We start from the raw sequence: 108,696 nt of genomic DNA, 5'->3' as shown, positions 1-108,696 counted from the left end.
TTTCTATCCAGTTCCCTGCTTGTGGCCTGGGAAAGCAGTGTAGGGCAGCCTAAAGCCTTAGGACCCTGTACCCGTGTAGGAGATCTGGAGCAGGCTTCTGACTTCGGATTGGCTCAGCTCCAGCCACTGCAGCTGCTTGGGGAATGAATCAACAGAAGGAAGATCTTCTCCGTCTTTCCTCCTCTCTGTATATCTGAATTTCCAATAAAAATTTTAAAAAATAAATTTTTTAAAAGGAAAATCAGGGCCCGGCAGTGTGGCCTAGCGGCTAGGGTCCTTGCCTTGAACACACCAGGATCCCATATGAGCGCCAGTTCATATCCCGGCAGCTAAACTTCCCATCTAGTTCCCTGCTTGTGGCCTGGGAGAGCAGTCGAGGACGGCCCAAGGATTTGGGACCCAGCACCCGCATGGGATACCTGGAAGAAGTTCCTGGTTCTCAGCTTCAGATCGGCATTAGCACCGGCCGTTGCGCTCACTTGGGGAGTGAATCATTGGACAGAAGATCTTCCCCTCTGTCTCTCCTCTTCTCTGTATATCTGACTTTGTAATAAAATATAAATCTTTAAAAAAAAAAGGAAAAAAACAAACAGAGTTTCTTCCTATTACTGACAACGCTGTAGCACCAGGTGCCACAGGATTTTCCTCTAATTTAGTTGAGTTCAATTCCAGCACTGCCCACCTAGGACAGCATCAGATTCCACAGGCTGTGGACTCAGTCTCATAAGAATATCCCCAACTTTTTTTTTTTACATTTATTTTTATTGTAAAAAATAAGTCAGATTTTGCAGAGAAGGATCTTCCATCCACCAATTCACTCCCCAATGGCTGCAACGGATGGAGCTGAGCCAATCCAAAGCCAGGAGCATCTTCCGGGTCTCCCACGTGGCTACAGGGTCCCAAGGCTTTGGGTGTCCTCGACTGCTTTCCCAGGCCACAAGCAGGGAGCTGGAAAGGAAGTGGAGTAGCCAGGACACGAATCAGCGCCCATATGGAATCCTGGAACATGAAAGGCAAGGACTTTACCCCTAAGTTATGGCACTGGGCCCTATCCCCTCACTTCTAAGGCTCAGTTATCTACTTGAAAGGCTGAATGTCAAGGTTAGGGAAAAGAGAGTTATTTTTCTGTTCAGTCACTGGTTCACTCTACAGTTGGCCATCAATAGCTAGGGCTGAGACAGGCTGAAACCAGGAGTAAGGAATTTCATCCAAGTCTCCCACATGGGTGACAGGTCTCAAGCACTGGAGCCATCATCATCCCAACTCCCAGGACACTTTAGTAGGAAGCTAGTTCAGAAGCAGAGCAGCCAGGACACCACCTGGCAGGGACTATGATATAGATGCTGTCCTGGCAAGTGGCAGCTTAACCTACTACACCACAATGCTGGTCCCTGTTTCCAATTCTAATGCCAACTGAAAGCCCTAGATTGCTTTCTTTTTTGGTTTTAAGGGATTAGGGAAGAAAGACCGATGATGAACTTGTATTTTCTTCTTTTTAAACTGGAAAGGCAGATTAATTTGCAGACAGAAGGAAAGACACACAGAGAGAAATCTTCCACCTGCTGGCTCACTCCCCAAATGGCTGCAATGACTGGAGCTGAGCCAATCCAGTCAGCAGCCAGAAGCTTCTTTTGGGTCTCCCACACGGGTGCAGGGTCCCAAGGCTTTGGGCTGTCCTGTATTCCTTTCCCAAACAGGAAGTTGGATCTGAAGTAGAGAAACTGGGAGACAAACTAGTGCCCATATGGGATCCCAGTGCTTGCAAGGTGAGGATTCAGCATTGAGGCATTGCACCAGACCCCAAAATTCTTAATTTATACGAGAAGAGTTTGGGACAAATCCCAGAGCACAGTTTTTAGAGGTGACATTTGGTTTGGAAACAAGAAGCTGTATGGGGCCATCCCCAAGGCACGCCCCTGACCTCCTCGGCTGTCTCTCAGGAACAACCACCCAAGCCTTCTCAATTCGCTGTGCAACACAAACAACACCACTCTCCAAGAACCCAGCCCTCACAGGGGGGTGAGAGAAGCTCTGTTCAGTAATTAAAGCTCCGGTCCTTGACTAGGACCATCAAAACAGAGAGCTATCCAACTCATGGCGTGGGAGTTAATGATGACACACAGAAAGATAACTGCCTACCCACTTACGTTCTTTTTGCTGTCCTCTTTTTGGGCCCAGCGCAGCAGCCTTGCAGCTAAAGTCCTCACCTTGCACCTGCCAGGATTCCATATGAGCACTGCTTCTAATCCTGGCGGTCCTGCTTCCCATCTAGCACCATGCTTGTGGCTTGGGAAAGCAGTAGAGGATAGCCCAGAACCTTGAGACCCTGCACCCATGTGGGAGACCCAGAGGGGGCTCCTGGCTTCAGATCAGTTCAGCTCTGGCTGCTGCAGCCACTTGTGGAGTGAATCAATGGACAGAAGACCTTCCTCTCTGTCTCTCCTCCTCTCCAATAAAAAATAAATCTTATTTTTTAATCCTTTGTTTATCTCTTTAAGTACAGCAATATCGCAAGTTCAATACATTCTGAGACCTTTTCAAATTCAGATGAGCTGAAACCATGACAACCAGCAACAGGCCCAGAGTGGGCGAGCCTGGGGGCCTTGAGGCCAGGGTTCCTTAAGGAAGCCCTCACCCCAGCTGGCACTACTCTAGGTCACAAGGCCAGAGGTGTCCTATAGGGGGACCAGTTCCTGTCCCAGTTGCTCCACTTCTGATCCAGCTCCTTGCTAATGTGCATAAAAAAGCAGAATATGGCCTAAGAGCCTGGGCCACCACCATCCATGTGGACGACCTGGAGTAGTTCCAAATTCTAGACTCCAAGACCTGGCCTGGCCCAGCCATGGGTATTTTGGTCTCTTGGAGAGTGAATTAATTCTGATTTTTCAAGTAAATAAATAAATACATTTTTTAAAAGCCTTCAAATTCATACATGGCTTTTGTCACAATATACATTTTCCATGCACTTTCTGAAGACCTCCTCATATGATGTAAATACTGTGTAAATAGCTGTGATGCTTGATTGTCAAGGAATAATGACAAGAAAAAAGCCTGCACATGTTTAATAAAACAGTTCTTTCTGAATACTTTCTAATCATAATTAGTTGAATTTGCACATGTGGAACTCAGATTTGAAATATCAACTGAATATTCAAGAGAACTGAAAACATGTTCACACAAATGTACGAACAATAGGCACAAAGCAGAAACAATCCACATAGCCACCGGGCCCAGCAGCATGGCCTAGCAGCTAAAGACCTCGTATTGCATGCGCCGGGATCCCATATGGTCTCTGGTTCTAATCCCAGCAGCTCCACCTCCCATCCAGAACCTGCTTGTAACCTGGGAAAGCAGTAGAGGATGGCCCAAAGCATTGGGACCCTGCACCTGTGTGGGAGACCCGGAAGAGGTTCCAGGTTCCCGGCTTCGGATCGGTGTAGCACCAGCCATTTCCGTCACTTGGGGAGTAAATCATCAGACGAAAGATCTTCCTCTCTGTCTCTCCTCTCTGTATATCTGACTTTGTAATAAAAATAAATAAATCTTTTTTAAAAAAACCCACATAGCCACCAACTGATGAAATGATGAACACAGTATATCCATTCAATGGGTTATTAATAAAAGGAACAAAGAACAAACACATCCTCCAACAGGGTGAAGGCTGAAAACATTATGCTAAACCAAGGAAGCCAAACATAAAGGGCCACAGATTACCACATGATTCCGTTTATATAAAATGTTCGCAACACCAAATCCATAACAATACATTAGTGGCTGCCAGAAGCAGAACAGGAGGAAAGGGAATACAGAATAACTGTTAATGGAAATGGGGTTTCCTTTCAGTAATCAAAAAAATTTATTTATTTAGGGCATGAGCAAAGGCTCAGTGGTGAAATCCTCGCCTTGCATCCACCAGGAACCCACAGAGTTCATGTCCGGCTGCTCCGCTTCCCAGTCAGCTCCCTGCTTCTGACCTGGGAACGCAGTAGAGGATGGTCCAAAGCCTTGGGACTTGCATCCATTGGGAGACCAGGAACAAACACTTGTTCCTGGCTTCAGATTGGCTCAGCTCTGACCACGGCGGCCACTTACAGAGTGAATCAGCAGATGTAAAATCTTTCTATCTCTTTCTGTAAATCTGCCTTTCCAATGAAATAGATAAATCTTTTTTTACATATAAAGATTTATTTTTATTATTTTTTTATTGGAAAGGCGGATATACAGAGAGGAGAGACAGAGAGGAAGATCTTCCGTCCGAGGATTCACTCCCCAAGTGAGCGCAACGGCCGATGCTATGCCGGTCCGAAGCCAGGAGCCTCTTCCAGGTCTCCCACGCGGGTGCAGGGTCCCAAAGCTTTGGGCCGTCCTTGACTGCTTTCCCGGGCCACAGGCAGGGAGCTGGAAGGGAAGTGGGGCCGCCGGGATAGAACCGGAGCCCATATGGGATCCCGGGCGTGCAAGGCGAGGACCTTAACCACTGCGCCACTGTGCCGGGCCCGAAACAGATAAATCTTTAAAATATATATACATATATAAAAGAGTTAGAGAGATAAAGACTTTCTGTCCACAGGTTCACTCTCCAATTGCTACAACAGCTGGACCAAGCCAAGGCCAAAGCCTGAAACTCCACTGGGGTCTCCCACACGATGGCAAGACCCAAGCACGTGGGCCATATTCCTTTGCTTTCCCAGGTGCATCAGCACAGAGCTCAACAGGAAATGAAAGAACAGCAGTTGAACTAGCTCTTCCTTGGGATGCCAGTATTGTAGGCAGCTTAGCCTGCCTCAACACCAACCACCAAAAGATTTTAAAATTAATGACAATGGTTCATTGAACTATTTTATGAATACACTAAATACTATTGACTTGCCCACAAACAAAACTGAATTTTACATCATGTAAATTATATTTCTTCTTCTCTCAAGAGCTTAATAATACCAAAAAACACAACTCTGCTAGATTCCAACACCATCCACCTCCTAGTTAGTAATGAGTGCTCATGTGCCAGCCACAATCTCACCGGCCGCCTGTCCACCTCTGCGCCCAAACCGGACAGATGCCCCAGAGAATCCTGATGAGAGGCTCGGGAGAGGTGACCTCCCCAGAGGCCTCGTACTCCGCAGCAGGACTGCAGCCTGCTAAGGTACACACTTGCCTCAGGCAGCTGAGTTCTGCCACCAGCCACTCGGGGGCACAGCAATGGCACCACTGCCAGCGGGGGGTAGGGGAACAAGTAAAGTAGCACAGGGTCACCAGAGGGGGAAGCCCCACAGGAGGCACACAGATCAGATGTGATGCCCAGCCGTACCCAGTGCCAGGTGGGTACAGGCCATGACCTTGAGACAGGGCGGCTGCAGCTCTGGGGGATCCATGGGCCAGGACTCACTGGGACTTCAGGCGCTGGAGCAGCCCTCTCCAGCCCTCAGGTTTAACTCCCATGTCCAGCAGAAGAAACCCAGGCCCTTCTTTAGTTTTCCAAAGCTCCTGCTGTGGCAGATGCCTCATTCCCACTTTCACTGCCTCCTGCCAACTGGCATGGCAGCCCCTTCTGTGCATCTTCAGGGCGACAGGCAGACAGCTGCCTCCTCGCCTGGGTTTCCAGAGGCTGCAGAACCTACCTGCCCCCCTGCAAAGAGGCTTGGCCTGTCCTGAGGGTTGCCAGCTCCTTCCAATGTCCCAGGACCCTCCCCTCGCACAGCTGTGGCACACGGTGTCTGCAAGCACGACCGGGAGAAGGGCACCAATAGCCAGCAGGAGGGTGTCTGCCCTCCTGGCCCCTTCCCCCCTTCAGCTAGGAGATGCCCAGGGCCACCAATTAGGGGAGAGGCCAGAAGGACCTGTACTGACAGAGGCCGGACCGAGGCAGGGGAGACCACTGTGTGGTCAAGATGGTACAGGACACAGAGGCGAGGCCATGGCCTTATAGCCAGGAGGTCCATTTCCATTTTTGTTTTTTTAAAAACACTCCCAACAGGGAGTAAAACAATCCAGAATAAACCAATCCAGACTTTCCCCTACTTGGTTCAGAATCAGATTAGCAACACTAGAAATTTTCCAAACTGTTTGAAGGAAATAAACTTCCTGGAAGAAAAATGAGAGAAACATAGAAGACAATGCAATCTAGTTACACAACTAAAAAGAAAGAAGCGAATAGAAGCAGACAGGGCAAAAAAGCTTCCAACGTGGTTGGTTTCCATCTTCAAAGTCCTTGCCACAATCCAAATATTCACCCATTCAACAAACTCAACATGTATTCAGAGTGTACCACCTGTCAAGCTTTGTGTTCAACATTCTGTAAGTCACATGTTCCAGTTTAATGTTCACATCAACCTATGAGGCAGTGACCTACTGCTGGGTCACTCCCACATGGCCATACTGGCCAACCCAGGATCCTGGAACTCCAGCAGAACTCCCCTGCGGGCTCATTCCCAGGTGCTCTCCCAGGTGCAATATCAGGGAGCTGGACAGCAAGCAGAGCAACCAGGACTTGCAATAGTGCTCACCTGGAACGCTGGCATCAGTGGTGGTGGCTTAACCTTCTACCCCAGAAATGCCAACCCCTCAACTTCTTACCTCATTTTAAGGATAAGGAAGACTTAGCAGCGGGCATTTGGTGTAGCAGTCAAGCTGCCACTTGGGAAGCTATCCTGGAGAGCCCAAATTTTAAGCCCTGGCTTTGCTCTCCATTCCAGTTCTCTGCTAATGCAGACCCTGGGAGGTGGCTGGTCATGGCTCAAGTGCTTGGGTGCTGGAGTCCGTGTGATGGATGTGGAAGACAGGAAGGTGTGAAGAGTATAGTTCCTTTGCAGGCAAGGCCGCAAGGAACTTCCCGCTGTGTGGCAAGGCCCGGCGGATGTCTCTACAACACCTGAATGTAGCTCTGCCTCCCTTTGCATGGACACCGGACAACCCCATTGAGATTTCTGTAATCTATTTAGGCATTGTCTGCCTCTGCGGAGTTACTGCTAAATATCAATAGGAGCTTAGAAGCTGATGTTGCTGTTGCCCTGTTGTTTTTAGCCATAGAGCTGTTATTGCTGTCAAGGCTGCATCCTGTGGCAATATGCTAATCAAGAGTGTTAAATCCCCCTTTTGATTCTATGCTAATCAAGGGTGCTAACCCCTCTTTTGATCCTATGCTAATCAAGGGTGTTCTGTCTTGAGGTGTAGTGGGAATCTATTCTTTCCCTCTTTCTTTGATATTTTAGGTGCCTTCTGTAAAGTTCTTCCTTCCCTGACTGTCTCAAGACAAAGCTGTAAAGTAATTGTGGTAGGAATGTGCTACTGACTGGTATGCACCATCTATTGAAAACCTTTTCCTAGCCAGGTGCCAGGTGAATAGCAACCTAGCCTTAGGTGAAACAACTAGAGTTATCTTTAGAAACCCTCGCTTGACCGTGACGTAAAAAGCCTGAGCCAGAGTTTGACTGATTTTGTATAAATAAAGTGGACAGCTTTTGTGCGTCGTCCATGATGGTCAAGAGTTCCTAGTGGTCCGTCTCTTCTTTCTTTGTGCCTCATCCACGCACCCTTCGCAAGTTCCGAACTCAGCTGGAGCTGGACTCCGGCACTTGGGTCCCTGCCACCCATGTATTAGATCCTGACAGAGTTCCTGGCTCCTGTCTGGCCTGGCCCAGCCCAAGTTACCACGCATACTTGGGGGTATAAAACCAACAAGTGAACTACCTATCTCTTTGCCTTTCATATTAACGAGCAAAATTCTTTGAGAAGACAGAAAAGGAAAGGTTTGTACTGAAGGTTGGACAACTAGGAAAAGGCTTCAGTCAGGACTGTGTGCTAAGCTCTCAGTGGTCTGCCTGGTGCACGTTCTTGAAGCAGCTCCTAAGGAACCACAAGTAGGGGGATTCCACCTGACAGAGCAAAGAGCCTCCACGAGTCAGAAGCAGGGAGAGTTCATGGAACTTCTGCACTGCTCCCGGTCAGTACCAGGCTCTGTGTTTCCCAAGTCATCACTCAAGAATTCGCTTTTACCTGTTGGGTTTTGCCAGCTCTTCAGAGACCTCATCAAGCCGGGAGGGCTGGAGGGCCACACAGACACACAACAGCAACTCCACCCTCCCTCCAGGACCGCCTGCACCACCTAGATCATTCAGGCAACAGGACTTGGGGACAGCAAGAAGCCCAATGCCTGACCACAGAGTTGAGTCCTGACACTCACAAAACCCATGGCCACGCACACCCGCTTCTGCTAAAGGCCAAAGAACCAGTTCTGGCTATCCTAACCACGCCGGTGACACCACTCCTGCCTTCCTAGCAGACAGCACTCATCCACCAACACTTGGCGGGCAGCTAGCACTGCGCCACGTGTCCGATCAACCCGGGTTACTGGGGTGAAGGGTAACGCACTCAATACGCGGAGCCACACACGTCCACTTGGGCACACTCCCACTGGGCTCACCCAGGGAACCCCCTTGCTGGAGCGTGGAGCCCAGTCCGTGCTGTGGGGCACCTGCCCCGGGACGGCCGAGCATCACGACACCCCCCCCACCCGCGGCCTAAGCCTGGGCTGGGACGGCCTTCCTGGGCCTGAATTCTCCAGACATTCTTCTCAACTACACCTCCTCACGGAGGGGCTTCCTATACCCACTGCGACTGGGCGCCCTCGGCACAACTTCTCCACCTTACAGACACTCGGCCAGACGCTACCCCGGGTCCCTGCCGAGGACTGGGCGCCGCAGGAGTGCGTTGCCCGCGGCCTCCCGGCCCACCGGCCCAGGAGGCTCACAAGCGAAAGCAGCGTCCATGACGGCAAGGAGGGAGGGCAGGCGACCGGGACACCGGGAGAGTTATTTTAGGCAGCGGGAGGAGGAGACCTGGGGGAGAGGTGACGGTTTAAGGTCTCTGCGCATGCGCTCCTTCTCCCGACACCGCCCCCCGCCCTCCTCGCGCCCCCACAGAGGGACGTCCTGCCTGGGCTGCTGAGGAGGTAGTCTGTCGCTCCAACGGAGGAGAACTTACTACTGTCTGAAAGCGGCCGGCGAAACCCCTCACTCGGGAGTACCGACCGTGGCCGCCACCTCTGCCGCGTCGGTTCCTCACCTCGCCTAACGGCCGTTACACACCCAACGCTGCGCGCCTCCGAGCGCGCCCCGCTCCGGCTCCGCCCCTTTCTGTAGGGCCCCAGCCAATTGGGAGTCGAGCCGAGCTGGTATCCCGCCCCTTTCTTCCTGCCTCTGACCAACGGGAGGCGAGCCGCGGCGATATCCCGCCTCTCTGCACGCTGCCCCTGGCGCTCTCTGCGCATGACCCCGCCGTCCCTCGGGGCCTTCTCGGCCGCTTGCCGGTTGTTGCCTCTAGGCGGAGCCCTGCTTGCTCAGGCCCGCCATGGACTCAGGCAGAATGGAAACTTGGCGGCCGCGGCTACTGGGGCTCCTCCCATCCCAGGACCTACCTGTCCATCCTCAGATGGTGACCAGGGGTGAGGTCAGAGTTAGGGCTCAGCCTGGGACTGACTTCCTGGCTCATAAACCTGGGTGTGACACAGTAGATGAAGTTAGAAGTGACCCTCTGGAATGAAATCCAAAAAGCAGAGTGTCAAAACAAATTTAGGGGACCCGTGACAGGAAATGGAAACTTGCCATTTGGTGACTAGAATGTCTTTCCGTGCAAGAGAGCAGTGAGGAGGGAGGCTCAGAGGCACCTACAGGACTGAGAATGGAGAATAGATGAGAAACGGATGCAGAGAGAGGGAGAGGAACCTGCCTGGACAATCTGTGGAAGTATTGAGCACTGGAAGTATTTCCTTGTGGGCCAGTGCTGTGGCATAGCACGGAAAGCTGCCACCTGTGGCTCTGCTATCCAATATGAGCACTGGTTCCACTACCGGCTGTCCCACTTCCCATCCAGTTTGCATCTAACGGCTTTGAGTCTGATCCAGCTCCCTGATAATGCAACTGTTAAAGCAGTGAAAGTTGGCCCAAATGCCTAAGTCCAACCAGCCACAGGGAAGACCAGCCTGTCCCACTCTTGTTAGAGACATTAGGGGACTGAACTAGCAGATGGGTCTCTTCTCTCTGTCTCTCCCTCTGTGTGTTTCAAACGAACAAATCTTTTTAAAAATAAAACTGACTGTTTGGTATCCCATGTTGGAAAACCAGTTCAAGTCCCAGCTGCTCAGCTTCTGATCCAGCTGCCTGCTGGTGCTCCTGGGAAACACAGAAGATGTTCTAGGTCCTGTGCTTTGGCTCCTGGCTTTAGACTTGGTCATCGTGGACCCTTGGGATGTGAACTAACAGATGGAGGATCTCTCTGTCCCTCTGTCACTCTGTATTTCAAATAAAATGAATAAATCTTTAAAAAAGTAGCTAATTTCCCAGCATGTTGTGGAGATTGGTTTAAGATTTTATTGTTATTTATTTGAGAGGAAATTGCAGATTGAGAGGGAGGGAAAGAGAGAGAGAGAGGTGTCTCATTCAGACCACAACGACCCCACAAGACAGAATTCTGGAACTCCATCTGGGTCTCCCAAGTACTTGGGCCATCTTCTGCTACTTTGCCAAAAAGAACTGGAGCAGAAGTGAAACAGCCTGGACTTGAAGGGGTGCCCATTGGGATACTAGCATCATAGGCAGTGGCTTAACCCACTGTGCCAGCTGCTGCTGTGGCGGTCTGGTCTACATCCATAGCCATGCCACACCAGGGCCCACTGCACCTGGCACAGGTCTTTCACACTCCTGCTGGAAGGCAGCCACAGCCCTGGGCCATGAGAGCCTCATCAAGGCTCGGATGTGAGCCCTGAACGTGGGAAAGCTGTGCAATGCAAACTACTGAAATCTGTTGTGGTCCTAGGCCCAGGTGGCCTGTCAGGCTGGACACGCATGCCTGAGGGAAGAGTGGTTGCCATGTGGCTCAGAGCAACACCACCACGTGCTGGGAGCCAGTTACCAGAGGTGTGTGGGGGAGGAGTCCAACATCAAAGACAGAACGGGCTAAACCCTGTCGGTCACTGACCCCTGTCACTGTGAACCCAAAAACATCTAGCAGATCGGTGCCTCATGGGTTGCTGGAAATTCTGCCCATAAACCTGTGAGAACCAAGATTTTCCTTTATAATAAACAATGATTATGGGATTTTAAGGTTAAAAAAGGTAACTATTAACTATATCTGTACCAATTTCCAAATGCTAATCACTCACTTTAAAATATATATATATATATCTTATTTATTTTTATTGGAAAGGTTGCTTTACAGAGAGGAAAGACAGAGAAAGATCTTCTACCTGCTGGTTCACTCCCCAAACGACCACAATAGCCAGAGTTGAGCTAATCCGAAGCCAGGAGCCAGGAGCTTCTTCCAGGTCTCCCTCACGGGTGCAGGGTCCAAGGCTTTTGGGGTGTTCTCTACAGCTTTCCCAGGCTACAAGCAGGGAGCTGGATGGGAAGTGGAGCAGCCAAGACATGAGCCAACGCCCATATGGGATCTGGGCGGTTTCAGGGTTGACAGCCAACTGAGCCATTGTGCCAGGTCCTACTCACCTATATTTTAAGAGACCTTTTGCCCTAATTTCAGATAATATTTTCTAATTTAATTTTAAAAGTGATGTATTTGTTTGAAAGGCAGAATGACAGAGTGGTAGATAGACACTGAGAGCAATAGAGAGAGAGAGGTTTTCCATTGGCTGCTGCACGCCCCAAAAGGGCTGCAACAGCCAAGTTTGGACCAAAGCAAGGAGCCAGGAATTTAGTTTCCCACATTGGTAGGAGGGGCCAAGGATTTGAGTCATCTTCTACTACCTTCCTACATGCATTAGCAAGGAACTGGGACAGAAGCAGAGAAACTGGAACTCTGCCAGGGGGGATTCAAATTGGCATCACAAGCAGCAGCTGAACCCACAGCACCACAAGCTGACCCCCATTTTATTCTACTTTCTTTTTGAGATATGTAAGTATTATCCTTCATGATATGTCTTAAGTAAGGATAAAGGTGAACGGGGTTATTTGGAAGTCCACTTCTGGGGCAGGCGTTTAGACTAGCAGCCAAGATGCAGGTTTAGATTCTTGTGTCTCCAGAGGCAAGCATTTGGTACCGTAACAACAGCCCTGCTTGGCACACCTGCAGCCTGGATTGGAGCAGGTGATTCGAGTCCTGGTTGCTTTGCTCTCCATCCTGCTTCCTGTTCCCTTCTAAGAGGGCATCCTGGAGGGTAGTAGCAGATGGCTCACGTCTGTGGGTCCCTGTTGTGCCCATGGGAGATACAGATGGAGTTTGGGGCTCCTAGCTTGGGCCTGGCCCAGCCCCAGTTCTTGCATATATCTGGGGAGTGAACCAACACATAGAAGATTTTCTCTCTGCCTTTCAAATAAAATACATTTTGGAAAAAATGAAAACATTTGTATCTAATGTAAGAGATGGCTCTGGACTGAGTGTTAGAGCAAACCAATGGATAGAACATTTGTCTTTCTGTCATCCTGCCTTTCAAATAAATAAAAAATTAATTTTTTTAATAAAAGAAAGGGGACTTAGGGCTAGATGAAAGGATCCACACACTTCCCCTGAAAGGAGAGTCCTAGAGTCTGCTTGTTGGAAACAAAGTCATCTGGGAAAACTCTAATGATCTTACATGTGGGAAAAATGAGACCCACAGATAATAAAGTGATATGTCCCAGATATCTACTCAGAACCCTAAAATTTCATGTTCAAATTATGCAGAAAGAAGTCAAGTAGTAAATAAAGCAAAACAAAATTATTTTAAAAAACTAAAAAAAAAAGTCACAGAGGTTTCTGCCCCTTCCATCGGAGTCTCTAGGGCGCCATCGTGTGGCACTGATGTGACCTGACCCCAAGCAGCTCACTTTCTTTGTACCCACCCCTCCCCCACGACAAAAGAGAGAAAATGGAAACTTTTATTTTCCATTTCCTTCTCCCCCATCTGATTCCATCCTCATCAGAGGTGAGGTGGTCTGCAATCCCCTCACCTTTGTAATATTAAAGTGGCAATTCCTTAACTGGGGGCCACGCCTGTGCCCCTGCTGCACCCTACGGAGCTGCATCTTCTGCCTGATCTTGAAGCAGTGCAAAGACGAGAAGAAAAGCTAAAATGAGGGAGCAGAGCCACACGCCTTCCCAGACAGTCGTTGCGCCACAGGCTGTCCCAGCTTTACCCTCCAGCTTTCGCATCCCTGAGAGTCTCCCTAAATCTTCCTCCACCTCCTTTGCTTCATGCTAGGCTTGGGGGAGTTGTCTGAAAAGGATTTTATCCTTAGGCCTAGTGCAGTAGCCTAGTGGCTGAAAGTTCTCGCCTTGCATCTGCCAGAATCTCATATGGGTGCCGGTTCTAATCCTGGAGGCCCCACTTTCCATCCAGCTCCCTGCTTCTGGCCTGGGAAGGCATTGCGGACAGCCCAAAGCCTTGGGACCCTGCTCCCACGTGGGAGACCCAGAAGAGGCTCCTGGCTTCGTATCAGCTCAGCTCCAGCTGTTGCAGCCAATTTTGGAGTGAATCAGTAGATGGAAACTCTTCCTCTCTGTATCTCCTTCTCTCTGCAAAATCTGACTTTACAATAAAAGTAAATAAATCATTAAAAAAAAATTTTAAAAAGAAGAAAAGGATTTTATCTTAATATCCAGCCTAACACCATCGGGAGGTAGATAGCCACTCAAGGTCCCTCATGAAAGAAAGAAATAGTTACAAGAATCAGTTGGCTTTGAGAGCCTTGATTTGAGGGATCAATTAATAACCGTTGTATTCTTCCAGTAAAGCCTTCTTGAAGCTGACACATTTAGAGAGAACAGGGGTAGCAGACAACCGTCTCTACTTCTGTGCGGACTCCATTCAAGCCCCCTCACTTGTCCTGCTTGCCCACTTGGCCTTGTGCCTGGAATCTTTAACCCCTCCTCCGCGTCGTTTCATGGCAGTCTCAGGTTCCGATGAGATAGCCCCGCAGGGACCACTCTGTCATGTACTGCCGCACGAACTTGGACGCTGAAGTAACTCAACTTCTTTCACCCATGTCACACAGGGTTGAGCAGAAACAGAAGCCAAGTCCAGGATCCTTTAGGACCCCACGTGGGCCACTTCATGAGAGCAACTCAGCCCTTCAACCTCCCCCGTCCCTAAGAAGTCTTCAGAGGCCTGCAGCGGGAAAGTCTGGGCAACTGGGGAAAGGCACTGAACTCAGCAAAGTCCATGTGACACAGAGCCAGCAGAGCCCCACTGTCTGGAAGCTGCCATCTGCACCCAGATTTGCACCAGGACTGTTTCCCAACTTCGTTCCCCAGCACAGACACGGGCAGCCACCGGCTACTGCCTCCCTTGCTGCTCCTTGGGGATGGAGCCCTTTTTCTTCCCAGGGAGTCTCCTCAGACATCCTCCATTCCATCCAGCGTTCTCCGAGGGCTCTCATTACCCCATTAAGGGCGACCAGAGAGGGGAAGAAGCGCCGCTTCTCGAGGTGTGCACGAACAGGAAATGGGAATGGAGAGTGGAGCCAGGACTCCACCCAGGGATTCCAGCGAAGGATGCAGGTCTCTCAAACGCCTGTCTCTGATTTTAGGTGGGAAAAACGGAGCTCAGGGACTCACCCAGGGACTACAATCCAGTAGCTGCAGGCTACTGAAGCATTTTTTTTCCTGTCACCATGATCATCACATTTTTCTGACTCCTTTGTCAGGCTCAGGAACCTGTCAAGTCTCAAACAGAACTCCTGGCCCCTCCTAACTCCCAGAGTCTCCCTGCTTTCTTGCAAAGATGTTTTCATGTTCTCTCCTCCCGGGAGCCTGTCAGGACCAGCACTTTAGCAGGTTGATCTTCCCTCCCCCAGTCTGGATATAGATTCCATCCAACCAGCACCCCCAGAATGAGGACCAGCCCCCACCTGCCGGCATGGAAGGAGAGAGTGGGGCTGTGTCCTCTATCAAGCAGGGCCTCCCAACCATGAGAGCCAAACTCCTCCTCCAAACTATAGGGATTCTAACTTTGCATCAAAGTAAAAAACTGAGGTCCTCTGCCAATGGGCTAGAGCAGCCTGAGTCCCTCACCAAACAGGTCTGAGGGGCAGGATTTGATTTCCCCATCAAACCTGCAGCAAGCGCCGCCCTCCCCAACACACACCACTGTTTAAGATCCAACACACACACAGGCAAGGTGATCCAACACAAAAGTTTATTGTCAGTTACTCAAAGATCTGGCCCCTCTCGCCTCGCATTTCTCTTCTTGGTCCTTGAGGCCCACCCAGGCCCTCCCAGTCGTGGGCCAGAGCAGGGGCCCAGGAACATCTCATCCGTAGGCTGACTCCTGTCCACCTGGGCCGGCACTCCGCTTCTGTGCCTGTCCTGGAGCTAGGGGCCCCACACTCACCCAGGATCCTTCTCCATCCTGGCTTCTCTGGACCTGGGGCCCACAAGCATAGGCCCTAGCTTCTCCCCAGCTGTGAAGGCAAGGCTGTGCCAAATCTGGCTTATGGAAGCCACAGGAGGCCGCGAGCAGCCAGATGTGTATCAATGCAGGTTCTTGAGTCCCATTTTATTCTTTTAGCGGCTGCTCTTGTGTTTGTTCAGCAAATTTGTGGCCGATTCATGGACCTGCAGACAAAGTGGGCTTCCTTTCAATCCCCTTGCCTTGATGTGACACACTCTCCTTGTTCCTCTCACTGCACAGATCTAACTCCAGTGTAGTACCCACTCAGGGTGGGAGCTCTGGAGGCAGACACCCCCCTGGTTAGAGGGGGGCAGAGCCCGAAAGCAGAGTCGGGACCTCTCTGAGAAGGAAAGGGTGGCGTCTAGACTGACTGCCCAACTCAGGTGACAGGAGGCTGGCCAGATCTGCAGAAGCCTTGAAGCTGGGCAGGGGTGGAACGGCAGGGCGATTACTGATTGGGCAGAAAGGGGATGGCATACCCTTTCTCGGTTTACCAGCGCTGTAATCAAGTCTTGTTCTTGGGCCACCTCGCGGATGTCCACCGAGGAGCCAGTCTCGAAATCTTGGCTCCTGGACAGGTGCCGGTGTAACAGCTCCTCTTCTTGCTCCTGATTGAAGCGAATGGAGCGCACCTCCTCCACGATCCTGGGGGCGCAGCGGGAGTGCGTCTCTCCCACCTCTTCCCCTGGCGCCTGGCGCCCCCCACCTCCACCTCCACCTCCGAAGACCTGACCCTTCAGTGAAGTGGGAGGAAGTCAGAGGGTCAGGATTGTGGCTCAATTACCCCACAGGGATTCAGGGACACCCCTCTCCCAGGAGACACTCCCCGCCCTCCGCCCCGCCCCGTACGCATTGAGCTCATCGCGGATGCCCTTGTATTGCAGCAAGTTCTCCTGGATCGCCTCGAGCACCAAGCAGAAGTTGTCGCACGTGTTTTCCGAGAGATTTGGCAGGGGGCCCCCCACCAGCGGCTCCTGGAGGTGGCCAGTGGTCTCCTGGCGGGCGACGGTACAGTGCACCAGCGGCAGCTCCTTATTCTGGTCATCGTCGTAGTCACCTGGCTAGAATCGAGGAGTGACAGGGGACACACACTCAGGTCGCCCTCCTGCTCGGTGTCCAGGGAGCACCGTTCTTCTGCCCCGTTTGCCCCTCGCACCAATCTGAGTCCCCCCATCCCACCCCAGGGAAATTCACAGCTGTGCTCCATGGTCCTCCGCACCCCTTCTGGCCCCAATTGTACTTCTGGTACATCTTTGTAGGGCAACTTGTAATGGCCAGTCTACTCCCAGGTCACACGCTGGCCCTAGGCTCATCCCCTCCCAGACCTGTGGGAGTGCTGCCGCTGGATGGGTACAGCTGCAACGTTCTCTCCCAGTGTGCTTGGCACTGCCCATGGGCCGGCAGACTCCTCCCAGTGGGCCTGTGAGGTGAGCACTTTTACTCTTGCCATTGCATGGAAGTGAAATTGAAGACTGAAATTCTCCATCTGGGTGCTGCCTCCCACCCACCCCGCACAGTCCCTTCTCCTTCCTGCCCACCTACCCCCTCCCACGCACCTCACTAAAGGCTATTGGATGCTGTTGTCCCTGATCTCCTGCCTTCATCATTTGCTCCAGATTGGTGGTTACCACGACGACGAACAGGTTGATGCCAATGAAGGCACCCATGGTGAGGAAGATGGCAAAGTAGATGGCGCCCCCAATCTCCATTGCATACTCCCTCTTCTCCATCCTGTGGAGGGCAGGCAGAGGCCCGTCACCTCCCTCCCTCCTTTTTGTTTTTGTTTTAAAAATTTATTTATTTTTATTTACAGAGAGACAGAAAGATCTTCTATCCTCTGATTCACTCCCCAAAAGGCTGCAATGGCTAGAGCTGAGTTGATCTGAAGCCAGGAGCCAGGGGCTTCTTCCGGATCTCCCATGTAAGTTCAGGGTCCTAATACTTTGGGCCATCCTCTGCTACTTTCCCAGGCCACAAGCAGAAAGCTAGATGAGAAGTGGAGCTTCCAGAACACAAACTGGCATCCATATGGGGTGCCAGTGCTTGCTGATGGAGGATTAGCCAGTTGAGCCATCATGCCAGCCCCCCTTCTTTCCCTCTTCTGCCTCCACGTCCTCATCTGTGAGATAGGGGAATGATCCCAAGGCCAGCTGGGAACTCCGCCCTACTGCCCTGCTGTGGTACGGGGTCCAATTCCTTCTTTCTAACTGCAACAGCAGCTGCTGTCCACTGGGCACCCACTGTGGTGCCAGAGTGGCTGCTTCTCAAGCCAACTCTGTAAGGCGGGGAGTTGTGCATCTGCATTGTCCAGTTTAATCTACTCACTGTACTCCCTAGTCATTTTTTTTTCTGATTATGAAATTTATTCAAGGCCTATTATAGAAAGAGTAGCAAAAAGCTGTAAGGCCAAATCCCACCTGCTAGAATTTTTTCATTGTCAGGCTCTTGTTGTAAATGTCCCATGAAATATTTGGCCCCGTAAGATTATCTCCCTCCATATAGATGTATTACAAGCAGAGGTTTATATAAGTTTTTGCCACTGGACAGGTGCCGGTGTAACAGCTCCTCTTCTTGCTCCTGATTGAAGTGAATGGAGCACACCTCCTCCATGATCCTGGGACGCAGCGGGAGTGCGTCTCTCCCACCTCTTCCCAGGCGCCTGGCGCCCCCCACCTCCACCTCCGAAGACCTGACCCTTCAGTGAGGGTCCCTGAGCAGGGGACTTAGTTAATGAAGTGTTGGAATAAAAGAGGACACCAAGACTCAGCAGAGAACACAACTTGCCCAAGGTCATCTGATTAGCATGTTAGATCAAGAATTCAAAACATCAGTCGTCCCAGGAGTCCCATGGGGGCCTGGAGGCTGTAGTGTAACCTTGGACGTGCCCACACACCTGCTCCTCCCCCGCCCAAGGCCTGACTGCTCACCCTTGGCAGGGTTGGCTGTGACAGGGCTTTGGAGACTTCAAGACCAGAGGCCCTAGCCCCAGGGGGTTTGCTTTCTCACTTTAAAGGCCTGGGCAATCCCCACCTCATAGGCTGCTCTCAACCCCTGGCGCATGACGCTTGTGGAGAGCCTTCCCCTCAGCAGTTTGGCCCACCCCCACCCCTTCTCCTCCTTGGCTCCTTGAGCACACTTACTGAAAGTCACTATAGATGTCCAGCCATCCATCCTGGGTGATGCAGATGAAGAGGGTGTACAAGGCAACCTGCATGTTCTGAAAATGCTTGGGCACGAATGCACCAAAGAGCGTGACACCAAACACTGAGAACACCTGCCAGAGAGACCATAGCGGTGCCCTGACCGCACTCCAGGGCCTTGGAGATGTGACATGCAAATGTCAGGCAAATGAGAACTGCCAAGGGATTACCCCCTACGGGCCCCCCTCCACGCCCAGGGACCCAGGCACCCTGCTCAGGGAGGAGGAATGGCTAGGGTGGGCAAGGGCACTGACCAGCATAAAGAAGAGGATGAGGGCCATGATGTTTGCCATGCCAGGCACTGACTGCAGGATGACACGGATGATCCGGGCCAGGGACTCCACCGACATACATACATGTAGCAGACGGAGCGCCCTGTGGCAGAGCCTCTCAGGGGGGACCCTTGAGCCCTTCCAGGACCCCAACCTCCTCACTGCTCTGTCAACTGCCCAGACAAGCAGAGCTGACCCCCAGCTGGCCATGATGGCCATGACCCCCACATCTCAATCCCAAATTCCAGGTTAGCCCCTCCCCCAACTTGTCCAGAGCTCCCAGCTCACCTGAGGGTGTAGGTGATAGCAATGGTGTTGAGTTGTTCAATGAAGAACCCCAAGAGCAAGATAAAGACGATAAGGAAGTTGAGAATGTTCCAGCCATCCTGAAGGGCGGGGGTGGAGGGCGGAGGGTGGGCCAGCCCCAGCAGGGTCTGTGAGGCCCAGCCCATGGGGACATCCTGAGTCCACCCTCCCCACATGCCAAGGATGGGGGGTTCAATGGTCCTCTCAGGGAAGGCCCCGGACACCCTGCAGACATGCCACAGAGCACACGTGCACTTCCTGACCCTTGCATAGGTCGACAGCCAAGTGCAGTCTCAGGAATCAGGCCCTAAGCTGTGGCATGCTGTGGCTGGAAAGCTGTTGAAATGGCCTGGCTTCACAATTAGGTGACCTGGCAACACCTGGGTGTTCCTGGTTTGTTTTTGTTTTTTTGGTGTGTAACATGTTCTACCATCAATAAGATGAAATTAATATTAAGCAAAATATCGAGGAGCACTGCTTCAATTGCCAGTTTGGGTACAAAGAAGACAAGCAAATCTGATAAGGCATTTGTCCACCACGGCAGACACTCATACACATATGGGAAGGGAGCTCATGCATCCCCATCTGACCACTGTGACCCAGGTATAAGACAGACACCTGGGTTAGTGGTTTGGTACAGCAGACAAGAGGTCCCCTCTGATGCCCGTGTCCCATAGCAGAGTGCCTGGTTCTAGCCTTAGCTGCTCTGTTCCTGATCTAGCTTCCTGCTGATGCTCACCATAGGAGCCCCAATACTTGGGTCCTCACCACCCATGTGGTGTTAGAGTGTTAGTACAATGTTAGAGTGTTAGAATAGTAGAATGCTAGGCCAGGCTGTCAGGCCCCTTGGTGCCAAGAAGCTGCTGCTTTGCTTAGTTAGGATAAGCCAGGGCCACTGGGAGATGCCACCCTCGTCAGGATGAGTCAGGGCTACTGACCAGTGTCACCAGCCCCATCTACAGTGACCAGTGCCGTGAGCTCTACCTATAGAATACACCCGGATAGCAGGGCATTTGTCCAGTTCCAGGAAATAGGATGAGCCATTGATACCCAGAACCCATGGCCATGATGTGTTTGAAGGGTGTTACTTTGATTGGATAATGTGTTACTCTTTCAATTGATTTGCTGCGTCTGTATTTGTGCGGGCTATGATGTATGTAATACCCAAGAGAGGCCTATAGAATCATAAGCCTTTCTCTGGTTCCATTCTGACCCCTCCTTGGCTGGCCTGCGTACCCCAAGAACGGTCTGACCCCAGCATGCTGGCACAATAAACTCTGCTTGCCTTTGCATTTCTAGCGAAATTCTTTGTTGTTTTTTGGGGGAAGGGGAGGCACAAAACCGGACCCAAACAGTGGGAGACTGCATGTGGAGTTCTAGGCTCCTGGGTTTAGCTTGGCTGAATCCTAGCTGTTGCAGACATTTGGGGAATGAACCAGTGAATAGAAGACCATTGGATATCTCTCTCTCTCTTATCTTCACATTTAAAAAAATGAAAATTTAAAACTTTTAAAGGACATCTATGTAAGGTTGAAAACCACCAGTGTATCCAGTGATTGACAGGTTGAATAAACCATGGTACATTCATTTAAGGAAATAAGCTGTGTAGCCATGAAAAACAAGAAAGATCTTATGTCCTGACATGGAAAGGGAAGCTCACTGAGACCCATTTGGTGACAAGCCAAGGGCAGCAGAAGCGTGTTTATAACGCGCTGCTGGGGGGAGAAAACTAAAAATACATCCCTGTATGTTGCTACTGATAAAAATAACTGCTGAGAGTCTGAAGAAGAGCTATAAATAGAACAAGATCACGCAGAGAGGTGTGGGGGAAAGGTGGCGAGGGGTCAGCAGGGAGAGCAGGAATTCTATATGTACTTTTCGAAATGGTTTGAAAGTATGTAAAGGGTTTTTATTAAATACTTTAAAAACAAAATGAATTTTAGTGGGAAAAAGTTCCTAAATGTATTTGGCAGCCTAATATATATATATAATATATTATATATATTATATATTGGCTCAACATATATATATATTAGTCCTCCTATATATATATAAGTCCTCCTGCCTCACACACACACAAGGAGACACAGTCTACCTGTCCACAGAACCAACCCTGAATCCTGTCAGTAGTAAGATCCTATTGTATGCGTGCCATCTGGGGGTCAGGTCCTGAGGATATGGGATCTCTTCCCTGCTAGGCCAACAGACTGTTTTGATGTAGGTGGAGAGAAAGCAAATTTTAACTGCACGTGAGAAGTGCATTTTACGTAGACACAGAGCAGCCTGTAATGAGCCTGAGAGAGATGGAAGGCTTCTTGGAGACATTTAAACATATCTGAAAGTAGGGGCTCAGCAGGTGCATGGGGGAAGTTGCAAAAAGAGTATTTTGTGACCCAGAAAATTTTTATTGAGATTCAACATTCATGAATAAACTTTTGCTGGAACACTGCCATGCTTGCTGCCTTATACTCTGGTCAGGGTTGTGTCTGGGTGCCCACACAGAGGTGTAAAGAGATACTACAGCCTGTAAAGCTGGCTTGTCCTAACACACCTGCTGACCTCTGGGACCTTGTCTTGCAACCTCACTTCTTGGATAAGGAAATCAAGTTTTGCCCAAGACTGCAGAACCAGAGGAAGCCAGAGCAACAACCAGAAACTGGGATCTAGGAGGCTGATTTCCAGTCCAGGTTACTGTGTCCTTCATTACAGATGGGGCTGGGGCAGAACCAAACAGGCAGCTGCATCCTCCGGGATGTATGTTGGCTGGTGCAGGTGACAGAATGAACCTGACCCTGCAATGGCTGGTGCACACAAGAGTCAAGTTTCTTGGGAATCCCTCCAGTTCGATTGCTGGACTCAAATCCTAACCACAAGGAAAATCAAAATATATGTGGTCCAACCTTGAAGTACATGTCAGGACTAAGCCCCCTCAGTTGCTGATGCCTGTGCAGTGGACAGCATGTCCAGACGCACACAGGGGACATGACAGCCAGCTCATCTAGGTCAGCAGAGGATGTGGACCGCCTCATCAGATGGAAAGCAGATCAGGTTGGACCATGTTTCTGGTCAAGTTTTGCAGCAAGTGTCTGGGTCTGTGGATGCACTAAGCTGGACTGGTCAGCCACTAGACCTTGCTCAATCCTGGAGCAACGAAGCCAGCAATGTCTCAGAGTTATCAAAATCACTCAAGCAACACCCTCAAACATTCTTCCCAACATCAAATGACTGTCCTCCATCCCCAAGTTGATGTAGTTTGACAACAAGGAACAGCCCCCTCTCTTTCGCCCTTAGTAGACACAGGAGAAAAAAAAATTTAAACATTTGTCCCATCTATCTTCCTTTATACCTTGACCCTCCACACCCTTACCAGAGGCACACAAGGACATACATCCCTCTCAACTAGGTAAACAACGTTAAAAAAAAACCTTAAAATAATGAAGTCTACATGTACAAGTGTACACTCACACACATGCATACGTACACAGATGCACACATTCCTTCAACTGACAGGGCCAGATGTTCAGGGATAAAGGACCAGGTGGGGGACGTTTACCCGGGAGGGCTAGGGGCCCAGAATCTCACCTTCCAAAAAATCCAGAAGCCATTGAACCAGCCAAGCAGAACCTCGCAGATGAGGATGGTCAGCACGACATCATCTATGGTAGAGAACAACTCATAGTGTGTCTACATGGAAAACAGAGAAAAAAAAGAGGGGCAGCACCGTCAGTGAGAGCCCAGGCCCGACCAGGGAGGGAGAGTGACTGAGGGCCAGCCCAGGCCCTGTATTTAGCAGGCACCATGATAAGGTGCGTCCTACCGCCTCACATACTATCTCTGCTGTCCTGCAAGCGGGCTTTTCCTCCCATCAGACAGATGAAAAATCAAGAGAGCCTACAGCCACCTAGCTTGTGGAGAAAGATCATTGCCTACACCAGGCCTGCACCCCAACCCTTAAGCATGGGGAAGGGAGTTTTCCAGGACTGAGAAGGGAAGGCCTGGTGCCTGAGGCTGATGGGTTCTCTCCTCTCACCTGTCGTCTGGTGGTCCCGAGCACTTGGCTGCTCTAGCACATTGGTGCCTGGGTCAAGGGTAACCACCCTCCTGGGCACCCTCTCACCCCATGGAGCCAAGATGTGTATGACAGATTGGCACAGGGAGCCTGTGTGCAAGACCCAACTCACTTTGTCCAACTTCAGTTTCATTCCTTCAGCTTCCTAATGGCTTGGACCCCCTGATTTCACCCTGGTGGCCACCACCCCATTTTCCATGGTCTCAAGGCTGGATGTCACTCATGGGGCCTCTTGCAGCCCATATCTGCCACCACTCCATCTACAATGATGCCAGGCTGGGTGCAGCTCCTTAAGCCCAGAAGGAAAATTAAAATTGATGAGCTCCCAGCCTGCTCTAGGCTCCCAAAGGACTGCCAAGGACTGTGAACATCTGCCTCCAACAGTGAAGAGATTCTTTCCCCGGGCCCAGTATGGTAGTTTGGTGGCTAAAGTCCTCGCCTTGTATCCACCAGGATCCCATATGGGCATGTTTCATATCCAGGCTACTCCACTTCCCTTCCAGCTCCCTGCCTGTGGCCTGGGAAAGCAGTCAATGATGGCCCAAAGACTTGGGATCCTGCAACTACATGGGAGACCATGGGGAAGCTCCTGGCTCCTAGCTTTAGATCAGCTCAGTTCCAGCCATTGTGGCTATTTGGGGAGTAAACCAGTGGATGGAAGATCTTTCTATCTCTCCTTCCCTCTGTAAATCTGACTTTCCAATATAAATAAATAAATAAATAAATCTTGAAAAGAAAAAAGTTTTTTTTTTTTTTCCTTTTATGGTTTCAGCTTCAGTGTCATTTTCCCCAGGAAGGCTCCTGCTACTAGATTCCATGGTCTTGAACTCCCACAGGTATGAGCCAGGAGCAGGGTCAGGGAAGAGTTGAACTTGTACCTGGAGTTCCTGCTGCCGTGCAATTAGTAGCTGGCACAGAATGATTCTCCTTGTAGTAATTGTTGGCTACAATTGGATACCATTTTCCTAAGGGCACCCCTCTGCCAGCTTCAGCTCATGCCCTTTTTCTCCTGTCCTCATACCCAAACCCCAGCCATTCCTATGTCAGGCTCCAAAGCCCCCTCCTCCACAAAGTCTTCCCCGATCTCCAGATCCCTAGGTCAGAGCAGAACAGACCCTTGAACAACCTCCAACCAGCCACGAGAGACAGATGAGGAACCCAGGGCCTCAAGATAAAATTACTTCACTCCAGTCACCCCTAACACCCGACCTAGGGCATCAAAGAGGGCAGAGGTGAGGCTGGCGACCTACCTGGTCGAAGTTGGAGTTGGTGCGGAGAGCAATGGTGATGCCATTGATAACCAGCAGCATGGCCAGCAGCAGCTGGAAGGCCGGGTGTCGCAGCAGCTGCTTAATGTACATGCGCGTGATGAGTTCCTGCATGTCCCAGGTGTCCTGGAAGAAGGCGAGGACCTCCATTCAGACAGGTGTCACACAGAAGGCCTCTGCCTGGACGTGTGTGCTCACTGGGGGTGGGCTGGAGGTGTAGTTCTTGGGGTTCACTCTGGAGGGAAAGGTATCTGAGAGGTGTTGGAATGGCAGCATAAGCAGTTGCTAAATGCCCTTGTGGGTCCCAGGGGTAGGATTGCTGTGCAGGTCAGTACTGGAGAGGCTCCTTTCTGGGGGGCATCCATGCTGATGAATGACCGTTGGGATACGGTGGTCCCTAAGGGATGCACTGCAGAGGAGTCATTGCAGAGTTCCCTGGGAGGCCTGCCCGGTTCGTACCGTTTTGTACATGATGTCCCAACGGTTGATGAGCACCTGGTCCTCAGGCCGGATGAAGGAATCATGCCGGGGCTTCTGCAAGAGACAGGAATTGGCCTCAGTGCAGCCACTGCCCTACCGGGCCCCACAAAGTCCCCCTGCACCCTGCCCCTACCAGAGTGTTCAAATATTTGACATTGACATTATCTGTCCATTGCAGCCAAATGGCCCTGTGGTTATCAATCGGCATGGCTCAACCGGGATTCCCTATCCTTGAGGAAGCTTCCCTCTCAGCAATCTCGCTCCCCCTTGTGGTGATATCACAGCAGTCTCTGTGACCTCCAGCCTTCCACATTCTACCAAGAACTCCAAGGTTGCAGGCAGCTCCTCCCGTTGCCTGCTGCCCCCTCCTATTGCCCAGAAGGAGCCAGGGATGCCACGGGCTGAGGGACTGGACTCAGAGGTCAGAGGCCCGCAGAGCCAGGGAGGGGTCACTTGTGGATGAAGTCGTAGGGGAATGTCCCCATCACTGAATTGGGGTGGAGGGGAGGCCACACTGGGGCTGTGTGCCTTGCCCCAAAGGCAGGTCTCTTTCCCACTCTGCCTCCTGAGCAAGGTTTGCTATCCACAAGGTGGAAGTTTCTATCCTCAGGCATGTGTTGACAGCACCCCTGGCCTTAGAAGGTGTGGGGAGGGAAAGCCACAGAGTTGGGAGGGCCCCACTGGGTCAAGTCTGGGTTGGAGTCCATCATTCAGGGCCTCCGGTGCACAGTGAAGGTCAAGGGCACCATGCAGGAACTGTCCCCTGCCCCATGGCCAATAGCATTCACCCATGACAGCTTTTACTTCAGCTCTGACCCCACTTTGCCCTGCACCGAGGCCAGATCCCAGTTCTAACATAGAAACAAAGGCAGGCACACACAGATTGTCTCATAAGGAGCTGGCTTTATTTTGGGTTGAAATGTATGTCTCATGAAATAAAGAACACCCCAGCAGACCTGGCTCAAGGTAAGGAGGGCTGCTGAGGGGCTGGTCGGTGCATGAGTCTCTCTTCTGGCATGAGGCTCCCTCCAGGGGACACAGGCAAAAATGGAGGGAATTCCATCAATGAACTGGCATTGCCCCCTTGAACTGGGAACAGAACCCAGGGATGCGCTGGTCTAGACAGTCGGAGGCTGGGATTAAGGCAGCAGGTAAGACCAGGAACTAAGATAGGGGCCTCAGTCAGAAGTCAGGAGGTTGGAGGGTGCTTTCTGGGGTCAAGGGGCAGAAGTGGGCATGTTCCTGAGGGTCAGAGGGCAGGGGCCTAGAGACTGGCACCACGCCTTGGATCCCCAAGCTCTCAGAGTACAGCTCCTGGTTCCGCTCCTTCCACCGGCGGAACTTCTCGCTGGTCAGCTTGGGGTCGCCCAGCACTTCCTCCAGCGCCTGCAGCTCCTGTAGTTTTGCCTGTGATGGGAACAGGGGGTAAGGGGCCTTGACCTTCCAGGGAGTGGGGCGGGGGCCAGGCCCAGGGCAGATGCTGCAGTGTGGGGTCTGGAAGCTGGTCGTCCCGGCATGAGGAGCTCGAGAGAGACTTGGGATCCCCTTAGAACCCACAGCTGAGCCCAGAGTGGAGCACAGAACCCATGTCAGCAAGCCAGAGTCTGAGAGTCCCGGGCCTTGTCCCCTCTGCATCGCCCCCCATCCCCAGCTAACCTTGAGTGTGCTCTGCAGCGCTCGCACACGGTGCACTCGCTCGTTGAGCTGGGGGTCCCGATTGCGCCGCATGAAAGAGCTTCGCCACTGCTCATGGGTCAGGGGCTGTGGCTGGCCCAGGAGGGACACGCCGCCCTGCCTCAGTCCCCGTACCATGCCTTCTAGTGCCCCATCACTGCTGTCTGTGGGAAGAGTACAAGCTGAGCAAGTGCCCGCCCCACCACTTAGTTCCAGCTGAACATCCAGTGAAACCACAGCACCTGCTAGGGGGCCAAGGGAGTTCCGTGGGCTGTGATGGTTTGGGGTGGCCGCAGGCGATGTGTCTCGCTGCAGGGGATTCCAGGTCTGTGCAGGGCTGGGCTGCAGGCAGGCAGGGGGTAGTGGAGGAGGGAGTCAGTCCACTTTTATGCCCTGCTGTTTGCACCCCCAGCCCCAGCCAGCAGGTCCCACTCACCGAAGCTGAACGGGACCCAGCCTCATCATCAGGATCCTCAGCTTCTGTCTCACTGTAGCAGTCTGTAGGATGGATGGGGACCCACTGGGTTTGGGGAGGTATAGGGTGGGCCAGCCTCCATCTTGGGGCAGGCAGGGGCTCAGGGCAGAGCTAGGTACCTCCCCTGCCCGGCAGTGAGACACCCACCTTCTTCTCGGGCTGGCGGGGGCCGCCCTGGAGCCTGGTACTTGGAAATGCACGTGATGAGTTGGCGAACCCACCTTGGGAGGGGAAAGGGGAGCAAGTGGCTCTCAGGGAGTCTCTGCCATGGAGGTCCTGCTGTGCACTGCCCCACCCCCACCCACAGCAGCCCTGGGAGGAAGGGACTCTCAGCCCATTTCACAGTGATGAAACTGCAGCTTAGGGACATGAGCATCTGGACCAATCTTTCCTTACCTGCGGGGTGTTTGGGAAGGGAGAGTCCTCACAGGGGCTGGTGGTACCAATACAGTGTGCACAAACATTCCCAGCTTTGGGGCCAAGAGGGCACGAAGCAAGCAGGGAGGGTGGTACTCACATGCTTAGGTCTGAGAGGGTGTCAGCAGCAAAGATGAAAGGTTTGTACACGTCGTGGGTGAGCTGGAACACACTGCCAGGAGCAGAGGGGTCCCATAAGTCCCCCACCCCCGGACATACTCACCAGAGTCCAGAATGGCTGGCTGGGGACAAGTGATCCCAGCTACTGCCCCGTCCCACCCCATGCCATCACCTGCCTGCTGCCTCTCCCCAGTTCCCAGGCCATCACAGCCCACAACTTAACTATTTTTTCTTCTGATCATGTCCACTTTCCAGACTGTAGTTGGAAACATTGATGAGGCCCTCGGCCTTTTCATCCTGAGGGGACAAGGATGAGAGGGACATCATGGTGCTGGGCAGAGAGCCTTTCCAACCACAAAACCCTGGTTGGGGGGAGAGGGGAGCTGTGGCCCCAGCGTTTGTCTGAGGCAGGAAAGGGGAAGCAGCAGCAGTCAGAGCAGAGTGGGCTCACGCACCGTACCCCAGCAGACTCCCACAGGGCCACCCCTCCCACTGCACTCTGTGAGCGCCATGTCTTTGCCCTGTGGTCTTTTCCCTTTTCATCAGAACAAGCCCCAGAACTGCTGTCCCAGGAAGCTTCCAGACTCCACAGAAGGGACACCTTTCCTGGCCTGCACATGTTGCCTGGGATTTCCTTCATCTGACACACCTCCTCACATTGTCCTTGTGTGTTTACCACTCCTCTCAGCCCCGCCCCATCAGCCTCTCTCAGTTCTGAAGTGGTGGAAGCGGTCCAATTCTCCCCAGGCCTAGCCCGTAGCTGGACACACGGTAAGCACCTGAATGTTTGTTGAGTGAATAAATGAGCAAATGAATGGCCTATCACAAGGATGAACACAATAGCAGAAGAGGACCCAGAGCTAGGTAGAATAAAGTGGCTTTCTCAGGGCCGGCATTGTGGGTGCTATAGCACAAGCATCCCATATGGGCGCTGGTTCTAGCCCTGGTTGCTGCACTTTTAATCCAGTTCTCTGCTGATGGGCCTGAGAAAGCAGCAGAAGATGGCTCAAGTCCTTGGGTCCCTGAAACCTGGAAGAAGCTCTTAGCTCCTGGTTTCAAATTGGTCCAGCTCTGGCTATGGTGACCATTTGGGGGGGTGAGCCAGTGGATGAAAGACCCCTCACACCTTTCAAAAAAAAAAAAATCAACCTTTTCTTTTTTTGTGAGTGATTTTCCCTACACTTCCTGTGATGCTTTTTCCTAAACTGCTTCTACACACACATGAACTCGTTTCCCTTCATAGTATGCCTATTCCACAGCTGGGAACACTGGGGCCCGGGGAGAGGAGCAGAGGGTAGAACCAAGAATCAAGGCCCTTGCTTAGCTTGAGTGGTGGTGGTGGTGTGTAAGGAAGGGGTTCTCACCTGAGGTTGGCGATACCAGTAGAGTGTGTGTCCCTTGAGCACAAACCAGCAGCGGCGCCAGCGTGGACCCATGAAGCCACTAGGGGCCTTGCGCAGCAGAAGCCACCCATCGCAGTCGGGCCGGCCCAGCTCCCGGCAGGACACCCGTCGGCGGCTCAGCCTGGTCGCCACACCTGCAGCAGCACAGCACCGCCAGGCTGGTGAGGGGCTGGCAAGACGCTGCGGCCCTCCACAAGCAGCCCCAGGGGGTATACTCTGGAACCCACAGTCTGGGCTGAAAACGCTAACTCTCCCAGTGGGGGTGGGGATGGGGGTGGGAGGGTGCTAAGAGGGGAGGGAGGATAGGCAGTTGCCTCAAGGTCATGGAGCTTGGGGGTGCCAGGTGGGGGAATGGCTGAGAACATAGGTGTTGTGTGTGACCCCCAGACCCAGAGCTGATTTCGGGAGAGGCTGAGAGAAGGGCAGGGATCATGTTGGGGGCACTCATACCTTTGGATTTCTTCCTTCTAAGGCCAGGACTCTGAAAGAACAAGGTGAAAAGTTGCAGAAGGATTTGTTCAGCATCCCACACCCCTCCCTGCTGACCCCCTGTGCTCACCTTGTCAGGGTCTCCTGGAGGATCCTGAGCCTCTGCTGCCCCTGCTGGGACTGTGGCTGGGGGTGCAACAGGGCTGGGCGGGGGGTCAGGGTCAAGGAGCATGGAATCTGTCAGGGAGGTAGGAAACAGGGAGAAAGGTCATGAGACTGGTCCCAGGCCTGGGGAGTCTCGGGGAAGGGGTTGAGTCAGCATTAAGGGGCCTGGGCTCCAGACATTCCCCCCACCTGGTGGGGCTTTGAAACTACCTGTGCCGGTAGGGGTGGACTTGGGAGTCGGGTTCAAAGTCAGGTCAAAGGCAAAGACGTCTTTGGATGGGGTCCTGGGACAGCAAGGGGAGATGAGGTAGTTCCAGCACCCCCCATCAAGTCACACCCAGGGCAGACCTGTTTACCTGGGAGACAATGGGGCCAGGGCTGGTGACTGGCGTCCCAGGTGTGGTGAGTCCAGGGCCTGAGGGGATGTCTAGGGAACATTCAGAAGCAGGTGATACAGGTGATGATGGGAGTGGGGAGGGAGCTGAGAGCAGGCAAGGCGGGGGCAGGAGTGTGGGGAGAGTAGGTACCTGTGGGGACGTTTCAGGCACTGGAATCTTCTTTAGCACCAAGCTGACCCTGCCTGGCTGCCGCAGCAGCTCCTTCATCACATTCTGGTGGGACCAGGCCACCTGGGCACAGGGGCGGGGCCAGGGCTATCATCAAGCCGGCAGGAAACTAAAGCAAACCAGCGCACCTGCTCTCCCTGCCCTCAAATCCTGGCTCTGACCTCCTGGGCTCCCCGACCCCACCAGCCCTCTGTTCCGCCTCCCCATCATGTCATCGCAGTCCTCACTCACCACCACCTGCTGGTTGATCTGGACAATCTCATCCCCAGGCAAGATCTGCTGCTGGGGGTCAGCAGGGACCTGGTTTGGGGGGTGGGCAGGCAGGTGGGAAGGGGCCCAGAAAGGGAGCTTCCTACAGCATGCAGCTGGTAGGAGGGTCTCGGGCAGCTGCAGCTCTCACCTGGGCACCCACTCGGGACACAAAGTGCAGGCAGTTACTGGTGCTGTGGATTTCTAGGTCCTGCAGTGGCAGAGGTGACAGTCGCTGGGGACCTGGGGCAGAACATGCAGGGGACACCAGGACCCCAACCTGGGCAGAACTGGAGACAGATCTGGCACTCCTCACCGCCCCCCCCCCACACCTCCAGCTCATCGAGGGCCTCTGGGCTTCTGCCAGGACCCCTCACCAGCCCTGAGAGGAGGCAGAGTGAAGCTGTGTGACAGGTCCAGGTCCCAGACTCTCAGTGACTTTTAAAGGGACCAGTTGGGGAGGACTCTGGTTTTTCCCATGTGGCCAAAGAGACAGGCAGAGTTCATGGCCCTGCCCTCTCTCCTTAGCTGCCCCTGCCAGGTCTGAGCCCCTGGACTGCTGCATGTCACCTCAGACTACTGTGCAGCCCTCACGACGGGACAATGCTGATCGATGGTGGAGCCCCGTTGGCCAGGGCAGTCTTTACAGCATCCCATTGGATCCCAGGCACCAGAAAGGTCATGGTGGCAGAAGTGGGAGGTGAGGAAGGGGTCAGGGCTCACCGAAGGTGTGTCCAGCTGCACCCATTCCAGCACAGCCTTCTGTCCCAGCAGCTCCCCGGGGCTGCAGCTCAGGATCGTCTGGCAGATGCCGACCACGTGGCTGCACTGGGAGAGGGTATCGGGCTGGCTTGCCTGGCCTCTCCGCCCCCCCGCCCCACACATATACCTGCACAGTGCCCCGGCCTGTATTGGGAGAGGGCAGTGGGCTGGCTTGCCTCTGCCCCTCCTCCTACCACCTCCCCACACCTGCACAATGCTTCCCCTCCCCCAATCACAGCAACTTACGATCCTCAGGACTCTGCTCTCCCGTTCAGCGGCTGCCGGACAGTCCTGGAAGCGAGTGTGACAGCAGGACCTCCCCTGAATCTCAGCGGCCAGGGTCCACCATTCCCACGGTCCTCCCCTGCTTCTCCCACCCTGGCCCCCCTGCTCAGAACTCTAGGGCTCCAAGTCTGAGGCCTCAGTGCGCTGACCCCTGGCCTGGTGGCCAAGCCACTCCTCTTTCTGCTTCTGCTGTCACAGTGCTCAACCTGGCTCCCCAATGATTCACCAAGTTATAAAAAGCACCAGCCTGATTTGGCGGCTGGGGTACTGGCCAACCTCGGCCCTGGCTCCCTTACCTCTTGCAAGGCCTGGCCCAGCTCTGCACATAGCGTCCCGATCTCCTGGCAGGCTGAGAAGTCGTTTAATTGGGAGAAGAGGTATCTGGAGTGGGGAGGAGGGCACAGTAGTTAGGAACTAGTTACTCATCTGAGGTTTGGGGTGCCCACCCTTGGGGGTTGGGCTGGCTATTCCACCTCTAGGGCTTAGCACAGGACCCAATTGTTACATGCCTCCTGCCTGCCAGGCCCCGTCCTAGGCACTGGGGTGACAGATATTGAACACACAACCACATCCCCAATGACTCAGCTGCAGCTGTGAATGCCAGGTGCTTGGAGAGGGCACAGCAGGGAAGGTGGAGGCAGTGCCTATGGGCCAGCTAAAGGGCCTATGGAGGCTCTGCATTTAATGCCCCTGGCAGCCCGGCACCCCTGCACCGCCTGTCCAGCCACTTCCAACAGTGGGAAGTATTCCCTCACCAACTACCCCTGCTGCCTACCTGTTGAGCCAGAAGAGGAGTGCCTGGGCCTCCCGGACTAGCTCTACGGCTGCGCTGAGGACATCGGCAGGGGTCTCAGTGCAGCTGCCCAGGCGGCCTCTGACCAGGCCCTGGAAGGCCTGGGTGCCCTCCAGCAGCTGCTGTGTGAGGCTCTGCAGGTTCTCACTCTGCAGCCCTGAGCTCTGGACCAGAAAGGGACACAGGTCACTTTCCCGAGCAGTAACCCGTCCCCTCTCGTACACCCAGGTGGGCTCACTCACCAGAGCCCGGAGCTGTTCCACCCCATCCAGGATGAGCTCCTGGTGGCCCAGGGGCCACACGGTCAGAGCCTCGAGGCTGCGCGGGCAGAGCTGCAGCAGGTACTTGCCAGGCAGCTGCCAGTCCTCAAAGGGGTAGTCCTGCAGGCAGTCATCGAGGCCTGCGGGACAGCAGGGGGAGGTGAGGGTTGGAGGGAGGCGGGGGAAGGCAGGGGGAGGTGAGGGTTGGAGGGAGGCGGGGAAGGCAGGGGGAGGTGAGGGTTGGAGGGAGGCGGGGGAAGGCAGGGGGAGGTGAGGGTTGGGCCTTCAGGTCGGGTTCTCCCCCCCAACAAAGTCCTTTTCTCTTCAATCTGACTCTGACAACAACTAGGAGATCCTGGCTGTGTTCTGCCCATTTCACAGATGGGACCAATGAGTTGAGGACAGCAGCCCTCAAGGGGGAGTCCCCAGAGCGGCAGCCCTACCAGGGGTGCTTGTTTGCTAAAGATATGAATTCTTGGGGCTCCCCCAACAGCTGTGGAGTGCAACTTTGGGTGGGGCTGTCTGTTATTGAACAGATCCTGCAGGGGATTTCAACACTGCCTGAGGCCCAAGAACCAGTGCCCAGAGGGCTACAAGCAAGCTGCTGTGGGGTCAGGAAGGCCGGAGCACCTGAAGAATCGTACAACTGCTCTGGGCCTCAGCCTCCTCACCTATGATATGGGAACAATGAAATACCTACCTTTATGTATGTGTGTGTTTAGACCATTGCATTGGATGATAATACATACTTCACTCACTGGGCCCCACCCCTGGCAGGAACAGCCACTGTGTTATTACGGCCTGTCCTATGATCAGGACACCTCCCAGCACTGCCCTCACACTCCATGCTTCAGATCCACAGCACTTCCTCCTGGCAGCCCCGGGAACACCCCTTGGCCTCCTCGCAGGTGCTGTGCCTTCCAGCTCCAACCTGCCCTTGGTCATTGAACTCCCTACTAGAAGTGCTGTGTGACTCTGTGGGCTGGGCCCGGGGCCTTCCTGTGCCCATGGGTCCCCTTAGGCCTCCACAAACCCCTGCTCCTCAGTGCTTCTTATTTCATCATGGGCTTTGCTAATCTGAGGTTTCTAAGCCCAGCCTGGACCTGGCCCAAAGAGGGGACACACACACACACACACAATAGGAACTGGCCCATTTTACTGATAGGAAGACTGACAGAAGTGGCAGTTACATCTCTCTCTGGAGGGATACGTGTGCGTGTGATTGATCACTCTTGCGCATTCTCTGTGCAGCAGGAACAGCACTGCCCTGAGAGTTCCTGCACCTATTCCCCAGGGCCCTTGAGCAGCTTCCTTTGCGTAGCTTGGGGCTGCCTTCCTCTCTACAGCCCCGCCTTGCCAGGTCTGTCCGGGTGGTGACCCCATTGCATAAGGTCAGAGTTGCCTCTCCCATTTCATGGACAGACAGACTGAGTCCTGTACTTAGACAGCTGGTGAGACAGTGGGACTGGGCCTGGAAGGGTCTTGGAGTTGGACCCCAGCTCTGAGTCTCTGCCCAGGGCAGCCCTGCTGCCCACAGCGACACAGGCTTAAGGCTCAGAAGCTTGAGGCTGGCAGCTCCCCGGCTGCTCCCCGCCTGACTGCAGTTGGCTGGTTTCCTGTCTGCCTGGACTGGGAGTGGCAGGTGTACTTGGGGGCAGAGAGGAGCTCCCCAGCTCCCCAGGGAGCACCCAAAGTGGGGCCTTTGAGCCTTTGCAGAGTGGCTGGTTTCTCAGCTTGGGGACAGGGGAGAAATGACCTCAAGATGTGCTCCACTCCAAGACTGAGCAAGTCACTTCCTGGCTGTATAGGTTAGTTTCGGCTCCAGAAAAATGGGTTTATGAACAACCCACAGGGCCCTGGGGCACCGGGCAGACAAAAGAGATACTGTAGGTGTGGGCCGCCCTGCCTTCTGGTTGCCAGCATGGCTGCCTCTTGGGGGGGGTCTTTGTGGGGCTCTCCGGGGTCACCTCGTCTGTCCCTCGTCCCCGCACAGCCCCCTGGTACAGGGCAGACTCTAGAAATACCTGTTGACTGCCAGTGCAGTCGCTTTTTCCTTCCGTTTTCCCCGTCCGTCAGCCGGGCCAACACCCCACCGCCCCCCAGTCCTCCGCTGTCCCGGTCTCACTTACCTCTCAGCCAAGCAGCCACCTGCTCGGGGGTCCAGGTCTCCACCGGCTCCATGATCAAGCTCCGCCTGCCCAAGCCGACGCCCGCCCGCCCGCTGGCCAGCACAGGAATTTCCGCTCCCCGAACCAGAGCCCGAGGGAGGGAAGGAGGGGAGGGGCCGGGCCGGACTAGGGCGGAACCGCGAACACCTGGGCCCACGTGGCCAGCCAGGTACGCCCTGCCGGCCCGCCTCCAGCCCGCCCTTTTGGGCATCCTCGGGCTTTGGCGGCTGGGCAGGGTGCCCAGGGACCCCGGGCTCCAGGACCACAAGGAAGCCTCAAACAGTACAACTGCGGCAAGGCGCTGGGGACCAAGGCTGTCCCTCACGGCTCCGCCTCCGTTTCCTGAGTCCTCAAAATGAATCGTTTGTGAATGATTCGCCGCTGAGGCCCACGGTGGGCCCTTTCTCAGCACAAGCAGCTCCTGGCTTCGGATCGGCTCAGCTTTGCCCACAGCGACCATTTCAGCAGTAAACCTGCAGATGAAATTTCTTTCTGTCTCTCCTCTCGGTACATCTGTCTTTCCAGTAAAAATAACTATTTTTTAAAGATTTATTTATTCTTATTGTAAAGTCAGATGAACAGAGAGGAGGAAAGAGAAAGGAAGATCTTCCCTCTGATGATTCACTCCCCAAGCAGCCTCAACGGCCAGAGCTGCACCAATCTGAAGCCAGGAGCCCAGAGCCTCTTCCTGGTCTCCCACGTGGGTGCAGGATTCCAAGGCTTTAGGCTGTCCTCAACTGACTTTCTGGGCCACAAGCAGTGAGCTGGATGAGAAGCGGGGCTGCCTGGATACAAACCAGCTCCCATATGGGATCCTGACAGTGCAAGGCGAGGACTTTAGCCACTAGGCTACCGCACTGAGCCTAATAATATATATATATTTTAAAAGATTTATATTATTTTTATTGGAAAGGTGGATATACAGAGAGGAGAGACAGAGAGGAAGATCTTCCATCCGATGATTCACTCCCCAAATGAGCACAATGGCCGATGCTATGCCGATCCGAAGCCAGGATCCAGGAACTTCTTCCTGGTATCCCACACGGGCACGGGGGTCCCAAGGCTTTGGGCCATCCTTGACTGCTTTCCCAGACCACAAGCAGGGAGCTGGATGGGAAGTGGAGCTGCTGGGATTAGAACCGGCGACCATATGGGATCCTGGGGCGTGCAAGGTGAGGACCTTAACCACTGTGTCATTGCGCCAGGCCCTTTTTTTTTTTTCTAATAATATTTTTTAAATGCACTTTTAAGCATAAAAGAAAAAGCTCAGGATCACAAGGGAAACAATTATCACCAAAACAGATTCAAAGACACAGATCTGTGACGTGTAAATGTTTAGTAGCAAGACTGGAAAATTAGGGCAGGAGTTGGGGTACAGCTGGTTAAAGCACACGTGGGGGACTCCTGCTTGCCACATGGGAGCACGGGTTTGGGTCCTGCCGCTCCACTTCCCACCTAGCTCCCTGCTGATGTGCCTGGGAGGCAGGGGATGCCTGGGCAGGTTACTCACACCAGAGGCCAGGATGGAACCTGGGCTGGTTGTTGAGGTATGTGGGGAGTGAAGCAGCTGATGGAAGGTCTTGTTCTGTCTCTCCATTTCTCTCCGCCAATGTGTCTTTCCACTTAAATAGATCTTTTTTTTTTTTTTAAGTTCTTTAAACAACCAGCAAATCAAAGTGAAATGCTTCTTCTGAGTCACAGCATGGCTGCCAAGCATGAATAAGAGCATGAGACTGGGCGGGGCGGCCTCCTCTCATTGGGCGAGGCGGGGCAGAGGAGGGTGGGCAAAGGGCAGGATGAAAAAAGAAAGGGGGAGCCCGGGTCGTGGTGAAGAGGTGCCCGTGGGGAGGGGGCGCCTGGGTCGAGGCGCCCGTGGGCAGGAAGCGCCCGTGGGGAGGGGGCGCCGGGTCGTGAGGCCGTAGAAGCACTCTGCCAACAGCTGTATCACAGGCAGGTCTGAAACCCAGAACCGTGATGGGGTCGTCCAGTGGTGGGTTAACAATGACCACATCTGTGAAATAGTTGTAAGCAAAAACATTTCAAGATGGCTGTAATACTACTAGCCTAATCTGAAAATAGTGGAAATTACAAAACCAGGCAGAATTCCTACTGAATCCAAATAGAAGAAATGGCGAAGTTTGATGAGAGGCTAGTGAGAATAAAGATGTAAATTTTTTTCCATCCATGCCCATGGATCTCTTGAATTTTGAACTCCTGGAAGAGCTTACACCTTAGAAAAATGTCTGAGCAGACTGAAGGCAGGTAAATGGAGATGCTGAAAACAAGGAAATGAATTCTGACTAGTCAGGGGGAGCAGTTGAGAGGCAGGACTAATGAATGCCCTTCAGCCAGCTATCTTGTATCTTCATGGGAATATTATTGCCTTAGGATTATTGTGTGGCACTTCTTTGTTGCTTAAACTGCAAAGCTGTGTTGTGTATGAACATAGTTACTTTGAGGGGAGGTTGGGAGGAGTAAGGTACTAAGAATTTTGATGCATGAGTATTGTAGTTTGGATGGTAGTGCAGTGTTCCAGAACCTTTTTTCAATCCATGCACCATTTAGTAAATATAAAAGTCACTTTTCTCCTAATGTTATTTGGAATTTCAAAATAAATATGTTGTCTAAAAACAAACAAACAAAATGTCTGAGGAGTGGCATCAGGTGGAGTGGGTTAAACCGCTGCCTGCAGTGCTGGTATCTCATATGGACACCAGTTCGAGTCCCAGCTGCTCTACTTCCGGTCTGGCTCCCTTGGGGAGTGAACCAATGGAGGGAAGACCTCTTTCTCTGTCTCTCCTCTCTCTATAAATCTGCCTTTCAAATAAAAAGTAAACCTTTAAAAAGTCTGATCCTGGGCTCGGCACAGTAGCCTAGCTGGTTCTAATCCAGCTCCCTGCTTATGGGCTGGGAAAGCAGTCAAGAACAGCACAAAGCCTTGGGATCCTTCACCTGTGTGGGAGACCCGGAAGAGGCTCTGGGCAACTGGCTTTGGATCAGGTTGCGGCCACTTGGGGAGTGAACCATCGGATGGAAGATCTTCCTCTATCTCTCTTCCTCTCTGTGTATCTGACTTTCCAATACAAATAAATAAATCTTTAAAAAAACCCCACAAAAGCAACAGGGCCATCATCATGGCAAAGTGAATAGAACTACCACCTGTGAAGCCAGCATCCCACATGGGTGCCAGTTCAAATCTCCACTTCCAATCTAGCTCCCTGCTAAGGCACCTGAGAAAACCCCTGGGCCCCCTGCATGCATGTGGGAGACCTGGATGAAATTCCTGGTTCCTGGTGTGGGCCTGCTACAGCTGTGGCTGTTGTGACCAACTGGGGAATGAGTCAGTATATGGAAGATCTATCTCTCCTCTCTGTAACTCAGCCTTTCAAATACATAATAAATCTTTTTAAACTAAACATAAGAAGGTTGTATTTAAAAAGTAAGTAAATAAATAATTCCACGTATTTGGTGTGAACATTTTCAAGGTATCAGTAGGTTAATATGCAGGATGGGCACTTCTGCTAGTACCTTGTGCTGCTTCCCAGCGGGAACCACGTCCATTTTCTGTCTTCTTCCTTTTGTCTCCATGTAGTCCATGGCCCATCTTGCAAATCGCACTTGCCTTTATCTTATGAGATAATCAGCATCATCAAGTGCTAGGGCAATGATGAGCATGGCCAGCTCTTCCTCCTCCTGTTTCAAGGATGTGTGGCAGCTTTACCAGCTCCACCATGACTCTGGCCCCGACTTCTATTTCTTGACAATTCATTGGCAGCTCATTGGGACACACAGCTTTCCTTTTATTACTGTCCCCACACTGAGGGTATGAAGTTCTTGCAGGAATTGTGGGTCTCAGAAAGGGATGACATGGGCCCTCCCCTAAGGCAGGAGTGGCTGATGTTAGGGGGACCCAAGGGACAAGGTGTATAGCGGTCAGGAAGCTGCCTTCCACCTCCTCTGCTGAATGCTAACTGGTGACATCCAATCGTCTATGGCAGAGATAGGCCTGGCCCAGGGCGGGGGACTTCCCAGCACGGCCAGCCCCGGCCCCTCCTGCCGGTGGGGAAGGCGCTGCCCAAGCCTGATGCTGATCTCTCCTGACAGATGCACCCAACGCTGGCAGGGCGGTGGGGGAAGGGACCAGATTAAAGGTCCAGCTGCTCCGCCTCTGCCCAGAGCCGGGCAGGAGAGCACCGGTGAGCATCTCAGGCGGGCACAGTTCTCGTGCTTGTGTGATGTCAGGGGGCCTCCGCCCTGCTTCCGTACTGCTTCGTACCGCCAACGGCACTGGTCTTCACATCCCCACCCCCCTACAGGCCTCCTGGGAAACCAGTAGCTCCCCCCACCATGCAATTCCGGCGCCTGACCCCTGGCTATTTCCGGGTACTACAGGTAAGTACCTCTAATGCTGGGATTTTACTACCACCCGCTCCTTCTTCCCCCTACCACGACTGGCCCGACAGCCTGCGCAGCCAGGGGCTGTCACGTTCCTGGCCGCCTGAGCAGTCAGGGCCCAGATAGGCAGTGAAGCGAGAGGAATGGGGTGTAACCTCCCCGGGGCAGCAGTGGATGGCCACAGCTCCTTCTCCCAACAACACCTTCCAGCCCTGCCCTGCCACACCCGTCCTAGAAATCTCAGCTGTGCCTTCAAACACCCCTCCGTGCACCCCCAGATGCAGGTGGCCGGGCAGCTGAAGGCAGAGCCGCGGAGTCCGCTGGCTGGGGTTGCGGCTGCACTGCTGGCTGTTCTTGGCCTGGGGGCTTCTTGCTACGCTGTCTGGAAGATGGTGGGGCAGCGACGGCGGCCTCCACAGGCCCCCTGAGGAAGTCAGCAGCCTCGCACCCAGGTACTAACTAGGGTAGGCGGCTGGGGGAGGGGGCTGTCATCTTAGGAGCCCACTTCTTTTCTGGAGATTTGGGGAGAAGCCGGTAGATCAAATCTGTTCCATCCATTCATACTGCTCTGCACCCAGGCACCAGCTTAGCTGCAAGTTCCAAAGCTCAGCGAATGAGGAGCAGAAACATGAGGCATCCAATGTGGGAACCAGTTAATAAATTCTTCTGGGGCATGGGTTTGAGGCTGCGGCCTGGAGAAGAGGCGAGTCCTCATTGTCCAACTCCTTTATTTGGGGGAGCATGTCCAGAGACCACTAGCTTTCCAAACCAGAACCGGAAGTGGCTGACACTCCCTCTCTCCACCGCCCAGCCCTTGAGTCATTTGTCCATGAGCAGGTCCTCTGTCTTGCGTTGGCAGAGTGGGTCAGGTACACGTGTCCATCTCCGGAACTTCGGTGGACACTTCTGCGGGTACCGCCAGCCTCTTGGGGGGCACGTAGGAGCCCATCCCTGCTGCCCTCTCCGCCTCCTCCTGGCTGTAGGGTTCCACGGTCAGCTGCTTCAGCCTGCGGGAAGCAACTCAGCAGGAGTTAAGAACTGCCCCAGACACCTGACCTGCCCGTCCTGCACTTACCCAGCAGCCCTGTTCTTACTGCTTCCTACCTTTTCTTGTGGTCTTTGGATCGGAAATGGGCCTTCAGGTTGGCAGAATCGATGAAGTACCGCCTGCAAGGTGAGGAGGTGATGCCTCTTGTCTACGCCCAACCCATCCCAAAGCGAGTTCATTTCTTGATGTCAGGTCCCGCAGCGGTCCCCAGGAAAAGAGACCCTGCGTGGCCCAAAGCCCGTACTTGCCACCCCCTCGGACCCTCCTCCTCCCCACGCCCGGCTCAGCCGGGACTCACGCGCAGGCCAGACAGCGATGCAGGCCGTCCCCGGGAAGGTCAGGGTCTGGCTCGGCGTCCGGGGGCATCTTGGCGCGCCCGGGCCCCTGCGGTCGCAGCTCGCGGTGTATCTCGTCCAGATCGGGCCGCCGCCGCTTGGCCTTCATCTGGCGTGCTAAGGAGTGCGCTCGGTGAGCGCCTGTCCGGCGGGAACGACCCATAGCCGGCGACAAGCCAGCAGAGTCAACAGAGTGAAGCCCACGTGCAGCACTTCCTGACCGCCGGGTGACGTCAGGAGCCGCCGCTGTCAGACCGCCTCTGATGACGTAACGGGCGCGACCGGCGGCTTTGGCGCCCTCGGGCGGCTGTCCGGCTCGCGGGCCGAGCCCTGGCGAAGCGCGGCGGCGGATTCTCACCCGGGGCTTGGGGTCCCATGTACCATCGCCGCGGAGTTTGGGGGGCGTCGGACGGGGCCTGCGGTTCTGCCAGCGTGACCCGACCTGTCTCAGCGCCGTTTCCCGGCCCTTCGATCCCAAACCTCGGACTATGCGGTGGTGGAGTGATGGGGGGGGGGCGATCTAAGCACTGAGAAATATCTGCGATATGAATAAATTGATGGCCGAATGAGAATGGACGAGACTGGGATCCTGGTTCCAATGGGGTTTCCCGAGATGCTAACATTCCCTGACAAAGCCGACTCCTCAGAGCTCCCAAGTTGTATTTCCTTGGGGTCCCCATCGTCCATCTCCCTATGTCGTGCCTCCACGTCAAATTCCTAGTGTTCCTCTCAGAGAGTGTGTAGACGTCCTGGGGTCTCACAGAAGGAACGCCACCTTTTCCTCCTTCCTCTCTTTACCTGGTAGTGGGCACCCATGGGTGGGACTACAGGGGCTGGCACGTATGGCAGTGGGTGAAGCTGAAGCCTGTGCGCCAAGCTTTCCTCACCGGCTGGGAGTCCTGGCTGCTCCGCCTCCCACCCAGCTCCCTGCTGATGGGAAAGTAGTGGAAGATGGTCCAAGGACCTGGGACCCCCACCCATGATGAGACCTGAATGGAGTTCTGACCTCCTACCTATGGACAGGACAGGACCATCAGCCCTGGCAATGAATCAGCAGATGGAAGATCTCTCTCTCTGCCTCCATCTACTCTGCCTTTTAAAATAAATAAGTAGGGGCTGGCACACGGCTCAGCTGGTTAATCCTCCAGCTACAAGCAGTTACAAGCATACCATGTGGTCGCGGTTCATGTCCAGCCTGCTGAGCTTCCCATCCAGCTCCCTGCTGGTGGCCTGGGAAAGTGGTAGAGGGTGGCATAAGTCTTGAGACGCTGAATCCGCAAGGGATACCTGGAAGAGGCTCCTGATTGGCTCAGCTCTGGCAGTTGTGGCCATTTGGGGAGTGAACCAGCAGATGGAAGATCTTTCTCATTGTCTCTCCTTCTCTTTGTAAATCTACCTTTCCAAATAAAAAAATCTGTAATTTAAAAAAAGTAAATAAGTAAATAATCTCTTTTTTTTTGTAAGAATAGGAATACAGTTAATCAGGATGTAACTGGGAACTGTATACTCGAAGTGGGAAGAGGGCTGGGCAGCCATTTCCCATTCCTGGGAGCCTGGTGCCTCCCAAGCCCACCAGAACCAACTCCCCTGGACTTGGCCATAGGAGGTCAGCAATTATTCAGGGGTTCCCGCTCCTTGGAACCTGTTGCCAGGAAACAGGAAGACGGGCACGTGCATCCCTAGGGAGAGGAATCAGTTTCCAGCCCAAACAAACCAGTGAAATGGAAGCCCAGGGGATGCCGACCTGGAGCCTGGGGACCTGCCCACTGCAGATCAGAGACACTGAGCTTAAAGGCCCAGGGTCTCCAGCCTGGGTCCCAGGCACAGGGACTTGGTGAATCGAAGAGGTTTTGTTTGAGACCCTTCCAAGAAGGTTGCAATCTCAAGTATTCCTAAACCCAAGAGACAGTTCTGTCTCTGGAGGGAGGTCTTCGTCATTCCTGGCCGATATGGGTCAAGGCAGGCTGAAGCAGCACAAGCTGCTCTGTCCTTCCCCCCACCCCCGATATCTTTGGATCAGGTTTGCCTGCTGGGCACTGTGCCAGCTGGGGAGGTTGGTACATCTTTAATGAAGTCACCTGATCATAGGGACAGGCTTTTGGCCTCACCAAGTTTCTGGAGCCAGATCCACCGGTGCCCCCTGAGCCAACGCCTTCCTGTGCCTGGGCACCAGGGCCCTGTCACCTGCAGCCATGAACCAGGCCTTCTGGAAAACCTACAAGTCCAAAGTGTTGCAGACTCTGAGTGGGGAGTCTGAGGAGGATCTGGCAGAAGAGGTGGGTGCCATCGGTGCTGAATGGGGGGAGGAGAAATATGGGAGAAGGAGAAAGGGGTGAGGGAAGATCCCCAAAAGATAGCACCTTTGTGCTGAAGCCAGGGGCCCAAAGAGGCGAGGCACAGTGAGCAGCCCAATGCAGGGCCAAGACAGTTCAGAGACCCGAGGAAGAAGGTAGTGGGAGAACTGGCCACTGTCCCCCAAAACCTCGCGGGCTGCCACTTGGGACAAATCCTTCTAGGACAAGTGGTTTCTGGCCATACAGGGGTACCTAGCATGACACTACATTTTCCTTTTTAAAAATGTATTTATTTATCTGAAAGAATTTCAGAGAGAGAGAGATACAGAAAACTTCCATCTGCTGGTTTACTCTCCAAATGGCTACAACAGCCAGAACTGACCCAAGCTGAAGTCAGCAGTCAGGTCTCCTACATGGATGACAGGGGCCCAAGTCCTTGGGGCCATCTTCTGCTGCTTTCCTGGGTGTATTATCAGGGAATTGGATCAAAAGTGGAGCAGCTGGGACTCAAGCTGGCACCTACATGGTTGTCACAGGGAGCAGTTTGGCCCAAGGCCATAATGGCCCTAGCATGACACAGACAGGGCCAAGCAGAAGTGGAATGGCTTGTCCAAGAGGTAGTGAGTTTCTATGACTGGAAACAGGGACATGTGGGATCTGAAGGTCACCATAGCAACATCAGGTCAAAGCCATGAACAGGTCATGCTTTACCCTGATTCTAAAAATCAAAAAGGACTTAGACCTGGAAACCACCTTATGTCTTGAGGCTGTGGCAAGTGGGAGCCATATAGGTAGTGTGGCAGGGGCAGGAACTAGGCCTGCGATGGGTGGAGTGTTGGGAAAAAGTTTTTCCAGACTGAGCTCATGTGGAATCCCCAGTGAAGGTGTACTCCAGTGTGCAGGTGAGCTAAGTCTGGTATTATAAGGTGTGTACATTTTGGGTAGATGTTTTACACCTGCGTGCCTCCAGCTATGTTTATAAGGGATATGTGTGTATGCACATGTTGTGTGTGTGTGTGTGTGTGTGTGTGTGTGTTGGAGAGGTGGAGAGATTTTTTGTCCGTGTGTGTGATCTGGCTGCTGTGCACAGCTATGTGAGTGCACAGGTGTGAATGGGTCATTCTATGTGTGACCTCATATGGATGCCTCACAGCACGTCCACCTTGGTACAGGCCAACAGCAGATGCCAGGGCTGTGTATGATCGCATCCCTGGAATTAGAGTGTGGATAGCTGTGTGGCTGACAGAGCTATCTGCAGGTGGGGCTGCACAGGCACATGTGAACTTAGTGGACCGGTAACTTAGTGGACAAATTTCCTGTGTATGCACCCATGTGCCCCGGCAGGGATGGGAAGAGGATGTACTGTTTAGCTCTGTGGGGTTTAGGGTGCTTGGTCTGTGTGTCCAGGGCTAGCAGCTGGAAGAGAGGGCCTGCTCCTTTGGGGCCTCTCTCATGCTGGGTGGGGGTCTTGTATCCCAGACGGGGAACCCAGCCTTAGCGGAGTCTGAAGTGGCACAGCCAAGTGAGGAGGCCTTCAACGCCGTGTCGCAGCTGGCCCGCCGGGTGAGCTTTCCCCCCTTCAGCCCTCACCCTGTGGAGCCTGATAGAGACACAAGGACACCCTGGGAGGTTTGGGGGGGGGCGGTCTTCCTGACTCCCAGCCTCTCCATCCTAGGTCCAGGATGCCCTGGGAGGTTGTGGGGGCTCTTTCTGACTCCCACTCCTCTGGCCTAGGTCCAGGGCGTAGGGGTGAAAGGCTGGCTGACCATGTCATCTCTGTTTAACAAAGAAGATGAAGACAAGCTGCTGCCACCAGAGCCCCCAGCTGACCAGTACGTGTGTGGGTGTGTCCTGGAGGGCTCCGGGAGGGGCCTGGGGTCTCTTTCTGCCCTGTCCTTTCCTTCCTTCCTGGCTGGCTCTTTATCCACTGATGGCTTGGAGCTCTGTCCCCACTTTTCCCCAGGAGAGAGAATTGCAGTAGAGGGTAGCTTGGTTCTAAGCTTCCCACATGCTAAGCCCTCCTACCCACCCCCACCCTCCACGGGGGGCCTGGGTGGAACTCCCAGAATTGCCTCAGTGGTCTGACCTGCTGCATGCCCAGGCCAGGATGCATCCAGCAAGGTCCCTAAAGAGCCGCTGGCACAACATGCTTGGGAACCAGGATTCTAGAAGGTCTTTGATGCAGAGGGGCCAAGGGGTCAGCTACGGCCTGGGGCTCCCTCCAACTCTGCCCCTTTGTCCAGCCACTCACACACTTGCCGTCCTCTGACCCCACTTCCTTTGCCCTAGGGACACCCTGACCTGACCTAGCCTTCTCTGCTCTGCCAGGGCTTCCCCCATTCTTCCCCACCCCCGACTCTGGCCTCAGTCACCCCTCCCTCAGCACCTCCAGTCTAACCCCCAGTCCACCTCACCCCCTCGCTCCCAGGCCTCCGATCCAGGCCTTTCTTCCTCCGTGTTAGTCCTGGACCCTAGCCCCGAGTTATGTCCACTCTAATGCATTCCTGGTATTCCCCCCACCCCGTCTCCCCGCCTCCCTGCTCCCCGACCTCTCTCCAGTGCCCCGGGACTCTCCTGGGGATCCTGAGCCTCATCCCGTGTCGCTGGGGGGTGGGAGGGGTGGCGGGGAGGGCTCACCTGACCCTGACCCCGGCCCATGCTGGGTCCTCCTGTGCCTCTGAGGTCACCAACCCTGCCCCTCTTTTCCTGCCGGGCACTGCCAGTCACCTGACTGTGCCCCGAGTCCCCGGGGCCCCATCCCGGGTCCCTTGCCGCCGCCTGCTGTGCGTTATCCCTCTGGGGGACCCCGGGCCAGCCCCCTGACGCGGCCCCTCTCGCGCAGCCCGCTGGCGGCGCAGCCCCCCTCGCAGGCGGCGGAGCCCCGCGGGCCGGGATTCTGGGACGCGTTCGCTAGCAGGTGGCAGCAGCAGCAGGCGGCCGCGGCGTCCATGCTGCGCGGCGCTGAGCCCGCCTCGGAGCCGGACCCAGACGCGGGGGACGAGACCGCGGAGGAAGCCGCCGAGCGCTCGGAGCCGCGGGACGCCGACCCTGCGGCCGGCTTCAAGTGGGGCTTCCTCACCCACAAACTGGCCGAGATGAGAGTGAAGGCCGCGCCCAAGAACGACTAGCAGCCCAGGCGACACCTCTCCCTTCCCAAGTGCCCATAAAAACTCCTGACCCCAAGCCCCGCGTGACCGCATACTTCTCTCCGGGCTGTTTTGGGGTGGGGGAGCTCGGGGTCCACCTGGTCGGTCCTCATTTACTCCTCTCACTACTTACACGACGGGACGGGACGAGTAGAGTGAACAGTGACAGACAGGGTGTCTGGATTTAAGGTAGTTTTCTAGGAAGCTGGGGAAGCCCCGAGAATAGTCTATCCAGCCTGACTGAATTCCACAAACATTGCTTGGGACTGTATTGTGTGCACAGATCTTGTGCTAGGCACAGGTCAGACGACAGGTGGCCCCACCCTGGGGGACAAATTAAGGCACACAATTATGGGGCAGCCGCGCGTGGGCGCGTCAGGCGGGTTGGAGAGCAGAGGGGAGTATGAACCATCTTGGAAGGACAGGTGGCGAGATATGGGGCGGTGAGAACAAAGGCTTGGAGGGGCGAACGCGTACGGGGAAACAGGAGACCCGGGTGTTCCCCGGGAAAAGAGACTTGGAGGCACGACGTGGGGCGGAGGGTTCTTCATCTCTCAGCCTTTTATACCCAGGGACCAGAAGGAGGCAGCAAAGTCCCGGGAATGGCGGTCACTTGGGGAGGGTCCAGGGATCCCCAGTATTCTGAAGCCCACCCCTCCCCAGGGCTCCGTAAACGTGCTCTGCCCAGCAGCTGTAGTTTGGATCACATTGGAGGTCGGTGGTCGCAGCTCAGCGTTCGTATCGAGCGCCTTCTGTGTGCAGGTGCTTGGCCTCGTGCATGGCAACGAGCAGCCCCTTGCCTCCTTCCCTCTCGGAGGGACGCGGCTTCGACCCGAATCCAGCCTGGAGCCCGCGGAACCTGCTCGCCCGCCAATCCAGCTCACAACCCCCTGAAATCACGTATTCCCTTTATTCAGTAGGTTGGCTCATCTCCCACCCCAGGAGTCAACCAGATCCCCCCCAATCCCCGCTCCCGCGGTCCCCTAAACCCTGACCCGGGCTCTCCAAAGGGGCGCGCGGTCGCTCCTTCTGCTGCCGTTTGCGCTGGGAGGGACTCTCCACGTCCTGCGGGTTCGTCTCCCCAAGGTTCGGCTGCTGGGGACGCTGAGGTCCGGGGGAAGCCCGGACTCCCGAGAGCCGGCTCCCGGGCGTGAGGCCCGCCCTCACACCTCCGACTCGCGCGGCGACGGCGGCGAGCTACGAGCGCGCTGGCAGCCATACAACCACTGGATGACGCGCGCGTTGCGCTCCACTACCGACACGGCGGGCCGCTCGTCCCGCGTCGAGCCCGCTGCCTCCGAGCCGCCGCCGCCCGCACCGTCCGGTCTGTCGACATCGCCGTCGCTGGACGTCCAGTCGCTGTCGTCCCCGGAGCCGGGCGCCAGAGCAGTTCCGGACTGGGGGCCCGCATCGGCGCCCCAACTCTGCGGGGAGAAACGCTCGGCTCCGAGCACCTCCACCAGCGCGCGCTCCAGGCCACAGTAGTTGAAGAATCGCTCCTTCTCCGACAGCGGCAGTGAGCACGTGGGACACAGCGGCCGCTTGGTTGCCGCTTCCGGGGCGACTGGGGGCGCGGCCCACCCCCCAGCCGCTGCGGGACGCTCTGCTGCTGGGCCCGGGCTGCCGGGGGCAGTGTCCCGGGTGGCGCCCAGGAAGAGGCGGCGCACCAGCCCCTGACCCTTGGCGTTCTCTTTGTTCACCGAAGCCTTGCAGTCCCGCTTCTGGCGGTAGAAGACCAGGGAGTCGGGCCTTGGTAGCCGCCTGCCACTGCCCCGACGGGCGGCTCTGGGCGTTCTGGGCGAACCTGGAGGCCCTAGCTCGTTGCAGGCGTGCGGTGTGAGTGGCCCAGGGCTTCCGCGCAGGGCTGGCTCCTGGCGTCGTGCTATCACCTGGTGCGTCTTCACATACTTAGCTTTGTCGGCCTCCAGTCTTTCCACGGCACTCGGGGTCCGTGTTCTGGAGGCGGCGGAGGGAGGAGTCAGTAGCATCTTAGCAGAGCGGGCCAGGTGCGTGCCCCATCAGCTGCTGATGGTCCCTGGCTGGCCCAAGAGAGATCCGAGGGGCGGCGTCCTGGCTCCTGTAAGGCGAGAGGGCACAGGAAATGAGAGGTCCCTGCCCCTCTGCGACAGGCATCCCTGGGTGTGGAGCCAGCCGGCTACCCCTTCCCCATCATTCAGAGTCCTTAGATGAGGGCTCTTAGGTCACCAGAAAACGTATGCCCCTGCGAGGATGCCCTGGTCTGACCACGGACGCGCAAGCAGGCACCAGCAAGCAGGACGCTTGGAAAGGAAATAGGGCTGGTCCCGGCCCTATTCCCAAAAGCGACCTTAACCGGAAAAAATACCTCTTCCAATCCAGCAGTTCTGAGCCCAAGACAAGGAGGCTCCGCAGCCACAGGCGGGTCCCGCCCTTCCCCCTTCTCCCCTCCGGGTCAGGGACATAACCATCGGGTAGGAACCTCCAGTGATTGCAGCTCAGGGCCCTGCCCAGCGCAGCAGGGCCATCCAGGAAGGGGAGGGGCGGGAGGGACTGGCAGGTCCCGGCAGCCACGCGCTGCTCCTGCCAAGGGGGTCCCAGAAAACTGCACTAGGATGACCGCTTCGGCCAACCCTGTGCTTCCGTTTCCTGGATCCAGGAGGAAGAGGCTGGCCTGAGCCCTCTGGAGAGGTCGTGCTGGGCCTGGAACCCCGGTCTCAGGCCAAACCAGTCCAGGTGGGCTCTCATTTGCCTATCAGGACCTCCGTCTGGCCTTTTGCTTTCATTCCTCCGGCTATAAAACCAAGCGGTTTCCATTAGAGCTGATCCCACCAGTTCTTCTCATTATCTTGCCCTGGGCACTCTGTCCCCTTCTCATCCCAAGACCTATGACCCCTCTCGTCTGTGTCCCCTGGGCTGGGGAAAGGGGTGAAGAGAGGTCATAAATCAAGAGGTGACAGGTCCCGGGCCACCCACCTGGCTCAGCGCAGCCCCCATTCAGCTGAGAAGGACAGAGCAGTGTGTGTGGGGGGGTGGTGAGGGGACTTTGGGTCTGGGGATTAGCCAGGGATTGGGGGTGGGGCGGGGCTGGGAGGTCTTAGGGCAGAGACGCCCCCTCCTCCCTGCTCCCAGTGTGCAGAGGTGGCTGGCGACCAGGCCACTGGACACAAGGAGAGTCCAGCAGTGCCCCCTCCCTTCTCCCAGGGGCCCACTGGACAGAGGGTCGGCGTCTGAGGTCCTAGGAGGGCACTATCTGACCTCCAGGGTACCCTCTCCCCTATTGCCCTTCCCTGCCCTGAGCAGCAAGGCTATAAAAAGTCCCTAAACACAAGGACCAAAATAGTCCCGCCGTCCACCGCCTGTCCCTTGCCTTCTGGGCTGGCTGACCACAGGCGTCCCCACCCCCAGAGCCTGGCGGCTGTCCTCTTGCTCATCTCCCAGGGGCTAGAGTTGGCCCAAGGAGGACCTGGGCTTGGCACCAGCCCCCACTGCTTACCTGTGCCCCGTGGCAGGCACCAGTGGCAGGGGAAGGCGGGGCTGAACTATGGAGATCCACAGGCAGGTCCACACTGAAGACAGGAGGGACAGCAGTGACCAGAAGTAACTTTGGTGGCCGCCAAACCTCACTCTCCACAGGAAAAGCTGAGAGAAAGCCTCCATCCGCCCCCCCCCATTAACCCTTGCCTTCCTGAGCTGGAGCCCAGCCTCTGTTAACTCCTTCCTGGTCGCCGCCTCCAGCTGCAGGTCCTCTCCTTGATGCTGATTTGCACACTGGAAGTGGGAGAGGGACAGAAGCCCAAGCAAGTCATCTCTGCATCCGCAGACTTGTTCCTCCCCAGGTTTGAGCTGGGGCCGCTGCGCTTATGGGGCCAGACAAGGCTCTAGTCTGCTTCCTTTGTTGCTTATGTGACAGGCTGGGACCTGTGCTGGTGTGGGCGACTCTCTAGGGCTGGGGCCAGGATGTAGCTGGAGAGAGGGGACAGCCAACAGCAGATGTGCCAGTGTCCCTATTGCTGGCCTGGAAGGTCCCCTGGGGACTCACTGGAGATGTCCTTGCCGATGTCCTCTTCTCGGCCAGGAAGAGGGTGATGGGGGGTGATTCTGGGGCCCAGCCTGGGTCCCTCTGCCCTCGTGCTCCTCTGTCCCTACTTGGGGACTCCTGACCCTTCCCAAGATGAAGCGTGCCTCCCCCTACTTCTCCTGTCCCCTTCCCCCCTTGCCACCCGGAGGGAGTCACTGCAGCCCCACAGAATTCAAACAGCAGGGTCCTAGCCGAGGGTCCCTGCCGCCTTCTCCCCACCCCCACTCAGCTGCCAGCTCTCCACCAGCCCTTCTTCCTGCCTTCTAGCACCTTGGATATTTGCAGAGCAAGTTCACACCTGTACTCTTGAATAATTGACACCCCACCCCCACCTCGGAGGGGGAGTGACCAGGCCGCTAAGCCAGTGGGCAGAACCCAGCTCCCGCTCAGCTCTGCCAGCAGGTGTGCCAAGGAGTGTGAGACTCCAAGGCCCATCCAGACTGCAGCTGGCGGCGAGGCAGGCTGGGGGCCGGGTGCTGTTCAGATCTGGGTGCTTGCCTGTGACCACACTTTATCAGGAAGAGTCCTGCTCCAGGGGGTGGATTCTAGTATTCTCCCCTCCCCATTTACAGCGGAAGAACCTGAGGCTCAGGAGGGGAGAGTGGAAATGACTGCGCCAAGCTCATTCACAATAATGAACTTTCCCTGAGAGATCAGTAAATGCCAGGGCTGAGCCAGGGAGTAGACTGGTCAGGAAGGGGTTAAGCAGAGGGAGGCTGGGTAGGGCCCAGCTGGGCTGCTGTCAATGGCAGGAAACCTGGCAGGCCTGGAGTGGGGGGGAGCGGGGAGGATGGGGCTGTCTGCATTGATATAACCCCCATCCCTTTGTCTTTAAAGAGACATCCGGATAGGTTGGGGGGCAGGCAGGCAGCTCCCCCCCCCCCCACCCCTCCCAGAGCCCTGTTGGAGGTGGTAGGGCCAGAGGTCAGACTCGGAACTCAGAACAGAGTCCCAGTTCTGCCCCCTGACCATAGGGCTCAGTCCGGAGGGGGCTGCTCTGGGAGCCCAGCTCTGCTTGCATGACACTGGGGATCAGGGCCTGGGACTCCAGGGAAGGCTACTGTATCTTGCTCACACAAGTTCCTGCCTGAGAGGTGACAGTGCCCGTGGGAGGCACAGTCCCTGGGCCATCCAGGCAGGTCAGGCTTTGTCAGGGGTGGAAGAGCCAGTGGAGGGCAGGGGCTCAGCGACCTGGCCAAGCCTGGGCCAACCTCATGGCAGCCATCGTGGCTCCCTGCCCGAGCCACAGCCTTTCTCTTTCTGATCTCAGCTCCCATCCCTGGGGATAGCCTTCAAGTGGTTCTTTCCGACTGCAGCGCCAGGACCTCAGGCCAGGGGCCAGTGTGTCTCAGCGATGCAGTTCCTTCCTCTTTCCAGACACATTCCCGGATCTCAAGGAGAGTAGATCAGGAATGGGTCTGAGTCAGACCCCGTGGGGAGCACAGGGAAGTGGCTCTGGGCTCTGGGTAGTGTAAGGAATGAGGACTGGGGGATGGGGTGTCCCCTCCTCCCACACAGAGTATCCAACAACCATCCACGCCTCAGCCCTGCCTTTGAGGCCAATCAACTCTGTGAGCCCTGCTGTGTGTCCTCCGGCAAGAACAAAACCTCTCTGAGTTTCCTTCCCTGTGAAATGCGAATGAGGAGGCCACTAAGAAAGGGAGCTCAGAGGGTGCCTGGCTTCTGGGGTCCTCAGGGCATGGAGAGGTGTCCCACCCTCCAGCCTTCCCCCAGCACCTTCCCCATCCCTCTGACCTGCACCTCCTTGGTTCTCAGCCCCTCAGCTATTACTAACAAATCATGCAGACACCTGCACCAAGCCAGGCTCCGGTGGCAGATGGGTAAGGCGCTCAGCCTCCTGGGGGAGGCAGGCGGCAGGCTTCAAAGAGCCAGGGCTCTGAGCTGGGCCTGGAGGGTGTTTCTGGCTGGGCTGTGCATGAAAGAGAGTGGTGGGGGGCAAGACAGCCACAGCTGGGGGCTCTGTGAGGCCAAGAGGTCAGGGAAGGGCTTGCCAAGGGGAAGGGGTGGGAGGTGGCTCAGCTGGGGATAAAGAGAAGATGGGGTGGAGACAAGGACAACAGGCTGGGGTCTGCTTTAGGAGAGAGAAGGTGCAAGTCCCTGGCTGGGCTGACTTAGGGCATCTGATCACACACAGCAATGGACCGCCCAACCCAGGGGGCGTGGCCCTGGGCAGAGCCCAGCACCCAGTGCTTGCACCACGGGAGCCAGCATGAGGAATGTGCCAGTCATCTGGGGCATTTTTTCTAAGCATCTACATGGTGTTCGGGAAGAACAAAAGGCAGGTTTCCTCGTCTGGCTTTGTGGCCCAGGGTCTGAACCACACACTGTATTTGCCAGGTGCTTGGTGCTTTAAAAAGCACGATACCTCCTTACTCACTTCTTTTTAATTTAAAGATTTATTTATTTTTGTTGGAAAGTAAAATTTACAGAGACAAAGATCTTCCATCTGCTGGTTCACTCCCCAAGTGGCCTCAACAGCTGGAGCTGAGCTGATCTGAAGTCAGGAGCCAGGATCTCCCATGCAGATGCAGGGTCCCAAGGTTTTAGGCTGTTCTTTACTACTTTTCCAAGCCACAGGCCGAGAACTGGATGCGAAGTGGAGCAGCCGAGACATGAACCAGTGCTGATATGGGATCCGAGTTTGTGCAAGGAGTGGATTTAGCCACTAGGCTACCACACCAGGCCCCATCACTCACATTTTTTTAAAGTTTATTATTATTGTTATTGTAAATACAGATACACAAAGAGAAGGAGATATATAAAGATCTTCCATCTGCTGGTTCATTTCCCAAGTGGCTGCAACAGCAGGAGCTGAGCTGATCCGATCCAAAGCAAGGAGCCAGGAGCTTCTTCCAGATCTCCCACATGGGTGCAGGGTCTTAAGGCTTTGGGTAATATCTACTGCTTTCCCAGACCAAAAGTAAGGAGCTGGATGGGAAGTAGAGCAGCCGGGATACAAATCAGTGCCTATATGGGATCTTGGCACATGCAAGGTGAGGATTTAGCTACTAGGTTATAGCACCAGGCCCCCCTCACTTACTTCTTACGAAGCCCTACATGAAGCAGATATTCTAAGAATTCTGCCCTAGAGCTGAGGGGGAAAGAGAAGCACAGAAAGTTGAGGTGCCTTCGCCTTGGTCACACAGCTTGCAGGTGGCAGAGCTGATCATCACGAGGCTGAACTGTGGCCTCCCTCCTGCTCAGGCAGTGCTGGGGCAGGCTCCACCAGCTGCTGGCTGAGCTATCCCCTCAGTGGAACTTCAAGTTCCCTGGACTGAATGAAGCCAGGGCCAGAGAGAGGGCAGCCCCACCTGTCCCTGGTCCATTCCATCGCCCGCTCTGGCTTCTCCATCTCCACCACGTGCACCTTTCGCTGCTCTCTTCACCCAGGTGCTTTTGTACAGGGGACAAAGGACAGAACCATTCCATCTGGACTCAGTAGCATGGGGGTGGGGGAAGCACAGGGAGTGGACGGGCAGGAGATCTCTCCCCCTGCCTTGACTAGTGTCTCTGTGATGACAGCATTGAGAGAAGCTTTTGTTTTCCAGAAAGTTGCTAAAGTATCAGAGGTAACTGACTTTCATGCTTACTGAACAAGGATGGGTGTTTTGTTAAAGGACCAGCAATGCTGGGTGATAAAAGATTTGGGTGCAGGCAATTGGCTAGGTTCTAACTCCAGCAGCCCCGCTTCCCATCCAGCTCCCTGCCTGTGGCCTGGGAAAGCAGTCGAGGACGGCCCAAAGCCTTGAGACCCTGCAACCGTGTGGGAGACCCGGAAGAAGCTCCTGGCTCCTGGCTTTGGATTGGCTCAGCTCTGACTATTGCGGTCACTTAGGGAGTGAATCATTGGATGGAAGATCTTCCTCTCTGTCTCTCCTCCTCTCTGTATATCTGACTTTCCAGTAAAAATAAATAAATCTTTTTTTTAAAAAAAATCTTTAAAAACCCTTCAATTCAGTGGCATTTTGTGAGATAATAGCAACTAACCTCGCAAATAGATAGTAGCCACTAAAACTGAAATTCAGAAATGATGAGGACTTTTTAAAAAAAAAATCATTTATTTTTCTTGGAAAGGCGCATCAAATTTATGGAGAGAAAGAAAGAGAAAGATCTGTTTTTCTCTGGTTCACTCCTCAGAGGGCTGCAACAGCCAGAACTGAGCCAAACCACAGCTAGGAGCCAGGAGCTTCTTTTAGGTCTCCCACGCAGGTGCAGGGTCCCAAGGCTTTGGGCCGTCCTCTACTGCTTTCCCAGGCCCCAAGCAGGGAGCTGGATGGGAAGTGGAGAAGCCAGGACATGAACCGGTGTCCATAGGGGATCCAGGCATTTTGCAAGGAGAGGGCTAGCTGATGAACCATTGTGTTGGCTCCACTAGGAATATTGCGCGTCAGGTTCCTACGATAAAGGATCCCTACCGCTGATCATGGCACCAATGTCCTCACATACATTTCCCATCTTGGAACACAGTTTTGCCCTCTGATAAAGCGAGGTTGCATCCCTAACAGCATAGGATTAGCACCGTGAGGCTGTCGGGAAGTTAAGTCAGTCTTTCATTTATAAATGTACAAGCAGGAAAACCCCTTGTTCATAGCAGAATGGTCCTCATTCTGTGCTGCTGTGGAAATTACCCAGCTGGGGACCGGAAGCCAGAGGAAACCAGAGCATGGACACTGGACATTGCAGGCAGGTCGCACTTCCTCCCTCGAGGATCAGCAACTTGCTCTCCCACTCCAAGGACTGGGCTCACTGCTGGCAGCAGCCGGCGGGCCACTGTGACACTCACATGTTGGAGCTATGTGCAGGGAGGACATTGGGCAAGGGATGGGGAGAAGTACTCATTTCCCTGGGGCTGGACAGTGTCACTCTGACAGTTTACCTTAACCTTGAGGCAGCAGTTCATGCTGCAGTGTCCAGCCCAATACCTTGAGTGACAGGGGCCCACAGCAGTGTGTAGCCAAATGCCTATTACTACTGGACTCGAGCTGCCACCTTCTCTGCCATCACCATCAACATCTCCATCCTTCCCAGGATTGGTGACATCTGTGGTCCTGCTACTCAGCAGTTTCTTCCCTTTCTCCTGGAACTCTGACGCCGATCTTGGCTCTTTCTCCCACTTGGTTCTTGTGCTCCAAGAGTGAGGTAATTTGATCCGGAGTGGGACCCTTGATCTAGGCCCACATCCAGAGCCTATCCTGTTTCTCAGGCTGCAACACCTGCTGCAGAGATGGGGGCCTGGGACTCAATGGGAGCCAAGGAGACTTGTGGGGACTGCTGAGACAAAGCTATTCTCACATGCTGCGTGAGAGCCAGGCCGTCCTGCCTGAGGACGGAGGGGACAGGGAAGAGATAGCTTTGGGAGCTGGAGAGGGGGGAGCTTGGTGACCTGAACCCCTATTCTGGGGTCTGACCTGAAGTAAACAGGTGCTATGAGTGACAGTTAAACTGATGTAGCAATTGAACAGCTAATGGTATTAATGGATTTGGGGAATGTGAAAGTTTAATTTGATCATGGTGTTCAGAGGTGGGGCCTTTGGAAACAATTAGATTATACAAGGGCCTTAGGGTGGAGCCCCTGTGACAGAAGAGTCCTGGTGGCTTTGGGGGCTTGGGAGTGACCAAACCAACACAGAGAATCGTGTATGCGCCCTGTCATCCTGTGTGATGTTCTGGGCTGCGTTGCAACCCTGCCAGCAGGAAGAGCAGGAAGACCATCACCGGGTAAGCATCCCAGACCTAGTACTTCCAGAACAGTGAGCCAAAATAATGCAGCTCTTTCCTTCATAATGTTCCTACCTCAGACATTTTGTTATAGTATTGAAAAAAGCTGACTACCACACTTGGCCCTTACGGTTGGGTACAACATACATTTCTTTTTGGCTCAACCTTGTTGCACTGATTTTTCAGTTGCTTCCAACCAAAACAAGCCTGAAGGAAACACATAATTTACTTCAAAACTTGGGTCACCTTGTGGCACCTGCTGTGGCACCAAACATGGGCAGCCCAGTCCATTTGCAGTGGATCTGTCTGCATAGCACTCTCGCAGGTGTGCTGGTCAAAGGACCCTGGCTTGTGGCAAAGCTGGCCTGGACAGGAAGTCATTCCCAGCAGGTGTCACTCCCATGAACAATCCAGCAAAGTAGTGACTCTTGTTCTGGAGTAAGTCAGCTTTCTCTCTCAATTCTATCATCTGCTAAAAAGAAGGAAATAAATTAGACCAGTGGTTCTCAAATGCCTTTCCTTGAGTGGATTCCAGTAAGTTCCATGAAAGTCACCCAGGGAGCTTGCAAATAAGACAGATATCAAACCCTCATCCTTGGAGAACCTAATTTAGTCAATGTGGAGTGAAATCAAAGAGGAAAAAACATTTTTTTTTTTAAGATTTATTTATTTTGGGCCCTGTGGCGTGGCCTAGCGGCTTAAGTCCTCTCCTTGAACGCACCAGGATCCCATATGGGTGCCGGTTCTAATCCTGGCAACTCTACTTCCCATCCAGCTCCCTACTTGTGGCCTGGGAAAGCAGTCGAGGATGGCCCAAAGCTTTGGGACCCTGCACCTGCGTGGGATACCTGGAAGAAGTTCCTGGCTCCTGGCTTCGGATCAGCATAGCATTGGCCATTGCGTTCACTTGGGAAGTGAATCATCGGATGGAAGATCTTCCTTTTTGTCTTTCCTCCTCTCTGTAGATCTACCTTTCCAATAAAAATAAATAATTTTTTAAAAGATTTATTTATTTATTGGAAAGTCAGATCAACAGAGAGGAGAGACAGAAAGATATTCCATCTGCTGATTCACTCCCCAAGTGGCCATAATGGCTGGGGCTGAACTGATCTGAAGCCAGGAGCCAGGAGGTTCCTTTGGATCTCCCATGTGGATGCAGGGTCCCAAGCCTTTGGGCCGTCCTCTATTGCTTTCCCAGGCCACAAGCAGGAGCTGGATGGAAAGCAGAGCCACTGGGACATGAACCGGCATGTGCAAGGCAAAGATTTTAGCCAGGCCCAAAGAGGAGAAAATTTAACATAGACTTAATCTATTGATATGAATGTCCTTATTAGAGAGTGTTGATTTATTTTTTTTTCTTTCTTTTTAAAACAATGTTTATTATTTGTTTTCATCTACTTTAAAGCCAAAGAGGGAAAGAGATAGAGACTATCCACTGGTTCACTCCTCAATTGCCCACGATAGCCAGGACTCATCCAGGAACCTGGGCTCCATCTGGTCCCCCACCCGGGTGGCAGAGGCCCAAGCACTTGGGCCGTTCTTTGCTGCCTGCCAAGGCATGCATTAGCAGGAAGCTGGATCAGAGGCAGAGGGGAAACTTGGCACTCAGACACAGAATGACGGTTTCCCAGCAATGCCTTCATCTGCTGCACCATGACACACACACACTTGAAAGACTTTTTTTTTTTTAAAGATCCATCTACTTTTCATTGGAAATAGATATACAGAAAGGAGGAGAGACAGAGAGGAAGATCTTCCATCTGCTGATTCACTCTCACAATGGCCAGAACTGAGCCCATCTGAAGTCAGGAGCCAGAAGCTTCTTCCGGGTCTCCTACATGGGTGCAGGGTCCCAAGGCCTTGAGCCATCCCTGACTGCTTTATCAGGTCACAAGCAGGGAATGGATAGGAAGTAGAGTAGCCAGGATACAAACCAATGCCCATATGGGATCCTGGTGTGTGCAAGGTGAGGATCTTAGCTGCTAGGCTACCACTCTGGGCCCCGCTTGAAAGTCTCGATGTAGTGTGCTATCTCTTGCAGCTCAAAGTCGCTCTGATTGTGTTTGCTCAACTGAACCAGGTGATCAGCATGGCCTCTGCCAGGGAGGCTGGGTGCCCACATGTCTGTCCCTGGCTGACGTCCTCAGACCTAAGAGGACAGCAATATTTAAGAGAAGCTGCCTAGGCCTTACGTCCACGGAGTGCCTTTCCTGCGGACACCGGGGCATTAGGAAGGTGTTAGAGCAGTTTCAGCACCCTTGAAAGTGTTGCTTGTGGGTATCTCCTGGAGTGTGTGTGTATCGGGAGATGGGCTCTGTGGTCCTCTAGACCATGATGGGGAGTGGTGCCCAGAGAGGTGGTGATCAGGACACAGGCTGAGCTGCTAGGGTTGGGGGTGGGGGAGGGACGGGCATTGATACAGCCTGGAACAGGAAGCAGTGAGGACCAGAACACTGCAACTTCAGCATGGCCCAGATGAGTCTCTGATCCGTCCTCGCCACTCCCCTCCAGTGTGTTTCACTGTCGCCTTACTCATCTCAGCCAACCTTCCCCAGCTCAGCATCCTGGAGACTGCACAGGCCCAAGCCCTTGGGCTACTCCTGGACACACCTTGTTCTCTCACACTCCACATCCGGTCTTGCAGGAACATCTGCTGGTTGCTTCTGCTTCACTCCTCCGCACCCTTCATCCCTTGCCTGTGTTATTGCAATTCTTTCCTCTCCTGGGTAACAAGCTTAGCATCCTGCTCCTTAATCTCCTGAATCTGCTAATTGGCTCCATCTACTGGTGCCAGCTTCAGTGGTGCAGACCCTCAGAGGCTCAAGCAGCGGCGATAGCTCAAGTCTTTGGGTTCCTGTCATCCATGTGAGCCACGTGGACTTCCTGGCCCCTGGCCCCAGCCAAGCTTTGGCTGTGACAGACCTTTGAGGAGAAAATTAGCAGATGGAAGCTTTCTCTTTGTCTCTTTCTCTCTGTTCCTCCCCAAATGCATTGATTCATTGAATTAGTTAAAAAGAAGTCAGTTTTCTCATTTCTTAAAGCCAGCTTCACCTGAGTGAGAGCCCAAGTCTGCCCTGGTTCTCAGGCCCTCCAGGCCTGCAGTGCCCCCTGCTGGTGTCCAAGCTCACCACCTGCCTGCTCTCTGACCCACCTCACTCCCGACACCCTGGGCTTCTTGCCTGTCCTGTGAGTATCCCGATCACGCTTCTCCTCCCTGGGGCCTTTGCACCTGCCCAGAAGGTTTTTCTCGTTATATCTGCATTGCTGCCACCTCCCTTAACCTGTTCCCATCTCGCCCCACCCAGATCCACCCCTACAATTCAGGATTAACTCCGTAAGCCTCTCTGAAACTCCTGACCCTTTCGCTGTGTTCCCCTTCGATTTTTTTTTTTTTGGTGCCATAACCGAGTCACCTTCTAATCCACTAAATAATCACGTACTCACACCCACAAATATTTCCTCTCACTAGAATGCTGGTCCACTGGGGGCAAGGATTTTGGTCCTGTTCATAGCCATATCCAGTCACCCGGCCAGCAGCCAGCGTGTGGTCAGTGTGCTAGACAAATGAGTTTTGAAGAGACCCCTGAGAAGTTTTGGAAAGGCTACAGGATTCGTCCAGAAATGTTGTGTCTTGGGGCCTGGGGGCGCATATCAGGGGACTTCCAAGTTTGTGGATAAACGGAATTACAAGATGAGCTGGGGCAGATCCTTGGAACGGTGGTAAAGCCACACTCGGCATGCCCACATCCTATATCAGCATCTGAGTTCCCAAGTCTCAACTCTGCTTCCTCTTCTAGATCCCTACCAGTGCGCACTGTGGGCAACAGCAGACAATGGCCCAAGGACTTGAGTCCCTGCCACCCATGAGGGAGGCCCGGGGGAAGTTTGCAGCTCCTGGTTTCAGCTTAGTGCAGTCCTGGCAGTTGCAGGCATGTGGGGGAGCATGTGTACCCTTAAAGCAGAGAGCAGTGCAGGACCAAAGCGTGGATGCAGGAGTGCCTTATCTCGGGGCCCTCCCAGGACCCAATGGGAGACCTCGTACCTCCCCACCTGCAACTTTTGGGCTCATGATCCTCATAGGAGCACACTTCTGCAGCAAAGAGACACAATGCATTAGGAGCCATGCCTTTTCTCCTGGGTGCTCTGAGCAGCCTGTGTACAGGGCCCAGCAGTCATGAGGAGGGGCCGTGGACACCTGACTTGGAGCAGAGGTTTTACCTTGATTTTAAGAGGGGAGAGGGTTGCTGTCACCCAGTGGGGGCGAGTCATACACGTGTGGATGCCAGGTGAGGAGGAGGGGCTTCCAGGTATGCCCTTGCCCAGCTGCAATGGCAAGTGGGCAGGCACTGTGGTCCTGGCCCAAGGAGGGTATTGGAGGGCAGTGCAAAGTTCTAGGGGTGAGGCTCTGGCTCATGCCTCCACATGGGACATAGAGGCATGAAGAACAGTAGCTGGGTGTAGGGGTCAGGGTGACAGAATCAAGTACAGCTGGAGACCTGTGTGTTGCGTGCGTGTGTGTGTGTGTGTGTGTGTGTGTGTGTGAGAGAGAGAGAGAGAGAGACTCCCACGGACACTCTACCCTGTAAGAAGGGGTCACCAAGTCTGGAAGGAGCTGCCAGGTGCTCTGGGGTGGGTGGCTGGCAGCCTCCAGGAATGACTTGCTGCCAGGTGCAGCCAGTGGCCACCTGCCATGGTCACCTCGTCCAGGGTCTACCTCAGCTGCCCAGAGTCCCCCTCCTCTGGCCCATGCCCTACTCAGGTGTGTCACCCAGGTGTGTCATCGCTAGCAGTGTGTCTTTGGGGCTGCATGGGAGTAGCAGGGGATCTCTCCAGCAGCTCTTCACCGTCATGTCCCCTCCCCCCCCCCAGAGGTCAGGTGTCCTTCCACAGTCCTTCTACAGCAGGTGTCAAGGCACTGGCTCCAGCCCCCATCATTTTGAATCTGAGCCATGAAGGAGCTGCATCAAGATTTGCTCCCTTTTGGATCAAGATTTGCTCCCTTTTGGACTTCTGAGGTTCAAACCACGGCCAGAGAGGCCACCTTACCAGGCCGGTGATCACTGGGGACAGAAGTTTGGCTGAAGGCCTGCTTAGTACTGCCTGTGGGAACTGTGGCAAACTGCTCAGCTGTTACAACCGCCCCTAACAAGAGAGGCACAGGCTACGATGGCTTCTATTTTCAGAATTATCCCAATCTAACCTACAAGGCCTAACCTACAAGACTGGTGGAAAGCAAGTATGTGGTTTTTTTAAATTAATTAATTTATTTTTATTATTTTTTTTATTGGAAAGACGGATATACAGAGAGGAGAGAGAGGAAGATCTTCCATCCGATGATTCACTCCCCAAGTGAGCGCAACGGCCAATGCTATGCCGATCCAAAGCCAGGAGCCTCTTCCGGGTCTCCCACGCGGGTGCAGGATCCCAAAGCTTTGGGTCGTCCTCCACTGCTTTCCCGGGCCACAGGCAGGGAGCTGGATGGGAAGCAGGGCTGCCGGGATTAGAACCGGCGCCCATATGGGATCCCGGGCGTTCAAGGAGAGGACCTTAACCACTTGCGCCACCGCGCCAGGGCCAAGTATGTGGTTTTGAATGAAAACAGAGACGGAGTTAAACCAAGTGTAAGAGGGATTGACCTCAGTTCCCCTGGCTTGCGCCAAACAGCTGGGCTGTGAGTAGGCCCGTCCACCAGGGAGCAGACGTCCCCTTCCCAGGAGCTCTGGCAGCGCGCTGGGGTGCACACCGCACTTGGGGTCCCCTCTCTGCTCCGGGATACCAGGTGCTGCCTGGTGGCGGCTCCCACGACGCCCCGTTGACACTTGGTTCCGGGAAGTCGTCATCCCTGCAGGTTCTGAAGTCACACACGTTGCTTTCGCTAGGTTTGCAGAGCAACATGGAAACTTAACTATTACAGCAGTCTTTCGAAAGGCGCAGCTGAGGCTTAGACAGCTGTTAGTTTCAGGATCCAAACTCACTGCCCGTCACTGCTGCTTTCTCTAAGCGCGGGGCGTAATGTTGGGGGACAGGCGATGTACTGATGTGGTTAAGACAGGAGCTGTACGGACAGGGTGGACCAACAGGTCATAAATGCGATGGAGTTTGTTAGCTAGACAGTTCAAATGTCTCCTGTCCTTAAGGAATTTTTATCAACCTGATTACTGGGAGAGGTGTTAAAATAGCCCACCATAGCAGATCGGTCCCTTAGCATTCTGGAACTGTGTTAGTAGATATCAACTTAGAATGCTAGCAACCTCTGCTGAATTAAACTCATCATTAAATACTCTTTTTAGGGATGCTTTTTGTCCATTTCATGTTTTCCTCCTAGTATTTCCCTCTAAATGTGTCAATCTGCATATTGCATATGGTTACATTCTTTTGTGGGTTTTAGAATTACATAGTAATGTGATCTGACTTTGGATTTCATGAGAGTTAGTATTTGAGATCTGAATTCTGAAACATAGAGCGAGAGAGACTGAGAGATATGGTCCATCTACTGGCTCATGGCCCTGCAACCCCAGGGCTGGCCTGGGTCTCTCACATGATGGCAGGGACCGAGTGCTTGAGCCATCGCTCACTCATTAGCAGGCAGGTGCATCAGAAACAAAGCAGTGGCTGGCACTGTGTCATAGTGGGGTAAAACTGCTGCCCACAATGCCAGCTTCCTATATGGGTGCTGGTTGGAACCCTGTCGGCTCTACTTCTGATCCAGCTCTCTGCTAAAGTGCTTGGGAAAGCAAGAGAGGACGGCCCAAGACCTTGGGCCCCTGCACCCACATGGGAGAGCTGGATGGAGCTCCTGGCTCCTGGTTTCAGCTTGGCCCGCTTCTAGCCATTGTAGCCATTTGAGGAATGAACCAGTAGATGGAAGATTTTCTCTCTCTCTCTCTCTCTCTCTCTCTCTCTCTCTTTTCTCTGTAATTCTGCCTTTCAAAGAAATGAAATTCAAAAAAACCAAAACTTTTTATTCAAAAGATGGTTTACTCCTCAAATGGCCACAATGGCTGGAGTTAAGCCGATCTGAAATCAGGAGCCAGGAACTTCTTCCAGGTCTCCCATGCTGGTGCAGGGTCCCAAGGCTTTGGGCCGTCCTATACTGCTTTCTCAGGCCACAGGCTGGATGGAAAGTGGAACAGCTGGAATATGAACTGGCACCTATAATGGGATCCCAGCATGTAGGACTTCAGCCACTAAGACTGTGCTGAGCCCAAAATTAAATAAATCTTAAAAGCAGCAGCAGCAGCAGCAGGGGACCAAGGCTGCAGCAGGATGCTGGAGTTGCAAGTGCTTAGCTGCTGTGTCCCAGGCCTATTCCCAGAACACACTCATAATGACATGTGTGTTTTTTCACTTTGTTTCTAATTATGACTTTAAAAAAATCTATTTATTTATTTATTGGAATGGCATATCTACTTAGAGGAGAGACAGAAAGATCTTCCATCTGCTGGTTTACTTCCCAAGTGGCCACAATGGCCGGAGCTGAGCCAATCCGAAGCCAGGAGCTATGAACTTCTTCTGCATCTCTCATGTGGCTGCTGGATCCCAAGGTTTTGGGCCATCCTCTACTGTTTTCCCAGGTCATAAGCAAGGAGCTGTATATGAAGTGAAATATCTGGGACATGAATCTGCATCCATATAGTATCCCGGCAATTGCAAGAGGAGCATTAAGCCAACTGAGCTATCGTGCTGAGTCACTAATTGTGATTTACTTTTAAAGATTTATCTTTATTTTATTTGAAAGATAGATTTACAGAGAGGAGAGACAAAAATTTTCTGTCTGCTGGTTCATTCCCCAAGTGGCCACGATGGCCAAAGCCTAGCAGATCCACAGCCAGAGAGGAGCCTCTTGCAGGTCTCCCACATGAGTTCAGGGTCCCAAGGCTTTGGACCATCCTCTACTGCTTTCCCAGGCCATAAACTAGGTGCTGGATGGGAAGTGGAGCAGCCAGGACATGGACCTGTGACCATATGGGAGCCCAGAGCAAGCAAGGCAGATTTAGCTACTAGGCCATCTCACCAGGCCCTATAATTGTGACTTTTTTCTGCTGAGGGCAAGGACCATGCATGATTTCTTTGTAAATCTCAGTAATTTCCCATAAATGGGTGGAATCATTGAATTTTAGAGTTGGAAATTCTTGTGGTGTTGACAATGTTCAATAAATATAAGGCTCTTTGGACCTTTTCTGGTCTGGTGTCCTGAGGCCTGAAATTTCTTGTCAGTTGACTTGGGTTGCTATATGGATATGGCAGGTGCAGGCTACTTGGGGAAAAGAAGGGGATTATATAGCTCATAGTGTTGGAGGTTCAAGGGCAAGGTGCTTGTGCTGGCTTGGTTCTGGAGAAGGGCCTTGCTCCTGCCTGTGTCACAGTCACGTGGCGGCAGGTGCCTGTGGTAGTTTGGAGGCCAGCAAGCAGTCACAGCTGGTACAGGAGCAGAGATAGAAGGGTAAAGACCAGGCTTGTTCCTTTTCCTAAAATAACCCAGAGGATCACAGGAGACCTGCCTGGTATTGCCACCTTGGGGATCAAGTCCCCAAAGGACTCTTGGGGGACACTCAAACCGTAGCATCTACTAAGGGCTGGGTCTTGCTGAAAGGCAGGCCTAGATGGACGTGGAGTTTAAAGGCTCAAGTCTCAACTCACATCCACTACACCAGCACTGGAGTGATTACAGCAGAGAGCAAGGAACCTGCTAGAAGGTTCATTAGCTTCAGGAAGTCCTGCCTACTGTGCTGGCAAAGGCAGGGCTGGAGCCAGACCTGGGAGCAGGCTGGAGAAGGAGCAGAGCCCTGCCTGCTCAGGGAGCTGTGCTCTGTCTCACACACCCATCTATTCCAGCACGGTTCCCTCCCAGGGGATGGCCAGTCAGCACAGCTGGTCCCAGGCTATGGGACTGAGCTCCACAGCCCCTTTGGCACCCCTTCCTTGCTGCCAAACCTCTCCTTTACTCTGGACATGGTGGCCTTTTGGATGTCTTCAAGAATCTGCTAAGGGGCCAGCTTGCAGTGATGTGTCCCATACACGTCTCTGTTCTGGCATTCTGGCTGCTCCACTTTCGATCCAGCTCGCCATGGCTGGGAAAGCAGCCGAAGATGACTTGAACACTTGGTCTCCTGCCACCCGTGTGGGAGACTTGGATGGAGTTCCTCACTTCAGCCTAAGACGAAAGAGAGAGAGAGAGAGAGAGAGAGAGAGAGAGAGAGAGAAGAAGAAGAAGAAGAAGGAGGAGGAGAAGAAGGAGGAGGAGGAGGAAGAGGAGGAGAAAAAAAGGAAGGAGGAGGAGAAATGTTAAAAGTCACCAACTGCTTCCATGGGAGACTGCCGACCCACTGCCAGCTCTGGCTTACATTTTCAGATCTCAGGGTCACCCTGGGGTCTCCCCAGAATCTAACCTAAGAAGTTCTGCCCCGGATACCACCTCCGTCTGCTTCCCAGCACCTTGGCTTGGTTTGGACATGAAATGGGAGGAGTCTGAGGGAGATGCTGGGGCTTGGAGCAGCATGGATGAACTGCAGAAATTGGGTCCTGCCTGATGCTTGGGGGTGAGCAAATTCCTAAGCTACACTCTCCTGGCCCTTGGTACCTGTCCCAAAGTCTGATGAATGTGGTTTCGATGGTAATAGATCACCCTGTTTTTGTTAGTTTTTGGGCACACTTAAAAGTTCTTATACACAGCCAATTTCTCGCAGCCAAGCCCTCTTTTCATGATAAGTTTACTACAATCCGAAATGCCAGATGCAGCGAGGTGCTTAGCAGGTCCTTTATGCCAGCAGGGCAGGAACATGAATAGGACTGGAGGGAGAGAGAACAAGACTCCTGCCATGGTGGCAGGATGGGGGCTGCCAGGACAGCAGAAGGGGGCAAAATGGAGAAGGACAGGGAGGCAGGAAGAGGGGAAAAGAAAAGGGGCACACGTGGAGGCTTGTTTTTGACAACCTAGGTGAGCCTGGAAGGTGTATGTGGGGTGTGGAGAATTGGTTGGGCGGGGGTGTGGGCAGGCGCCAAGGCCTTGGAATCCCCAGCCAGGGATTGTCACAGGTGATTGGTAGGTGGGAGGGGATTGGGGGAGGGGCCGCGGGAGGTGGGGAGTGGGCTTCTCAGGGAAGACGCCAGGAGGTTACATCTCATTGGTGGATAACCAGAATGGCGCCAAAGTCCTTCCTCACAGTTTTCACATACTAACTTTATTATTATTATTTTAAGATTTATTTTTACTGGAAAGGCAAACTTATTGAGAGGACATATACAGACAAAGATCACCTGCAAGAACATGACCTACTTAGTGAAAAAGGTGGAGAGCAGTGGACACAGGCCCTGTTGTAAAAGGAGACTATGGCAGCACAGCAGAACAAACTGGACAAGCGCCCCAGTTTGCCATTTGTCAAATGATGACAGCAAAAAACCTCGGTGATTGGCGACTTGAGGCTTACTATGTCAGCCAGTGGGCACTGGGAGGGTGGCACCATCCTTGGCTAGGTGAAATCAACAGCATTCCAGAACTATCCAAACCACTAGGAGAGAATGCTTGGGATGTGTGCACTGAGATCCTGGGTTGACCCTGGTGGTTCCTCATCCCTGGGTATTGGGACATTTGGAAAGTCATGTGTGGCTTCCCCCTTTGTCTCTCTTCCTCCAGAAACAACTAGAAATAGCAAATTTGGAAACAATGAATTCGCCCAATTTTCTCTAAACCTTGATCCTTCCTACCCCAATCAACCATGTAGCCATTATAAAAAATAATAGAAAAAAAAAAGATTTATTTGTTTTTACTGGGAAGGCAGATTTACCGAGAGAAGACATATAGAAACAAAGATCTTCTGTCTGCTGGTTCACTCCCCAAGTGACCACAACAGCTGTAGCTGAGCCAATCCAGAGCCAGGAGCCAGGAGCCTCTTCCAGGTCTTCCATGCGAGTACAGGGTCTCAAGGCTTTGGGCTGTCTTCTACTGCTTTCCCAGGCCACAAGCAGGGAGCTGGATAGGAAGTGGAACAGCTGGGATATGAAGCAGAACCCATATGGGATCCTGGCACTAAATCCATATGGGATTAGCAGGGAGCTAAATTGGCACATTCAAGGCAAGGACTTAAGCCACTAGCTACTGCGCCAGGCCCATCACATACTAATACTTAAACAATATTAATGCAAGGGTGTCACCTACTGAGTTTCCACTTAATTAAAAAATGACATGGAATATCAGCCTCATTTTCTAAAAATTAACAGCCTTATGGAAGTTTAATTCATATAAAATAAAATGCATATACTGAAGCACAGAGTTGTGAAAGGCGTTAGAAAGTGATTTGCATGAACATATCTACACACTCTGCCTTTGGATGTCTACCCAAATCTGATCTTCCCGCTGTCACATTAGTTCTAGAATTTTACATTAATGTGAGCACACAGCATGCCCTTCGCTGCATCACTGAACTCAGCGGGCTGCCCGAGGGCTCACTCGGAAAGGACAGTAAAGGAACGTCTCATCCAGGCTGCTCTGATTTTGTACACATCTAACCACAGCCAGGACTGGAACTGATACTCCAATATGGGAAGTTGCTCTTGCAGGCAGCATCTTAGCTCACTGTCCTACAACGCTGGCCCCTCTTCAAGTGTATTTGAGCTTTGTGCAAATACATGGAACCACTCAGTACAAAGTTGTCCTCAGAAGATTTCCTTTCAGGCTGTGTTAGGCAGGTTTGGTCTGGGCCCTGCTACCGAGACAACACTGTCCCGTGGTGCCCTCTGCCTGACAAGTCTTCCCATTTCGATGCATACAGGTGCCAGCTATTCTTGGCTCTGTGTGAGCGCCAAGGAGTGGTCTGCCTAACTGTGCCAGGTGAGCTTTCCTGCTCTCAGGCCGGGGAGTTCCTTCCCGAGTTCTCTCCCTGGGCTGGCCCCTGCAAGTGGCTGCAGCCTTTCCGGGATCCCTCTCCCTCCTAACTCTGGCTTGCTGCAGCGAGAAGATTCTCTCTGAGAGGAACGCAGAGGGGATCACAAGGCCCACTCCACGACGGCCAGACACACAAGTTGGCGTGGGTGCTTCACTGTCCCCAGGTTGAAATTCTGAAATGTAGCAGAGCTGAGACTGCACACCCAGCCACTGCTCCTATCCTCATCCCCCCCTTTCAACAGCTGTGCTTCCATGGGCCCCTCTCAAATCCCATCGCTGAACCCTCCCTGCCTTTTACCCAGGGCAGACTGCACATCATTCCAGAACCTGGGACTTGCCAGTGCTCCCCTGGGAGGCACTGAACACCCCAAACTGTTGTCCGTCATGGTGTCCATGGAGACACGGAGCAAAGAAACCGGAGCGGAGGAGTGGTTGCTTAAGAACTATACTTGCGGAGGGCTGCATGAAGACAGAGGCGGCCCCGTGGCAGGAAGGGAATATATTTCTCTCATAATTGAACAGATGTGAACAAAGTTAAATAACAAACACACGAGGCTGCGATCGGGCAAGTCCTCCTTGGGGGTTAGGTAGTGATGACCTAAGTCGAACAGCTCATGCTCTTCATGTGCACCTGCTCCTCTGCGCATCTCAAGCCATTCACTGTGTGGGGGACAACAGGCTTCAGAGCTTAGGGAACTCACAAAAGCCAGATGTTGGTAACAGAAAGAGGTCAGATTTCAAACTGTTTCCTTCCCCTCTGCCTTTGACCACAGCTCTCCAAGCAATCTCCAGTCCCAATGTGTATTTTTTTTCAAAGATTTATTGATTTTTATTGGAAAGGCCGATTTATGGAGAAAGAGAGACTGGGAGAGAGCTTTCCATCTGTTGGTTCACTCCCCAAATGGCTGCCACAGCCGGAGCTGAGCTGATCCAAGGCCAGGAACCAGGAGCTTCTTCAGGGTCTCCCACATGGGTGCAGGCACCCAAGGACTGAAGTCCCAGGCCATAAGCAGGGAGCTAAATTGGGAGCAGCAGGTACATGAACTGGCAAACATACGGGATGCTGATACTGCAGGCAGAGTATTAGCTTGCTAAGCCACTGCACTAACCTGCCAATGTATATTGTTTTTAGGGGGCTGGTGCTGTGGCATAGCAAATAAACCTGCTGCCTGCAGTGCTCGCATTCCATGTGGGCATGAGACTGAGTCTCGGCTATTCTATTTCTGATCCAGCTCCCTGCTGGTGTGCCTGGTTAAAGCAGAGGAAGATGGCCCAGATACTTAGGCTCCTACTACCCATGAAGGAGACCTAAAAGCTCCTGGCTCCTAGCTTCAGAACAGCCCAACACTGGCCCCATCGGCTGCTTGGGGAATGAACCAACGGATGGAAAATCTTTCTCTTTATATCTCTGCCTTTCAAATAAATACATCTTTTTTTTTTTTTTTTTAAATAAAGCTTTAATTCAAGGACAACATATCCAGAGAAAAGCGTGAACAGTGAAAGTACAGCCTGATGAATGTTCACACAGTGAACACAACTCTCCACCCGGCTTCAAGAAGCAAAAGCAAAGCAGCATCAGCTTTCCAGGACTCTAGGTGTTGTGCCGTAGCCAGTGGAGCTGCTGCCTGCAAGGCCAGCATCCCATATCGGAGCGCTGGTTTGTGAGACCCAGCTCCCTGCTAACCTGTGTGGGAGCGCAGCACAGATAGTTCAATCACGTGGGGGACCTGGATGGAGTTCCAGGATCCTGGCCCCACCCTGGCCGTCTCAGCCGTTTGTAAAGAGAACCAACAGATGCAACATTTAGTCTCTCTTCTTCCAATTAAAAATAAATAAATCTTTAAAATACGTATGCAGATAGATCTACTCTAGCAAAGCCTGGCTGTTCCCACAGCACACCACGCCTTTGGTAATACCACGTTGCCTAACTCTGCACACAGCACTTCAAGCTGGAAACGCCAGGCTGAGAAGGAAATGAAACAGTGAAGTCAAAAGCTTTTTTTTTTTTTTCTTTTTCAATTCTTCCAACCAATGAAAACTCATCACAAAGGCGAAAGTAAGCCTTCAAAAGTTGCACTCTGCCTGGCTGGCGCCCCGCCCCGTAGGTAGGGTGATCATCCAATCACAAACCAGCTGTTGTTATTACTCTGTATTTCCGAGGCTGTCTATGATTGGTCGGCTAAGAGAGCAACATTTGAATTTAAAGAGAAAAACCAAAACAACCCAGGGCTACTTCAATGAGGAAGATAAGCCGTGTGGGCAGGGAAACCTCCAACTGGAGCCAGAGATTAGATGCTAAAACCCTGTCCCGAGGTAAAGCCATTTTGGTTCCCGCAGTAGCTGCTGTCACTATCGCTAATGTCTTCATCAAGAAATGATACTCTGTTCTAAATAAAGATAGGTTATGAAAAGGTGTAAAAAAAACACGTGAACCTGCTTTGCAAACACCAAAGGATTTCAAAAATTGCTAGCACATTTACTACAGTTTCAAACCCAAATTTTCACAAACCCCTTAAGTAGGAAGCCAAAATTTGCCTGTCCACAATGGGAGTACAGGAGGTGGCAGTGACCAGTGTAGCCACAACTCCGATGCCCTCTTTGCTGCCCTGACCACAACGTGCTTTTGTCTCCATGGCACGCCTCTGCTTTTGCCTGGGCCACCGAGCGCCTTCAAAAAGCAAGGAGGCTGGCCATCTGTCTTTTTTGCAGGAGAAACAACGAACAGTCTCACACTATAGACTGAAAACTGCACCCTCTCAGAACATTTCTAGCAGCTTGCCGAGTCCACGATGTGCATTTACCTGAATGAAACGGAAGAGTGGAGAACAAATGCCCTCACGCCATTCCCGCTCTCATACACGGAGCAAACAGAGCAGAACATGTTCAATTCCCGAAAACCTTCAATGCTGGAAATTCTAGAATTCAAATGCTTTTTTCTCAGCAGCAACTTGTATTTTACTGAGTACCATTTAATAGTAAATGTGAAAAACACCTCGTTTCAAATTTCAGACCCTCTCTTTTATGCTCATGAAATCAAACACTATCCAAGAACCACAGAGCCACCAAAACAGCAAGGGAGAATTTTCAGGGTCCCCATTTTTTTTTTGGTTGAAACTCACTTTATTTAAAAAAAAAAAAAAAAAAGAAACAAAAAACCCTGTCATGAACAATAAATTACAATCATTTCCCCCCTTTATAAATTCTTCATAAAATATATTTGACAATTTTAAAAGAAAATTTCAAAAGTTTGCTTTCATTTCTGAAGTGCTGATGACTTATTTTGTTGACCATTCTGTCATGCTGGTGAATTATTTTGTAGCTGCTACAATAGTTTGATTGATAACATTTTTTTTTTTTACAATGAAAAACAACAAAAATAAACAGACCAGCAGAAAAGAACTGTGTGCTATTTATCAGACATGTTAACACTTTATCATAATGACAAAGTATCCCTTAGCACCAAAAATCTACAGGAACCCCATCTAAGAGACAACTAGTGCAAAAATAACATTCTAGGAACTAACTGTACAACCCCACATTTCAACTGGCCACAGCTGCCTATAAGCTATTTGAAATATTTGGTCTTTTTTTTTTTTTCCATTAAGACAAATTTCATGAAACACTATAGACCATGGCAAGAGACTCTGTGACGAGCAATTGTTTACTGAGTACCTATTATGGACAAGGCACTGTGCACAAATTCTTGCTTTCATTTTTCCTCTAGCAAATATCCAGGAATTTCCCATCTACGGATAAGCATCTTCCGTTTCTTATTCCTGGTTGGACAGGCTGCCGTTTTATCAACTTAACCATTAGTGCTGAGCTCACATTAGGTACTTAAGAAATACGTCTGAACGAAAGAAGACAATTTACTATCATTTTGCCTGGTTCATGGCCTACTTCAGAAGACAAGGACTTGAGAAAATTCCAGAAGAAACCTCCTGATCCCCTCACACGCTAACCTCCAACGAAAGAAATAATTCCATTTCAAAGGCAAAATCTTTCCATTAAATTATTATTGTGAACACTTTTCAATGGAGCAGGACCAACAGCTACCTACTGAGGAAAGCGAGGCTCCACGCACGCCCTGGCACATTGGCCAGGCCTTAGCGGGTACCGTGACGCCTTCTCACTCCCAGTAACTCAGTCTGTGTTAAGTCGACTGACGGATCTGAGGGCCAGTGATCATGAGGTTCCAGTGTATTGCCACCTCTAATTTTCAAACACATTCTTCCATTTAATAGTTTTAAAGGGATGCTAAAATTTCTTCTTTCTCCATTCTTTTCAGTAAAGTCCCTCAGCCTGATTTTTAAGCTTCCAGATCAAGTTAGCATGTCGTCAGAAATTCTACATGCCCTGATATTTTAACTTCTATTATCATTTGAGTACATTTTAAGTGTGTGTGTGTGTGTGTGTGTGTGAGTGAAACGATATGATGTTCTAGAAGTTGCGTAAGTTAAGAAAAAAAAAAAAAAGCTGTGATTATGCACACCATTGACACTTTCACTTTTCTAATGCTGTTTGCTTTGACTTTGGACCAGGGCCTACTGCTTTATAAAGAACAACTTAGGTATATTGTTAAGTCTATTCGACCTTAATGGCTAATGTTCTGCGCAAGGAAGGCAATTTTTCCTTAGCTTTTTAACTCTCTGCAATTACAGGAAACACAAAGTTAAAATTACACTGACTTCAACAGGAACAGTGGTCTGTTGTTTTTGACATACAAAAGTACATGAAAACAGAGTTGATGCTACAATATTTTAACCATCTACAAAACTGTAGAGGTATCATCTCTCACTTGATCAACGTTTAAAACAATCATAGCATTGCCACATTAGCCTCAAAGTAGACAAGAGAAAACTAGCATTAAGTGCCAAAACAAGAGGAACTCTGGTAATTGGATTAAAGAGATCGAGACAGGCCATGGAGCTCAATCACTTTCTTCAACTTCATACATAGAGGATTAGAAGTTTTGAGACCAAAAATTAATACATCAGGTTCATACATCTATGATTGTTCAATTTTTTTTGTTTTGTTTTTTTGAAACACCAGAAGAATCCCGTGTTCAGATTTGTGGCGGGTTGCAGACGCTCAAGTGCAGACATGTCCCAGCGCAGTGGTTTTATTAGCTGCAGGAACGCTCAGCTACCGAGAGAAGATACGACTGAGTCATCCCCGTCCTGGCCAGCCTGCCACCTAAGCCTGCGTCGCTAATGGGCTCGGGCAGCTACTGGGCACGGAGAGCTCAAACGCGCCTCCAGTAGCCCTGAACTGCTCAACTTCTGTTGTCTTTAATCAGGGTTAAGTTTTAGACTCTCCAAAATGAAGCTGTGTGATAGTATAAAAATAATAATTTTTTTTTAAAAAAAACCCAAAACCTTAGTATGATTTCATTAGAGGGAATGGACGAGGTAGGGACGGGGAGGGAAGTTGTTTATTTTTCCATGACTGATTTCACCAGCAGATCTTCAAAAACCCAAACCTACATCAAATAATTTAAGCAGAAGTGGCATTTTCCTCATATGGAATGCAAAATGCGCACGTTCACATACTCTCATACACATAAATATATACATATACGCTTCCTTTACAAAGCTCCGAAGGCTACATTACCAGCATGCGTGCCTCCTCCTCCGTGGAGATTCCTAACACTGATGAGGAATGTCTAAAACAGAGACATGGTTTCCAGGAAACTGGACTCTTCTCTTCTTGGCTCTTAAGACAATTTCCTGCCAAATGTCTACCAATGACCATTTAAAAAAGAATTACACGCACATTGGTGATACACATTTAAAACATTCATAAAACAGCCAGCTTGGATTTAAGAAAAATGAGGGGAAAAAAAAAAAGGAAAACAAAACAAAAAACCAAACACCTCACAATAAAACCTAAACCCTTAAATGGTGGAGTTCAGCTTTTTGTATTTTTTTTTTTTCCAGCCACATAATGTTGAATCACTGTTAAAACAGAAGCAACACACCATCCGAGAGACTGGCCAACACTATGTCACGTTTCCCAGCTGCTATCTTTGAATGCAATTTGTACTAATCTGAGTTCCAGTTCAAAAGCGTCGGGACGATCCTGAGGGTTTGCAGCCAGCATTTCCTTAATGAGTTGCTTCATTCGCCCATTCATGGACTTCTTCTTCACGGGAATGAGGAGTTCCATTTTGGGGTTCTCCAGGAGCGCCTCCCCGACGGGCACGATCTCGGTCCCTTGTTTCACGTAACTCCCCAGGAGTTCTTTCTTCGTCTCTGTGTCTATGAATGTGATCCTTTCCAACATGGCCCAGATGATGATGCCCAGGGCAAAGATGTCGGCCTTCGCTGTGTAATGTCCTTCCCACACCTCGGGGGCCATGTAGAAATCCGTCCCACAGGCTGTGGAAAGGAAACACTTGTTTACGCTGACGGGTTCTTCTGGGTTTTGCCCAGAGGCAGAACACACTTTACTCAGACCAAAATCAGCCACTTTGAGTGTGGGTTCCAGGTCACTGGTATCCAACCTGCTCTGAGAAATTAGGATGTTATCTGGCTTAAGATCTCGGTGGATGATCTGGTTTTTATGCAAGAAAGCCAGGGCACTGCTCAGCTGAAGCATGAAGCTGGTGTTAGTTTTACGATTGGGTTTCCTGGACAAAAGATACTCGTTCATATCTCCTCCGTCACAAAAATCCATCACAAACCACAAATAATAGGCGCTTCTGGGATCAAAGGCAATCTCTCCTTTTAATGAAGTCTCTACAAGCTACAAGAGGGGAAAAAAAAGATGACAATCAACCGCACCAGTTACCCAGTTTAGTTAGAGAAGAAGAGTAACTGATCAAAGGTTAAGTCTGTCTCCAGTTTTAAAGTGGGAACTCCAGGAATGTTATCTGGTGCTATTACCGTGCATTTTAAACTGTTACCTCACCCCTACTGAATAAGCCCAGGGTTAAATTTTAAAGTAGCTTTGGGGACTAGTGCTGTGGTATAATGTGTGCCAGCCTCTCCCTACAGTGCTGGATCCCCTATGGACACCGGTTCACGTCCTGGCTGCTCCACTTCCCATCCAGCTCCCTGCTTGGGGCCTGAGAAAGCAGTGGAGGATGACCCATAGCCTTGGGACACTGCACCCGCGTGGGAGACCCAGAAGCTCCTGGCTTCTAGCTTCATACCAGTCCTGCTCTGGGCATTGAGGCCATTTGAGGGTGAACCAGTAGATGGAAGATCTGCCTCTCTTTCTGTCTCTGCCTTTCACATAAATAAATCTTTTTTAAAATTGCTTATTTGTGGGGCTGCCATTGCGGCCTGGTGGGTTATATCAGCATGCAATAAAGGGCACCAGTTCCAGTCCTGACTGCTCCTCTTGGATCTAGTTAATGCACTTGGAAAAGCAGTGGAAGATGGCCCAACTGCTTGGATCCCTGCATCCATGTGGGAGACTCAGAAGGAGTCCCTGGCTTGAGCCTGGCCCAGACTGTCTGTGGGCGCATTTGGCGAGTGAACCAGTGGATGAAGGATCTTTCTCTTTCTCTCCGTAACTAGCTTTATTTGGAAACTGTCCAACTATATGCACATGAGTCGACAGAACAAAACTCTTATCACCTAGCTCACAATTCATGAAAACATCAAAATATGGGTAGATGGTGCTTTAAAAGTATTTGTTGTGTGGCATTTTATTTAAATTGAATAGGAAAAAAAGAAAGAAAGAAGAAAACCTGGAGTGCTGCTGAAGAGTGATTGAACTGATAATTTCCTGCTTAAATCTGCTGGTACTTCCTCTTGCTTTTCTGGGGTGAGAGTGGAGGCTGTAGCTAGGAGCATGTCCTCTCATCATGTCTGCTACTGCTCCTTGGGGTACGGCCCAAGCTCTTCAACCAGGCCAGACCTGTGTGTTCTGACACCCACTGATTCTTCCGGCTGCAACGAAATCAACTCTCCCTGTACTCTCTACTATTTTCTTTCAACCCCTAACACGCTTCTTGTTTTTTTGCTTCAAAACTTTGAATATCCAGGTCTTCACGGTTGGGAAGTTTTTCTCACTCACTGATCTAGCTACTGCCTCATCACTCTACACAGACACAAACACAGAATTTTCCATCTACTAATTCACTGCCCAAAGGCCCTCGCCAAGGGCAGGGATTTTATCTGGCTCTCCTGTGTTAGGGGCAGGGACCCAAACACTTGGGCCCTCATTTGCTGCCTCCTGGGCATGTTAGCAGCAAGCATGGAGTGGCTGGGATTTGAACTAAGCACTGTAATATGGGATGTGGCTGTCTTAAGCAGCAGCTCCGCCTGACGTGCCACGATGCCGATCCCAGTTAATTCTGAAATTCCAGTATTGGGGCTGGCGTCAGGATGAAGCCAGTAAAGCCACCACTTGTTATACTAGCATTCCATGTTGGAGCGCTGGTTCTAGTCCTGGCTGTTCTATTTCTGCTCTAGCTGCCTACTACTGTGGCTAGGAAACAAGAGGAAGATGGCCTAGGTGCTTGGGTTCCAGACACCCAGGGAGAACCAGCAAGTAGAAGATTCTTTCATTCTGTCTGTAACTCTGCCTTTCAAATAGATACAACTTAAAATTAAAAAGTAGGAATTCTAAGTTCTTATGTTCAGCTTGCCTTAGCCCTGGCTGTTGTGGCCATTTGGGGAATAAACCATTGGTGGGAAGATCTGTCTCTCTGTATCACTCTGTATTTCCAATCACTCAATAACAGAAAATGAGCCTAGTGTTATATTTTATTGGTTTCTTTTTATATGTTCCTACACCATCCTTTACTTCTCACCTATGACACAGAACTCAGTAGACAGACTGGCCACATTAATTTTTATGCATGACATTGTGCCACCTGTGAATAATTTTCTGTTTTCCTTCTAGGTGAGCTTTCAGCTCCCAGGAACTGATTTAGTAATTCCCAGGACAACATGGAAGAAAATTAAGATTTGCTCAAAGAATGGAGAAGACCACACACATGAGCCATTGGCACTTCTCTGGTCACAGTCTGTCCTGAACAGCTGTAAATACCTGTTGCTTGTACGAGATGTCAACTTAAGAGAGAAGGTGCTTGGTCAGTGTGTTGATGAAAGTCAACCGAGTCCACACAAAGGACAATTTGAACACTGGCATGAATCCCTGACTATTCCTCAGGGCCGAGAGCAGCTGCACATCATCTCTGCTCTGACAGCTCCGTTGGAGGGCTGAGATCATGACTCATATTGTATGGGCTTGACACACATTGGGCCTGGTGGCGAACGTGCAGTTTAGGCCAACTGCACCCCGTGGCACAAGGCCTCGGTTCAAGTTCTGCTCTGCTCTGGATTCCAGCTTTCTTCTTCTATTTTCTTTTAAAGATTTATTTATTTTTCACTTAAGAGTTACAGAGAGAGAAAATATGTGTGTGTGTGTGTGAGAGAGAGAAAGAGAGAGAGAGAGAATCTTCCTTCCACTGGGTCACTCTCCAAATGGCCAAAATGGCAACAGATAGGCTGGTCTAAATCCGGGAGCCAGAGCTTCTTCCAGGTCTCCCACCTGGGTGCAGAAGCCCAAGGATCTGGGCTGTCCTTCGCTGTTCCAGGTCACAAGCAAGGAGTAGGACTTGAAGTGCAACAGCCAGGAATGGAATCAGAACCACGGGGGGAGGACTGGCCATCGCACCAGCCAGACTGTGTTCGTGATCACCCTGGTAAGTTAACAGTGATGGTTAATAGCTCTGCCAAATGTCTATCCCTCCTCACACATGGTTTCACTAAAAAAGTGTTTTAGGGGCTGGCGCCAAGGCTCAAGAGGCACCAGCCTCCCACATGCATACTGGTTTTTGTCCTGGCTGCTCCACGTCCCACCCAGCTCCCTGCTTGTGGACTGGGAAAGCAGTGGAGGATGGGCCAAAGCGTTGGGACCCTGCACCTGCGTGGGAGACCCTAAAGAAGCTCCAGGTTCCTGGCTTTGGATCAGCTCAGCTCTGGCCACTGTGACCATCTAGGTTGTTAATCAGCGAGTGGGTGGAAGATCTTTCTGTCCTTTTCTGTGTAAATCTACCTTCCCAAAAAAATAAAGAACAAATCTTAAAAGAATGTGTTTTAGGAACCGGCATTTTGGTATAGCAAGGTAAGCCTCCGCCTGAGACGTCAAAAACTCATGTGGGTGCCAGTTTGAGTCCAGTTGTTCTCACTACCAATGCAGCTCCTTGCTAATATCATGAGAAAGCAGCAGAAGCTGGCCCAAGTACTTGGGCACCAGCTCTTACATGGGAGATACAGATGAAGCTCTGGGTTCCTGGTTTGGTCCGGCCCACCCGTCTTGGACATTTAAGGAGTAAACCGAGAAACAGAAGATTCTAATCCTCTCTCTTTGTGTGTGTTTCTCTCTGTAATCCCATCTTTCAAAATTAAAAGTGGAATTTACTTTAGAAAAAATGTCTTAGATGCAAAATTCCCAGAGTCAGTTACCTCTTAAAACTGTGAATGATCAGCTAGTGCCCAGTTAGGAGAATGGCTGCTAGGTCTACAGTCAGCCCTGAGCTACATGTGCAAATGTCTGCTCTGCTGGCACAAAAGACAGGATGCATCTCAGCCTGCAAGTTCAGCAAAAGTTTATCCCTCAGAGGAAATGTGGGAAAAAGAATTCCAATGTTTCTCAAGCAGGGCAACTTACAAAATAAGCACTTTTACAAAAGTAAATAAAGGCCTGGCGAGGTGGTCTCATGGCTTAATTCCTCGCCTTGCATGCACCGGGATCCCATATGGGCGCCGGTTCTAATCCCATTAGCCCCGCTTCCCATCCAGCTCCCCGCTTGTGGCCTGGGAAAGGAGCTGAGAACAGCCCAAAGCCTTGGGACCCTGTGCCCATGTGGGAGAGCTGGACGAGGCTCCTGGCTCCTGGCTTCAGTTCAGCACAGCTCTGGCCATGTGGTCACTTGGGGAGTGAATCATCGGATGGAAGATATTCCTTTCTGTCTCTCTTCCTCTCTGCACATCTGTCTTTGCAATAAAAATAAATATATATTTTTCAAAAAGTAAATAAAATACAGGCTTCATGTTCTTGAAGTCCCTGTTGTAAGACAGCAAACAGCGCACACAGTGCTAAGTTATGGACTCAGGTTGTCATCATACAATGAAACATGCAAATTTCTTCTGTAAAGATTTGTTTATTTATTTGAAAGCCAGAGTTAACACATACAGAAGGAGACAAAGAGAGATCCTCTATCTTCTAGTTCACTCCCCGACTGGCCACAATGGCCATAGCTGGACTGATCCAAAGCTAAGAGCTGGCAACTTCTTTGGGGTCTCCCATGTGGGTGCAGGGTCCCAAGGACCTGGGCCAGCCTCTACTGCTTCCCCAGGTGCATTTGCAGGGAGCTAGATTGAAAGTAGAGCAGTGGGGACTCAAACCAGCACCCACATGAGCCATTGGCACTTCAAGCAGTAGCATAACCTTCTATGCCACAATACTGGCCGTGAAACTTGTAGGTTTCTTTTTCTTTCTTTTTTTTTTTTAAAGATTTATTTAATTTTATTGCAAAGTCAGATATACAGAGAGGAGGAGAGACAGAGGGGAAGTTCTCTGTCCAATGATTCACTCCCCAAGTAACCGCAACGGGTGGTGCTGAGCTGATCTGAAGCCAGAAGCCAGGAGCTCTTCCGGGTCTCCTACGTGAGTGCAGGGTCCCAAGGCTTTGGGCCATCCTCAACTGCTTTCTCAGGCCACAAGCAGAGAGCTGGATGGGAAGTGGAGCTGCCGGGATTAGAACTGGTGCCCATATGGGATCCTGGTGCATGCGAAGCGAGGACTTTAGCTGCTAGGCCACTGCACTGGGCCTAAATTGCAGGTTTCTTATATCATCTTTTTTCTTTGTTGTTCCTAGTCCAAAACCTTTCATTCTGTTTAATGATAAAGTCTGTTTTAATTCTGAATTTAGAGATACAAGAAAAATTATGTGCTTTACCAAGAACAGCTATATCCATGTATATAACTAGCTATGTTTATTATACACACATACATACATATACACAGATATATATATTTCAGTGTTTATTTACTTTGATCTAGTTGGAAGGCAGAAAGAGACAAACAGATATTTCATCTGCTGGTTAATTCCCAAAAGCTTATAACAGCCAGGACTGTGCCAGGCCATAGCCAGGAGCCCGGAAGTGCATGTGGGTCTCATGGGTGGCAGAGGCGTAAGTGCTTGGACCATCCTCTGATGGTTCCCAGGGTGCACTAAGAGGAAGCTAGATCCAAAGTAGAGTCTTCTAGACTCCAACCAGCGCTCCAGCCTGGCACTCCAAGCAGAGCCTTAATCTACTGCACAACACCAGCCCCTCACTAACTGTGTTTTAAGTATCTTTTCTACACACTGAAAAAGAGCTACTGGGGATTTTGGTTTGTGTCACCCACATGTCCTCCCTGGGTCCACAGAAGAGTAATCAGGGAGCAGGGAGAGCAAAGGCTTTAACTGCTGGAGGTCCTCGGGTACAGACCCTGCAGGCTCTATGACTCTGGTGCCTCTCTGTCCCAGGCCTTGGTTCCTGACTCATCGTGGAGACACTAGAGCTTTCCTCACAGGATTGTCTTACAACACTGCCCTGAAGACAGCACAGAGCACAGCACCGGGTGCGGACAGACCCTGTGTCAGCTGTTAACACACACAGGTGCTCATCATGGGTCATCCAAATGAACGGGAATGGATTCTTAATTAGTTAAGGAGCCACATAACCCTCTAAAACAGGAAAAGTTTATGTTCAAACCATTGATCTATGCAAGAGATGTTTAATTATCTCTGGATACTGCTATGGGTTGTGGAATTTTTCCTTCTGTTCTATCTTCAGTTCCAATACAAATGATATCTAAGAAGTGGACCTGAGACTCCAGTCCCGGGAACGTCTCTGGGCCCTACCTTGCCCCATTTCTGTGGAGACTCTCAAGTTCCAAGGCACGACAGGTGGCCAGCACTATTTTTAGGTTTGTGCATCACACGATTCAATAAAACGTTTTAAGCAAACATCTAGTCAAGTGCTGGCAGACCCTCATCTCCTCTGAACAATCAAACCCGCGTGCTGAGAGGGAGACATTCCGACCCCTTCTTTCCTCTTCCCCACGACTCATGTCATTCTGTGTGCCCGACATCACTTGTACTTCCCGGTCAGGGACACGTACCTGTAAGTAAAGGGAAGAGTTGGAGCCGTGGGACATCTTCTGCACCATCCCATCTTTCTGCAGGATGCACTCCTCCAGGTGGATCACATTGGGGTGCTGGCTCTTAATACTGCTGAGCGCCCAGAACTCCCGGAGCGCCAGCTCCACGTTTTCAGGTGCGTGGCATCGAATCTTCTTCACGGCCACCCGAGCGGAGGTCTTTCTGATGACCGCCTCGTACACCACCCCGTAACTGCCTCGGCCGACTTCCCGTATTAGATCGTACTTTGGCTGGCTACTCACCATCTTCGAGGTCGAGGTTTCTGGAACAACAACAAAAAAAAGGCAAAGTGATGTAAATCGACTAGCTTCTATTTTTTTTTTTTTTTGGATGATTTAGTTATCTGTCTCACTGTGTGTGCTGCTTGAATGATATTTACTATACCTTGGGCAAATATAACTAATAATTATAGTAACAATTATACTGTACTTACTGGTAGTAAGAAGCGTTAGAAGCACTTTCTAATATTAAAATCACTTGCTTCTCACCCTGGCTTGTTCATTTTAGAGCTGAGTGAACTAAGTACGGGCTGACATGCACAAGGTTGGACAACTAGGAACAGCCAACTTGAAACCAGGCTAACCCGCCCAAACGGCCATGACTTCAAGCACTGCGCGACACTGATGCTTTTAGGAGTTTCTTCGAAAATATTATGGTTAAAAATAAATTCCAGAGTTGGTATTCTTACTTATTGAGCCTGGAAAACACGCAAGGAAGCAAAATTCTAGCTCCTTAAGTCTGATTTACATATAGAAAGTAAAAAAAAAAAAAGCACAAAATCCTCACAGAAATACAAACACTTGGCTTTTGCTCAAGGGTTCAGAGTCAACCAATCAGAACATAAAATGCTTAAATGGTTTCATGATTTAAGAGGCTGGGCCTTGCGCCTTGGGCCGTCCTCCACCTGGGGCACCTGCATCCCACACAGTGGCTGCTCCATTTCCCTTCCAGTTCCCAGTTTCCCAAAGGCCTAGGAAAGCAGTGGAGGATGGCGGAGACCCTGAAGCAACTCCTGGCTTTGAATCAGACTCTGGCCGTTGTGGCCTTTTGGGAAGTGAACCAGAAGACGGAAGATCTTTCTGTTTCTCCTTTTTTCCTGTAACTGCTTTTTTAAAAAACTGCTTTTATTTGCAAGAAACAGCTAAGGCATGTATGTTCATGTTAATTCTGCTTGTTATTGTTATCTTACTATATAAGTGAGAAAGTTCCTTTACAAACACAGCAAGCTGCTTAAAACACAGGTACGTTTTAACAATAGTTAGTTCTTTTTGTTTTGTTTTGATTTACTTTATTTGAAAGGCAGAATGACAGAGAGGACCAGATCACCCATCAGCTGATTCACTCCGCAAATGCATGCACTGTTCCAAGCTGGGTCAGCCTGGACCCCTATCTGGGTCTCCCACGTGAGTGTTAGGTGGCCAATTATTTGGGCCACCATCCGCTGCCTTTCCAAGTGCGTTAACGGGCAGCTGGTTTGGGGAGAGGGGTAGTCAAACTTGGCATTCCGAAAGGGAATACTAGCGTGCCCCTAGTTCAAGGTCATTTCGTCCATAAAAAACATCCCTATAGTACCAAGCGGGCCCTCTGACGGAGTTTTTGGTTATTCAACTTGATAAAGTGACTTAAGGCGGGAGCGATGGCCCCTTACATTCGTATTCACGTGCTGGATAGAGAAGGCGCCAAGGCTGCCTTCTCACGCTGCAAGAAGTGTCTGGATCCTAACAAGGCTCAAGAACGCATTCTGCTATTTAGGTTGTCACCAAGTGAGACCACACGGTGGCCTGTGTCCACACGGAAACAAAAAGCTGCCGGCCCTCCAACCGGAGCCCTGGGGAACTGCCGTTTTGGGGGCCCAGGACGGACTGAATCACGGACAGCGGCTTCCGAGATTGCTGGAGGTCCCGCTTCTCCCCTGGGCAGCTGCCCTTCCAACCCCGCTCCAGGTCCCCCGCACCCAGCCTTCCCTGCCCTCCGTGGGGGCCGCCCGCCACTCCCCCCGGGCCACACACCCTTTCCACAGTCGATAGAATCCCCAGTGGAAAGGGCGCCTGTCCGGGCCAGGAGGAGGGAAGCGGCTTCGGAAAGCTCTAGGCTGCCCCGCTCCCCGAACTCCACGGTGACGCGCCCCGAGCGCACCCAAGCGCCCGGGGACCGGCCTCTCCCCGGCCCGCGCGCCCGCAGCCCCGGCCGTGCACCTGCAAGGGCCCGGGAAGGGCCACTCGGAGCCAGAGGTGTCGCCCAACGCGGCCCCTTCAGGCCGTGCTCATTGGCCAGGTTATCTGACCCTCCCCTTCCGCGGTCACCTCCTGAGGAAGGCCCGAGGGGGGTCCTCCAGAGACCCTGCCCCTCCCCGAGGAACCGGCACTGCCCACCGCCTCGACTGCCCGGGGCTGGGGGCTTGGGTGGAGGCCCTGGCGGGGAGAGGAGGAAGGAGGCCGCAGCTGGGGCCGCCGGCCTGAGCGCACGGGCCTTGCACGGCCGAACTCGGCTGACAGGTCTGCGCCAGGCCTCCGGCGGCGGGAGGCCCCGGTAGGGCCGTGCGGCGCTGCAGCCGGGCTTCTGTGCCACGCCGCAGGGCCAGCTTTACCTCAGGGCAGCCACCGCCGCTGCTTCTCCCTCTCGCGGGCTCTGCAGGCCGCCATTATCGGGCAGCTCGCGCCTCCGCCGCCGCGGCCTCCAGTCAGAGGGCGGCGCGCGCCCCCGTGCTGCGCGGACACACCCCCGGCGCCGGTCCCGCCCCCCTCCGGCTTTCCGTAGCGCGAACCGGGGCGCGCGCCCTTCGCGCCTCGCCGTTGCAGCCGCCGCGGAGCCCGGGGTGCGGGGAGCCGCGCGCTCTGCAGAGCGCACCACTGGCTCGCCTCCCCGCAGGGGTGGCCGGGCTCGGGAGTGGGGGGCCTCCGCCCTCCGTGGGGCTCGCAGCCGCAGGTCCGGGCCCGGTAGTGCGCGCACGGCCGGCTGCGGCCTCCCTCCCCCCACTAGTCCTACCGAGCCGCGGGATGCTGGTGTGCGGGGGTCGCTGGGGACGGACGCCTGGAGCATCTTCTTGGACGCGGGGCCGGGGATGCCTGCGGGACGCGGAGCTCGGCTGCGGGGGTGGCGCGACCTAGACGCGGAGGCCTTGGCGTCCGCCCCGCCGGGAGCGAGGCTGCCCCCTTTTGTCCGAGTCACTGAGCCCTGTTGCCCGGTGCTGCGGTAGTCCGGTCGGCGACGCGACCATCTGGGAAGACGCTGTCCCCTGCCCCGCCGCGCGGTGGTATCTCCCTTAAAGAAGCCAGCGCCTCATTGTTCTCGGGCCGCGGGGAGTCCGGGCCTGCGGCGTCCACACCTGGTTGCGCTCTGGTGGAGAGGGTCGGGGTCCCTGCAGGAGGGCGCGCGGGGACAGCTCGCCGGCCTAGCCAACCGGACCGGGATTGACTGCGGAGCCCCCGCCAGTTCTGTTTCGGGGGAACGGTCTCCGGGGTGGGTGGGATGCCCTGCAGCTGTCACTCAGAGTTGGGCCGTACGGAGCCGCAGGCGCCTTCCGGACACGTCTTACCCCATCTGCACCTGCAGGAAGCAAAGTGCTGGCTGCTGCTTCTGTACTCCTGCCCAGCTCAGTTGCTTGCTTTCCCTAACGGGCCTTCTGCTGAGAATGGCACTGGGTTAGGGCTTTTTCCGTTTGAGGATTCTTTGAAAACCAGTTACGCACACACCACATGCATATCTCTTCCATGCATTGGTTCCCTCCCCAAATGGACCTCATAGTGAGCACTGGGTTAGGAGACAGCCGACTTCATCCTGGTTTCATAAGGATGACGGAAGCCCAAGTACTTTCTCAGGTGCAATGACAGGCTAGTGAAGCCACCGGGGACTCACAGGCGCGGGCTTTTTACTAGCTCTGTTCTTGCACGTGGGGAAACAGACTTTTGCCTCATCTGACCAAAAGACACTGACCTTGGATACCCACTGCCTTGGGGTGCACAACCGCCTCTGCCCCAGAAAGAGGAACTGCTAGGCTCGGACTTTCGTGCCAGCTAAGTGCCAGTCTTCATGGCTGGGAGTATTCATGTCAGGAAGACTCCAGCTGGAAAGGAAAGTGGGAGGGCTCTGTGCAAATGGCCATCTGCTGGTTCACTCCCTAGATGGCTGCAGTGACCATAGCTGAGTGGATCAGGACCCTCCTCCAGGTCTCCCACGCGGGTGCAGGGTCCCAAGGCAGGGACCTGGATGGGAAGTGAAGCAGCCGGGAAACTCCTCCCACATGGAATGCTGGCATTTGCAATGGGAGGATTAGCCAATTGGAGCCATAGAGAGCTGCCTGCCAGTTTACTCTCCAGATGCTCACTTGCCACATGTGGGCCAGGCTGCCTCCCACATGGGCAGGAGAGATCCAATCATGTGAGCCATTGCCCCCTGCCTCCTGGCGTGCACATTCCCTAGAATCGGGAATAGAATTGGAACTGGAACCCAGTTTGGGTTCCCACTTCAATCCAGCTTCCTGCCAATGTGTTGAGTCCCTGTCACACATGTCCCTGGATGTTGGCTTCAGCCTGGCTCAGTCCTGGCTGTTGTAGGCATTCGGAATGAACCAGCAGGTGGGAACTCATTCCTGCCAAGTCTGCCTTTCAGATAAGCAAATCACTGTTTAAATAAAAAGGTGATCTGGAAGAATAAATCCTGAGACTCCCGTGAATGTACTTTCTTACTTAGTTACTGTTTGGGGACATTGCCGATGTTTTGCACGATTTCAATTAGAAAAAGGCACTTCATGGGGCTGGGCTGATAGCGCTAAATCTCGCCTGCAGTTCTGATATCCCGTATGGATGTTGGTTTGAGTCCAGGCTGCTCCACTTCTGATCCGGGTACCTGCTAATGTGCCTGGGAGAGCAGTGGGGGATGGCCCAAGTCCTTGAGCCACTGCACCCGTGTGGGAGACCTGGAAGAAGCTCCTGGCTCCTAGCTTCTGGACTGGCCCATCTCTGTCCACTGTGGCCATTTTGGAAGTGAGCCAGTGGAGAGAAGATTCTCTGTGTTTCTCCTCTCTGTGTAACTCTGTTTCAAATAAAAGATTAAAAAAAAAAAAAGGGACATCGTATATGTTAAAAACTTTTTTTTTCCTATTAAAAAATTTTTTTTTTACAATCTTTACATAGTTAATTAGGGCAGAAAGATTCAAGGGCTACAGGAAAGTGGTAAGACTATTATTCCACATTTTTTTTCCTATATCTGGGGTAAAGGGGGAGGTAAAGGGTAAAAAAAAAAAAATTATTTGAAAGCCAGAGTTAGAGAGAAAGAGATCTTCCATCCACTGGCTCACACCTCAAGTATCTGCAAAGGCCAGGGCTGGGCCAGGCTGAAGCCAGGAGCTTCATCCGGGTTTCCCTGCCTTCTGTCACTTTCAAATAAATAGATGTATAATAAGGGAAGTAAGTGAATCATGTGCATGCCAGATTGGTGATATGATTCTAGAGAGAAAGTCTTGTTAAGTGGATTTGTAAGTTTTGACTCCACTTCCCTTGTGGAAGGGTCATCCAAGGACCACGAAAGCTTAATAGAAATACCAGTCACACTCACTGGCCCTATCATTAGTGATACTGGTGGTGGGTTTTTGTTTGTTTGTTTGTTATTTTTTTAACTGTTTGGCATTTGAGACACGGATCCCATCAACTGGCTTTTCCCAAAATGCACATGATGGTTGGGGCTGGACTGGAGCCAGGAGCTTGGAACTCTAACCAGGTGACCCCTGTGGGGGTGGCAGGAACTTGATGTTGAGCCATCACTATTGCCTGCCAGGGTCCTCACTGGCAGACTGCGTTAAGCTACTGCCTGCAGAACCAACATCCCCTATGAGCACAGGCTTGAATCCCAGCTGCTCCACTTCTGATCCAACTCTTTGGTAATGTGCCTGGGAGAGCAGCAGAGGGTAGACCAGATGCTTGGGCCCCTGAACCCATGTGGAAGATAAGAAAGAGGCTCCTGACTCCCGGCCAACCTGGTCCAGCCCCAGCCATTGTGGCCAGTTTTTTTTTTTTTTTTAAGATTTATTTATTTTTATTGGAAAGGCAGATATATATAGAGGAGGAGAGACAGAGAGGAATATCTTCCATCTGATGACTCACTCTCCAAGCAGCCGCAATGGCTGGAGCTGAGCCAATACGGAGTCAGGAGACAGGAGCTTCTTCTGGGTCTCCCATGTGGGTGCAGGGTCCCAAAGCTTTGGGCTGTCCTTGACTGCTTTCCCAGGCCACAAGCAGGGAGCCGGGTGGGAAGCGGGGCTGCCGGGATTAGAACTGGCACCCATACGGGATCCCAGCGAGTGCAAGGTGAAGACGTTAGCTGCTAGGCTATCACACCAGGCTCCATTGTGGCCATTTGCGGAGTGAACCAGTGGATGGAAGGTCTCTCTCTTTCACTCTCTGTAACTCTGCCTTTCAAATAAGTGAATAAATAAATATACACATTAAAAAATTACCCAGGAAGCAACCCAAAGAACCCTAGTGGCCAAAAATGGAACAATCTGGGCACTATGAGAAAAGCAACTACTTCAGTAGATCGGTACATGATGGTATTAAAATCCATGAATTCCTAATTTTACCTGTTTGTCAGGACACAGTCCCTGCAGGTGAGCACAAGACGCAAGGCAAGGCCTAACCGGGTCAGATTACAGTACCTGCTGGCATATGTGTGGGTCAGGTCTGGAGGCAGGCCAAGTCAGGCCAGTTCATAATACACAGTGGGAGATCTGAGAACCAGGACAGTGTGCAGAACAGGCCTGTTTGGGCAGTAGTACCCACCAGCGCAAGCTGGAACGGGGGACAGACCAGGCCAGGGCCAGGCTAACAGCACCCACTGGCAAATGTCAAGGTAAGGTAGACCATTCCGGACTGGATTGCAGCACCCACCAGCACAAATATGACCCGGGGTAGGGGTGTATGAGCCAAGTAGGAGAGCCAAGTAGGGGACTCCCTTGCTGGGCCAACGGTCCTGCTGATGAGCATGACAGCTGGGACTGGGAGCAGACCAGGCTTGGCAGAGCTACAACACTTGATTGCCTGCATGTGACCTGGGTTAGGAAGAGAGCTAGGCTGGGCTAACTGACTATCCACTGGTGCAGGCATGAGCCAGAGTAAGTGCAGGTTGGCTGGGCTTTGCCCCAGTGTCAGCTGGCAAATGCTAGGACTGAGGGCATGCCCTGTCATGAACCACCTGCAGAGTGCAAGATCCAGGGCAGGGATTGGGTCCAGAGGGGAAACTGGGGGTGTATCTTTGATGGGATATGGCTCCCAAGGGTGAGCATGGGAATCAGGGCTGGGGATGGGCCTGGCTAGAAAGGTGATGGTACCCGCTGGCACAAGTGTAGGCTGGATGATAGAGTCAGTTGGGTTGAATTAGGCTTCAACACCCAATGGTGTGTACAAGAGCTGAATGGGTTGGGGGACAGACTGGACCAGCCCATTGCACATGCTGGCAGGCACAGGAACCATGGCTAGGCACTGGTTTAGTGGTGTTATTGTGGGTCACTCTGACTGGGTGTATGTGAGGGGTAAATGTGTGATGGATGGGGTTGAGCTGGGCCACAGCACCCATTGGTTTGCATGAGAGATGGGGCTGGAGATAGATCTGACCTAGTAATTGCAACTACTAGTATGTGTGTAGGCCAATGTGGATGACAGAATGAGCCAGACCCTGTACTGGTGGGCACACACGAGAGTCGGGTCTGGGACCACCTCAGATGAGATTTATTTGAGGGTCCTCCCAATTAAACTGCTGGACTGAGAACCCCAACCATGGGGAGAGTGGCGGGATCTGACTGTGAGGTGCATGTGTCAGAGCTGGGCCTCCTCAGGGTTTAGGTGGAGCAGTGGATGGCATACAGATGCTCGTGGAGATGTGGCAGTCCATTGAAGTCTGCAGAGGACAACAGGGAGCATAGCAGAGGAAGCAGGGCAGAACAAAATGGTCAACTCCCCAAACGAAGCTTAACAACAAATTTCTGGGCACATGGAAACTCTAAGGTGAACTGTGTCAGCCAATGGACCATGGAAGAAGTTCCTCATCCGTGGATCTGCAAGGTTGACAGCATGCCAGAACTATCGAAACCACTTGAACAGAACCCTCAAAACAGGCTTGGGCCCAGCATGGCAACCTACTTGCTAAAGTCCTTACCCATATGGGTGCTGGTTCTAATCCCGGCAGCCCTATTTCCCATCCAGTTCCCTGCTTGTGGCCTGGGAAAGCAGCCAAGGACGGCCCAAAGCCTTGGGACCTTGCACCCATGTGGGAGACCTGGAAGAAGCTCCTGGCTCCTGGCTTTGGATCAGCTCAGCTCCAGCCATTGTGGCCACTTGGGGAGTGAATCATCAGATGGAAGATCATTCTTTCTGTCTCTCCTCCTCTCTGTATATCTGACTTTGCAATAAAAATAGAAAAAAAACAAACCTTAAGACATGCTTCATATCCGGTACCCTGGATTAATTTCAGGTGGCTCTTCCCCATCTCTGGGTACTGAGGTGGTTGGGAGGTTTGGTGTGGTTTCTCTCTTTAACTCCCTGCTTCTCCCAGACACAGGAAAGAGAGAAAAACAAAATGTGGAAATAATAGTCTCATCCACTTTTCCCTAATCTTCAACCCTTCACACCCTGATTAACCATGTAATCATCATCAAAATTTTTTTTAAAAAAATGGACATTTGTTACCATTGGTGTTTTATAGGAAATCAGCTAACTACAATGCATTGAACATAAAGGGAAATATTCCAACAGGTTTCTGATCTTTGTGTGTTGTATTCTAGGGAACCATGAGTAGTTGATAAAAAGTTATGTTTTAATGAAAGAATTTCAATGAGTAAATGCCGAAGACATAATAAAACTAGGAAAAGCATGAGTTTGCAAATCTGAAGAAATAGTGAACTTGGACAATGATTGTGAAATCATGCTGAAACAATTGGGTGAAATGTTGTCGGGGACGTTGTCATGGAGAGCTTAGGTTAACACGACTTAAATCCTGAATCCCTGGTCAGTGTTTTTATTTATTTATTTATAATTGGAAAGGCAGATTTACAGAAAAAGAGAGACAGAGAGATAGAGATCTTCCATTTGCTGGTTTATTCCCCAAACGGCTATAACTTCCAGAGCTGAGCTGATCTGAAAACACGATCCAGAAGCTTCTTCTGGGTCTCCCAAGGCCTTAAGCCGTCCCCGACTGCTCTCCAGGCCACAAGCAGGGAGCTGGATGGGATGTGGAGCAGCTGGGATGAACCGGTGCGCATATGGAATCCTAGTGCTTGTATGGGAGGATTAGCCAATTGAGCCATCGCACTGCGCCCCCCCCCCCAACCCCTCCCAGACCCCCGACCAGTCTTAGGGAAGCAGGCATTTGGCACAGTGGCTGCAGTAGCTGCACGGGCTGCCCACTGTCTCAGCTTGGGCTGAGTGGCTCCTCCATTTCCTGTCAGTGCACACCCTGACCAGCATAGCTGATGGTTCCCGTACTTGAATCCCTGTCACCCACGTGAGACCTGGCTCCTGAACACATCCTGGACCACCCCTGGCCGTTGCAGATAATGGAGATTGAGGGACTGGCATCATAGCATAGTAGTTTTTTGTGTTTTTGTTTTTTCAGACTTATTTATATTTATTGCGAAGTCAGATACACAGAGAGGAGGAGAGACAGAGAGCAAGACCTTCTGTCCAATGGTTTACTCCCCAGGCGGCCACAATGGCTGGAGCTGAGCTGACCCGAAGCCAGGAGCCAGGAACTTCCTCCAGGTTTCCCACATGGTTGCAGGGTTCCAAAACTGGCCATCCTTGGCTGCTTTCCCAGGGAGCTGGATGGAAGCAGGGCTGCCAGGATTAGAACCAGTGCCCATATGGGATCCTGGAGTGCAAGGCGAGGACTTTAACCACTTCACTACCGCGCTGGGTCCCATGGCATAGTAGTTTAAGCCTCTTCTTGCAGCACAGGCATCTCATATGGATGCTGGTTCGAGTCCCTGCTGCTCCGCTTCTGATCCAGCCCACTACTAATGTGCCTGGGAAAGCAGTGGGGAATGAGTCAAGTCCTTGGACTTGTGCACCCACGTGGACAATCTGGAAGAAGCCTCTGGTTCCTGGCTTTAGCCCAGCTCTGGCCATTGTGGTCATGTAGGGAGTAAACCAATGGTTGAAAGATCTCTCTTCTCTCTCTGTAACTCTGCTTTCAAGCAAATAACATAATAACACAAATGCTTAAAAAACAAATCCAGTAAGTGGAAAGGGGGCAGAATTCTAACACACAAACCTCCAGAGCCATGAACTGCAGGAGCTCGCTGCGGTCCCTGAGCTAAGAGCCAGCTGTGCCTGACCAGAAGCCTGAATCTGAGCAGATCAACTGCCCGGAGGAACTGCTGTCCCTTTCCGTGGGTGTCTCAGTGCCACTGCGTAAAGACAAAGGCCTTTTCTCCTATGGGACCAGTATGACCATGGATGAATCGAGGCAAGGTCTGAGGTAAGATTTAACAAACCTCACTGCCCTCCCTAAACAACTGAAACAGAGGGAGTGCATGGGAAAATGCTGACAGTTTCTCAGACCTCGTGTGGGCACATGGGACTCATTGTTCCACTGTTCTTTTGTGTGTGTTTCCGTTTTTTTGTAGTGTAAGTTAATCAGCTCAGGGCTCGGTGCTATGTCTCAGTGGCTAAGTCCTTGCCTTGCATATGCCGGGATCTCATAGGGGTGCAGGTTCGTGTCCCAGCTGTTCCACTTCGCATCTACTTCCCTGTTTGCGGCCTCTTAGGGAATGAACCAGCAGACAGAAGATCTTCCTCTCTGTCTCGCCTCCTCTCATATCTGACTTTGCAATCAAAATAAAATAAGTCTTAAAAAAAAAAACTTTAATCGACTCAAAAAAAAAAATCACAGATTTTGAATGAAGATGGATGTGGCAATTCTGCCCTCTGGTGGCAGACTCTATTAGTGCAGATGCTGCCCCTCCCTAACTGAGTCTGAATTATTCAGTATGGGGGAGCTGTACCTGCAAGAACCCTACCGAGTGGATGCCATTAGTATACCATTTTTCAGCTGAATAGACTGAGATTTAGAATGACTCAGCGATTTTCATTCCTAGTAAGTGCCTGGTGGAGCAAAGACCGCTTGAGGCTTTGGACCTAGATTCCTAACTCCCTAAATGCCTGCCATTTTGGAATTGAGTCAAGAAATCATGTGGGGGAAAAAGAAAATAGGGTCCCCAAGAGTATCAGAGAGCAGAGGCCAGGTTCATAGCAAGCAGGTTACGCCACTGCGTGCGACGCTGCCAGCATTCCATGTGAGCACTGGTTGGAGTCCCAGCTGCGCCACTTCCAATGCAGCTCTCTGCTAACGCACCAGGGGACGCAGCACAAAATAGTCCTCACACTTGAGTCCCTGACAGCTACAGGGGGAACCTAGATAAAACTGCCCAATACTGGCTTTGGACTCCTCAGCCACTGTGGCCATTTAGGGAGCAAAGCAGGAATGGGAGATCTCTCTCAGGTTCTGCCTTTCAAATAAATAAATCATTTGAAAAAAAGATGATCAGGGAGCACTTATATTCACCTGTCAGCTGCAGAGAAATGCCTGTAAATAGATACTATCCATGCAAATCGTAATGGATGATGTTGGTATTACCTGCTGGACCAGAAAGGGTCCTGGTGGTGTTCAGGTGGGCACTGGGGGCAGCCGTGATACCCAGCTCCATACCGCTGCCCCTGGCTCCAGCGGGAGCACCATCCCAGACGGAATGGTGTGTAACATATCAGGCTTTGGGGTAGGGAAGCTGGGGTTTCCGGGGACCGCTGGGCCTCTCTGGGCTTGTTGCAAGGGCAGCAGCCTGACTCAGGCTGACTCTGATGGCTGGTCAGTTCACACGCCTGAGAAGAAGGGAGCACGGAGGCCGAGCTGCAGGAAGGGTTTGATCTAGCAGCTCATGTGGCATCAAAGACAAGTTTCTTCCTTTATTTGTTCAACGGTTATTTTGAAAGGCAGATTACAGAAGGAGGAGAGGGGAGAACCACCTGCTAGTCCTCCCCTCAAAGGGTGGCAACGATTAGGACCGGGTCAGGCCTAGACCGGGAGTCTGGAACTCCGTCTGGGGATCGCACGCGGGTGCAGGGGCCCAAGCTCTGGGACCCTCCTCTACTGCCGCCCCGGGTGCATCAGCGGGGGCTGCAGCGGAAGTGGAGTCTGGAGGCTTGTAGCTTCACTTGCTGCACCTCAGGCTGCCCTGGGATTCGGGTACCTCTGCCTTACTGAGAGCAGGTGGCCTGTACACAGAGCCTGAGCTGAGCCTTCCCGCTATTCACCATTAGGACATACAATTTTTAAAATCACATAAAATCTAAGTAAAACAAAGTAAGAACTAAGCCTGGTACAATGGCTAGATTGGCTAATTCTCCACATCCAAACAGTATCCATACGAGGGCCTCTTTGTGTCCCTGCTGCTCTACTTCCCATCCAGCTCCCTGCCTGTGGCCTGGGAAAGCAGTGGACAATGGCCCAAAGCCTTGATGAACCTGCACCCATATGGGAGACCAGAAGAAACTCCTGGCTCCTGGCTTCGGATCGGCATAGCTCCAGCTATTTGCAGCTATTTGGAGAGTGGACTAGCCGATGGAAGATGTTGCTCTCTTTCCTTCTCTCTGTAGATCTGCCTTTCCAATAAGAATAAATAAATCTTTTAAGAAACGTTTATTTATTTTATTATTCTATGATACAGTTGCATAGGCTCTGGGATTTCCCTCTCCTCCACCCCAAATCTCCATCCCCACCACTAATTTTCTCCATGTCATTACAATAGCATAGTCTTTCATAATCAGTCATAAGTCCATCATTCTGCTATTTAAGTGATTCCTGACATTGTAGGCATGACCAATGGCAGAGTCCAGTATCTTACTGTCACAACACATTCAACAGTTTCTTTGGAAGTCCGTCTTTGGTTTGGAAGTGGAGATGCACACAGCACACGTGACAGCACACGTGACAGCACACGTGACAGCACACGTGACAGTCTCTACCACACAGTTCCTACACATCCCCTTCTGTGAAAAACCATAAAGCAAAATCAGCAACAGGGAGAAAAAAAGAAAATTTGCAACGACATGAAGTGAAATAACATGCTACTGAATGACCAGTGTGTCCCTGAAGAACTGAAAATCAAAGACCTTCCTGAAGCAAACGAGGCTATTGTGTGACCTGTGAGTCAGGGAGGAAATTAATAAGAAAAACAAAAAATCTTTTTTAAATGAATGAAAATAAAAACAAAAATATCAAACTCCCTGAGATGTAGCAAAAACAGTATTGAAAGGGCTATTGAGCTTGTGTTTTGCGGGAAGGTTGCCTTATCAGAGAGAACATATGCTATTGGTCCTCTTGGGCTTGACTTGCTTCACTGAGCATAATGATTGGTCGCTAGTTGGAACCATCTGGTTGCAAATGGTAGAATTTCATTCTTTTTAATGGCTGAGTACCACAGCCGCTTTATCCACTCCTCTTTGGATGGGCATCTGGGTTGTGTCCATGTCTTTTCTATTATAGATTGCGCTGATGTAAATATAGGATTACAGATCCCTTTCTCACATGCAGATTTCATTTCCTTTGCCTATATTCCCAAAGGTGGGATAGTTGGGTCATTCAGCAGGTCAATTTTCAGTTCTTTTAGCAATCTCCATACTGATTTCCTTAGTGGTTGTACTAGCCTACATTCCCACCAATAGTGAAGAAGGGTTAAAAACAACAACAACAAAACTAAAAGTAAACTAAGTAAGCGGGAAGGTCCAGCTGAGCCACCTTCACCCTGGATTGTTCACGTTGTCCAGTGGCTGAGGGACTTCTGGGGAGTATGGCCAGGACAAGAGGCCACAGCTGGCTATACTGAAAGCCCCAGACCAGCCTCCAGATGCCCCCCCGCAGCCACACAAGCCCGGGCCGGCTGCCATGGGCAGCCCTGGTGCAAGTCCAGGTGGCTCCACCTGCCGAATCCCATCGTGTCTGCCTGCCTGCCTGCCTTGGACTGTTCTAGATCTCATGGGTGGAAAGCAACTTATTTTTCCTTTTCTATCAGGCTTCTTTCACTTACTGCCAAGTCTTCAAGGCTCAGACACCTTGAAGTATATGTCAAAACTGATTCTTTTAAAGATTTGTTTGAAAGGTAGAGTGATACAGAGAAACAGAGAGAGAGAGAGAGAGAGAGAGAGAGAGAGAGAGAAACTTCTATTCACTGATTCACTTCCCAAATGCTTGCAGCAGCTGGAGTTTGGCCAGGCTGAAGCCAGGAGCATGGAACTCCATCTGGATCTCGTGTGTGGCTAGCAACGACCTGAGTGCTTGGGCCACCTTCTGTTCCACCTCCCACCAATACCACCCCTCTTTTTTTTTTTTTTAAGATTTCTTATTTTTATTGGAAAGACAGATTTACGGAGAGAAGGAGAGACAGAGAGAAAGATCTTCCATAGGCTGGTTCACTCCCCAAATGGCCACAATGGCCAGCGCTGAGCCAATCAGAAGTCAGGAGCCAGGAACTTCTTCCAGGTCTCCCACGTGGGCACAGGGTCCCAAGGCTGATTTCCCAGGCCATAAGTAGGGAGTTGGATGGAAAATGGAGCAGCTGGGACACAAACTAGAGCCTTTTTGGGATGCTTGTGCTTGTAGGTGGTGGCTTAGCCAATCAAGCCATGGTGCTGACCCAGAGCGCCTGGTCCCTTTCCAGGATACCAGCATAAAGCTGGACTGAAGGCAGACAGCCTCTGAGTCCCTGCTTCACGCTCTGACCCTCTGGCTTCTCCCATGACCTCCCAGTGGTGGGGAAACACCTGCCTTCCGGTTAATGGGAGTGGGCAGTGTGTCCGTAGCCCCCAGGCTGCCATCTGCCTTGTGACTGGGGCAGACCTGGGGACTTGATTGTCACCAGCTGCCCCTCTCAGGTGTCCCCCTGTCTGAGTGCTGCAGGGGCCTGAGCTCTGCACCCCATGATAATGTGCATCCCAGCTGCCCTCCCTCCCTGGGCCGGCCGAAAGTGGGTGGAATGGTCACCGAGAGTCCTGCTCCAGGGCTCCAGCTTAAGGGAGTAATCGATGAGATAATCAGAGGACGTTATTGACACCAGTAAGTATGAGAAGCCGTGTGATGGTCCTTCAGTGCCACAGGTTTGCATCCATGGATTCAGCTGAGCACAGACTGAAAATATGTACGTGAGGGCCCTGCATAGTGGCAGTTTAAGCCGTCTAGTCTGGGTATTCATTTGAGTCCTGGCTGCTCCTCGTATGAATCCACCTCCCTGCTAATGGCACCTGGGAAAGCAGGGGAGAACCATGCTTGGGCAACCGTGCCTGGGAGGCCTCGTTGGACTTTTAGGTACCTGGCTTCCTCCTGACCCAGCCCTGGCTGTTGTGGCTATTTGGGGAGTGAACCCTGAGATGGAAGATCAGAAGATCTCTCTGTAACTTTGGTTTTCAAATAAATAAATACCTTTTTTTTTTTTTTTTTAAGAAAACACTGGCCATAGTACCCACTGGCATGCTCAAGTCCTGGGGTTGAGAGAATAGACCTCAAAGGGGAGCCTCAGGGGTTCCTCTGTTGAGATGCTGCTTCCACTGGTAAGTGAGAGAGCTGGGACTGGGGGCAGGCAGGTCTGGGTTAGGCTGCCACACTCACTGGCATGAGAGAGAACCAGAATGAATGCACACCAGCTGGAAAGTACAGGGACTAGGTATAAGTCATGTCAGCTTGGATCCCAGTACGCCCTGGCAGGTGCAAGAGCAGGGGCTGGGAATAGACCTGGCAGGGGTACTGTGGGCAATGCCTGCTGGACTGCAGCTCCCACTGGTGAGCATGAGAGCCAGGGTTAAGGGGGCACCAGGCTGATCAAGGCAGCAGCACCTGTCAGTATATGTATGGGCTGGGTCTGAGGGTGGGTTAGGCTAAGCTAGGCTGCAAGTGTGCCCTCATGAGTATGTATGAGAACCAGATGGGATGCAGCATGGACCAGGCTAGGCTGAGAGGGAAAGGGGACAGGCCTGGCAGGAGTTATTGGGGGCTGCTCTGACTAGGCTGTGGCCTAGGGCAGGCTGGATTGAGACTGGCCACAGCAGCTAGGGCAGGCTGGATTGAGACTGGCCACAGCAGCTGTCAGTTTGCGTGAGAGATGGGGCTGGGGGTAGAACTGACCAAGCAGCTGCATCCATTGGTACGTGTGTTGGCTGGTGCTGGTGATGGATCAAACCTGACCTTACACTGGCTGGTGTACGCAAGAGTTGGGTCTGAGACCACCAAGATGATGTTTCTTGGAAGATTCCCCAATTAGAATGCCACAGGGAGAATCACAAGACATGTGTCCTAACTTCAGAGCATGTATGCTGGGTCTGGGCCTCCTCGGTTGCTGATGCCTGTGCAGTGGATAGCATGTCCAGACGCACACAGGGGACATGACAGCTCATCTAGGTCAGCAGAGGACACTGAGTGCCTTGTCAGAGGATGCAAAGTAGAACAGGTTGGACAACTCTCCTGGCCAGGCTTTGCAGCAAGTGTCTGGATGTGTGAATATACACAGAGGTCGACTTGGTCAGCCAATGGGCTTTGGAAAGATTTTCTCAACCCTGGTGTAATGAAGCTATGTCTCAGAACTATCAGGGCCACTCAAGTGGCAGCCTCAGAACGTTCTTCCCCACGTTAGGGTCTCTAAGGTGTCATCAGATCACTCCTTCATCTTGCAGATGAAGTTTGGCAGCAAGGAGCAGTCCCCTCCTCGTTCCCCCACAGGAGACCAGGAGAACAAAAAGAAGAGAACCGAGACTTCGGTCTATCCACCTTCCTCCATTCTTCTACCCTCTACTCTCATCAGAGGCCCACAAAGGTGTGCACCTCTCTTTGCTATGTAAACAATATTAAAAAGAAAAATTAAAAAAAAGCTTAGGATAAATGTTAAATGTAAAAAGAAAGAGCTCCCAGGCCCTACAGCTTGTATTCTATGAATGACCACTGTGTGGGAGCACTAGCGGACAGGAAGAAACCAGAAGGAAATGGGGGGAGCGGGGTGAACAGTGCAAGGGGGGTGTGCAGGGTTGGCACTGGGGAGATGATCCTTAGCTTCCGTGATGGACGTCCCCATTGACTCCCACCCGGGATCCTGTGCACAGCTTCTTTAGGAGGCAGCAACTGACACCGATCGAGGCTTGTCTCCCGCCAAGCTCTCCACTCCCAGGAACGTGTACTTGGCATTTGATCTTCATGGTTGTCCCAGGAGGTAGCTAATTCTCCCGATCTTACAGATGGAAAAGCAGAAGCACAGAGAGGTTTGGAAGCCTGCCTGAGGTCACACAGGCCCAGGAGAGTGACCCAGCAGCCATCTCTGCTTGCCTGAGCCTGCAGGTTGACTTAAAATGCCACACTGCCTTCCAAAGCAGACATTAACGCAGGAATCTGTTGCCTTGCTGGCTCAGAAGGTCTGGGCACATGGGTCCCTCAACTCTCCTCTCTGTCCCTGACTAGCCCTGTTTCCTGGGAGATTTTGACTACATGAGCCCTTCAAAGTTTGAGAGGTGAGCAGAGGCTGGAGCGGCACGAACCAGGGAGTGGGGAGCAGGGAAGGGCAGAGGCTCTGCCTACGCCCTGCAAGGCTGTTTTCTCTGGGCAGGCACACATGTCCCTGTCACTCGTCACTCGATTCCCGGCTCTGGAAGCCTGGACAGGGCCCCTTTCTGCTGGCCCTGGCCCTGCCCCCCTGGGGCTGTCACCAGACCTGAGCCAACAGGTCTGGTCCTGCTCTCTGTCCACTGGAAAGGCCACTTCCTGGAAGCTCAGCCCATCCCTTCTGGGCCCCATCCCAATCACCTGCATTCCTGGAAGTTAAGGAAGCTGAGCCACAGCAGGGCCTGTGTCTGCTGGGAGCAGGAAGTCTCTGCCTGTCACCACCCCCAGCAGGAGAGGACAAGGACCTGCTGGCTGACAGGTGCTGGCGTTCCACGTTACTGCTCGCAAGCTGCGTGGCCTAGGCCAAAGTTCTGGGTCATCATGAACTTCAGTTTCCCTGCACAGAGACCCTCCAAGTACCCAAGGAGGAGAGTGATGCTGCACATGGCACCTTAGCCTGGCACCCGGGGGCGCTCCATGCAGGGCAGCCACCTTCCTGTGCTCTAGGGTCATTGTGGTTCCAAGAGACGGGAGTGACCCAGCGCCCAGATCTTGGCTGGCAGTGGGAATGCTTCCTTATCGGCACAGACGTCAGAGCCCAGATATTAATATCCAGTCAGCCCCACTGGCTTTAGATTCTGCTTGCCAAAGACCAGGTGGAGTAGCAGAGAGCACGGGCTGGGGAACAGGTGGTGGGCCAGGGGAGTCTGCCTCTGGGTGGAGCAATCCCGCCCAGCCTCTGCAACTGGCACGTGGCCCCTTGCCACACCAGACGCCCTGTACCTGCAAGCCGAGGGTCTGGGAGGGTGTGAATTCCTGTGTGGAGTCGAGCTCAGCAGGCAGCTTCCTCGCTGTCCCCTTAGGGACCATTACTGCCCTTCCAGGAATCCAGTGCTTGAGGGAGTTGGAGGAATGGTGGAATGGCGAACCCCCAAGTTAGCAGTGGGCTGCGAGAATCCCAGCCTGTGGGAATGGTTCAGGGCTTAGTTTCTGCACCCCGAGCCTCCTGCGTGACTGGGACGCTTTGTCCAAAGACTCAGTTTCCTCAGAGGCTAAGTGGGAATTGTAACAAGCCTGAACCTCTCCATGTGATGCTAACACTTTCATTTGTCTTTTGGAAGAAAAAATATAATGTTGTACTTTCCCAGGCCTGGCATGATGGCTCAGTGGGCAAATCTTCACCTTACACGCACCAGGATTCCATATGGGTGCTGGTTGTATCTTGGCTACTTCGCTTCCCATCCAGCTCCCCGCTTGTGGCCTGGGAAAGCAACAGAGTACAGCCCAAAGCCTTGGGATCCTGCACCTGCGTAGAGAACCCAGAAGAAGTTCCTGGCTCCTGCCTTCAGACTGGCTCAGTTCCTGCCATTGTAGCCATTTGGGGAGTGAACCAGTGGATGGAATATCTTTCTCTCTTCTCTCCATAAATCTGATCTGCCTTTCCAATAAAAACTAAATAAAACTAAATAATCTTTTAAGAAAAACGTACTTCCCCCCTTTTCTTTATGTTTATATTACTTTTTAAAGTAATATGCACCTTTTAGCATTTAGCATGCCTTCATTCACTTCAACTGTAGACATTATTAACAAGTCCAGAGATTCACATCAGAGTGAGGCACTTGCTACCGTGGTCATTGCACAGAGGCTCTGTCATTTATGAGGTGTGATTCAGCAAACATGTATATATAAGTATATAAAAAAGGACATCACTTTTGAAAAAGATTTATTTATATTGGAAAGTCAGAGTTACAGAGAGAAGGGAGAGAGAGAAAGATTTGCCATCTGCTGGTTCACTCCCCAAATAGCCAAAACGACTGGAGTTGAGCCAATCCAAAACCAGGAGTCTGGAGCTTCCTCCAGGTCCCTGACACGGGCGCAGGGTCCCAAGGTTTTGGGCCATCCTTGCTACTTTCCCAGGCCACAAGCAGAGAGCTGAAAGGGAAGTGAGCAGCCGGGATATACACTGGTGCCCATATGGGATCCCAGCTCATGCAAGGTGAGAACTTCAGCCACTAGGCAACTGCACTGGGCCCATTCACACACTTTTTATATTTTCTATATTTTAATGTCCACAAATGAGAGAAGCAAGCGTAATTGTCTTTTCGGTTTTCTTATCACACTTAGCACAATGGTCGCCAGTTCCACCCAGTTCATTGAACATGTCAGAATTTCATTATTTGTATGAATTTTATTTTATCATGCATATAGGCCACATCTTTTTCATCCAATGATCAGTTAATAAGACATCCAGATGAAATACTTTATAGAAATTCCGGGAAGTCGTGTGCAGTAATTGCCCGGTGAACATAGGGCAGACCCTGGGAAATGGAATGAAAGAACAAGCTAATCTGGGTACAAGCAAAAATTTTGGAATCCATGTTTAGTGTTTTCATGATACGCACTCTCATCACGCCAGGCGCTCTCTCTCTTTAAAGCCCTATTTATTTATGTATTTATTTATTTATTTGAAAGGCAAAGTTATACAGAGATGGGCCTGGCACCATGGCCTAGTGGCTAAAGTCCTTGCCTTAAACGCACCAGGATCCCATATGGGCTCCAGTTCTAATCCTGGCAGCTCCACTTCCCATCCAGCTCCCTGCTTGTGGCCTGGGAAAGCAGTCAAGGACGGCCCAAAGCTTTGGGATCCTGCATCCGCGTGGGAGACCTGGAGGAGGTTCCTGGCTCCTGGCTTCGAATCAGCGCAGCACTGGCCGTTGCAGTCACTTGGGGAGTGAACCATCGGACGGAAGATCTTCCTTTTTGTCTCTCCTCCTCTCTGTATATTTGACTTTGTAATATAAATAAATAAATCTTTAAAAACAAAAAGTTATACAGAGAGAGAGAGACAGATCTTCCATCTGCTGATTCACTCTCTAAATGGCCAGGACTGGGCCAGGCTGAAGTCAGGAGCTTCTTCTGGGTCTCCTTTGTGGATACAGAAGCCCAAACACTTGATCCATCTTCCACTGCTTTTCCAGGTGCATCAACAGGGAGCTGGATCACAAGTGGGAGCAGTTGAATTCAATCCAGTGTCCATGTGGGTTACTGCCAGTGCAGGCAGCAGCTTAACTCACTGCACCACGGCAGTGGCCGCTGACCACAGCTCCTGTTGGCTTGTTCACTGTCCGGCTGGTTCAAGCACTCAGTAAGAGTCATTTTTACGACAGCTGTTGACATTGAATGCTTCTGTTGCTTTAACTCTTTCCTTTTGTTTTAAATAATGTGTCATGATTTTGGGGCATGTTGGGTTTGTCTCTGCTTCTGGATGATTTCCTTGCAGTACAAGCCCGAGGGTGGAATTAACTGAGCAAAAATGGTGCCCGGAGAGCTGACTCGGCCTGTTCGCATTACAGTGGTGCTCACACAAGGCCGCCCAGATGTTCGTTGTGTGGCTTATTCACTTCCCCAGGGTCTCTAACCCGGAGCTTGGTGGGCTGCCCGGAACAGGGGATCCCAGAGGAGCTCAGCCTAAAGCAGGGTTTGTGGGGGCACAGAGGAGGGAGGGCAAGCCAAGGGGTGAATGAGGAGGAAGGGCTGGGAAGCCGAACTGGGTGGGGCCCTGTGTGTTAGCCAGGCTCCTGCTGGAGTAAACAAGTGCTTTCCATCCCGCCACCTGCGGAGTAGATATTTCTTTGTGGGGTGAGGAGTCAGACATATGACAAAGCGGAGCTGGCATCCTGGCATATCAGATTAAGCCAGGATCCCATATGGGTGTCAGTTTGTGCCTTCGTTGTTCCACTTCCCATCCAGCTCCCTGCTTGTGGCCTGGGAAAGCAGTCGAGGACAACCCAAAGCCTTGGGACCCTGCACCCGCGTGAGAGACCTGGAAGAAGCGTTTGTGGCTATCTGGGGGGTGGAACCAGCAGATGGAAGTTTGTTTTTGTTTTTCCTTTCTTTTTCTGTCTCTATCTCTCTGTAAATCTGCCTTTCAAATTAAAAAAAAAAAGTAAAATGAATTTTTGAAAAGAAAGAGTTAGAGAAATTGAGTAAACAGTGATTTATGGTGATGAATTGCAGAGCCAGACATGGAGAGAGTCCCAGGACAGGGGTTGTTGGGCAGAGTGGTAAGGCAGGCTTCCACGCAGCTCAGAGGAGAGGATGGCCACGGGCAGCACACACAGCCTGCACAGATGCCCAAGGTCAGCCGCTGCAGAGAGGGTGTTCAAAGGCAGGCCATAGAGGCTCCTCCAGGCCTGAAACTTCCACAGGCATTTCTGAGCAGCCTGAGCCTAGAACTCCAGTCCCAACCCAACCTGCTCTCCTTCTGAGGTTGGGGCTGGGGCATACTCTATCTTGCTTGCAGCCTGATACCTTGGGGGCAGTCGCTCCCAACACCCTACCCCTGTACCCGCCCCTTGCCTGTTGCCGAGCACCTCCTCCTTCTTCTCTCTCCCTCTCTCACTTCTGCCCCATCCTGGACACCTCCAAGGTCACTGCAGGGGCCATGGGGTCCCATCAGTGCCACACACAGAGCAAGCTTTTGGAGTGCTCAGACCTGGCTTCAGATTCCAGCGTGGCTGTTGAGTTCATATCACCGGGTCTGGCATTCCTGTCTCAAGGGCATAGGAAAGTCCCGTGAGATGGCAGTGTGGGCAACAGCGGCTGACTCATCTCACGGAGGACAGCACCCTGCTCCCCCACCAACCTTGGTGCTCTCTGTTTCCACTGCTCGCCTCTGTGTGTCTGGGAATTGGAGAGATGGTTCAAGTTCTGGGATAACCACCAGTTCCTTAAATATCTTTCAACATCGCCAAATCTTTCTGTTTTTAAGTCTTTCAGATTTTAAACATCTGTTTGAAAGGCAGAATTAGACAGAGGAGGAGGAGAGAGAAATCTATCTTCCATCTACTGGCTCACTCCCCAAATGGCCACAGTGTGAGGAAGCCGGGCTAAGCTTTCCCAGGTACTGGATCAGCAGTAAACTAGCTGAGATGCAAACGGATGTTTATATGGGATGCCAGCGTTGTAGGTGGGATTTAACCCACTGTGCCACAAGGCTGGCATATTCAAGTCAATAATGTGTTATAATACCTGACATGATGGCTCAGTTGGCTAATCCTCCACTTGCAAGCACTAGGATCTCTTATGGACACCACTTTGTGTCTTGGCTGTTCTACTTCCCATCTAGCTCCCTGCTCGTGCCCTAGGAAGGCAATAGAGGACGGCCCAAAGCCTTGGGACCCTGCACCTGTGTGGGAGATCTAGAAAAAGCTCCTGGCTTCAGAATGGCTCAGCTCTGGCCATGGGGCCATTTGAGGAGTAAACCAGCAGATGGAGGCTCTTTTTCTCTATTTCTCTTTCTCTCTGTCAATCTGATCTGCCTTTCCCGTAAAAATAACAAACAAACCCCCAAATAAGAGTCTTGCCACATGCGCAGTGCTTTGTATACTCCCAACCCTTTCATCCTCGTGACGACCCATCCCATTGTATAGTTCAGGCACCTGAGGCTCAGGGTGGCCCGCCGTGTCACATGTCTAGAAGTTAGTCTGCATTTTTCTGGCACTTGAGACCCTGAGCCCAATATCCAGCCCTCTTGCCACACAGCCCACCGGGCAAAGGCAGGGAGCCAGAAGCCCAAGAGGGGACAGTTTGCTCAGAGTCCCATGACAACTTGAAGACCTGGACTGAAGACCCCAGGTGACTCCTGTCCCAGGCCTCAAACCTGCCGCAGCAGAGAAGACCCAGGCAGGGGGCAGAGATCCAGGGCCACACAGTCCTTCAGCTAGAGCCCCCTTCCTCACCCTGCCGACCCAGGAACCATGCACGCAGGTGGCTCGTCTAGAGAGTGGCGGGGCCTGAGTCATGGCCTATTTACAGACATGCCTCCTCTGCCCGCTCGGCTCTGCCAGCGTCTGTCAGCTTCGCTTGGGGCTCGGAGGGTGAGAACCTGTTTATCATGCAAGGTGCCCAAGCCGGCTGTTGAGAAAGGAACACGACCTGGAGGCCTGCCTGCCTGGGGACCTGACCTGACCCCCTCGCCCAGACCACGCCAACTCTCCCTGGCACTGTGCCACCGCCTGCCCCAAGTCATACCCCACACCCATGCCCAGGAAATCTGTGCTCGTGGTGAAGATGGGTGCGAAATACTGCTTATTTCAGGAAGGTGTCCTGGGTGCGTCCCAGAGGTCACACTTGCCCAAGCAAAGGAGTCACTCTCATTGGCTAGACAGTTGTAGCAATCCTACCAGGTGACCAAGGGCCTTTATATGCCTAATACCAAGCTCAGAGTTTAACATTATCCTTCTTCATCTTCTCAAACTCTCCTAGATTTGGATTTTTAAAAATTTATTATTATTATTTTTTATTGGAAAGCTAGATTTACAGAGAGAAGGAGAGACAGAAAAATCTTCCATCTGCTGATTCACTCCCCAAGTGTCTGCAATGGCCACAGCTGAGCTGATCCGAAGCCAGGAGCCAAGAGCTTCACATGGGTGTAGTGTCCCAAGACCCTGGGCCATCCTCTACTGCCTTCCCAGACCACAACAGGGAGCTGGGAGGGAAGTGGGGCAGCCAGGACATGAACTGGCACCCATCTGGGAGCCTGAAGCATGCAAGGCAAGGACTTTAGCCACTAAGCTACTGCAGGGACCTAGATTTGGATTTTAATTGATCATCTATAGATTGAGGAAATGGAAGCTCAGAGAGGTTAAGCAACTTGTCCAAGGCCACACAGTTGATTCCCAGTAGGTCTGCCTTGGTGCCAGAGTCCAAGGAAAGGGAGAGCTTGGGGCTGCCCTGATCCTCAGTTTCCTTATCTGTAAAATGGGGACAACAACACGATCCATCTTTCACAGTGTGAGATTCCGAGGCTCCTGGCCATGGCCGCTGCGCCCCAGTCTTCCACGCTTGAAGCTGCTGAGGTTAACCAGCTGGGCCACAGTCAGCTCAGGCGCCAGGGACTGGAATCCAGGACTGAGGCTGCCGGCAGCCCTCACTCCTTGCCCCTCCTTGACAGTGAGACTGCCTGCGTGTGTGACTCAGAACCCAGGGAGGTGGGCGGGACCGGGCGGGGCAGAGGGGGCGGGAGCTGGGCCTTAGAGGTCAAGCTGTGGGCAGAGGCGCTCCTGTGATTATGGAAGGTGCCAGCCTCCAAGCTGGAGGAAATTGTCGCGGGAGAGTGTCAGGGTGGGGTTAGCAGAACTACCCCGGGCCAGACTTAGAGGCCAAGCTCGGACCCCAGACCCTGGGCGCAGGTGGTTCTGTGATTCCAAGCCCCTGCAAAGCCACTCTGCTGCCCCCTCTCCCTCCTGGGAGCCCCTCTCTTGAGGTGCCCACAGATTCAGGGTCAAGGCTGTTGTGTTTATCAGCGGGACATAAGATTTCCACCTCAGTGTCCTGAGGATCCTGCTGGCTGATTGGGATTGGGGTCCCTCGCCTCCTTCCCTCTGTCCTGGAGTCTAGGAGAGCGAGGCCCCTGCTCCTGTTCTCGCCCTGTCCTGAAGAACCCCAGGCCTTGAACTGGCTGCCCTGAGGGTCCTAGAATACCCTTGCCCAGTCCAGGATCTCTGATCTAACTGCCCTTGGCCTGTTAGCCAAGGCAGAGCTCTGACAGACAGGTGCGAGGGCCCAGCTGTGTGCAAGGATAACTCATGTTTTCCTTGGGGCCTCCTTAAAGGGCCTTGTGACCTAGCTGGACCCCCGGGAGGGAGACGGAACCCCCAGGAGGAGCTGCTTGTCGCGGCTGCCATTTATGTCCAGGGCCACATAGAACTGCGTGCCTTTATCTACACTTTTTAATAGATAGGCTCATGGAAATGGGGTTGATTTTTCCATGGGTGCCTGACGGCGTGAGACCTGCAAAGTGCTAGCTAAAGATGGTAAAAAAAAAAAAAAGAGAAGTTTATTTTGGCTCACAAAAATTTTGAAAGCCACACATAGGAAATATCCTTGAAAAGCTTTGCAGAAAATTCCATATTAAAAAAACAGATGTTAGTTTTTTGTACCAAAATAAACATCTTTGTGTCCCATTTTCTACCATTTTGAAGGACCCCTGAGTGACTGACCACTCTGAAACTAAGACAGTCCGTGCTGTGTTGTCACATTTCTGCACAGGCGGTGTTGGGGGTGCTGATGGGTGGGGGTGCGTGCCTAAGTTTTATTCTCTAGAAAAGTTTTTCCCTGGGTATGAACTACATGGAGAAAAGCAGCCAGTTCCAAGCACTTGCACAGTGGGTGCCCCTGTGTCACCAACCTCAGCTCAGAGAGGGGACCCCTTTCCCCCCCACCCACCCTCACCCCCAGGGGCACCTCGATCCTGACACCTTGCAGCTTGCAGTAGCTTCACTTCTTTCCAGCTTCGCATACACAGGATCACACAGGATGTTGTGCTCTTGCTGAACCCTCTGTGACTAACCCACCCACGCGTGGCAAGGTGTGCTGGCTCTGTGGAGTGTGACCACACCACAATTTATTTATTAGCCCACAGAGGACATTGGGGTTGTCTCCAAGATTCTATTCATTCAAGCAGGCTTTCACAGAACATCCTGACGCGTAAACAGGTGGATATATTTTATCTGTCCTCTCTCTGTCTCTACCATCTTACTTTACAACTTTTTGAGATTTTTTTGATACAATAATAGATTCCTCAGAATCCACTTGCCTTGTACAGTTTTTTTAAAAAAGAATTATTTTTATTGGAAAGGCAGTTTTACACAGTCAGGAAGAGAGACAGAGAGGAAGATCTTCTGTCCGATGATTCACTCTCCAAGTTGCCGCAACGGCCGGAGTTGTGCCAGTCTGAAATCAAGAGCCAGGAGCCTCTTCCTGGTCACTCACATGAGTGCAGGGTCCCAAGGCTTTGGGCCGTCCTCAACTGCTTTCCCAGGCCACAGGCAGGGAGCTGGATGGGAAGCAGGACTGCTGGGATTAGAACCGGCGCCCATATGGGATCCCGGGGCGTTCAAGGCAAGGACTTTAGCCGCTAGGCCACTGCACCAGGCCCATCCATTGTGTTTTACTTTGATTCTTTACATTCTTAATGATGACACTTTTCTGTGGTGCTTTTTTTGGGGGTCTTTGGGCTTGATTCTTTTGTGAGTTGCCTGTGTGTGTGTGTGTGTGTGTGTGTGTGTGTGTGTGTGTGTGTCTTTGAAGTTCTTAAAGTTGTGGGTACTGACCCTTAGTTCTACCTGTGTTTCCAGTGTTTTCTCCCAGCTGGTTACTTGTCTTTTAGCTTTGCAGCAACTGCTGGTTTAAATATAGTTTGTTTTCCATCTGCTCACTGTTGATCATCTGGCTGGTTCCAGAGGGCATGTCTGGTAAACCCCAGGTCCGAGGGGATGGGGGTGGGGTGAGGCAGGCCCGATGGGGTGGGCGGCTGGGCCCCTGTGAGTCTTCCTGTCTCTCTCTGGAGTGTGAACCAAGGAACATCTGGGCCCTGGAGCTTGTCACAAAGGCTTCATCCCGTCCTGCTTCCCAGTCTTTTAGGGCCACCCTGAGCTCCCAGGCAGGAAACAAAGAGCGTCAGAGTGAGTGTCAGTGGAGGCAAAGTTTGAGAGCCAATGAGAGACAGCCCAACTCGCTGAGTTCCAATCTAGAACCTTCTGAGTCCAACACCTGCATCTGACTGTGAGTCTTCCCCAACAGAAAGTTCTCGAGGTTCTGGTGGCTGGAATGTCTGAGATCAAGGTGGGAGCGAAGTGGGCTGTGTTCTGAGGCCTCCCCCTTGGCTGCCAGGTGGTTCCCGTCTCCCTGTGAGCCTTTGACTGAGAACCCCCATAATTGTGAGCCTCAATAAAGCTCTTTCCTCCTAAGTAATCATTTTATTATAGTTCTGTAAAAGTGACTTTGTATAAGAATACTAATTCTGTTTGGCGAGGGTCCCACTCTCAACCTAGCTGTTACTCCCTGCAAGTCCCATCCTGTTTGACTTGTGGAAGAACACAAGCAGTCAGCCCATGACCCCATTTCCTAATTACTCTGACTCAGCTTCCATACCTGTAAAATGGACACAGCAATGATATAGACCTCCTGATTTAATGTATGAGTTAAAACACATAGACCACGATCACCCCCATGACGACCTGTAGCAGCTCTCACCTTCCGATATCCATGTCATTGTCTCGTCCCACACTGGGCTGCTCTGTATGCCCGGCCAAACACAGTGATGGCGTGTGGCTTTTGAAGCTACGTCATTCGGATGTTGTCATTGTACCTTGCTTCTTCTAGGCTCCCTTACTTGGAGGAAAGCCCGTCCCCATGTCAGGATGATGCTCCAACAGCCCTTTGAGGAGCCGGGGCCCCCCACCAGCGTCACGGCCAACTGTGTGCCACAG

General features: G+C 52.1%; 6 protein-coding genes across 8 annotated transcripts; 1 reads left to right on the top strand and 5 right to left on the bottom strand.

Annotated features, from left to right (window-relative positions):
• Positions 1–15,489: 15,489 nt before the first annotated feature.
• On the bottom strand, positions 15,490–25,456 carry CATSPER4 (cation channel sperm associated 4). The gene is given in 12 exon segments (XM_040979734.1): positions 15,490–15,540; positions 15,856–16,021; positions 16,226–16,437; positions 16,933–17,107; positions 18,517–18,650; positions 18,831–18,951; positions 19,137–19,234; positions 22,737–22,838; positions 24,474–24,617; positions 24,951–25,033; positions 25,036–25,094; positions 25,425–25,456. Coding segments are annotated over 12 exon segments (1,377 nt in total).
• Positions 25,457–25,959: 503 nt separating this feature from the next.
• CNKSR1 (connector enhancer of kinase suppressor of Ras 1) lies at positions 25,960–34,780 on the bottom strand. Of its 3 annotated transcripts, none has more exons than XM_040979614.1 (21): positions 34,699–34,780; positions 32,552–32,709; positions 32,292–32,473; positions 31,813–31,897; positions 31,478–31,522; positions 31,193–31,297; positions 30,621–30,680; positions 30,404–30,520; positions 30,182–30,283; positions 30,011–30,081; positions 29,865–29,938; positions 29,620–29,726; positions 29,511–29,541; positions 29,022–29,194; positions 27,881–27,954; positions 27,638–27,709; positions 27,268–27,341; positions 27,082–27,143; positions 26,888–26,987; positions 26,628–26,809; positions 25,960–26,378 (listed from the first exon to the last, which is right to left on the bottom strand). In XM_040979614.1, exons 1-21 carry the CDS (start codon positions 34,748–34,750, stop codon positions 26,154–26,156), a joined length of 2,151 nt encoding a protein of 716 aa, XP_040835548.1. In that variant the 5' UTR covers positions 34,751–34,780; the 3' UTR covers positions 25,960–26,153. The 3 variants fall into 3 exon arrangements, with proteins under 3 accessions (XP_040835548.1, XP_040835549.1, XP_040835551.1); XM_040979615.1 differs by having other exon boundaries at positions 30,452–30,520; XM_040979617.1 differs by lacking the exon at positions 25,960–26,378 and having other exon boundaries at positions 26,688–26,805; positions 30,452–30,520.
• Positions 34,781–39,843: 5,063 nt separating this feature from the next.
• Positions 39,844–40,732, bottom strand: ZNF593 (zinc finger protein 593). The gene is made up of 3 exons (XM_040979760.1): positions 40,479–40,732; positions 40,237–40,299; positions 39,844–40,139 (listed from the first exon to the last, which is right to left on the bottom strand). The coding sequence occupies exons 1-3, from the start codon at positions 40,676–40,678 to the stop codon at positions 39,998–40,000; spliced, it is 405 nt and encodes a 134-aa protein (XP_040835694.1). The 5' UTR covers positions 40,679–40,732; the 3' UTR covers positions 39,844–39,997.
• Positions 40,733–42,707: 1,975 nt separating this feature from the next.
• On the top strand, positions 42,708–45,937 carry CUNH1orf232 (chromosome unknown C1orf232 homolog). The gene is made up of 4 exons (XM_040979759.1): positions 42,708–42,791; positions 44,289–44,372; positions 44,544–44,641; positions 45,652–45,937. Exons 1-4 carry the CDS (start codon positions 42,708–42,710, stop codon positions 45,935–45,937), a joined length of 552 nt encoding a protein of 183 aa, XP_040835693.1.
• Positions 45,938–47,118: 1,181 nt separating this feature from the next.
• On the bottom strand, positions 47,119–47,967 carry FAM110D (family with sequence similarity 110 member D). The gene has a single exon (XM_040979758.1). It carries the CDS (start codon positions 47,941–47,943, stop codon positions 47,119–47,121), a length of 825 nt encoding a protein of 274 aa, XP_040835692.1. The 5' UTR covers positions 47,944–47,967.
• A 23,940-nt stretch (positions 47,968–71,907) lies between these two features.
• PDIK1L (PDLIM1 interacting kinase 1 like) lies at positions 71,908–81,068 on the bottom strand. The gene is made up of 2 exons (XM_040979613.1): positions 80,767–81,068; positions 71,908–74,379 (listed from the first exon to the last, which is right to left on the bottom strand). The coding sequence occupies exons 1-2, from the start codon at positions 81,049–81,051 to the stop codon at positions 73,639–73,641; spliced, it is 1,026 nt and encodes a 341-aa protein (XP_040835547.1). The 5' UTR covers positions 81,052–81,068; the 3' UTR covers positions 71,908–73,638.
• Between the last annotated feature and the right edge of the window lie 27,628 nt (positions 81,069–108,696).

Source organism: Ochotona curzoniae, unplaced genomic scaffold, assembly GCF_017591425.1.
Source record: "Ochotona curzoniae isolate NIBS_2020 unplaced genomic scaffold, NIBS_Ocur_1.0 contig_3255, whole genome shotgun sequence".
Classification (NCBI taxonomy): Eukaryota; Metazoa; Chordata; class Mammalia; order Lagomorpha; family Ochotonidae; genus Ochotona; species Ochotona curzoniae.
The sequence above is the reverse complement of the archived record's forward strand: the minus strand, read 5'-3'. Positions and strand labels throughout refer to the sequence as shown.

Excerpts from the sequence above, each read along its gene's own strand:
- CNKSR1 (XM_040979614.1), bottom strand. The coding sequence starts at position 34,750 with ATGGAGCCGGTGGAGACCTGGACCCCCGAGCAGGTGGCTGCTTGGCTG. Across the intron at positions 30,284-30,403 it reads GGAGGCGGAACAGAGGGCTG|GTGGCCTGGTCCCACCAGAA; the intron begins GTGGGGTCGGGG and ends CCCTGTGCCCAG. Across the intron at positions 27,955-29,021 it reads ACTGGTATCGCCAACCTCAG|GATGAAAAGGCCGAGGGCCT; the intron begins GTGAGAACCCCT and ends TTGTCCCCTCAG.
- ZNF593 (XM_040979760.1), bottom strand. The coding sequence starts at position 40,678 with ATGGGTCGTTCCCGCCGGACAGGCGCTCACCGAGCGCACTCCTTAGCA. Across the intron at positions 40,300-40,478 it reads CATCGCTGTCTGGCCTGCGC|GCGGTACTTCATCGATTCTG; the intron begins GTGAGTCCCGGC and ends CTCACCTTGCAG. Across the intron at positions 40,140-40,236 it reads TCCAAAGACCACAAGAAAAG|GCTGAAGCAGCTGACCGTGG; the intron begins GTAGGAAGCAGT and ends TGCTTCCCGCAG.
- CUNH1orf232 (XM_040979759.1), top strand. The coding sequence starts at position 42,708 with ATGAACCAGGCCTTCTGGAAAACCTACAAGTCCAAAGTGTTGCAGACT. Across the intron at positions 42,792-44,288 it reads AGGAGGATCTGGCAGAAGAG|ACGGGGAACCCAGCCTTAGC; the intron begins GTGGGTGCCATC and ends CTTGTATCCCAG. Across the intron at positions 44,642-45,651 it reads CCAGAGCCCCCAGCTGACCA|CCCGCTGGCGGCGCAGCCCC; the intron begins GTACGTGTGTGG and ends CCTCTCGCGCAG.
- FAM110D (XM_040979758.1), bottom strand. The coding sequence starts at position 47,943 with ATGCTACTGACTCCTCCCTCCGCCGCCTCCAGAACACGGACCCCGAGT.
- PDIK1L (XM_040979613.1), bottom strand. The coding sequence starts at position 81,051 with ATGGTGAGTAGCCAGCCAAAGTACGATCTAATACGGGAAGTCGGCCGA. Across the intron at positions 74,380-80,766 it reads ACTCTTCCCTTTACTTACAG|CTTGTAGAGACTTCATTAAA; the intron begins GTACGTGTCCCT and ends CCCCTCTTGTAG.